At 40.9% G+C, this 144179-nt stretch overlaps 5 protein-coding genes across 8 annotated transcripts; 3 read left to right on the plus strand and 2 right to left on the minus strand.

Annotated features, from left to right (window-relative positions):
- Positions 1-26868: 26868 nt before the first annotated feature.
- ccdc85al (coiled-coil domain containing 85A, like) lies at positions 26869-51360 on the minus strand. 3 transcript variants are annotated; one of them, XR_011243798.1, is made up of 5 exons: positions 50686-51360; positions 48282-49371; positions 31991-32294; positions 30479-30536; positions 26869-28014 (listed from the first exon to the last, which is right to left on the minus strand). XR_011243798.1 is itself a non-coding variant. In XM_020083774.2 (4 exons), exons 1-4 carry the CDS (start codon positions 50929-50931, stop codon positions 27996-27998), a joined length of 1413 nt encoding a protein of 470 aa, XP_019939333.1. In that variant the 5' UTR covers positions 50932-51360; the 3' UTR covers positions 26870-27995. The 3 variants fall into 3 exon arrangements, 2 of the variants coding, with proteins under 2 accessions (XP_019939333.1, XP_019939334.1); XM_020083774.2 differs by lacking the exon at positions 31991-32294 and having other exon boundaries at positions 26870-28014; XM_020083775.2 differs by lacking the exons at positions 26869-28014; positions 30479-30536 and having other exon boundaries at positions 30543-32294.
- A 2071-nt stretch (positions 51361-53431) lies between these two features.
- Positions 53432-63865, plus strand: sec23b (SEC23 homolog B, coat complex II component). Its single transcript, XM_020084285.2, has 19 exons — positions 53432-53655; positions 55362-55592; positions 56019-56076; positions 56228-56314; positions 56999-57235; positions 57423-57505; positions 57606-57750; positions 58921-59079; positions 59235-59350; positions 59458-59581; positions 59692-59772; positions 59893-59982; positions 60234-60340; positions 60961-61114; positions 61307-61384; positions 61570-61731; positions 61869-61955; positions 62078-62299; positions 62895-63865. Exons 2-19 carry the CDS (start codon positions 55372-55374, stop codon positions 62982-62984), a joined length of 2301 nt encoding a protein of 766 aa, XP_019939844.1. The 5' UTR covers positions 53432-53655; positions 55362-55371; the 3' UTR covers positions 62985-63865.
- A 5572-nt stretch (positions 63866-69437) lies between these two features.
- LOC109627420 (germ cell-specific gene 1-like protein) lies at positions 69438-75327 on the plus strand. The gene is made up of 5 exons (XM_020083938.2): positions 69438-69918; positions 71694-71741; positions 72955-73107; positions 73975-74086; positions 74890-75327. Exons 1-5 carry the CDS (start codon positions 69630-69632, stop codon positions 75182-75184), a joined length of 897 nt encoding a protein of 298 aa, XP_019939497.1. The 5' UTR covers positions 69438-69629; the 3' UTR covers positions 75185-75327.
- Positions 75328-78020: 2693 nt separating this feature from the next.
- tmc5 (transmembrane channel like 5) lies at positions 78021-87788 on the minus strand. Of its 2 annotated transcripts, none has more exons than XM_020083969.2 (21): positions 87647-87788; positions 87012-87184; positions 86242-86474; positions 85985-86056; positions 85553-85669; positions 85336-85438; positions 84578-84659; positions 84212-84472; positions 83702-83844; positions 83401-83545; positions 83086-83238; positions 82561-82727; positions 81579-81654; positions 81395-81492; positions 81225-81320; positions 81004-81079; positions 80358-80491; positions 79978-80151; positions 79246-79324; positions 79021-79113; positions 78021-78938 (listed from the first exon to the last, which is right to left on the minus strand). In XM_020083969.2, the coding sequence occupies exons 2-21, from the start codon at positions 87083-87085 to the stop codon at positions 78438-78440; spliced, it is 2877 nt and encodes a 958-aa protein (XP_019939528.2). In that variant the 5' UTR covers positions 87086-87184; positions 87647-87788; the 3' UTR covers positions 78021-78437. The 2 variants fall into 2 exon arrangements, with proteins under 2 accessions (XP_019939528.2, XP_069386757.1); XM_069530656.1 differs by having other exon boundaries at positions 87012-87194; positions 87647-87770.
- Positions 87789-88897: 1109 nt separating this feature from the next.
- On the plus strand, positions 88898-114595 carry nomo (nodal modulator). The gene is given in 48 exon segments (XM_020084164.2): positions 88898-89045; positions 90450-90714; positions 90867-91015; positions 91170-91325; positions 91411-91496; positions 91586-91731; positions 91812-91959; positions 92253-92435; positions 92698-92843; positions 93392-93506; positions 93859-93956; positions 94646-94829; positions 94924-95054; positions 95288-95443; positions 95540-95618; positions 95755-95946; positions 96670-96727; positions 96730-96887; positions 97441-97530; positions 97610-97655; positions 98135-98235; positions 98550-98656; positions 98776-98848; positions 100517-100669; positions 100951-101088; positions 101937-102026; positions 102144-102249; positions 102369-102519; positions 102640-102817; positions 103089-103230; positions 103379-103510; positions 104527-104663; positions 104744-104831; positions 105029-105092; positions 105179-105274; positions 105377-105598; positions 106504-106586; positions 106825-106984; positions 108464-108590; positions 110018-110131; positions 110296-110423; positions 110806-110947; positions 111113-111196; positions 112462-112572; positions 112684-112785; positions 113049-113168; positions 113336-113428; positions 113678-114595. Coding segments are annotated over 48 exon segments (5976 nt in total). The 5' UTR covers positions 88898-89029; the 3' UTR covers positions 113810-114595.
- The last annotated feature ends 29584 nt before the right edge of the window (positions 114596-144179 follow it).

Genomic DNA, 144179 nt, shown 5'->3' on the forward strand with positions numbered 1-144179 from the left:
CGTTATAAGGTCAAGCGTCATTCTCATGAGAGAAAAGTGAGTGTCACTGGTTTTTAATGCGGAGAGGAAAACCCTTCACATTGCATCAGGAGACTAATTATCAAGCTTTACCTTTATTTTCTGAAGACAGCACATATCTGCATGTTACACATTATATATATGTATTTATATTACTATACAGTGTCTACACTCTGCAACATTTCCCTCAATCCTGTGTCGGCAGCCCAAAGTGCTCTTATTTTAAAAAGCGGTCTAAAATGTGTGCCAAGAGCAGACAGTGGAGTGTATATCATTTCAATAAATCTGAGTGAAAGAGACAAATTCACATCCCTCTTTCACAGCGCTGATGGATAAAGAGGAGGAGGAGGCAGAGAGCACTCAGAGGTCTGACTGCAAGCCCTCTAACTCACCAGCTGTCTGCACTGTAGCCGTGGTGATGCTGCAGGAAGAGACATAATGTACACAGAGATATGAGATGAATGTAAACCCACATGTGCATACATGCCTTTTATGCATATTTATGCAGACAGGGCATCTATAGTGTAAATAAATGCTTACTGCAGTCATTTTTGTGGTTGGGACTCAATTGGAGCGCTCCGGATGACGATAGGAGATGATATGTGGGCTATACCTCACTGCTGTAAGAGGGGGTGGGGGCGGTGTGGTGACAGGAAGTATTATATTATCTGGGGACTGTGCTGGGCAAGAAAATGTAATCAATCCCTCATTACCTATAACGACTTGATAATTAGTCATCAGTTTCGTCAAAGGTACCTTTAAATAACTCCACAGCCTGCATATCACACATCATGACATCTGCAGGATTTAAACACATGTGGAGACAGAAAACAAGATGCTGTGGTTTAATAAGCAGCTGCTAACTGTAGAGATCAGCTCGGCCGTGATTAGCTCCTGATTACAAGCTGAATAAAAGACCCAGGAAAGCCACACAAACAATAACAACGTGATAAAGCTGTCAGAAATAGAGTAGGTGAGCTATTAACCTTCTGGAAAGTCCTTGTATACGCCTTGTTTTGGGCTGGACTGAGTAAGCTACAGCAGACCGAGGTATCTGTACTGAAGTTCATTTTGAAGGTTAAGAAAAGACTTAGATTGGAAAATAATAGGTTTGACATACATGTAGTTTGTGAGTAGGTATTTGAACTACAGAGGAATTCAAATCAGTAAAATGATTTGCCATATAAATATATAAAGTTGTAAATTGACTATTTTTATAAAGCTATTTTATAGTCTTACTGGCCAATCAAAGCACTTTACACAACTAGCTACATTCGCACACACATTCATACAGTGTTACTATTTGCTCTACTTTTTCTATCAAAAACCATTCACACACTGTTATTGCAGCTATCGAGGAGTCTCAAGTCTTACCCAAGGACACTAATGGTGCCTTTAACCCAAACACAAAGCGAATTTACTCATGCAAGTTTGGCCACGGGATCCTTTGGGTTTACTCGCACTTTGATTAAAAACAACCAGTGAATATTTGCCCTCTGTAAAAGAGGAGAGAAGGACTACTGGCTGAAGCAACTACAATCGCTGCATTGTATCTGTTGTGGAAACACCAGAAAAATGCCGTCTTGTGTACATTTACGAGACCGTCCGTAGGTGCAAATGCTGGAGAATTTTTTCTCCAGGAGCTGTGTCTGGATGTCCGGCATTTCCAGCGTTACCTGAGGTTGACCAGTGGCCAGGTTGATAAGGTGCTAGCTCGGATCAGATCCTGGATCTGTCTATGATGATCTGTCTATATTGGTTTTTCGCGTCATCTCTTCACGTAAATTTCAGGTCATTGTATCTATTACATTACGCAACTTCCGTATATGCATCTTTGCATGTAATTTCAATGTGTGAAAAAAGTACTCTGCATCGAGGAGCAATGGACTAAACCCTGACGTCTCGGTCTACCTCGTACCTACCTGATTACCAGCAGCCCCAAAGTGAAGCTCTTGGATTCACTCCACATGAACAGTGACCGTATGGACAAGGTAGAAAGTCATTTGTAAGCGCTGATGCCTGAACACAAAAGAGGCAATAGTGATTACACCTAATAGAGCCAGGCTCAGATAAGGACTACAAATCCAACTGTCATCCGGGAGAGGGAAGAGATTTAATACCGTTTAAATTTGGGGTGAACGGCTCATTTTCAGATACTCTCTCCTGGAAGACATTCATAGTGTTACACCCATCCTACTTTCTCACCTCTACTAAAGTGTGATCGCCAGAAGTTACAGAAATGATCTGACACGGTCTCTCCTGATCCAACACTGGAAAGGTGCAGAGGGGACAGCGTTTCTGAAGCTATCACCATGTGACAAGCAATTCTCATCATGTGTAGTGGTGTTTTAAATTTACAGCAAGATAAAAGTACCAACTGTCTGACACTGCAAAATCAAAGTCAGGGTAAGATATTGAACCATCTGTTCACACAAATGGTCTAAATGAGTGTTACTGTGATTGGTGGACTAACATTAAAATAATAACCAAATTATAACTGTTATATTCATACAAGTTAATATTAAAAACAAAGTAATTAATGTAGCTTCAGTATCTCTGTAATCACCGTTTTAATGACAGTTTGCCTTAGTTTTAAAAGGATCCCTCCGTAGAGTGTTTGAGGTTGTGTTAATAATTAGAGGAATATAAATGTGATAACAGTTGTGTGTATGTGTATGACCGTATACTGTGCATGCTGAATAGCCTACAGAGTGCTGAAGACACTAATGACAGCTGTACAATCTTTGTTCTGCATTTCTAATGTATTATGATATTATATCACAATGCAAACTTTCCCAGAAATAATCATGTCATCCCAATTCATTGACTCTAACCATGATTCACCAATAAGTGACATGTTATGACCCAGCTTTAGGGGAAAATGGATTCCAAGAAAATTAAACCAGGTCCCCGGGCGTCCAGGCCTGTGATAAACTAATGGAAATCAATCGGGGCTCTCTCATTAAAACGATAATCAAGTATGTCTGCTGAAGTTGCATTGATTGGGAGGCACTTTGAGTGACAGCCATGGTCGCCTCAGGGGCAGTTAACAATGAGTCATGGTGAGTTGGAGTTTTGAAGCTTCCTCTGCGTCACTTGTCAAATCCTGCCTCCTCGCTTTGATCCGGCAGACCACTGCAGGTCGCATGTCATGACACTTTCACAAATGATCCACGGGATAATTACTGCATTCACACGCTTACTTACTGTACTGTACTGCGAGGCGTTTGATGACTGGTTAGAGCAGGGGAAAGAAAGTTAAATGCACATGCTTGTTTACTTTCTATACAGCTGTTGGCAGCCTGAAAAGATGTGTTCATGGTGATGCACTGGTGTGTTGTGTTTCATCAGCACTCCTTCACGCTCATAAATCTCAGGACCTATTGCCACTTCGGCTCATGCTCTCCCTGCCTCTGCTCTCCCTCCATCTGTGTGGACGCTTCAGGACACCAATATCTCCACCCACGGTTCACTCTGAGAAAAGTTGCCTCCGCCCACCTATGGAAACACTTTCCCTCAATAAGTTATTAAACACAGCTCCCCCCAGTCAAGAGAATATTGGCTCATCACTTGTGTGTGTGTGTTTGTGTATTGTTTCATTTCACTTTCATAAAACTAAATAGAATTCCCTATGGTGAGGAAAATATTTGTTCATCATTGCATCCAATAAGCTTAGTGTGTGTGTGTGTGTGTGTGTGTGTGTGTGTGTGTGTGTGTGTGTGTGTGTGTGTGTGTGTGTGTGTTTTGTGTCATTGCCCACCGGCCATCCATATTTTCCCATGGGTGTAAGTGTATAATGATGAGTGGAGGAAAAACATAAAGTAAAGGCACAGCAGTGACTCGGGTCAGGTTGAGGTGTCACGCTGGTGTATAACACAAATATTACTTCTACTACACGGCAGCAAATAAAAGAAAATAAAAAATCTCGCTCTCTAAATTGACAATACCAATTTTCTCTCTCTCATAGGTTTTAAGCCCGTAACACACATAAGCTCCTACTTGGGGCTGAAGGACATTAACAAGATGTGAGTTGTGTCCGGGCCTGAACTCCAGGAGTTAACAATAGTGTTTGTCAGGCAGACCTAAATGTTCCCCTCTCAGCCAAGTGAAACCAGACAGCAGTCGGACATTGATTTCTCATCCTGGATAGCGACTAAATACCTGAGGGCTGATGTTAATGCTTAGCAAGGGTGTAAAGTTTGTATCAAACTGTTTCTGTTTGAACTGAGCAGATTTACTGTAGTGGGCAGCTGCACCAGCTGATCGTATGTTTAAACTTGTCGTAATAAAAACAGCAAAAACTCACAAATGACGTGGGATTAAAACCCACTAACAGACAGCTACTTTTGTGGAAACTGAACCACTTAACTAACTTAATGTGTGACCCGTTATTGGTGATTTTAATTACACGCCACAAAAAAAAACATAAAATACCTTTATTATAAAACATTTATGTATAAATGTATAAATATTGTATGGCAAATCTTTGACCGAACCAATATGACCAAGCAGACAGGGCATCACCAAAGTTATTGGTACTCATCCTCTGAGAACCATGAATATCTTGTACCAAATTTCATGACAATTCATCCAGCAGTTGCTGAGATGTATCATTCAGGATCATTGTGGTGGCAGACCTACACTGCCATCCCTAAAGTCTTGTTTCTAAATAATAATATGCTCATCAGTATAGTATCTGTAGAGTTTTAATACAACTGCTGTAATAAATATTCAGTTTGTGTGCAAACAGGGACAAAAAGAGAATGAATCCCTGTGTCAGTGGCTTTGTGTCTCCCATCACCACCAGTAATCCCCTGATCCCAGAGGCCCAGCAGTGGCTCTCAGTAGCTGCCCCCCCAGGTGCCTGTCTGAATATTCTTATTAAACAGCTTTGTGCTGTGCATTCCCCAGGTCCCTGTGCAGGTGTAGAGCCAGACGCTTATTCTTTGAGCTCGGTATGGAGTTGTTTAGGCAGGTAGGGGGTTAGACAATCAACAAGCAACTGGCTGTTAAGCCAGTCAGAGACAATTACAGTCAACAGCTTGCTGTTAAAACATCTCTTAGCAAACCAGAGAGGGAAGCCAGTCTGCTCCACAATTAGGGTTTAAATGTTGAGGAAGACGCTTATCTATACAGCAGAGGAAGCTGAGGAGACAGCAAAGCTGCAGAGGCAGGTGTGGTAGTATAGGCTGGGAAATATCTGTCTGTCAGTCTGCCTGCCTGTCTTACTGTCCATCTGTCTGTGCGACAGTCTGTCAACCTGTCAGGCTGTCTGTGTGTGTGTTTGTGTGTGTTTGTGTGTGGGTGGAGACACACCGAGGTGGCAGCTGCATAACAGCACATGAGGGAAATCACTGTCAGGATGCTGGACATGTGTGTCAGCCCTGACCCCAGAGGATGACCGGTTGGATTAGCAGAGCATCATCATGTTGTGGTCACGTAGGTGTGGACGTGGCAGCACTGCTTCAATGATACTGGCGTGTGTGTGTGTGTGTGTGTGTGTGTGTGCGTGTGTGTGCCTATGAGCATGCTTGCGCTTGCGCGTGTGCAAGTGTGTGGTGGTTGAGATATGAATATCGATATGTCACGATATTGACAGAGTGAAAGCTGTTGTAAATTTTCTTTGAGTGCATTGGTGCTCACGCACGTGTGTGAGTTCTTGACAACGTTTCCAACAGATCTGTGGTTTGCTGTTTGTATTGAGGGCTTCTAATGTTTTAAAAAGTAAATCTGTCATCATCTCATGTACACACACACACACACACACACACACACACACACACAAATCATGCAATAGGCTTAGTGGTTTCATCCACATTCTCCACTTTGCTATTATATTGATGTTTGCTGTCAGTGATGCAATCTTTTCCCTTTTCAGAAGAGCAGCTCGGTGTGTGAGGTCACTGCAGTGGGTAAACAAAATGTTGAGCATGCTCTGCTGACCTTCTCGCTACTGCGATGTAGCAAGCATCAAAATCTGCGATCAAAATTCTTTATAGCCTTTGACAAGGTAGAAGAATGGGTGGAATAAAAAAGTCGACGTATCTCCAGTTCTGCTTTATTGAGTTTGATCCTGTCTTTTAACTGTCAATCATGAATCCCTCGGTGTTATAGAGCAATGCTGGATCACTGGAGTCCTTCTTCAAAAAATCAACAGCATTTCTTTCAATACGGTGCAAGATATTTTTATATTTATATTCAGATGGATATCAGTGCTACAATATCAGGCAAAAAACATCTATCCTCAAATAAAGAAGGTGCTTTCTCTTTTTTCATGATCAACTCTTACCTACTGAGTTCTGTTCTGATTCAGTGCTTCAGTACATCACGTCTCACCTAATATGATTTCTCAGGAAATGCCAACCAAATTGTATTTTTTTATTTTGATTTAATCTTATTGTGATTCCTTATCTATGTCTCAAGATAGACCCTAGAATAGGAGATATTCACAATCAGCAAATAGAATATAACAAGGAGTTTATAAATAAAAGCAACACGACAAGGACGAGGAAGAATCGTGGAAAACATCAAATAACAAGGATTTAAAATCAGCAAGGGGAATGTAAGACAGCAGTTGTAGGGCAGATTGAAGCTCATTACATTTGAAATGTGCAGAATACCTGAGTCCACTTCTGCCAACATTAGTGTGAGCGTAGAGGATATCTAAGAGGATGTAGTTACTGTAGTGTCTCGTTTTAAAGAAGAGAAGAGAAGCAGTGTTGTGCCAGTTCACACTTAAAAATGACTTCAAAGTTCAGTTCATACAGATGAAAATCATGTTCATATTCAAGGTATATTTTTGAAAATGTTTAACTCAGTACCCAGTTCCAAAAATAAACTGGTTCACGTTCATTTGTTCCATATTTTATTGGGATTGTTATGATTTAGATGATAAACTTACAATTATGTATTTAGTTATTAACTGATGGTGTCGGATTATGATCCTCCGGTCACTTTAACACTGAGTCACCTGATCAGGTGCTAATAACCTATGATGAGTGTTAATGTTCATTAGTTAAAGTGCAGGTCAGCAGGCGTGTGGAAGGACACAGAAACTCCTGCACGATAAAAACCTTCTGATCATTGTGCAGCTGTAGACCGGAGAGGAAACTCTGTATTTTGTTCCACTGTTCTTCAACAATGTAACATACCGGCTTTACGTTAATGCTCCTCTGATCTCACTGTGTATGTCTCTGAGCGAGTGAGTGGGGACGGAACCCCTGGGGGCCTGTGTGTGTTCTCCCACTCTGAGTCTTGGAGCACAAACACACACACACACACACACATTTTCTCTTGCTCCTGGTATTTCATTTGACGGCCTATACGATGATGATTAAAACATGTTCACATTCCTCATATGTAAACTGATTTGTTCAGTTCAGTGTTCACAAAAAATATGAACAGGTTCATACACAACACGTGTTCATGCACGACATTGAAGAGAAGTGTGGCTTCAAAGGTAGAGCTTTAGAATTGAATAACATCAGACGACCGTTTCTTCTTGGCTGTGAGGATGTTCCTCCAACTGAGTGATACATAGAACAATGATCGGAACATACTGCACTCTGATACTCAGGGTTTAACTGACATTTAGAAATGACAAAACAGCAAGTATTGCCTATGATACCGTAATGCCAAGTTTTATAACATAACACTTATCCAATTTCAAATGACAAGCTGTAAACATTGTTTACGTTTGTATTGGTGTAAAAAAAATATTCAGAGCCATTGATATTGTGCAGTATGTAGCTCATGCAGCGTGAGCTTGTGTTTCAGTCCACTGCCAGAGCACTGCGTCTGCATCCCCATACAGGAGGTGTCAAATGGCCTCTGCAGTAGCTACTATCCAGCCCTGCACTGTTACTGGATACCTGCTACTGCCACAGCCTGCTCTGTAAGTGTGTATGTACAGTACGTGCACATACAGGGTTGTGTATGGGCGCACTGTGTGTATTGATGTATGCTACATTTTATGTACACAGATATACTTATATGTTATGTTTTGTATGTATGGCAATAACCGCACACATGAAGCAACTCCAAAACTTGAAATAGCTGCTGTATTCTTGTCTGTATCAACTGTATATTTGTATTAATATATCTGTATGTATATATATATATATATATATATATATATATATACTGTATATCTGTACTATATGTCTCTGTGATGCACTCTAACATGCACGTGTATTGCTTGGACCTGCCTGTGGCAAAAACTTCCTCTGGAGGACAATAAACTGCCCATGCTCTCTTCATGTGCTTACTGGGAAATATGTTTGAGTTTATGGACTTAATTTCCCCTCCCTCTGGAAAAGGCAATACTTCATACAAGTATATCAACGCTGGCAGGCTGTGTTTGCCCTGATGGTGAAACAGACAATAGCCAAGCCTCTTAAAGCTCCTCTAAAGGGAAATACCCATAAAAGGTTAACAAAAGTCACCTCTTAGAAGGCTCTCACAGTCTATTAATCATGTTAAGATGATTACGTAAAGGGAATTATCTATCAAAGTGGGAGCTCAGGCAGGTCACAAGGGTAATTTAGGCTTCTTTTGGCTTAGGAAGTTTAGCTGGAAATGCTTTTTGTGGGTACGGCAGAGCCCGGCTTACCCGCTTAAACAAAGGCTGCACTGAGTGTTACAGGAACCAAAAGTTCAAAGGATATAAAGTCTATCCAACTTCTACTGTGAGTCTCTATGGTTACACTCTTTGTCTTTTAGATTCACAGACTTCTGTCTCAGTAGGAAAAACTCTGATATCACAATATCTCATGTTGTGATATCAGAGTTGTGTGATTATGCGTAAAATAGAAAGTAATGGTGATAGTGATAAAACTCAGAGGATTATCTTTAAGCTTCTTGCACTTTTACCAAGTATTTTAACATCTTTCAGCAGATTGTTTTGATTTGACCACCTGCAGTATTACTATATTGTCTTTGCTGTAAAGTAACTTTGCTTAACTTTACTCTACACTACCTACATAGTAACAGATGACATACTGAGTGACGAACTAGTCAGCACGGTGGATAATATTGTGTGCAGATACATTCACCATTTGTACAGAAAGATAATAAATGTTTCTCTCAATCTGCCGGATGTAAAAAAATATGTAACTTCTAGTAAATTATTCACCACAACATGTGTATAAGCTAATTTGTCTGTCTTGTTTTAATTAGCTTGTTCTGATGACCCAGCTCTGCCCATCAGTAGATCATATAAATGCCAGTCTGTTACATCAGCAGGACATTGTTTGTTTTTTTTCAATCTACACATGAGAGCTGATGAAGAGAGACCGTCTATGTACACTCCAGTAAATCATCAAATTCTGATTAGAAACATGTATCAACCTGATTTCATGAATTTTCTGACATAAGATTGTTTAAAGACAAAATCAGGTGAAATTGAACTATGCAATTGTGTGTTATATGTTGATATATAATGTGAGTTAGGAAAGCAGGTTGCACAGTGTTTTTTTTATCTGTGACTCAAACTAATTCAAATCATTAATCATTGATAAACCATTATTGGGATTTAGTGAAGAGATAGAAATCTGTTTTAATATTATGGAAGCACAAATACCAGTTTCCAAATATTTGCATGTAATCTTGCTCTCATTCTACAAAGTATCATTACACATTAACATGCTATAAAAGATAATACCTGAAAACACCATGGCTATTAAAAAAGGACCTACAGTTCAGCCATAAACAACCTCAGCTGTAGCCGATCTTGTTTTCCTTCCCCACTGCCAGTTTCAGAGCTATAAATGCCCACTTTGTGTTCTTTCTTTCTGTCTTTTCCACTCCCTTCTTCCCTCCCGTTTTCCTCTCCCATGGGCTGTTTGCCTGATTGATACAAAATGCATTGCTTTTGAATCTTTAATTCTCATTAAACCAAAGCGTTCAAGGCCCGTGTAATGGCTAGCAAATTCAAAATCGCCATCAATTATCTCTGTAGACCTCTCATTAGAGATTCTGGCTGCAGTTTTGAGGCTGCTGCTGCTGCTGCTGCCGCCGCTGTCCCCGACTGCACGCTGGCTAGTCCGCCTCCACTAATAAGGAGAAAACTGCACAGTCATAGAGAGGGAGAGAGGGGGGGTGACACGATTCTTCTCTTTTTCTCTTATTTGCTCATTTTTATCTCTCTCAGTCAGTGTCAGAGCCATTACATGACACAGACATAGAGACTGGCAAGAGATGATAGCAGATATATATGGTATTGAAAATATTTGGCGCCCAAATCTAACTCAGCACTTTGAATTACATGTTCAGGAATACAATCACATTATTCATGACAAATAATATGTTAATTTATTTCACATTTTTCTTTTTAAATGATTCCATAGGCTGACACTGTGACAGGTTGTAATTCCACTGGACAAACTTTGTAGAGGTCGGAGGGGATGCACGGCGATCTGATGATCCGTTAAGAAAGGGTCAGTCTGAATCACATTGAATTACCAGATTAATTGTATACATCAGCTGTAGGCAATTTGCTCTGCTGACAGTCGCTGACTTTCATATGAGTCGTGGATCCGATTGGAAGTGATTTGTCAGGATGGGTGGAGACCGTTTGCCTTGATTTGGCTCCAGGGAATGGAGAACCTCTCAGAATGTAAATCAGAGTCGCCACTCTGCTGTGTGTATACTGATGAAAAACACACACACATTTATGCTAGCTTTATACACACACACATACACACACCACATTGTGTTTGCCAAGCCCAATCAGCAGAACTCTTGGGGAGCAAGAAAGGAAGAACCAAATTCAATCATGCCTTTGATTTAAGGGTGTGTTTGAAAATAGAAGAGAAGAGTGTGTGTGTGTGTGAAAAAAAACGACTCCACAAGTACTTCTATTTAAAGGATTATAAGTGGCTTGTGCGGCTGCAGCCAGAGCCACACAACAACTGTTACGTCCTCGAGCAAAGTCCTCCAGGATATCATGTGATTCAAACAGAAGCTGACACGCTTCAACCCAAGCTTTGCTGAATATCAGCGTTACTGTGAAACATTCCTGCAACAGCCTAATTTACAAGAGTCTGCTGTGGTGTCATCGACACTGAAGGGGACATATGGACAAATACGTACAGACAGCTGCGTTTCTCAACCTGCGGGATTGCTATTGTGATATGCTGTGTGTTCTTTTAAGACGGCCTGTCTGCTGCTGTTTGCTTCAGAGACACAATCGTTGCTTGATCTGTTTGTTTTTCGGAGAAGCCTGTGTTCTGCTTCACCCCACCTCCATGATCTTGCCCCCAAGTTGGCTCATACCTGACCTGCAACTCAGTTATGCAAATCTGATGCTAACTGTAACTGACATAGTACGATAACCATCACTTTGACTCCTGTCCAACGAGACATCTTTACTCATGCATTAAAAAAGGAATTATACATTTAAAATGAAAATTCACCGTCTGGACATATAGGGTAGAATGAAGTGGCAGAAAGTTTGCTGTGATAAATGATATGCCGCCCAGTATTACATAGCAGTTTATGTATGGAGGAGGGCGACCAAATTATCTCTTTTTACTGGTGTGCAGGTGGTGTGATAAATCTCCTACCCTGGTGACCATTTTAAGAGCAGCTTGGCCTGTTTTTGCAGACCCTCCAGACTCCTCTCCCTGTGGAGAAACAGGCGTGCACCATCCTGCAGAAGATAATTCCAAATATTCCTGTATATTCAAACCTTTCTCCAAAACCATGTTAGTATTCCCTTGTCTAAGTTCTCTGCATAAATGTAGCAAACTGTTGTCCAGCTCTTGCTTTACAGTTTGAAACTTTCTGCGGCAGAAATGAAACAGTTGCTGTTACTAACTATAAAAGGAATGACGTGTATGAGGGAGTTTGAAAAATCCACATTCAGACGACAGGACATGTAAAATGTCATTACCTTGTGTGATTTATGCTTGGTACATTTTGAGATTCAGAGCCATAAAGGCTTTTTCTATTAAGTCTGGCAGTGTGATCTCATGGTGACCCTTCAGGTGAAGGTCACATTACATCACGGTTGCCTTTACCATTAATTCAAATTTCCTCCTCGCTGTCACCTATCAAATTTGACTACATCTTCATTTGATACATCCCCATTAAACAGCTACAGATGGCAGCACAGATGTCCCAATAAACGTGTTTTCATTGACAATAAAAGTGTCATCCACATGACTTACAGCTCAGCCATTTATTTCCAAGTGAAAGAACAATGTACTTTTCCTGCACACATTGATCCACAGGTACTTGTGGGCATGAAGCTGTGTTAGTCCTATTCCCCTGTTTACCTCTTTCGACTGTACACATGGGAAAATCAATACTGGTCTCTGACAGGTCAGTAAACAGCCTGCATCCGATATTTACTGGTGTCGAGGTTCAGCGGTTGTTCTCTTGCAACCCTCTTCATCTAAGCCACCCAAGTTTAGATTTCTGTCCGAGCCGAGTCACTCCATCACGGGACCTATACTTGCTGACATATACCTCCCTTCTCCTGCCACTGCTATCGCCCATCAGGGTGGCAGGGTCTTTTATCGATGTGAAGCCAAATGGGTCTATGGAAAATGCCCTTTAGCCTGGATTGTTGACACTGCTGCTAAGACAAAATGACAAAGCTTCTTGTTGGAGATAAGAGGACGAAAGGAAGCTGACATAACCCAGGATAATATGCAGGGTGTAATCTATGCATGTGTCGGTCACCTGTATTCCAGCTTTGGAGTCTTGCCCCTTTGAGGAACAGTCCCTGTTTTAATATAATTTAATAGTGCACAGCATTATCAGTGCCAACATCACATTACTCTCTGATATCTGATGGGCTGATACCCACAAGAATAAATCGACGTGTCTGCCTGAGATAGCTCCTTAGAACCATGTTGCCCAATAAGCTTTATTTTTAAGCACACATCTCAGTTGGGGCATTGTTGTTGTCAAGACAGCTTGGTGCCACACTGTGAGCAAGTGTGATAAGAGTCTATGAAGCAGGCGGAGCAGCAGTCCTGTTTGTGACAGGGATGGCCTGGGGGGAAGGGTTTAAGTCAGCTGGATGTTTAAGGGTTGTCCAGAATATTCCACTCAAGGGCCAGTGTGATTATTATAACCCCTTTCTGGAAAAGAAAATGTATACATTTAAATTATTAACCATTGTCTAAAACTGTTGAGGGTATTGTTGTATATATATACTTTCATTCCTTGGTCAAATGACACAGGGTGTAAATGATCTAATTTCAAGTCGAACTATCCCTTAAAGCTAAATGCTCAAGTCAGCAACCGACTCATTGATAATGCTAACATGTTTGATATTTAGATTGTATAGTTTTTACCATGTCCTGTGCTAGCTTAGTATTTTTCCATGCAAACATATGCTAATTTTCATTTACATAAAGTTTTTCATTCATATTTGTACTAAAACCACTGGTTCTTCCACTTTTGTCTCCAACACAAAAAAAAATTACATTTACAGTTTACATATACCAGTTGAAATTTAAATACATTTTCTTCAGGATCTCTGATCTAATCATGGTAAATGTATGTCATGCAAGAAAATAAATGGTCAAAGTATTGATTTATATAGAATGCCAGCTCGTGCATTGAGTTTCATGTCAAAATGAAAAAATGTTGGAGTGGTAAGATACAAACAAAATATATTTTTCTGCTCCAGCTAATTTTAACTGGTAAAGAGGATAAGTTAGCAAAAAATCCTTTGATTCATCATTCATTTTTACACAGTTGCTTTATTTGTGATACATTTGCAAAGAAACATGAATAAGGCAGCCTAGTAAGCTTGCTGCACAATGTCTGCTGAAAATGAAACTTAATGCTTCCACTGCAGCTGCATTGGCTTAGCTGAAGTAATACATTTAAATCATTCACAACACAAACTACTTGTGCTCGTTCACCTATATTTCTTAATGCCACATTGATTTACAACCTACGACATCCCCTATTGTTTAATAGGACTACTATGTTTGACTGACTGCTGAATTATACTCTCAACATGATAAAACATTCATGAAGTAAGTCTAACATTTGATTGTCTAGTTATACATGACTAATAAGAACTGTAAGAAAATTTGTTCAATAATCTTCAACACAATCCACAACTTTTCAATCCATAAAATAGTTGCTATGCTAAATAATGCGAAGAGGAGGTCGCCAATTTCAGTAGGCTACATCTTCTTGGTATCATGAATGTCTTGCCAATATATCAAGTATGTATTAAGATGTAACAACCATATGTACATATGTGCAGGTCAGTAAATGAATTGTAGAGATTTTTCACTCTGAACTTCAAACACTGACCTCATGGTGGAACTAGAGAAAGGGCAGGAGATCACCAAAGTCAGTACGTTTATCCTCTGGGGACCATGAATGTCTTTACAAAATTTTATGACAATCTACCCAGTAGTTGTTGAGATGTTTCAGTCTGGATTTAAGTTCAACAGTCTGACATTGGTATCCCATGTGCTGCACCAGTTAAAGGCTTTTACTGTGAAGCAGCTGCAGAGAGCCACTCAGATAACTGAGGAATATGCACGGCTCGTAGAAAGACAGGGAGCATCACAGTTTGGCTCTGCTTGGAAGCACAAGTGTCAAGGGTCAGTGCACAACCCTCTGCTGAGAAGAAGGGAGAAATATACAAATGATATCTGACAGGAAGGAAAATATGATTTCAGTAGTGTATGAAGACCAAATAATAATATGACATGAGTATGACAGAAGTTGATTTATATATATATCTATAAACGGTATACATAGATATATATATAATAAGAGTACTGTTATTGGACCTGCAGATAAAGATAAGGTTATACTCTCTCTCTCTCTCTGTATATATATATATATATATATATATGTGTGTCAGAGTACCAGTGGTTGAATGGCCAAGTGAGAGGGAGACAGCAAGAAAGAAGAGCCAAGCAAAAAAAGCCCTACTCAGAGAGAGACAACACACTCACGCAGTTTGAGTGTGAGGATGGAGCATCTGCTCCTGCCCACTGGGCCTCCTAGCTAGTGCAAGCAAACACTCACACTCTGTCACACACAGACACACACTCAGAATGAAAACTGCTGCTGATTCTAATGAGGCTGAGGCCTCAGCATGTCTCAGCCTCTCTGATTCTTGTCCCAGAGCTCCTAATACGTCATCCACTGTTTCACACCATCCACACTGTTTTATTCTTGAAAAATGTTTCCTCCAGAGTAGCCTCACATTAATAGACAAGATAACCCTGGACCTGAAGAGAAGAGAAATGAAGCGAATGCAATAGAATAAAAGGAATCTTTGCTTTTATTCCACTTCACACCAGTTAGTTTCTCATCAGGATATATTGAACATTTTCTGAGTTTTAAAAAGTGGTTTTATGTAATATTAGATAAATAGGGTTCATATGTTTGAAGTTTCAGTTTGTAGTAGTAGAGGTATCATATGGTTGCCTTCAGGGACCATAAAAATGTAAAAGAGCCAGTGTTGGGAAATATAGAATTAAGCTGCTTTGTACAAATGTCGGAGTGAGATCCTGCAGTCTGCAGAAACTCTAGAGGAGCTGAGAAGACACCAGAGAAGATCCTCCACAGGAATCACAGCAAGCGAGTAGCAGGGTTGATGATACTTCCAAAACACGACAGACGAGAAAATTAAAAAAAACTAAAAGAAAACAAATATCAGGAGAGTTACTGGTGATAAGGGCAGATGCGTGTGTCGATGTGAATGAAATTATGATTATTATTATCACATCCTGCCTCTGTCTGCTGCACAACCACTCACCTGAACACAACAGACGATACATTGTTGCTGTGAAACAAACCTCTGGAGAAAGGCTGTGCCCAATTCTGGCTTTACTTGCAGTGTTTCTCTTAACTCTTTTAAAGCAAAGCAATTAGCTGAAAAACAGCCGAACTGGAAATGCAAATAAGGAAAAATAAAATCTTTTTATTTATTTAGCTTTTTTTTAGCTTTCAAATGTTTTTTTTTTTTATTCTATAGCCTCGACACAGGTATGACTCAGGCTTTCCATCAATTTGAAATCCATTGATTGAAATTGCTGCTGCTGGGATTATCACCTTTTCAAAAAACATGATTATATAAGTGATATAACTTGTGGCCTCCCCACATAATCTCCTGTTCATTTTCACTTCCTTCAAGGCTTTACTCAAACAGACCACTAAGTTCATGAAGGAACTACTAAACTCTTCTTAATGTAGCTGACAATGATCTTCTGGTCATTCTCAGAGCATGACTGGTGACTTTCATGGCTTTTAATGCTTTTTCACTCTGTCCCACAAACTCTGGAACCTGCTGAGATGAACGTTGATCTATTTGAAATCTCCCCTTCCCCGTGAATTTTTAAATCCTCTTTGACATCATTGCCACATGGGTTTGTTTGTTGCTCGCAGATTTCTTCAGATTACAGAATATTCTGCTTGTTCACAGAGGGGTCTTTGTTTTCAATGCAGGTTCAGGAGCTAGCAGAGGAGTCAGCAGTGACAGTGGCAGCAGTAAAATCAGCAAAATAATTAAAGTTAAAAAACAAATCTTGTGTTTTTTCTCTGCAGGGTTTTGCAGCTGCAAACTTGCTGATATGTTTCAATCGCAATTCTTTCTCAATCATCTTTGTCCTCACTATTCATTCAAACCAACCCTGTCTGCCCCTCTGTCTCAGAGTCTCTCCATCGACAGGAGGGATAAGCCCAAACAAATCTGCCTAAAGCATTTGTCGGGCTGATGGTCTCACAGGAACGATACCCATATCCTCTCCTTTCCACAGACACTAATGGCATATTGACGTGCTTGCAGATTAACAGATTATTGTGTTTGTGTGTATGATGGGGAGGGAGTGTGCATTCATATCAGTGTTTATTTTAATTCAACATCTGATCATCCTTCATTAGTTCTGGTCACTGGACTCTTAGTTTGTCCCAACACACTTCGACATGTCGTACATTAATGTGAGGGACCAGCAGTGTGAGCACTTGAAGGCAATTTGCTTCATTGAGAACTGGCTCAGCTTTAAATCAGGAGCTTCGTTATGTGTCACAGCTCCATGAAAGCCTCATTTTAGAGAGATTATGCAGTAATTTAACTATTTATGATTTAATTGATATATTTAACAGGCTATAATTATAATTTAAACATTTTATATTTATGCAAAGCATGGATGTCTTATCCGTTCTCACTTAGTGGATTCTGCCTTATTTAATCAGGCAGCGTGGCAGTGGTCTGCTTCTGGTTTTTAGGGCTGAGCTATTTCTAAAGTGATAATAAAAACAGGGGGAAAAAAGGGGGGACTTGGAATGTCAGTGTTGTGAAGAACAGGAGGGGACAAAGTCATCAAAAAATATCCCCAAGGAGTCATCTCATCCTTTATTTGGAGCCCAAGCCCTGTAGCTAAACTAATATAGTGAATCAATCCAAGAAGGCCCTTTATTTCTCACCTCATCTTATGTGTTCGTGTGTCTGTTCAAGCCCATGGCTGCATCCTTGTGTCTGTTTTTTGTGAAGAGAGGAGCTAAGTCCTACTGGTATTAGCATTTTGCAGGAGATACAATTTTGCTGACAATTGCACACCAAAGAACCACTGTCAAGTTTCACGCTAGCATCTTAAACCCCTTTTCCACTGGTCAAAAACCCCTGTTACATCCACTAACATCTGTCTTTTGATAAGACAGCAAGGTGAGAGAGAGCGCCTCTCCCCTTTTCAATGCATTTGTGACATTAAACATGACACACCAGGGGAAAAAAAATGAAACTCCTCTACCGATAATGTCAAAAGTGTCAATCGCCTTTTTTAGCAGGGTTTAATTGTAAAATTGTGAGTACACCCCCAAAATTTTATGTAAAAAAGAAACATTATATTACTTACCAATCACATATTAATATCATGATACCCAAATCACCAGCAATCATTTAAACCAGTTTAAGCCAGTCAATGATTCGTTTTTTCATGTTTCATTTTTGAGAATTGAGCAGAAATATGGTAAGATTTCAAGAGAGAAAAAGAGATCAAGAGAGAAATTGAGAATTCTTATCAGAAAGCAAACCCAAGCATCTGTCATCTGTTTGAAGTGGGCGAAAAGTTGGACACATCCATCTGCAGCTTGGCTCTTAAATGTTCTTGTTGTATTGGGTCAAATGATAATTGCATTGTTTGTTTGTGCATGTGTATGTGAAGCTGGGTAGCGTTGCTCGGGTAGAGGCGGCCTTCTATTAATTCGATTTTTGACAGAGATAGATTGAAAGTCATAATGTCAGACATTAGAGATGTATATTTCTCCTGCGATATGTGAGGGATGGGCAGATGATCAAGCAGCAAGTCATCAAGGAAAAGGCATTCTTCTTCCATCAGATGATACAAATCTGTCGTTGTGCCAGGTGCTGTTTGTTGCCTCCCAGCAGTGCAGTGAATTCACATCTACTTCCTCCACTTAGCTTCACGTCCAGCTGAGTCTCCCTCTGCCTCCTCTGTCCTAGTTTGCTTCTTGAAAAATGTTTTATACCAACCAGCACAATGTATTTTCTATGTTCACTGTGTGTTCATGTTTTTTCCAATCCCTTAGTTTTCCCTCACGGCCTACGATGTACTGATAGTGCTGTACATTTTACCAATAAACTGTCCTCTAAACTAATATCGAAATTCTCTGAATATTCTATTGTACAAGATTTTTTTGATAGGTCAAATTCAGATGACAAAATTTCAGTGCTAAAATTCAGATTAAACTTCCAGGATACCAAGGACAGACAAACAGTTGTCTCACCAAACTGGCCAATCAAGTCATGTTCCAGTGGTCATGTGACGCCAATGCTTGCAACAACCCCATGGATATGAAATGAAGGAATTCAAGCAACTTAAATATAAATACTTTGAATTTTTAAAACTTAAATTTTTGATTCTGAATTAAAAGTGATAAATACAAACACATAATTTCTATTTTTTTAAAAACAGTACTAGGAATCCAAAGGCATTAAAAATTCAAAATCTGAAGAGACTGACTTACTTCCGTATTGACTGTCCAAATATCTTTTCTAGATCATAAAATGCTTATAATCTGTATTAGTGTAAATTAAGATATTACACAAGTGACATGGAATTAGTGGGAGAACAGACAATTGAGGACATGGACCAGTTGTATATCTTTCATGTGCCTATACAGACGATACAGAGACACATATGAATAAAAAATACCTTTGGTTAAAACATGAATGAGCGACAGACACACAAAACTTCAATGGGACAAAGAGCAATAAGTTGACCATGTACTTACGTAAGAAACATAAATCAATAAGATTGCAGAGAGGAAAAAGATTAAAGTCTAAACAGTTTCATGTTGGAGCTCAGTGTTCAGGTCCCTTCTCACATTCGCACCACTGCCCCAACATGAGTCAGTCCTGGGTCTCTCTCTGAGTTCAGCTCCTACCTCTGCCTACCTCCACTGCTGTCACTGCACATCAGCATTGTGTTCACACTCACATCTCACTCCACCATTCCTGCCTCTGCTCACCCTCTCAGGAGACAGAAAAACATTAAAACGACTCAAAGGAACAAAGAAAGAAAGATGTCAACAGAGACCTCATTAACACTGATAGATCATAAAAATGATTCTTAGATTAAATACCATATTATTATCCCTTTTTTTCTTGTGTAAGACCCTCAGAAAAATACCTCAGGGTTAGTGTGGGGAAATTCTCCATCTCTGGAATTCAGGTACAGCTTGTGCAGGTTGGTGAGGAAGAAGAAATTTAATTACCTTTTATTCTTCCACAAAATCTCACCGACAACGGTGTGAGCGCACATAAAGTCTTCAAGGAAAATGGATGACAGAGGCAGTTTTCACATAAATGCCACAGATGAATTGTACATTTTGAAGCTCTTCTTCTGTTGCAGGAGAAGAAAACAGGCAGTACCTTCACTGATTGCATAATTAGCTGCTGCCTCTGGTTAATTAGATGCTAATTACACAGAGATTGGAAGTGCACATAGAGGGAATGCTCTGTGGTTTCGAGTCCGTGCACATCAATCAATCAACGCATCTGTCCATCAGGGAGCATGACAGAGTCACCAAAGGCGCATTACATGAGTTTGCGTGCTGCCTCATTGCCTCTGTCATATGCTCTATTGGTTGGTTAGCATTACTGAATGACAAACAAAATAGTTGTTATTCTTCTCCTAGCTTGGCTGAGGCTCTGCCAGAGAAGAAAATAATATATTTTGAGTAGAGGAAGATACTGTTTATTTCAGTCATTCTGTGTCATTCAGTTTTCTGGAATTAAACTCATTCATCACAAGTAAATGGCACGTCAGATGTTGCACATGTCTGTCACCCATCAGGTTATAGCTATATTGCTTTTGGAAACATTTCGATATGCATAGGTTTTAGATAGGATGCGGTCACATCTGTTGAATCGGCTTTGCAGGCACATTGTCTGCCAGGGTAAAGCATCTCGGCACAACACTAGGCTTTGCACCCACGTGTCTTCACGTCAGCTAACATCCATGTCTTTAAAGCAAACCTTTTCATGAATTTGAGGGTTCAAGGACACATAGATGGTTAAATAATGGTTATAATGTCCACAATAGCTGACTTTTCCAAAGATAACGTTTAGCTAGCTGAGTTCAAGTAGCGTTAGCTCTTAGTTTAATGTTATTTTTGATAAATACACCACTAATTGCAATTTCAGATACTAGACAGTGAAACAGCATTAAAATACACTGACAACATTAACTATTGTTCTGGAATGATTCTAATCACTATTTTCTGATTCTTACTTTTACTAGTTCATCAACCATGTGTTGGAAATCAATTAGATAAAACCCCACAATGCACAGAGGCGAATACTATCTCCTGTCACTGGTTGTCCATTATGTCATATGAGCAGTTATAAACAATCTAGAGTTGGTGGACTTTTCCAAGTTTACGTGACAGCTAAGACAGTTGTCTTAACCAGGACAACACCCTCACAGTGCTGGTCACATTACAGAGCAATTACCTCACAAGTGAAATGTGTGTTTTAATGGCACCAGCACTTAATGACAGATTTATTGTTCTCCCTTCGTAGCACGACCCATATAAATGTGGACGTGTCCCCTCAATGACGTGTGCGCAGTTTGTTTAATAAGTCCTCCATTCCAAGATATGTGGAGAGTGGTAATGAGAGATCTGTTATCTCTGTTGGCCATTAGCCTTAGTGTGTGAAGTCATTAGAGAATGTAATTAACTGCTATTGTACTAGAGATGGGTCGTTAGCAAATGAGTCTAAGACGCATGTAGCTTCTCCATGATTGTCCTGACCTACATGGAGTGGGAACACTTTTCCTTGTGAGACTGCGTTGATGTTGTGTTTACAGCAAAGTGTTTGGCTGGGATCACAAAGGAGCTGTGCTTTTCTGATCACCTACAGAACGCAGATGAAGCACATTGTATCCTCACCTGAGATACAGACGCAGCATTAAAGAGACATTCATCACTTCACAGAAATGTTTGCACTGACTGCGGCTGCGAGTCTCAGATATGGAAAACAATCAAACTCCTGTCCAGAGCAAATGCATGTGTGCTTTTATACAAATCAGTGCACCCAGAGGAGGCTCGTCCTTTCTTTCTGCCAACACTAATAGTGTTGTGAATGATTAGTTATTTTTCCTTGTGCATTTATGCACTGGCACTCTGTAGCTGTTGACATTTTGGAAGCTCAGTGGGGTGCTATCTATTTACATGAATAAACAAGATTCTTTCACATGAGGGAAATTTGAGACTTTGTTGTATTATATAAAAACATAGGGGGGAGGGGATCTATTTGTTTGTTTCTGCTGTATGAAGATGACAAATTGATAGCCCCTTTGAAATCCTCCTGCTGCGCAAATGTAATAAAACCCAGAATATCCTGGCAGATGAGCTGAGCCGAGTATTTGCACAACAAGCTGCTCCGTGTCAAACAGCTCCCTGAAGCCACATTGAGCAGGGGACACGGTCAGAAGGTAAGTCAGTCAACTGTCACAAACTGCATTTCCCAAAGTACTCTTTGATTTATCTATGCCCAAGTTCTCTCAGTCTGTGATGGCAGACAAATTGTGGAAAATGGAAAACACAGTGGTTTTGGATGGCACAGAAAAGTTTCATTACAACTTTTATTACAATATTTACTACAGCTTTGGTCTCATTTTCATATTTTTGGTCATCACTTTTGAAACACATTAAACCCACATTACTCAGACAACAACACTGTCGTCTTGCACCACTGATATCATATGGAGCCAGAGTCTGCGCAGTATTGGATGGTACCACGGTAGCGATGTTCAGCCAGGACACATGCTCAACCAATCATGGTCGGTCTAATAAGTAAATAAAACCAAACCTTTAAGAAAAAACGAAAACTTGAACATACATCAGTGTGATAATACCTAAAGTGACAGAAAACAACTTTAAGAAAAATGTTTATGTGTATTTTGACTTAATTTGGCCCATATCTCATCCACTAACATAGAGGAAGCAAGGTTTATGACCACCAGAAAAAAAGCGAAGATAGATTTGGCTTTTAGGGAGCTACCATGCCCTACATATTCTACAAGCTTTACCTATTTGAAAGAGAAAACGAGGGGGCTGGTAGCATTGTGACTTAAACTGCAAGCATGAATCTCAGTGTAAAGAATGACATTACAAGAAAGTGGCTATAATCAATATTTATAAGAATAATATGATCATATTTTACATGTTTTTTGTAGGACAGCAACACAAAGGGACAGGTTACAGCAACTTTGTAGACACAATTTGAAGTCTGCTGGTGCGACTGATCAAATGTGTTAGCACTAGATATTAGATATTATATTACTAGATATTTGCCTCTAATGTGGTAAATGCAATGTTGCCCAAATTGCAAGAAAGTGTAATTTTCATTCAATAAAGCATAAAGCTACTCTATTATTAAATTGTGTGTTTTGCACCTGCACTGGATAATATATATTTTTAATTCTCATGAATCATGAATGAATGATTCCAGGAGCATGTTTGCATTCACGTGTGATTCATGATTATTTATACTAAAAATAAAAATGGTGAAGATGAATTTTCCTCTGCTCTCCTGTGAGGTCAGGCTCTCATACAATAGAAAAACTTTACCCTTCCAAACAAGATAATATAATCTTTATTTAAGTATCTTTTCTTCCACCAAAATTCTATTTGTTGTTGCTTTCAGGGTTTCTGTGCTCAGACTGAACAATTACTTGTATCCATGGCAGCAGGAGAAAATATTTTATTTGTTTGATTCTGCCCTTGAACCTAGATTCTTTTACTGTAATGAAATCTCTACCTACAAAGGAATGAGTTTTTGTGTTGTGTAGGCACTTGAATTTCAACTATATATTATGTTTGGGTCTGTTTTTGTTTTTCATTTGTATTTTAAAGCACTAAATTGTGTTTATTTCCATTTTTCTACAAGTCAATTCATTAATAAAGAAAGTATTATAAATAAAGGCCAAAAAGCCCCAAAAATATACTTAAAGAAAGATGTTTGTGATAAAGCTGTGGCTCCATATGCCTGTTGGCAATTCCTGTGAAAGTCGTCATCCTCCACAGATGGAAAGTAAATTCCAACAGACTCAAAGCTCCCAAGTCAAAGTTTCTCTGCATCCCACTCCAGCAGCGTGTGCATGTAGAATGTGTGTGCTGCAGTAGTTCATCTTGTGTTGATCACTTTTCGTGGTTGATCGACCGGTCATCTGGGTAGATTACATGCCCGGTCTCTGGTGCTAATAGATTATAGCCAGCATGGAGCCTGAGTGTGGTTATCTCCTGCTCAGGTTCTTACTGGTGTCTCGTTGTTGACAACGGCCAACAGATTTGGTGTGGTGTTTACAGATTTACCCCCGCAGCGGCTGGGTATGCAGATGGGGAGGATTGACCTGCTGCGACCTTGGAAGAGTGCCCTGGCGGGGAACGACGGCGACCTCGGGATGGGCAGGATGTGCTGCAATGCAGCAGAGCAGATCAGTGGCGCTGCAAGCTCTCACTCACTTTCACATAAACTGCAGCTCAAAACACACTTCTCACACACACAAACACTCTTACTGTACATACGCTTCAAGAAGGAGGGAAAACACGCACAAATGCTCCCAAATTAGCATTAACTCTCTCTCTCTCTCTCTCTCTCTCTCTCTTTTTTCTTATCTTTATCTCTCTCTCTCCTTTATCTTCCTGGATAACCAGGCAGGGGTGTGTCTTCATCAGCCTGCCTCAGTCTGGCTGGCTGGAATACACACACCACCCACATGACTCTGCATATTGAACAGCACGCACACATGCACATGATCACACACATTTACCTCCATACTCCTTTATAAATGCATACATGTGCACGTTTGGAGGATTGTTGTAGACACACACACACACACACACACACACACGCACACACACACACACACACACACACTCACACACACATACACACTGGCAATATCGACTGAGAACAATAGGATTAACTTGTGAAAACAAACACAGGACATTTGCATTACACTGCAATTATAGTGCATATACACACATTTGCGCACACTACAAGAATGCACTGATTCATATATTTCCCTCGCTCTATTGTCCTTTGTGTACAACAGCACTTAAAATACCAACATGCCCTTTTCTCTGCATATAAGCAACGTCCCTCTAATCATACATATCTATAAACAGAGGTTTCATTGAACCACAGATAAGGTGATCACTCAGTTCAATCAGCCACTATAGCTCCCCCACAGATGCCTCCCCCAGCAGGGCATCCCAAAGGAGGACAATATGAAACTGCAGTGCCTAGACAGTGAATTCAAATACCAGCACAGCTCCAGACCTTCATTAAAGAGATTTTCTCATGGCAAATAAGTAAGCCCTAATCACTCTGAGCAATCAGATCAAACCAGATCAGCCTCAGTTTGCTCTCACTGGTACTGTGAGTGTACTCAATAATACTCTGACCCAGTGGACGGCCTAATACGCAGCTCACACACACACACACACACTCACACATACACACACACACTCACACACAGACACACACAGGCATGTGGGCATTTGTGACCTTCTACTGACTTTGATTCATTTCCTGGAGACGTCACCAAACCAAACCATTTGGTGCAAAGCTGAATGTTTGGTGATATTTTCTGTTTAGAAAACACAGAAATCAGTTGTGAATGGATTTCTGTATAGTGTAAGTCTGATATATTTTATTTTTGGATGACATGTCCCTTCATTACAATGAACACAGGCACTGTAGTTTATTTGAGTCAATCATACATCCACCATCCTGCTGCCAAACCCAGTAGCAAATGTGTATTAATCCACAGTTGGAAATAGTCCCCGACAATCCTGACTGATAATTTTTTTTCAATAATGACAGTGACCAGCTGTTATTGGAAATTATTTGCCTTTTTCTAAAAATTAAATGTAATATTTGTGACCTATTTAAAAAGATGTATGCCTTCAGTGAACAGACTTTTGGGCCCCAGACTTTTTGGAAAGTATGAGACAGACTATTCCACTGTTGGTTATGCTCTACCATAACAAAAATATAGAATATCATCATCTCTACTGTTTAACCTGTAACCATAAACACACACCCACAATGGTGGTGGCAGCAGAACACAGCTGGACTGAGGCTCTCGGTCAGGATGTGAAGGAAGGTGATGGGTGCAGAGGAAGGAAGACACTTCTGTTACAGTTCCAGTGATTGAAACAGACATTTTTTCCATGTTGATCCTATTGTCTCAGATCTGGCAGGATGAGACGGGGGGACATGTGTGGGAGTCACATTAAACGTGTGGTGTCCAGCTTTGTTATAGCTTGATTATGTTGGTTCAAGTAGATTTGTACTGTTTTGGAATCTTACACGCTGATGCCCTGTTCCCAATTCACCACTTGGCCTTAGCCCTTTGTGTTGCACGTGGCTGCAACGTTTGGAGGGGGACAGTGAAGGGCACTTTATATCTAGGGGTAGGGCCAAGGGAGAGGTGGAGTTATTGATTCTGGGGATTGATTGTTGAGGTTTTGAAATCAAAAACACGCCTCCCTTCACTGCTCCATCAGAAGGGCCACCCTCCACATTCATTCCTTACCAACCACTGACCTCAACAAGTTGGAATAAGCCACCACATTCATTCACATTAACTATAAACACAATCAACCCTCTGTATTGTAACATGTTACATTTTAACATGTTTTTATTTCCATCTATATTGTCTTTGAGCTGCCATAGTTCATTATTATTATTTTTATTTACACAAACTACTCAGTCAGACACTGATGACCTCTGTTCCACCAGTGGTAGTGACTGGCAGCTGCCCACTTGGAGGATGGAGGATCAGTGTGTGGTCACTGCAGCCCGCAGCTCATCTAGAGACAGCTCACTAATTTTCATGCAGGTCTTTGCCATTTCACTATATACTTTATTTTAGTATTAAATATTTATACTTTACTATATTTTATTATATTATATATATACTTTAGTTTGACATATTTTTGAGCATGGCTAGAAGGGAGCCTGTGACACCAAAATGTCAGTGCCAGTGACCGCTGTATGTAATTGTTGTGCACATTATAAATATAGTCTTGCATCTTGAATGTTGGACTCTCTGGTGCTTGAAGCGCTACTGTGAAAATAGCATTTCTAGTGGCTAACAGTAGTTGTTATATTCAGAGACAGTCGTGGCGGTGGACGATATCTGAGGCCTTTTTAACCCCTGTTGCTGATTGGCAGGAACACTGCTGCTCTGCATGGCATATGGATTTTTTCTCTGACCCTAAAGTTTGCTTTACGAGTCCAATTTGACCTTTGACCCTGCAGGTGAAAGGTCAGCACACACTCACCACCATCTCATTTCAGCACACTGAAATAAAACCTGAACATGTGATGCACTTTTACATAAAGAATTCTGTTTATTATTTGATATATTTATCATATGCATCTTAATATAATACTTCTAATACCAGTAAGTCAAAAATAATAATCATATTGTATATATATATATATATATATAGATATATAGAAAACTAATCCAATAATCTACTTTTTACTTGGACTTTACTTCCTTGTAAAAAAACAACATGGAGAAATGTATAATTTTCTCCCCAGCTATAATATAGGCGCTTGAAGGGAGCAAAGAAGAAAATACAAAAAAGAAGAAGAATTACACCTGAACATTGCATCTTATAGAACTAGAACATCTGTCAGCAGCTAGTAATGTTGACCATGTTGGTTTAAGACAGGAAAAGGTTATTTTTCTTCACTGGATCATCTTTGATGTCTGTGTTTTTGTTTTGTGATTTTTTTTTTAAGTTCAGTTGAAATGGCTGAAAAAATTTACGAGGCAGGAGGAGGATACGATGGCAATCATGTGATCGGGCTTAATTTGGAGACCGGGTGATAGACCATTAGATTACACCAGTCTCATTATACATTTTGGATGATGAATGTCTGAGGAAGAAAGAGAGGAGGGAGAGAGTGAGACTAAATAGAAGAGAGAGAGAGAGATGGGTGTAGCAAAATAGTTAAAGAGAACAGCAGGGTGTAAAAAGTTTCATTTGTGTGCTTCTCCACCAATGATCTACATTTGTAAACAGGGGACAGCAGCACTTTTCCATCTCCTCTCTCCAATCCCCAGCGCGACCGCCCACCCTCCATCTCTATGGGTGCTCTCTGGGAGGTAGCTGTGTCACAGTTGGCAGGGAGAGACATCCACTCTGATCCATTTAGGTGTGGCAGTCTTCACGAGTTGTACCAACCGAGCTAACAGCGTTCTCTCAGGAAACTCCCCTCCGCTTAAACGTTGATATGTAGAAACAAAAACAAAAATGGAGGCAGGCCGTGTCAGGGCTGCCAACATGGATGAGGCCATGGGTGACAGACCGTGTGGGGCTGTGGACAGCGGCACCCAGGGGCCCCTGTGTCTATCAAGGCTGGAGACGCAGGAAGGCTGTACTGCTGCGACCCCTCCTCTGATTGAGGAGCATAACTGTCCAACTTGGGGTCAAGAGGAGGCATCGAAGCTGTACAGGGAAACAAGGAGAACAAGAGGAGAAGTCATTAGAACAGTGTGAATTATGTGATGCATTATTGATCCTTGATTGATTTGTTAAAGGAAAGACTGGGAGTGCAGGAATTAATGGGTACAAATACAACTGAGCTACAGAATAACTGGGTTTAAACTTTAGGTGAGTATAAGGATGTTCTATACATGTTATAGAGAGAAGAAGCATATTTCTACAAACGTACTGATAAAAAATGAACATATAGATCACTATCAAGATGTGGCACAATTTACTAATAGGTCACACTTTGTAAAGGTTTACAGATTCTTGCTAATGATAAGTATTCATCAATAAAGTCATTTGTAATGATTCATAGACACTAATAAAATGCATGTCATTAACCAAGATTGGGTCTAAATGGTTCATCAATTCAGTCACAAACTACATTTTCCAACGTCCTTTTTAGAAGTATGTCCAAATTCTGTCACTGTTATATACAATATATAAAATAAATATTCTTTACTTAAACCTTTAGTCTCTTTAGAACTATATTTTAGTGGATCATACAATATTTATTGAATGATTATATACTGCATATTGATTCTAAACAGATGCACTATAGTACAGTGTTAATGTTGAACTGACAAAAGCGTCTGAGAAGGAAACATAAGAGATTTGGGGGGATTGTGTTTGTTTTTGCAGATTAACACAGGTATTTCCTGAGGAGTTTGAAATGTAATAGCAACATTAAAATAACCAATTTTCTGTCATGAACTGATTGGTATAAACCCAGCCTGAGGATATTTCGTTCAGAGGAATAAAGATGGATTACACCTCTTGATTTAATAGGAACTCAGGCTTCAATTCCTTTTTCAATGCACTTTTTCTGGATAATTCCCTGCAAAGTAACAAGATGCCACTGATATTCTGCGTGGCAATGGATTACTCTACTTCATGCTGATTAATAATCAAGCGTTACCTGCACAGACAGAAAGATTCCACCCTAATTCTCTTTTTTTACAGCAGATGTTTGAATTAGCATCAGTAATGTGTTCCAGATGACAGGCCTGTTCCATTCAAGTGTCCCATTAAGTCTGTGTGAACCTGCCGGGACCCTGAACCTGAAGCAGTTAAATGGAATTCAACCATTATAAATTCATTATTTCCGCCTACATTTCTTACTGTGACCTGTAAACATGTCATCTGTGGAAAATGCTTATTCACGTTGCCTTTCAAACCAACACAAACACTGACTCTAATCTTGAAGGTCACCTTTGAGTGTTCTTACAATAATCCATTAAGACTGCAGATGTAAATCTTAATACGTTTTTCATAAATGGATCCAGACGCTCTACACCACTGGGGCACAGGGATTTTTCACAATCTGTCACCCCAAAAGATGTTCACGGCCCATTAAGTATTAGCAAATGATTTATTAAGGGCAAATAAAGCCATTAGTTACGACATTAGCTGCAGCTAGAAGAGGCAGAAAGTTTGAATGAAAGAGATGTCCAGACTTTTTGTGTTGCGGATGGATGACGGATCCTTTTGTTCCTGCCTGTGTCTGTCTGCAGCACAGCAGGGAGCTGAGGGAAAGCCATGGGACCCAACTTCAGTCTGCACTGTTAGCACATCCTTAAGCTCACAAATCATCCACTGACATAAAGTACACCTCCACTCTTCCTCACCTGAGTCATTGGTATTTTTGTTCGAGGTATTTGGAAGTGGGCTGAAAAAAACTGCAGGCACAGGAGTGACGGGGTGAAAATACTAATGTGCAGGAAAAGGAGGAAGACACTTTCATCCACAGCGAGGAAAAGTCACCATACTTGCAAGAGCAATAGTGACAATGTGCGTGCCGTTACAACCGACACGGTAGTGCTTGTGTTCTGCGACAGGGGTGGTCGGTGGGGCATGGCTATCCTTGAGGGGGGAGGTACATCTTGTCTTGCAGTCATTAAATATTAACACAGCCATCTCGCCCTCCCGCTGGGGCCTGATTGAAGATGTAAGATGGCACACAGGGACAGGATAGGGTCACCTCTAACTCTGTAGTCCCAATGTAAACCCACTGTGATTACACCTTGGCCAGAGTAAGCATGCAAACACATTACTCATCTGGGGCCGCTACATCGGACTAAGTCATAGAACGACCCTGCAATGACACGGTATCACAACAGAATATATTTTGTTGATCACTCACTGATCAGAAAAGAGTGAAACCCCTCAGATACTGTAATTATTCGATATAAATCACATGTACCCCCCAGCCCAACAATAAAATGTAAATAAGTTTCAAGACTCCAGCTGCAGGAAGCACATTATGGTAAAATAGAATAATGGGAGCTATAATTACAGGATTATGGACCCTTGTGAAAAGAGCACAGAACGACCTCCACAGGCATTTTTTTCTTCTTTCAAAGACTCTAATTAACACTTATGGGGTTTGTAAAAAAGAATCAATGTGGTAGTGGGTTCTTACCTGTCCCATAACTTGACATTTCTACAGTTGTTAGTGCAGCAGCCCGCTGATATCAAAGCTGTGACGGAGAAAGAAGAGGACAGAGACAGAGGATTAGACGACTTTCAAATGTGTTGTTTTGACAAAAGAAGGTCTTCTCATTAATCTATAATGATATCTGTCTGTTTACACACTGCCAGAACAAGGGGGAAATTAATCATACATAAAACATGCTGATGGAGTGCTAGCAGTTTTTGCAGGAGCGGAAATAGTAGGGGGAACTGGGAATATGTTCGGTTTAGAAAAATGAATGCACAACACAAAAACTCCCAAAATAAATGCAGAAAAAGAACGGCATTTTGGAAAATAGCTTTTATTGCAGAGAGTTAGATGAGAACATTGATACCACTCTCCTTTCTGTATAAGTATGTAGACAAAGCAGAGGTGAGTAGCTTAGCTGTGCAAAAGGACTGGCTCTGTCCAAAATTCTGTCAAGTGGTGTAACTAATAGTTTATTCACCTGTCAATGACTTAAGTGCAGCATCTGATCTGTCTACTTGGCACAAATACATGTATTTCTTCATATTTCTATGACCCATATCAGACCTGGTAATAACATCTATCCTAAACAATCCCATCACAAGTGGTCAGCACTAAGTTCAGGTCTAAACGCACTGAGATCCGATCACTCACACATGTGGCCACATTCTTTCCACCGTGTGAAAGCCAATGCATCCTGGGTCACATATGAAGGACCGCCTACACTGACGTCTCAGAGCGGCTACAGTTTAAATGAATGTCTATGCCTCTCAGTGTCCATACATTTATTTGTTAGTCAATGCCACAATAGCAACACTGTTCACCATGTAATGATTGATACTTTTCTTAACTTGATAAAATTGCACAATTATTCTTTCTGTCCCTTAAACATAGAGAGAGGAAGAGCCGATCACAAGTGGTCACAGGAGACACATTCAGGTGCATTTACTACGAGGTGGGAACAGACAGAGAGCTGTCCACTTGTGATTGGATCTCTAAGGATGCATGTTAATACCAGGTCTGAACAGGGCCTATGTTTAATCTCTCTGGTCAAACTTCAAACGCAAAGCATTACATGATAAAAGTAAAGTAAAACTAAAAGGAGATTCAGATGGCCTCCACTTTGTGTTGTGTTGCCTGAAGCCGCATTTACAACTTTTTCCACATTTCCCCATCGTCTGTTTCAATCTGTGCTGCAATGGTGCAAGTGACAGCGAACGGAACGGCAACAGCCTTCACAGGGTGGCTAAATGAGAACCACACACAAACATGCACACCCACAGCCAGACAGATTTATCTCTACTTTAATCATCAAGTGTGTCAAAGAGATATAGTGAAACAGACAAAGAGGAGGAGGCAGACAGTGAGGCAAGAAAACAAGGATTCATTTGGGTTGATGAGTGACAGACTGAACAGCTTGGTCCACTGGTAATGCTCTCTCGAGCTGTTTCAAGTGTAAGACATCACACTATCACACAGCTTTACTGCCCTTACACACAAGACAGCCTCTTGACTCTATCTTGACACCTCTGACCACAGATTCCTTTGCTCCTTCAGTTCTTGTGTCCCAGGAAAAGAAAAAGTTGCTGTCCAAAAAAAATCTTTTTTAAGTACTTTGTGAGCAGTACTGGTCAGGACCTTAATGCACAATATGTTACTTCAACCGCATGGGGTCTTTGAGTTAAAACAATAACAAAAAACTTAGTTTGATGATGTTGTGAAGCAGCGTTGGATCATGGGAGTTGCTGTCTTCACCACCATTTCCTGTTACATAATCCTCTTGGGTTGCTTGGTTCCCCTGTGCGTTTGCAAAAACAAAAGACAATGAATAATCATGACTATTATGAAGGACCAATACAAACAGTGGAAGGAAAAATATGCATATGTTGTTTGCCCCGGAAGTTATACAGGCAAAACTATGGGTGCGGTGGATACAACACAATTACAAGGTGACCAAAATTTAATGTGCCATTACCTTGAAACAGGTACCTAAACAGATTCTGCGTGTGAAAATGCAGAATCTTTATGTAAGGGCCAAGATTTTGGGGCCAGAAGCCCTTTGGTTTAGTTTGAAATGACGTTTGAGCAGGCTCTCTGGCCCACAGGTAAATGGTCCTGTGGAGAGCAGAAGAGATGGATCGGCTGTTGGCTTTTAATTTACCTGTGTTCATGTGCAGATAGCTGTTCATAGAGATGAGCCAAAATGTCATCTTGACCTAAGGCAGTCACAAAAGTATGGGTGTTTGTGTTTTGTGTGGAGAAATGTGCAACCCATTCAAAAATAGCAGACGGCCTCCGCAATCACCTTGAATAAAACTGGGGATTTCTCTGGGATTGAACATAGTTTGAAACATTATGGTTAATTTAAATACACAAGTCAATAAAATATATAACATCAATCGATTCATTTTTAGAGATTTTACTGAAGAATTACATATAATATCTTTGAAGAAGTATAAATAACCTTGCCTTAAGCAGTCCATTCAAAAAATGTATCCCTCTTTACCTCCTTTGCCCTTCAAAACAATTATTGTATTCTTGCAGCCCTGCTTGATATAGCTCTCTGTCTCCCTTTCTCTCTCCACCGACCGTTTCCTTCCCAAGAGTCCATAATCATGTTTTCAGCACATTTCCTCTCCTTGGCGCACCAACATCTCACATTAAAGATTCATGGCGCTCTTCTGATCGCCGAGTTCTGCGGGAGATTCCAGAGGCCACCTTCACCTCCACCTGCCCCTTCCCTCGCTCTGTTTATCTTTGTAGGGGGGAGGGGGGAAGAGGCAAAAATGGCAGTGAGAGACATGAAAACTCCTTTAAAAAGTCGAGGGTGGGTGGTGCGGTGGTGGGCTGCTGGAGGGTATTTTCATTTGGAGGTCGGGGCGTGCGGAATGGGATTGATTTCACGGTTAAAGCAGAGCTCATGGACCTGTTAGAGAGCAGTAAATACAGGATCACGTGCGTCTGGCTTCCTCGGAAACACACAAACACAAACCCACTAAAAGTCGACAGGATGTGTAGCTGATAGCTATTTAGCTGATACATTTGGAGGCAGGACTTTGTCTGAACATGCATCTGATGGATCGATGCAAACATAGAGTGGTCTCGCAAAAAGCAGCCCAGACGTTTATGAAAGTGGTTTTGGATTGAAGCTAGAAAAATCTAATGATACCATAAGTCTGCTCTGAATTTATGTTGATAATACAAAATCTAAAGTAGCCCAAGTAGCCATGAGACAATGTGATCAGTTCCAGATGTGTAGCAGGTGAATTTTTATTAGACACAAATGTTTCTTGCCCGTTTGTTTCTCAGCACAAAGACTTGTCTGGAATGTCCACATGAATTTGCAACCATGCATGATACTTTCATCTACAATAATAGAGAGCGACATTTGTGGCGAACACAAGGTTTTAAGAGGAAATGGCTTTGATGCGAGACGTGTGTTACTGCAAACGAGAACACAACTAATTATTTATAGGAAAAACACAAGTAGCACGAGCTGACCAGACACTTCTTATGCTCTCCACGTGGAACCATCGTAGTAGGATATTTCTGATGAGGTGCATATACCAGCAGAGCTACAGGAGGTTTGTGTGTATAGCCTCCATAGCTAACACGCACCTATAAATCTAGCTAAACACACCAATGGCAGACAGTTCAACAGCCACAACGTGCAAGGCCAGGGTCATGAGACAGAGGAGGGTAACCTAGCTAGCAACTAGTGTGCATTGGTAAATATTTTTTCCTGGAAAATAACCTACAAGTTGGGTTTTCTCTGAAGCTCTCCATTGTCTGATCATTGGCCAGAGAGAACACGAATGTCTCCCTTCTAAAATGTCTGTAAAATGTCTAAATGAGCCCATGGGAGTGAGATACAGCAGGGAAATGGTGATTTCTAGTTCTGTGAAAACAACGTTCCTGACATGCAATGAATGCAAAACTGAAAAAAAATTGAAAGGAATAGAAGACTGGATGTAAACAAAAACACGTCTTACATGCTTTTGCAGGTGACACCCATCCCCTGAATGTTCCAGACATTTCCCTGTTGTTGTGAACATGTCTCCGGCAATCTCCTGCTGCATTCCTCTAAGTGAAAGACAAATGTCCAGATCCAATTTTCCAGACATTTTCCAGAGTTCATGTCTGAAAACAGCTTTCTTTACTGTTGTGTTTAGCTCTATGTTTATATAACAAGGCAACCTAAAAGTAGCACACTGACACCTTCTGCTGTCTGTAATGTGACCCTTTGCCTTGTGAAGTGTAGCTGTTAGATTTTTAGATGGTTCATTTAAAGCAGGACTGTGTCATACCGTGTTCTGATGGATAAACACAGTGACATCAGTTGGCGAATGTGGGTTTGAATTGACGCCAGACGTAAATGAATATTAGACCTCTGCACAATGAGATTATTTTCAGATGTGCTCCAGATGATTTTCCAGAATAAACACATGTTGGGAGGACCTTGTCGTCACCCTGCTGCATGAAGGTTAGCGTCCGTCTGTTCATTCAGTTTCAAGAACGGTTGATATTTTTGTCTCATTACATCTTCATTTGTTTCAGTCTGACACTATGGGCACTCTGACATTTCTGTGCGTACAGAAAGTATAATATGAGGACAGTTACAATATAGAGCCAAAAAAAATGACAGCCGCTGGCAACAATGCAGTTTCTTGTTCAGCGTATCGTGTTAACTCACTTCTCAGTATTAGGATTCAAACCTTGACCGCTCAAGCACAAGAGCAGTTAAAAGCTTAAATGGATTTGCAGTCTCTGGGTCAGCAGTCACACACTCACAGGTCACAAGATTACAAACTGCTGTCTCGTGATGGAGCAATCCCGTAAACGCAGACGCCAGCCATATGCCAAAATCCAGAGAATCCCTTTAAAGTGAACTTGATCAATCTCTTGCTGAATCCTAACCTCTCTCTGTGACCTCCTCAAGGACAGATATAAAGTGAGAACACACACAGCTCACTTGGATGGCATTTGTTGATTCACTTACGGGCAGAGTGTTAAAACCAAAATTGGATTTAACCGGATGGGAGAGATGTGTAGAGCGAAGGGGTTTGGTTGTGGGTCAGAGAAGGAGTATCTAGATAATGTGATTACTCTGATACAATGCGGGGCCTAAGCTCCCTTAAAATTCACCTCTGTACATCAGAGCTGGAGTGAAAGGGTCTAACTTCCTTACAAAGAGATCTGTGAGATTGGTTTGGGAGAAGCTTCTCCCACACTGAATAAATCACTGTTACAAATAAATAACCCTTTGCCATCTGCAGCCAAAAGCAGAATATTAACCCTATACAACTCCCCATTGGACAGATTATAGTGGAGAATTAAGGCCTTTTTTTTACAGGCCCAAAATCACATTTCTAATGAGAAACATGTACCAAATGATTCAAGGACGATCCAAGCGATAACAATAAAGCAGCTCTGGAAAAGAATTAGGAATGACTGCTGCATAATTTGTTAAAACCAGTAATTGAGTTGTTATTGATGTGTGAATGGAGACAGTAAACACATGAAGCTGCTCTCCAGCAGACTGCTCATCTCTCGTTCCTCTCTTATCTGTCAGCGCTGTACCCCCTCACCCCCACCACCTCTCCTTCTCTCAATTTACAGAATCAATGCAAGGTAATTTCACATGGCCATTCCCTCACATCTCCTAAAATCTGCCATGTAAATAATTCAGGCTGACAGGGCAGGAAAGCCTGTGGAGATGCATGGTATATCAGTGACCCTCCGTTTAGCTCACAGTCAGTCAGACAATCACAGAGGCAGTCAGTCAGTCAGTCGGTCAGCAGTGGATGCCTGGCAGGAAGAGCGACATGTCTTCTAATGTCCCTGCAGGCAGCTGCAGTCACTGCTGCCGTGTGCAACTCTGGCGCATGAGGGAAAGTCCTGAATGCAAAATATAGAGCGTATGGGTGGCCAGAACACACACACACACAATGAGGAAACAATGTGCAGGATATGTCTTGAGTCAAGTCAGCATTTGGTCAGTGACTCACAGAAAGGCCCAGTCGATACTCTTCAGGTCTGGGGAATTGCACCTCTTTGGTAATTTCTGCTGCACTAGACTGTACCAACAACATGCTTAGTTTTGTGTTAACTGTTGATCTGAGACATATTTCTTTATATATATTTCTTTTTAAAATCAAATGAGGTCTATTTATAAAGTGGAATCAAGGTGTTTTCCAAACTCACAAACATTATAGATGCAGGAGCATTTCTCCCTTTTGCATTTTTTAAATGTCATCATATATAGAGCCTGGTGTTTTCTGTCCTCTTCATTCATGATACAATATGCCACGTTTAAAGTCAACGCACTGTGACAGTAGTTCAAGCAAAAATAGAAATTGCTGTGATGTTATTCAGCAACAAGGGCAAGTCCTGGATCATTTGGCAGATTTGTAATTTTATTTTGCTAATATGGCCTGCCTCCCGAGAATTCATTCAACTCTATAAATAATCAACAGAGGAAGTGGCCCTTATTATATATATCTATTCATTCATTCAGTCCCTCCTCCATTCGCTCACTCTCTCTCTCGTTCTCTCGTGCTGACACAGCACACATACGCACAATCAAATTAGTGTCACTAGATGCAAGCGTAAACTCATAAGCATCATTTGGTCTTGTGAATGAGTGTCAGAAGTTCATAAATATGTCTACTAATTCAAACATATTATCTTGTTTCATTTAATAAACTTGAACCTATTGTTAATGCACAGACATGAGATTGGTGCCAATCTAACTTGACAGAACATGAACAAGCATTTTTTTCAAAATATGAAAACATTTCTTGTAAGAAATGAGTGAACTCGTCAATAGGCTTACATATTTTGCCCTTTTCGCCCATTTGGTGTCCTCATAAGTGTATTGCGTCACACATCCAAACTCATGTTATTGAAAGGATCTTATAAGCCATATATTGGCTTATCTTCTCTGCCTGTTGTTGTTTTAATGACATTTTGATGACTTGCTGCTGTAATTAATGATAAGTTTGTTCTGACTATAAGCACTGTAATGAAGTGAGTGATGGAGCAGGTAGGAGCAGGATTTAACTTGAAGCCCTGGTATTGTGGCTCACTGTGAGGCTGGAGAATCACTGGAGACTGTGGACAGATGAGGCTATGAAACTCACTGGAGTAGAGCTGGATAATTGGTGCCCTGTGGACTGATCAAGCCTACTAGGGTGATCTGTGTGTGTTCTGTGTGTATGTGTGTGCGTTTTGGATGTGCAGTTATTTTTCCCTTTCCGATCTAAGGAACAGAGATACGCATCTACATCAAAAAGGGAAAGCTTAGCCATGCAACCATACTCATGCATGGAGTGCAGGCATCACATTTTGAATATTTCCAGGAATTCTTATGTTTAGCAGTAATCATACACATGCTCATTTAACATGATGGATGGATGGGTGGTAAAACTATAAATCTTTGTTCTAACATTGTGTGTTTACGTCATATTTAGACAAAGGGATCAACATAGTGAGAAAAATAAAGAGTTCACTGTCAGAAAGATTCATCGAAGCGAGCAACATCATCACAACATCAGCCCTTAACTCTCCTTTGTTGCTTTATTCCTCTTGTGTTCAAGCCCCCCCCACGTCATCCCTGCACATTCTACAAGGGTCCCGCCACGATTCTCAAAGGTGAATTAAATATTTAATTGGGTGTTTGCAAGATAAACTGCTGTTGTCGTATTTTAACATGTCACCACCCATCACTCCTCAGTGCTGATGAATAATATAACAGCGTGTAGAAGATTGCGGTGTGAGTGTGTGTGGCTCACATGGGCAGGGATGAGATACATTATTGGTAATTTCACTGTAGCTGTGCATGATGTTAGACTCTTAGGCATCCCAGAGTTCTTTGCTGCTTCGTTTAGCACCAAAGATCTGCATTTAATGATGCCTGTCTTCCCACAAGCCTTTCAAACATGTTAATACTTTATCAGACTGCTGCTGCCTCTATCCTCCTTTGTGAGAACGACCTTTTGTTGTTGTCAAGTCCTTTGCATCTAGATAAAAGGAACGCATTTTGTTAGATATTAAAATAATATAAACTGTTGGGGCAGTTCGCACCAGAACAAAGCAATGCATAGACATTTTCGGTAATATTGTGTCACGTAGGGCCTGAAGGATGAGTTGACATTAACGCTGGTGTGCAGTGCCTTTGGGTATACATCGGAGGGGGGGAGGATTTGCATTTCCGCTGTTAAAATACTGCACACGTCTCACACAGTTCTTCTCACATAAAAAAAGTGAAAAGTTATAGCACCCGACAGCCCATGAATGCAACTAGAATATCAAAAAATGTCAATTAAAAGCTGCTTCTACCTGAGATTCATCTTCCTGCAATTAGAGGAGTTACTTTAAAAAAAAAAACGAAATACCTGAGAAAATGGTCATCGAAGTTACCCAGGTTTTCTCTGCACTTTCATGTTGTACCTGCAGCCCTCAGAAAGCCACATTAGGAGGGGTAATTAATGCACCTTTGGCTGGAACAGTAAGGGAAATCAGCCAGTCAGTCTGGAGCAGTAGGGGGGTAATGAAAGTGATGTCAACATCTCTGAGAGGAAATCTCAAAGACCAAAAGAGGAGTAGTAGGAGATAATGATGGAAATATAATGACAGCGGTGCCGATCACTTCACGTGGGTAAGATAAGCCCATTCATCCAGCAGTAATGGGAGCTGTGCACACGCCTCACTGTCAGTCTCTTCAGAGAAAACATTACATCAAATGCACATAATGCACAATATGGGCAGCAGATAAATTTATGCCCCAGGAAATGGATAACTACATCCTGGGTGTAAGGAGATTACGATGTTCTCAGCTGCAGCGCTTTTTGACATGTTGTGTTCGCGATGCGTTCTCGCACTCTCTATTGTAACAGATGGTGGGGCCATGTGATGGAAACGCACAACGGACCAGCACCACAGAAGAAATAGCCAAGTATTAAGGTGAGACTGTGTAACTTTTTGGCGAAGAAAAAAAAAAAAATTCTTCTCACAAATCAAAAGTTGGTTGTGAGTCAAACTGTCTTCATCTAAAGTGACAGCTTTTGTGCCTGTTATGTAAATATCCCTCACAGCTTCATTCAGACCAGGCAAAGCATTTGTGGAGAGAGAGCCGCACCTGGTAAACGAAAGTGAGCGCTGTCACTGCCGGAGGCCAGAGCTGAGTTGAAAAGGTTAGAAAGAAAGTTCTCTATTTTCTCCAAGTTAGTATCTGGGAATTTACTTTGCTTTAAAATCCTTCATTAATGACCATCATGAATGCAAGGGTTCAATTAATGTAACTAATAATCAATTTCTTTTTTATCCACACTAAGCTGTTTATTTTACAACAAGCAAGCAAGGACAAGCACAGAAACACAAGACATTCAGTTGGGATATACATTTCTGAACGGTATATGTAAATTATTATCTGTGGCATGGATGAAAATTATAAATAAAGAGTGCAAGTTCTGTCCTGATTGATATTGTGCGATCTCTTTCCTTGCATTGCAAACAATACTCTGAGAGGAACCTGCTAAACAACTTAAATGGGCCCAATTCTACTCATTTAAAATTGACTTGAATCATGCAGATATTACAGCATATTCTAAAATTAATTTAAAAAATAATAATTTAGATAAAAAGGTACATATTGAGTGGTACAGTGGTGAGGTAAGGTACTTGTATTATCTTCTGCTGTTGTTCTCTTAATGTTCCAAAGTCTAATTACTCAGCCTGGCTTTAAATAACTCACGAAACTCAAGTATGACTAAAAAAAGCATTGGACATTAGTTCTTAAAACACACACAGAGTAAAACACCTGAAAGCTGCCAAACATCCAGTGCAGTGAAAACGTGCCTGCAGCACATCCGCTCAGCTGCATCTGTCCAGCTCTGCTCTCCTCCTTCACCCTGACCCAATCACCTGCCACCCTGCGACCGCCAGCTCCCAGCATGACACGACAGCTGCAGCTGAAGTAAATGCAACAACGCTAAATGTGGTTACCGCTGGTGACTTTGGGACTGAAGGAGGTTCCCTCAGGGCCCGGTCCTGCCCTCGTACATGGCACCCACTCAACTTCCAGTTAATTACCTGGCCTAGCAGGCTAATTTTCTCTCAGTTCAGTGGGCCGTTTCCTGCTGGCACAGCGTAAGAGGACAAATATTGTTCTCCATTCCACTGGGTTTGCGTGTCTACTGGATGACTGGGGCTTCTAAGGAACATTTGTCACATTCCCCTGGGGTTTGGGCTGGAGCGACGCTAGTACACGCCCAGCCCCCTCCATAATTCACACAGCTACTTAGAAGCTGTTAATGCTGGAGACGGTGGCGGGGGTGTTTAGGGAACGTCCGACAACAGTTAAGTGCTCAACATGTTCATGCTCTCATTGAATTAGCTTTCTTTCAAGAAACATCGAAACACTTGAGCGTCTATACTGTGCAGTTTCACAATATACGTATCTGCTGTACATTAATCTGTTTCCTTCTCTTTCCCTTATTTATAATGAAGCTCCTCTCTTGTCAGACACATTTCACACTCCACCTCCCATAGACATTATTCTTACACTGAGTATTTGGCTGAAATTATCAATATAGGACCAAAAATAAGTCTGTATTTTGTGAGTAGTACACAGCAAAGAGGTAATAAATGGCTCCATCCAGGAGGAGAATGGAGCTGATGACAGCCGGAATTAAAAGTGACAATGATATACACCAGAGGCACATAAACAAAAACTTAATCATGCACTCCTCCGTTAATAGCTGCTCTGATGGCCTATATGCCAAGGTGTTTGGGATAATTGATCTCAAGTGTGATTACAAATTCAAATGCCACGAAAAGCATTTAAAAGTAACATTTTACCCTTTGCAGAGCAGCGATAAAGACATCAACCATGAGAATGGCAGGTCTCTAGAGGCCTGAGTTCTGACTATCTCTGGGTTTTTTAACCTGTTTAACCTCATTCCTCCACTGTTTCAGATGATAAAACACACAAACATTGCTGAAAGGAACTCAGGATTGCATCCCTGCACAGGTCAAACTACATTCACGGCTACATTCATTTTCTAAGTTTTAATTTGAAAAGGCTGTTTTCAAAATGAAACAATGATCTTTGTCCAGGTGCCAATGTAAACAAGAAGCCATGCACGTCCCACTCCAGTCCCGCTAAACACAGGAATTGTTGTAGATTACTAAAACAATTGCTCATCTTCTACACATGTAAACCATCATCATCAACGCTTGTAATTGAGTATCCATGTTGGTTGTTTTCTTCAGGAAGGGGGCCATGTGACAGGAGCCTGACGAATCAGCGAAGGTTATGTCATGACTAAAAAGACCCAGTCAGCAAGCAGTTATGAGTTTCTACGTCATTGTTTCCAAACCTCTCCTCTTCAGCACGTCCAGAGTACAACCCTGCCCAAGAGTTTTCAAACCAATTTCGAGGCCAGCAGCATTTCCTCCATTTTAGCTGCGCTAAATCTTGACACCAGACGAATCCATACAGCAGAGTTGATGTGTTTTCAAAAGAAATGTAATGTGGATGTAGCCTGCATCTTTAGCAGGTTCAAAAAGTAATGAAAGGTAAAGCTGGGATATAGCTGCAATACAAATGATCCGGTCTGGTAATAATACTAATCCGTTTGAGTTACAGCCACTTATTCCTCCCTCAAATCCTTTTCATGCCATGCAGCTGTGACAAACATTTGAGTTTCTTGATGCTGCTTAGGCTGCGAGGCTCTGCAATTTGTCGAGGGGACGCTTTCCACCCAGCGCCTAACTGGCAGACGAGTGAGGAAGAAGATGGAGTGGAGTCAGAGGAAGCAAAGAAAAGATAGAGAATGCGAAGGAGGGGAAGAAAATAACGAGTAATCCACTCAAATACTTCCTCAACTCTCAGCTCAGCCTGGCACACAGCACATCCTCCAGCCTCCTCCTCGAGAAAGACGAGGGCTTTGTAATCAGAGTTTTCTCTCTGTCAGACAGCTGGTGGTTTACACTGGCAGCCAATTAGGATGGAAGGAGAGAGGGAGACACAGAGAGGAGGAAGAGTGAGATAGCCCGGCTTTCTCAGTAACAGTGGAAGGGGAGAACATTATCTCAGGCCATAGCTTCAGTGATGACTTCCTGTTGCACTGACAGGCAGCAGCACTTTGAAACAACAGCCGTAGGAGCTGGTTAGTCTGAACTGATGCTACCATTGTGAAGATTAACGGAATCAATGAGACAGTGCGCTGATCTTAGCGAACGCAGTCAGATATGGTATATGCTCAAGAACAGAGAGAAGCTGCGGAACCATGCTGACAGCGTTGTCGCTTCTCGTCGAGGCAGAAAACACCAAATGCCGTTCGTATACGAAAAGTTCACCAAACGCTTGCTTCAAAGATTCAGTTAATGTGACAGAAAATAATACACTTGTATAAATCACTGTTCGCTAAACCCTTCCCACAAACAGTGACTGCCCAATCATAGCTTAGCGACTGGAAACCAACACGACAGGCCTGTCAGGGTTAGATTTCTCCACATGCTGAAGTTGTGAATATCTGTAGTTACGTCAGTGCTCAATATTTAAAGAGTTTTAGGGGTGTTTTTCATCCCCTGTCCGAAAGCAAATGTTAACAGCTCTATCCTGCTCTTTACTGCTGCTTTAAACTCCTGCCAAACTCATTACCTGTGATAGTGCTGCGTTTGTCAAACTCAATGGTTGCTTCTAATTCTCTTTTGTCATGTCAAAGTGAAAAATAGGAGCACAGCATGGCCCTGATCTGCTCCCTGTCCAAAAATGTTTCTATACAGTGAGCTATGACCACAAGTAACTAATAGACTTTATAATAATACATATTCATGCCATAACAGCTTATATAATTTCACTGTACCTTTGCTATTTTCTGTATTTGAATTTCACCGGCTTTAATGGAGCATAGTTTTCTTGTTGCCACATTCTTTCATTTTTATCTTTGTTTTATTTATTTATAACAATATTATACTTGTACATCCATTTATAGATGTGTGCTCAGTGATGTTTGCTATATATTCTGTCATGTCAACTGACGTCATTAATACCGTTGAGGCAATTCCAAGAATTAATTGACAATCCCATTGATTGTAACTGTCACTGCTTTTAATTTAACTACATTTTATTTTTATTCTGTTTTCTTTATTAATTTTTTATCATTTACTGTCATACACTTTTACTTTTTAACATTGTCCTTTAAATTTAATTTGTGTACCTATTTTAATCAGAATAACCATGTATTATTTTATTTCTGGTTGAATTTCAAATTCTTGTATTACCTGTATTTTTGTATTGCTGTACATTGGCACCATTGAAAATGAGGGTTCCATCTCAATGTGTCTCCCAATAAATGATGATGATGATGTACTAACTAATTTGCATGTCCTACATCGGGTGTTTCATGGTTTCCAGATTTTAATTTCTACTCTTTTTTTTCACGTAATAGTTAGTTGAAAGCTGTCAAGTGCACGTCTGTATATGAAATTCTTGAAAAACATAGTTCAGAAATCTGTGTACTTCATAGACCTGAAAAATCTTTTCTCAAAGATGGTGTCTTCCATCGTAGGTAGTTCTTATCATACTGGTTTATGTTCAAGTGCTAATCTTTCTGGTCAGGTTTGGTTTAATGAGTTATTTGATGCTATAAAAACAAGGTGAATTATGTAAAAAAACAATTGGTCAAGCGCACTACACAGACTCTGGCTCCAAATTATGTCATCAGCACAAGATGGCAGCCTTCATATGGAGCGGAGCTGCATCTTTATATACAGTCTATGGGGGAAAACACTGTGTGGGCTCAAAGCAAGCTCAAACATAAATCATTAAGGGAAAGACTTAAGAAGGGGGGGAGAGTTTAGATTAGCTTTAGGTTTAGATTAAAATAAGAGCTAAGCTAAGGCTAGCAGTGATTAGGGTTAGGGTAAATTAATGTGAGTCAATATATTGTCCTCTGAATACAAGGAGACGTGAATCTGTGTGAGTGTGTGTGTGTGTGTGTGTGTGTGTGTGTGTGTGTGTGAGTGTGCGTGCGTGTGTGTGTCCCATTCATTGGCATCACAAGGGCAGACGTTCTCCCAAACACTACAGTATTTTTTTCCCTCAAGTGGCCTCTCTTTCTCCTCCCGATCATCTGAGCAGCTTAAGCTAATATGCAGAACTTGTGATTGCTAAAGCAGAAAACATGATTAACTGTCTCTTTTTGAAAAAGGACCCTCTGCAGTGCAGCGCTCCTATAGGCTTAGTGAAAAATCACCCCTCCAGTCTGGGTCAGGAGACTGCAGTGTAATAGCTTATTATCTGTCACTGAGAGGGAATCTGTCCCACGGAAAGGCTGATGTTTTTGATCTGGGTCATTGCTGAGATGAAGGTGGCATCGTTTATACAGCTCAACATCTCATACACAGTATTACCAGGCTTTACAGGCCCATTATTTTATACAGGCGAGACAACATTTATTGTTAGTCTGAAACTCCAAGTGACATGCAGTCATTTTATCTCTAATTTATGCACTTAGTACTCCTTGTATTCTCCAAATGCCTTTTGAGTTACTGCACTAAAGGATTTTATGGATCACGCATTGTTGAGAGGAGAGGATAAGCGTATTCTGGCTTTTTTTTTTGCTTCTAGAAGATGAACTGAATATCATATTCAGCTCATGTCATGTTTTACACAACAAGAGTAAAAGTGCTTTTAGGGGTATTCCTGTCTCCTGCCTGCAGATATAACAGAACATGTGTCATAAGCTTACCAGACCCAACAGCAGATTGTATTTAAGGGCTGCAGAGGTCACCGTCTTGTTTTGCTTTCATTTTGGATTTTGGCAGAAATTTAAATGGCCTTAGCTTCAGCACTGTTGGGTGTCACATGAACAAGAGACTTTCATTTGTCTGAATAAAAACCCAACAGCGTCCCTGGATGGGGACACTAAAGCGCACCAACCCAAATCACACACACTTATACACACACACACACACAAACATATAAAAAAATGAAATAATACTGTGCAAAGGGCTTAGGGGATAATCCAAGCAAGTGGAGTGTACTACATCGTCACAGGAATTAAATTCCCTCTTCATCCAAAAAAGGACATGGCAGAAAGGATGGGTCAGGGGATGACACACACAGACATGACCACAAAGCTGTTCTTGTCACTTCTCTTATCTCACAGATGTCTTTCTCTACATCTTTTCATCTTCCTCATCCTTTATTTTCTCTATCGCCTGCACCTCAGTTAGTTTGAGTTATGTTTTAGTGATTTTAATCCATCAGCAACAGGCAGCTGGTATTTTATCCGGTAAAGTCTGAGGAAATTAATTCACTATCAGCTCCACTAAAGGAAATCTCCAACATCTGGCCAAGTGTTGATTGCATATTTTGATCTAACTTTAAATGTTTCATGATGTTGTGGAACTTGAAGTTTTCAGGTCAATAGAGTCACAGTGGCCCTTTGGGGACATGAAATGATAGCAATAACACACACACACGTTTGATTAAGTCTTTATGGACCTGGTAAAATTGGTGCGTGCATTTCACAGTTATGCAACAGTTGGCACGCCAGGCTCGAGGGGCAGCAAGTGTCCGGTGAACTCGCAACATTTTACAATTAAGGATTTGTGAGGCATTAATGTGTTTGTGCCCTTTTGCAGACATCATATGGGTTTCAGGTTACATCAAGACTGAAATCTCTTACAGAGCTACACAGGGAGCTAAAATAGAAACAAACACAAAGATGATGCAAATCAAAGTTGTGTGTCCTTATAATAATCCAGTGCAATCCGTAGAGATTGCAAAATGGCTGCAGAGAGCATGTTTCCCGCTAATCTGTTATTTCTGAGGCTACTGTAAGATTTTAAAGATGTACTATGGCGATTTGTTGTTTTCATTTCATAATTGTGAACTCCCAAAAATCAGTTCTCAAAGTAAGGGGTCATAAATGAAGCAGCAGAGATAACCCAACTTTAATAAAGGATCCACGCTGCGTTAATACTTGAGAGTGGACGTGCACGACGCTTGGTGCTGGCACCATCATCCTAACGGCCAAAATCACAGTTTCATGCTCAGGACATGTAACATTGATGGCTATCTGCTAACAATCATTTACAATGTTAAAGAACCAGATGAACACACACCAGGTTCACCAGCTGCCTCCACTTTTGCATTGTGAAGTGTGATTTGATTGGCTGGTGCCTCCACTGAAAAGTTGAGTTGTGTGAATCGCGGGTTAAAGTTCCCCAAAGTTAGTCTGCACACAAAGCCATGCTGCGATTTGCCTCACCACAGGAAGCAAAGGTTTTGTGACCGTGCTGTTATGATCAACTTTTACTGTATGCAGCACAAGCAACGCAATGCAACTGTAGCACAATACAATTAGGCAACGCATGATGTCCCAGTGAATGAGCAGCGTTTATGTTAAAGTCTACAACTCATACATGTGGGTCCTGTGTTAGTCTTCAACATGGATCCAGTCCCAAAACTTGCAATTTCCCATAATGCAACTTAATAGTCTCTTAGAACCTCCCTTTTTGGTAAAAACCCATATTTAATTAAATTAGTATATGAACCCAATTCCATAAATGCAGTTTGTAACAAAGCTTTCTGCTAAAAACTTTTTTTAAATCTCTCAACTCAAGCTTGAGTTTGCTCTGACATCATACACGTGTTTTTACACGCTTGGTAGTACTACCTGTGATTAACAGATCTTCATGTGTAAAATCTGTGGACTGTCCCATTTAATGTTAGCGAAGACAGCTCCCTCTCTCTTTCACGTCTTTGAATCAAGACAATCAATAGGCCTAAATGACAGATCATTCATTAAATATACCACCACTTCTCAGATAACTGCACGGACGTAGCATCATGAGAGGGACAGTAACTGCAATCCTTCCTGTAAGTGTTGGGTTTACTGCGCTCTGTGTACATTGTTTGTTTCTCCTGTGATTTCTTCCTCATATTGCAAAGTCAGGCTGATATTTCACCTTGAGGAATTTGTCCTTTAGCTTCCCCCGACTCTTTGCCACTCAGCACTTTTCCCCCCAGAAATCATTATCAGCCTCTGTGGGGTATTTAAACAGTAGCCAAGTTGGTACTTTGATATTCCTCCTTCTCTCTGACGACCTTAATTCCCACTCAGTAAGACGGCAAGGCAGCAGCAAGAGGTCTGGAGGTAATTCACTGTCATGTCAATGTGTGTGTGTGTGTGTGTTCGGGTTCATGTCTGCCCAATGTTGTGTGACACCAACAGCTAAAATCTGGACCATTTGATTATTTGAGCTGAATCTGTTCAACTTTGACACAGAACACGAGATCATAAAATAAATATTTCTGAAAACCTTATTTTCTCTCTCTCAACCACTGAGCCAACCCACATTCCTCTTGAGACTCCAAAAAAATCAATAATGCTGTAAATTTTGCAGCAGTCGGAACAAGGAGGAGTATCATTTATTTCTCAATTAAAAAAGAAATAGAGCATAAGTGTATTTCTGACGAAAAAAATAATGTCTCTTTCCTACTGTATATTTTTACAGAGAGAACACATTAAAGTAGCAAAACCTTGAGGGGCTTTTGTGTGAACTTTTTGTACTCTAGTTTGTGTGTCTGTGTGGGTTTAGTCTATGTGAAGTTGTATGTCTGTGTAAAAGATGCTGCAACATTTGCTGCATTTGAGGGGTTGTGTGCAATATTTTTGGCTTTTTAGAGGATTAGGGTTAATTAGAAGCTCAAAACACAGGGTGATCTCTCTCACACACACACATACACACACCCACACACACCTACCATTCATGCCATTGTAGATGCTTCGGTGATGTGGCGACAGCTCGTCTCCAGCCGGCCTCCTCTGCCCATCTCTCACAGGGCTGCTGAACTTCACATGGTCAGGGCTCATACTGTACTGGTGCCTGTGAATTTCAGGGCTGCCCCCTGGGACCACGCAGCCCTTTTCGTGATGCTCACCGGACCCTAAATGTGCCTGTCGGGGCTCGGGACTCCCACAGCCTGTGCTGCTGATGCTGCTCCTGTGGTGCCTCTGGAAGATCTCTCCGCTGCCCCCCTGGCCCAGGAAGTGCTGCCTCTGTCCCAGGAGGAGATCGGAGCTGTGGTGCTTGGGGTGCTGCTCTGGACTGCGGCGCCCCACGTTCCTCCCGTATTTTTCCGGGCTGAGGCCTCGTATGGATCGACTGTGGTCAGGCACGGAAATGGAGCCGCAGCGGGGTCGGCTGAGCTGGGGCAGGGTGTACGGGTACTCCAGGCTTGTACTCCGGTGACGCCCAGTTGGGTGGACAGGGCTGGACACATCCCTGTCCCCTCCTATTCCACTGATGCTGCTACATCTGGGTTTATGTACAAGCTCAGGGCTTCCTTTTTCCCCAGCACTGCCAACTCCACCCACTCCCGCAGCCAGGTGAGGCTGCTTATGATGAGGGTGATCGGAGCTGTCGGCACTGCCAGCACTGGAGGTGCTACTCCCGTCCCCTACATCTCTCATCAGGAGCCCCTGTCCAGGCACCAGCAGCAAACTATTCTGGCTGTCTATTGAGTTGCGGCACCCTCCCATCCCTACAACCCCTACACTTCCACTTCCACCTCCGCCGCCACCACCTCCACCCACCACTCCCTTCTCCTCGTCCAGCAACAGACACAGCTCCTTCAGCTCCATGTTCTCGCGGATTACCTCCTCCTGTCGCAGCTCCAGCTCCTTGAGTTTTTGGAGGTATAGAGTCACCTCTTTGCGCATTATGCTGGCGCTGTATCGTCCCAGGCGCTGCCACTCCCTGGAGACACGCTTCCCTTTCTGGCGGTCATCGTCTAGGAAGCAGCACAAATCCCGCAGCTCACGGTTGTCCTCCTGCAGCTTCTGGTTAATGTCCTGAGAGGAGGAGAAGGCAAAACACAAGAGGGAGAGATGAGGCATTCAGCCTGTAAGCATTAGGGAGCATCATAAATCCAGGTAGTGCTAATCAGCACAGGAGGAACACAAATGTGCCCTTTCATACACAACAAAATACTTTTTCTTCCATTAATTGTAAATCGCTGAAGCCATTGTCCCGTTTCAATCCACTTTACTGCTCTTTTAGATATCAGTCAAACGCTGTATGCAATCATGATGAAATGAAACGCTAATCCTCTCTGTCTTTCCCATAAAAGCATTGACTCACTGTACCATTCAATGTGAAGTATAATGTGGATTAGAATGCTCTGTTGGAGATGGAGAGACCACACACAGAAATCAGAGTGGGTTAGGCCAGAGAAATCATACGCCTTGAACATTTTGAGCTACATTTACTTAAATATACCTTCCTCTGCTCCATCTGTCATCCTGCAATAATTTAACTCTCCCATGCCCCCCCTTTCCATCCCTACCCTTCTCCCTCTCTTCCTTTTATACCCTCTGGCCCTTTCTGTGTAATTAGGCAGCCTGGATGGGCGGAGAGGTGACAAGGTCTCCAAGAAAAGGCGAATGATCCCTATGTGCTTCATTTCAGGCCACCTCCAGCTGTGTTTCAGCTTTAACTGTAAACATTGTGGACACTGTGCCATATTCCTTTTATTAGTGGTGCAGAAAAAGAATGGAAGTTTGCTGAAAAGGAGAATTTTCAAATGCCACGTTGCCCTAAAGGCAAATCACCCCTGCACATGTTGTAGATTCATGTGCAGAATGTGTGTGTGTGGAAGACAGACAGAGAGAGGTCTGGACTCCAGATCTCAGGCCTGGCATGTGAACAGAGAGATGCCCTCCTTTTCAGTATTAGGGGGATTTTTACCTCTCTGGCCTGCTGCACATTTACTTGCCCTGTGTTTTGTAAGCTGATTTGCAGAGATGGGCTGTATTCTGTTATTGGTTTTGGTCACAAAAATGCACTGCTCTTGGTTTTTCAAAAGCCTTAATGATCCCACCTCAACAGCAAAAGTTAGATGAAAGCTATAACTCTAGGTTGAGATTAAGCATAAAAGCCTATGTGCACAGAGGCTCTCAATTCATTCACATCAGATCCTCATGCAGGCCTACACAATGGCTCAACGAACTTCAATGACACCACCTCTCCTTATCTCGTGCTCATCTCATTTGCCGATGCTCTCTCTGTACATGGACAAGCCTCCCGCTATGCGCGCTCTCAGGTGCGCTCCAAACCTATGATCTCATCCCTCAGCCAGTGCGCGCCCCCTCCGCCGTGCACCTCACCTTCAGCCCCCGGATCTCGTTCAGGTGCAGCTGGAGGCTGCGGTTGACCTCCCGGATGAGATTGCCGTGGTCCAGGATCACGCTCATCTTGTCGGCCTCGGAGCGCCTCAGCCGCCGCACCAGCTCCTCCTTGGACCACTTGAGCAGCTCCTCGTCCGTGAGCCCGGAGATGTCCTCCGCCGGACTTTCCGTCTTGGCTATCGACAGCTGGAGCTGGGGCTGGGGCGGCGGAGTGGCTTTCTCCATGGGCACGGCTCCTCCGGCACCGACAAAGGGCAGAAAATACTCAGAGGCTCGTCGGCGACCTCTGCTCGCATCCGCTCCCCGTTCGACTTTTTCAGGCTGGAAAGACGGTTACCGATCGGGAATCAGTCGCATAGTTTGTCCCTTTTTTCTTTTCTTTCTGCAGCTTCCGAGACTTCCACTCTCTCTGCTGTGGAGCAACAGCTGACGATGCCGGCTGAGGAAGCAGCTGATGGGGGGACGATGATGATGCTCCGCCGTCTATCACTGCAACATCCTCGCAGCAGAGTCTATGCAGCAGACTGGCGCTGGGAGTTATCGCCTCGGTTTGGGCATCAGAGATCAGTCCTGTGCGCGCAGGGGAGGAGAGAGGAGCGCACACACCTGGAGGTTCAGCGCACTGCGAGAGAGAGGGAGAGAGAGAGAGAGGAGGAACTCCCACCCCGCCCCTCCTCACCATCCTCCTCCTCCCTCTATCTCCATATCTCTCCCTCTCTCTCTCTCTCTCTCCCTCCAAGGGTTTGTGCCTCCCTCACCAAAAGGCACAACTTGCCTACAGCGCCGCCCAGTGTTGACAAGTTCTGCAATCAAGCAGCCTGAAGTGTTGAGTTCATAATAAATTTCAAAGTGAAGCAGGAAACGTGGGTTTCAACGAGTCCCATAACTTTCACTGGTGTTTTGATTTGGACAGCATCTGCCCAAACAAACTTATTCAAAATGAAATGAGTTTTACAAGCATATAAAAGCAAGCAGTCAGGGTTTTTCTGTTTAAATCAAATTGGCAAACTGTTCATGCTTCTTTAGCTTTTTTAACCTCTTCTCATGCAAACTCATTCACTGTAACCGATATGTGAATGTTTTTGAAGGTGTACTGTAGTGTAGCATTGCAAGTTCAAACATCTGAACATCATCAATAAGACTTTTTATATTGCTGTCACAGGCTATTACTGTTTTTTATTATTTTTTAATAAAATCATGCCCCTGTGTCGTCCTGCTCTCTCATTTCTTACTCGTTTACTAATACCAGTATGTCCACTGGGAAAACATCCCATTTTTGAAGTTGCACTGTAATGTAACATCAAATTGAAACAGTTGACCATCCTCAATTAAACTGCTGTCACTGAAATATAGTTTGTTTAAAGTAGGCTACCAGGCCACCATGAATTGCAGAGCCTTGCACCAAGCATTCTGCTGTGCACTTCTTGTTCCATGGTCTGAATGACAGTAGTTCACTTTGACTTTGTCTAATTGGTAAGGCCGACTGCACTTATTAGACTGAGATGTCTAAATATTAAAATCAAAATGTGCCACATTTATTGCAATGTAGCTTGATTTCTAATTATTCAGAATAATTACATTACCACCAAATACGTGATTTCTGACATCCATAAAAAGGAAATCTGGCAACAAATACAAAAAATGTTAGCCTGTTGATAATTTTTTTTAAAAAGTTCTGATATGTTCTAGTCTATAATAACATTTAACAATTCCCTCTTGCCTATATAGGGAAGTACACATATTCAGATAAAATAAGATAGCCTACATTTTTAGCCTATACTGAACTACATAGGTTGTTAGAGAAAAATATGGATGTAGCATTTTAGCGTATAGTTATGAGAATAATATTGACTTAACTGTAACTATTAACTTATTTTTGTATTATTCTGATAACTATCTACAATAACATTCAAATTCACTCAAATAGCATATAGTTCAGTAGAAATATTGAGATAAAGTAATATTGAAGGACTTCTTAAGTAACTTATATAGTCAATCTAGTCTACTTCAATACATATAGGCTATTAAATAAAAATAGAAACGTTATATTTAACTTTGTTGCAACTACTAATTAGTAACATTTTGCATAATTCTCATTACTATTTATAACTTTCATAATCTAACAGCTAATGTAGGGAAGTACAAATATTAAGATAAAGTACTGTAGTAGTCCTTCTTTAGTCTACATTTAGCCTACTTTACTTGCATACGTAAGTAATGCTTATAGTTATCAGAATAACATTGACTTTACTGTAATTGTTAACTTATATTGTTTGTATGATCATTATAACTAAAAGCTAAAACATTCATGGTTCCCTCTAATACCCTATAGTTGAGTAGACATATTCAGATAAAGAAATATTGTAGGCTTCCTTGAGTAGTAAATAATCTAGTCTACTTCATTACATAGACTTTTAGATTCAAATATGAATTTCTTAGAATTATGAGAATAATATTAACTTAATTGTAACTATGAATAACTTACATTTTTGTATTATTCTCATATTCACAGTAACTTTCATACCCCCCTCTAAATGCCTATGTAGATAATAGTCTTTAACTCAGCACCTGTGTTCTACTTTATTATTTTCTATCAGCAGTCAGAGGACGCGCAAGCGAAAGTATCAATGACGTCATCGTCGGCATCGACCTACGTGTTAAGAAAGCTGAGTGAAAGAACTTCATCTCCCATGGTCCCTCTCTTCCTGTTCGTATGCAGGGCGCGCAGACACGTCACAGAGAGACGAGCCAATGGGAGCGGAGAGACCGTGGAGTTACACGTCAGTGTAGTAAAGTGCAGACTGCGGCTGAGGGAGTGATCCGCTCACCGACCGTCGTCCTTCTGCCTTCATCTCCACACCCGCCGGCCTTCCCCTCCAAATGCTCTGCTCTCTTTGAACAGATTACTCTGTCTGTACTGTCCACTCCCGAGGGAACATAAAGTAAAAGGTAAGAACTCCAATTCACGTGTACTGAAAAGTAGGCCGCCGGGTTTCGTGCTGACGGGGGCACAGGAAGCGGGTCAATGCTACATTCCGCTAGCTAACGCACCGGCTGCTATTCAACGTAGCCGTTTAGCTTCAAGAGGCTCAGAGCAGCGTCGAGGCGACCACTGACCATTATTCATGAAACCAGCATTTATTAACGAGTGTAGCAGGAAGCCACACGGTGCTAACACCGTTAAACGATGTTACATGAATGAAACGAGCGTAGAGGAGCTGCTCAGGACCGCAGCCCTCACTGTTCATCTTCAGTGATCATACGTGGCCTGTTGCCTGTGTGGTGGACCAGGGTCATTTTACTGCCTGAAGTTTTCTACAACGACGGATGCTTCTCTGTTACTGGATCAGATTAGAAATTCAAGTTGTTCGCATTCTGTGATGGTGAAAACGGGGAAATCAATTCCCCAAATGAGAGAACCAATAACGCCACACGCATCCTTCATTCGACCAATCAAAGGTCACATCCACGTCAACACAACAATCATTATTTATTTACTCATTTTCCACTCAACCTCTCAAAGAGAATGTGGTGTCTTTAAACTGCTTAATCTGCTCAACCATCACTCAACAACCCGAAGGTATTCACTTTTTTATTATGAGTCAGAGTAAACAGCAAGTGATGCACAATGTTAACTTTGAATTAAAATGCACATGTAATTACTAAGTTCTCAAACTGGTTGCTCATTACTTATGATGGACCAATTGCCTTCGGCTCTGACTCAATTCTGTGTTTATCCAAGATTATTGTTTTTGTCTCTAGGTGCTATGAAATCCCTTTCCTCCTATCACAGGCCGAGTAACCGTCACATGCAATGTCTTCATTTTTCTTGTTTGTTTGATTAATTGAAATTATTTCCACAAGTTGGAACTATTTGCAAAAGCATTAGAGTTGAAACAACGTGCTACATCAGCAGCTTTTTCACCAACTCTTTTGAGAAATTATGCCAAACATTTTTAAGTCCCAGATACTTATTTGTGAGAATTTGCTTTTTTTCTCCATCTCATGTTATAGTAAGTAGAAAATCTTTGGACTGTGAACTGCTTATCAGACAGCGTCACGTCAGGATCTGTGGGATTATGAAATATCCCTCACAATTAGTATGTTTTCTTATGTAATAGAGTGAACAGGTAGTTCTTTGTTTGACGAAGTTAGAATACAAAAACAGTTGTCTGGCCAAACATATTTTTCACAGCATCTTATGCCAGACTGACAAGTGATTTCAACATTATTTTATTTACATCTTTCCATAAATGTTGTTGTATAGAGTCCTCTGATTATGGTGAGAAACAGGGAGTGTGAACCGTTGCTACAACAGGATTCCTGGTGATGTATTTTTGGTATGTGTGGAACATCAATGACGCCTTTAGCGAAGGAGAAGCCTGTGAATGCTAGGATTCCTCTGCTTTGTTCTCTGTCATCAGAACATGCTTGTCAGGTTTCCCAATGACATGTTTGTGCGTCATGCTTACATCTGCGTCTTATTTTAGCTCAGGAGATGAAGGAGTACCTGTATAAAGGTGTTCACTGCACCCAGTGTGAGTAGTTAGCTTGAAGACACAGATAGAAGCAGCGGCACACGTTTAGACCACTACATCTATTTATTCCATCGGACCAACAACCTCATCTGGTGGTGTATTGGGCTCTTTCTCCAGAAGCACTGTGATGGCAACCTACCAGGAGTTCATCCAACAGAATGAAGACAGGGATGGGGTTAGGTTCAGCTGGAACCTGTGGCCCTCCAGCCGCCTGGAAGCTACCAGGCTGGTGGCCCCCGTCTCCTGCCTCTTCACACCCCTCAAGGAGAGGCCCGACCTGCCTCCGGTCCAATACGAGCCCGTTCTGTGCAGCCGGGCCAACTGCAAGGCAGTGCTTAACCCACTGTGGTGAGTCAAAAAAAAAAAAAAAAAAACATGTTTTCAGATGTTGCATTGTATATTTGAGTGTTTGTTTTCAGTTTCAGACACCAGAAAACACTATCCTTTTGGACTCAGTGTATAATTGTGCTCTTTTTTTACACATGTGAATTGCAGTCTTTCAATAGTTGTGTGTGTAGGTAATGTGTCATAATGTGTGTATTACGGTGGCTAAAACCAGCTGTGCGATCAAAGGGCAAATGAAAACAGATTAACTCAAGGGAAACATTGGAATTCTGTTAAACTATTTATGTATATTTAAAATATTAAAATTTTGTGCTGTGTATTTTACACGTCAGCATTTCCATTGATGTTTTAGAAGTACTAGGTGTGTTATATGAGAACTGTAAACACACCTGCCAATTGAATACAAACATTTGAATCCCTCTTTTACAGTCAAGTGGACTTCAGAGCAAAAATATGGGCGTGTAACTTCTGCTTTCAGAGAAACCCTGTAAGTACTGACGTCCACAGCATGCTAAAGCCTTACTCTTCTATTTGATAATAATTATTACATAAACTTAAATGACCATGAATATCTAAATGTGGACCAGCCACATTCCTTTATCAGGTTGGTTTACCCAGTTTTCCCTTTGTCTCTGCAGTTCCCTCCCTCTTACGCAGGCATATCAGAAGTGAACCAGCCTGCTGAACTCATGCCGCAGTTTTCCACCATTGAGTACATAGTACAGGTAAATACTACATACATGTCAGCACTCTGACCTCAGTACCACTGAAGTTGTATTGTGCAAAGGCTAATATTAATGATTTCCATTAGTAACTTATAAAGGTAAATACTACTTATATTATATTTAAGCCTTGGGTTTAATCAATGAGTGCAGTGCCACTCTGTATACATCATGAATCTAAAAATACCATTCTCTTTTTTCTGTGCTCATGGATGATTTACTAAAGGCTAATGTTAGCACAGGTCTTTGGAAAAATAGATCATATACTTATTATGTGCACTTAAATTGGCCAACTTGTGACAGATATTTGCCTTTATTATATCAAGTTTTGATAAGTTGATGTAATACAGTTGGTAATAATAAAGATTAGTAAGGTTACACACAAACATCCTTGGCTTTGCAACCAATGAGGGCCAAACTACAAAAGAGGCTAACAACTGCAACTTCATCAGTAATGCACATGGTTTTCAGAAGTAATATGAGCTGCTGATGATCACATAGTGTCTCTCCTAGTGCATGCATTTTAGAAAATATACATTCCGTAAACAAACAAAAACTTAAATCCATCCTCTTTACAATTTCCATGAGTTTTTGATCATCATTGTTTCACCAAATATTTATGAAGTGTGTGGAAAAGAAGCCCATGATTTCATCAGTGTGTAACCGTCCCATCCTGCCTCTTTACAGCGTGGACAGCCAACACCTCTGATCTTCCTATATGTGGTGGACACATGTTTGGAAGAGGAGGACCTTCAGGCCCTCAAGGAGTCCCTGCAGATGTCCCTGAGCCTGCTGCCACCCAATGCCCTGGTGGGCCTAATCACATTCGGACGCATGGTCCAGGTCCATGAGCTCAGCTGCGAGGGGATTGCCAAGAGCTACGTGTTCAGAGGCACAAAAGACCTGTCCGCCAAACAGATCCAGGTGGGTTGGGGCAAATGCATTTTGAATGGGAGGAATATGAAAAATATAGAGTTGTGTATCTGGTCTCAAATTTTAAATGCCTTTGGTATTCTCTCAGAAAATGGAAGCGGTTTTGATATTTGAAGCTGACCTGAAAAGTCTCCGCTCGACTCAAGAGTATGTGTTTTTCTTTGTGTCTGTGTTTTAGGAGATGCTAGGTTTAACAAAACCAGCAGCATCAGGACAGCAAGGTCGCCCACAGGCCCCTCAGGACACTGCAGCCTCTTGCAGGTAAATAGGAGCAGTAACTGTTAATTTGTCTTTGTCACTAAACTGAAGTTGGATGTTTTTCTTGTTTAACACAGGTTTGGATTTGTTTTCTCATTTCCAGGTTCCTGCAGCCTGTGCACAGAGTCGATATGAATCTCACAGACTTGCTCGGTGAACTTCAGAGGGATCCCTGGCCCGTCCCTCAGGGCAAACGTCCACTCCGCTCCACTGGTGTTGCACTGTCTGTTGCTGTCGGCCTGCTCGAGGTACATTACACACACTTGTAGAAAAACTAATCATGAAGTGAAAGTATTGTACTTTTCATTTTTTGGTTTAACTCAGATTAACCTGGTTACTAACACACACACATATTGAGTATATTCCAATGATACAAATAAATTAGCAGTCATTCATTGAGTTGCTTCACAGTAACCTGACCTTTAGCCTCTACTATCATGAAACATGTAACTGTTCCACACACACAATGTCTGATAAATATCAGCTGCAGGAACAGTACATGTACTTTGTCTGTTCTAGAGCTGGTTCCTTGTTTGCCTTCTGCCTTTTCCCTCCACCATCATTATCCTCTCTTCTCCAACTGCTAATCTGCATGGTTATATAACTGATAGTGCAACAGATCATTCCCCCCACTCTACTCTCCTTCAGCAGATAGGATGAGGCTTGATAAGAATACATTTTGCTGTAGATTCACTGATTTGTCGAGAGGCATTTGACTCGATACATTTGTCTCTTACATATTATGCACAACTCCAAGAGGCGGCTGGGGACCTGGTATCAGCTGTCTTGTGTATTTTAGTGTTCTCCGTGAATAAGTAGACTTTGTTCCTTAGGGAATGAATCAGCATTGACGTAGAACTTGCTGTCAAGTGTAACACTATATTGAAGGCTATGTAACTGCTTGGCCTATTTCCAATGTGTCATCGTGTGTTGAACTTTCCCACATTATCGGACTGTGGACTTTGTCATATGTGTTGGCTGTCAGGTTTTCCCTTTTCTAAAATACTACCCACTCATGACATTCTGTTCTGCCCGAGTTAAGAGTTTCAAAATCATTTCAAATGACTGAATAAAATAAAGATTTCTGTATTATAATTAGGCTTTATCTTTGAAAATCAAGCTGTATTTATAGTCTGATAAAATGATAAAATGAGAATTAGGTCAGTTGTCCACCAGGTCTCATTATTCACAGCTTGAAATCAGGGATTCAGCACAAATCTTACAGAACAAAACCTACTGACGGATGATTCCCACCCATGAAAGCTCAGTTTTATGAGCAGTAAAGTGTGTACCTCGGTGAGCATCTACATCAAGTAGAACTCCTTTGTGTCATTGTAAAAAAAAACAAAAAAACTTGAGAACAGGTACAATGGTACTTTCCCTTCACTGAACCCAAATCCTCCTCTGCTCACCCACAGGGAACATTCCCCAACACAGGGGCTCGTGTGATGCTGTTCATCGGTGGGCCACCCACTCAGGGCCCTGGCATGGTGGTGGGCGACGAGCTGAAAACTCCCATCCGCTCCTGGCATGACATCCAGAAGGACAATGCTCGTCACCTAAAGAAAGCAACCAAGGTGAACTCTCATGTGCATGTCCCTCTTACAAGATTTCACCTCAAAATGTTCCTTTTCTTATCATAAAATCTCTGACTATCCACCTGTTTAAGTCAAGTCCCTCTTGCACAATGCACAGAGGCTATATTCAATGTTTCATGTCTTGTATCACACAGTATCATGAAGCCTTGGCCAATCGCTCAGCAGTAAATGGCCACAGTATTGACATCTACGCTTGTGCCCTGGATCAGACTGGACTTCTGGAGATGAAGTGTTTATCTAATCTCACCGGGTGCGTCAGCTCTTATTATGTCATTGGTCTAGGGTGTGGAATTATTTGTCCTGTGTGTTCTTAATAATCATAATTTAGGGTTCTAATCAAAAGCTGTGCTTTATTAGGGGCCACATTGTGATGGGAGACTCCTTCAACACTTCGCTGTTCAAGCAGACCTTCCAGAGAGTCTTCAGCAAAGACTACAATGGTGACTTCCGCATGGCCTTTGGAGGGGTCATGGAAGTCAAGGTAAAAACGCAATTTACTATCGTAATATATTATCATTTCATGCCACATTCGGACTTTCAATGTTAAGATGTAAGAGAAGTTAAGTTAACTTGTCATTGTCTGTTATACAGACGTCAAGGGAGCTGAAGGTTTGCGGTGCCATCGGACCATGCGTTTCACTCAACTCCAAAGGCTCCTGTGTTTCAGAGAACGTGAGTCACTGCCTCTGATAAAAGTGGGACATTTAGATCAGATTCCTTCCCCTGTCATTGGGTAATCTGAGAGCTGTTAGTTACTAACATTTATCACAATACGTTCTCTGTTGTCTGCAGGAGATGGGCGTCGGTGGCACAAGCCAGTGGAAAGTGTGCAGTCTCACCCCTTCCACCACTTTGGGCATTTACTTTGAAGTGGTAAATCAGGTAAAGGACTTAAACGAGAATTTAGCTTTTAGAACTGAGAGGATTACAGCACACTGATGAAAGTACAGGCACTGATTACATCAAATAAGTGAAGAAGTGTGATAAAGGCTTTGCTTTGTAAACTCTACAAACAGTGGCTTTTTGTGTGCTTCAGTCCTTGTAGTAGAAGGCCTTTTTGTTCAGCTCACACAAAAGAGGAATGATTGTCAACTGAATTCTTATGTTCTCCACTGTTATCTGTGTGTGTGCAGCACAATGCACCAGTCCCCCAAGGTGGCCGAGGAGCAATCCAGTTTGTAACCCAGTACCAGCACTCCAATACACAGAGAAGGATACGAGTCACCACCATCGCCAGGAAGTAAGACTCTGTTTTTATTGTTGGTATAGATACAACTTTAGCTGTTTTCAGACATGCACTGATAGTGATAGTCCCCTGAAATTATCCAGAGGGGCTTTATGTGAAAACCCAAATGTCTGAGTCAGTTGCTGCGGACATTCACATGATTTCCGCAGTGGAATTCATAAATTATGCCCAGCCTCTGTATGCCCCACATGAACGCTCCAGGGATGTTTCTGTAGTTGTGAACACAAACTCCATAACCAATTGTGTGGACATTTTCCAGAGTTTGTGTCTGAAAACAGCTTTAAAGGTTCAGTGTTTAAGATTTAGTGACATCTAGTGGTGAAGTTGCATGTTGCAGCTGAATGCCCCTCACCTCACCCTCCCCTTCCAAACATGGTAGTCTTAGTCTTAAGATGATTCTGGCATTTATTCAAGAGAGTGACAGCTAGAATCAATATTAGCTTCACTACAAAGGATTTCTACATTCCTGTTTGGCGACGCCTTCTTCATGTGCGTCATTCATCTCATTCATACCTCACCCACACTAACCTTTGCCTCTCTGTGTCCTCCCTCCCTCCCTCTCTCTCTCTCTATTCTTCTTCTTCTGTATTATTATTTTTTTATCCCTACCCAAGCTGGGCAGATGCGCAGTCCCAGATTCAGCACATCGAGTCGTCGTTCGACCAAGAAGCGGCTGCTGTGCTCATGGCTCGCCTGGGAGTCTTCAGAGCCGAGTCGGAGGAGGGACCTGATGTCCTGCGTTGGCTGGACAGGCAGCTCATCCGCCTGGTGAGTGACACTCCCACACACAAACCGCTTCCTGCTTCGTGATGAGAGGAATAATACATAGTTGGCATCAATAGGATTGTATAATATTATGCAATGTTCTATTTGTATTGCAGTATGATGTGCCAGGTTATATTGGATCTATTATCTGTTCTGCTCAGTGTTTAAACAATGTCTTGTCTCCCTTGGTTGCAGTGTCAAAAGTTTGGCCAGTTCAATAAAGATGATCCTTCATCCTTCAAACTGTCAGAGTCTCTGTCCCTCTACCCACAGGTAAACCTGCCTCCTAGTAACTGAAGTTTTGCCGTCTCTATCGATCAGATTGCAAAGTGTCTCAATACACTGCATTTATAACAAAGTGGCCACAGTTTAATAGATTAGCAGTATTTAACAAAAATATTACATGGCACTGATTTTTCATTTAATAACTTGTCTTTTATTTCTCTCGTCTTCTGCAGTTTATGTTCCACCTGCGGCGGTCGCCCTTCCTGCAGGTGTTCAACAACAGCCCAGATGAGTCGTCCTATTACAGGCACCACTTTGTCAGACAGGACCTCACCCAGTCCCTGATCATGATCCAGCCCATTCTCTACTCATACTCCTTCCATGGACCACCAGAGGTCAGCCTCACACCCTCCACACCATTACTATTCATGATAGACGAGTCCAGCGTTTCTAGAGGAAATGTTTGTCAGTGTTGAAGTTTTTGGTGTTAAATGTTACTTAAATGTTTCCTGGATGTATTTGTCCTTCTCAGCCTGTGCTCCTGGACAGCAGCAGCATCCTGCCAGATCGAATCCTGCTCATGGACACTTTCTTCCAGCTGGTTATCTTCCATGGAGAGGTGAGACAGCAGACCCTTGACTAGAATCAGAAATACTTTATTGATCCCAGGGGGAAATGTGAGTTTTCATATAGATTTCACCAATCACTTCTTAATGCTGTTTATTTTCTCTTCATTTCCAGACTATAGCCCAGTGGCGAAAGGCTGGCTACCAGGAAATGACAGAGTACGAGAACTTCAAACAGCTGCTCCAGGCTCCTCTGGACGACGCCCAGGAGATCCTGCAGACGCGGTTCCCCATGCCGCGCTACATTGACACAGAGCACGGAGGCTCACAGGCTCGCTTTTTGCTCTCCAAGGTCAACCCATCACAGACCCACAACAACCTCTACTCCTGGGGACAGGTACAGAACAGCTACATCTCACTTGTTTCATAAAGCTTTCTTATAGAGGACTGATTCCTCACCCGAAGAGGAAATAAACTGAAATTAAAGGACAATGGCACCTTAATTAATTATATGGCATTGGTTTACTGGATGTAACATTACTTTTAAAAATGTAAAGGGGAATACATTTTCTCCAGATTTTTTAAAAAAATTATAAGATTATCATCTCATGTCTGAGAATATGTACTCATCAATCATGCAATCTCAGGATTTGTCTGTAGCCTGGATTAAAAACTGTATTGACGACACAGAAAATTTAGTCAAACTGTCAGCAAACGCAGGTCTTGCATCTGCTAACCTCTGGTTTAAGTGGGGATGATTGAAAATGGACAATAGCATTAATCTCTTATCTGATGGTTCAAGGAAGAGCAGAACCATATCTTCCTCGTCATCTCTGGCAGTCTGAGAATGAGATTATCATGAGAGTGAAGTCTTAGACAAGCTAACCTTTAGTGATAACCATGTTTGAGTCATTAGTGATAATGAGATCAGACAATGAAAAGTTTGTAAAATGAGTAAATCGCTCAACAACTTTATTGTTGTACCTCTACAGGAGACGGGAGCCCCAATCCTCACTGATGACGTCAGCCTGCAGGTCTTCATGGACCACTTGAAGAAGCTGGCTGTCTCCAGCTCTGCGTAGACGTCCTCTACTGCAGCACAATAGAAAGGAGTGATACGACATTCCTCTTCTGACAACGGGATCCATTAACATTTCCCCCTTTTTTTTGTAAAGGAGCCAAACCCCAGAGTGCTCTTTCTCCAGTCGTGTGACATTTCCATTATGCACAAGGAAGCGAAAAAGGGAGAAAATAGCACATTCCTAATGAGAAGACCTCCACTCGTTTTCTAACGTGTTATTACGAGAAATGGCTCCGATTCTCCTGCACCAAGCTGTCATAATGAAAGCAATATAAAAAGTCTTTATTTCTATTTTATATTTGATATCACCTCTGACATGCAGAATGATTAGACGAATAATTTAATGTCTTCTTTTTGTCTGTTTGTCCTAAAACATGTGTCTACTGCATCAGACCTTGTTGAAGGTGCTGTTTAATAAGATGCTAATGTGTGTTTGCTTTGTCTATAGCTAAAGATGACATTTTTCTCATAAATAAATTATAATGGTACCTCTAATGCTGGTTCAGAAATGTTCACACACAGAGCTTGTCGGTCCGCACACCGATTGCTTGTTAATCATAGCTTGTTTGACAATACCCCCACATGTCTTAACATTTTATCAAGAAGAATTGCGAAGAAAAATGTGTGATTTCTGTTCTGAGAAATGGAAGTCAATCACTACGACTCTGCTTTCAATGACGAACTTTGAGATTTGTTTTTATCTGTAGTTGCATCCACTCGTCCCCACTCATTCACCATCTGGTATTTGTCACCCTATGACTGCCCAAGTGTCTTTGTAATCAAACTTTAATATACTGTAGGACTGTGTAAAAGTGACAGTTGTTTGATTTAAATCCTGTCTGGATTCTTAAAGCTATCTATATAAAGAACAGCGGAAACAGATTCTGTCTGTATTGTCTGATCTCACACGTCCTATACACAACACTTTTTGTATATATATATATATTAAGGCCACATTGTCTGTTTTGCTGAAATTAAACAAGTGGATTTTCACATTGAGGTTAGAGTTTACTCGAGATGCTCAGTTCAACCTCCAGGCATCTGCAACAGGTGGAATGTGCTTAATCTCTCTGCCTCGTATTACAGGTTTACGTGGTTTTGTGAGTGTGTATACGAGAGAAAGGCATACAAATCCAGTTGTTACAGCCGTAGGTGACATCCTCTGTGCAGATTGCTAGCCTAAACAATTGTCTTTTTCTCATTCGTCGCTACTTTACATAAAAGCCCACACAGCACACAATCCCAATCATAAAACCACTCGCACACCATCTACTGTCACTGTAAGCTGATTCCAGAGCACCCAGACAGTATGATTTCGAGGATCAGTGAATGGCAGATTATGAAGACTAATCCGTACGGGCTATCTGTTTAGAGGCAAATTCTACTCTTAGCGGCTTTAAGCGGAAGTTGCCACTGAAATACAAATGAAGTACGTGTCTATCAAGAGCTTATGCCGTACGATGTTGCACTCCGAGACCACATATGCTCTGAAGGTATTCAAGGCCAAATAAAAAGATGCAATGGTTCTTAATCTCTTTTGACATGGACACTCTTGTAGATCCAAAAGGTCCCTTTTTGATCCTTGAATTTTCCAGTGGAAAGTGGTATATCTACACAATTTAAGGCTGTGGTGCACATGGATATAAAATGATCCCATTAAGAGAAAATAATCATTTCTTCATTTTAATCTCTGTGTATAGGCTTGTATACATGTAAAAGCTGCAGCTGTGATGTTCAGAGGAACAAAAGAACATTAGGAATTTCTCTGAACCCACTTTTGCTTAGATTCTTTCTTCAGTGACCATTCATGATGCTCACATCCATGTGATTCTCAGGCTTAGGCAAAGCTGTAAGGAAACGTGTCGTCTTATTATCTCCAATCAAATCCGAACAGATCAGTTCTCGTCCAGCAGTCAGAGAAATCCATTCTGGCTTCTGTCCCAGATACCTTATGTAAGATTTCTATATAGAATATGCCATGGCGTTGTTATATGACTGACACAATACTGTAGTCCGATGACATGTCAGTGATCAAGATTATAGAGCCTTAAAGCAAAGTTTTGAATGTATATTAATATTGTGAGTCCACAGCACCATCCTCTTATAATCCTCCTATGATATTAATCATCATTATAGTGCAGATTTCATCGAGCTGAATACAGAAAGTGTGCATCACAACCAAAGAAAACAAGACAGGAGCACAGAAACTTTGAATAAAATAAAATAAAACTTACAAATAATCCTGCAAAGATGAAAAAAGCAGTAAGTGAATGATTGCATTGTAAGGGAATATATGTCCTTGTTAGGAAAACGTAATTTACGTAACTTCTGAAGAGTGATGACTATGGTGTTGTGTTACACAGTTTCACCCAAACGTTCTTTTAACAAAGCTTTCTGAACCCTTAATATAGAGATGGACACGCTGCTTTCAGACGTGCACTGAACTCCGGAGATGCTCCAGGGCTTCCAGATGATATTTCTCACAAGCGACAGATGCGAAAGTTAAATAAACAAATCAAACATCTTTGAATGAAAGGAGAATCATACACGAAGATATCAAGAGAGTTTGTGGCGATAAGAGCCAACGCCTGTGACGATGCGCTGTAAACAATCTATGACCTATGCAGAGGAATTAATCCGTTACATCCGGCCTCTGCCTGCTGCTCCACCCTTCACCTGAATTCTGCTGAGGACTTGTTGTTGTAAACACGTCTGAGTAGAAAATCTCCTGCTGCATTGTTCAAGTGTAAAAGTGAAACTGCTGATACCCAATTCTCTCCGGTTCCTTTTGAGGTCATGTCTGAATGCGGCATATAACAAAAAGTATCGCCAAAGCATCTTGAGCAGCCCCTCGTGGCTGGCTGCAGTATAGGTCATAAACCCCACATCCTCCGTGTTAGTGGATGGGACACTGACCAAACTAAAAAGTAATAAATGGTTTCTGTCATTTTACGCAGCTCTTATCACATTGATGTTTACTCAAGTGCTCGGTTTTTCAGTAAGTTTAATTTTAATTTGATGCTTTAAAATGATATGATACCATAGCTCCATCCCAAATGTTACTGCCCAGACTTCAAATGTCAAGATAACTGCATTTGTATCCAAGATATTTTGGCTTCATGTCTGGAGGAAGTGGAGATGTATCTTCCATCTTTATATACTCTGCACACTACAGTCTACGGTCTGAAAGCATCAACTTTGAAGTTATCATGGCCCTCTGGGAGGCAGTTGCTTATTTACACATCCAACAGATATACAGCATCATTAATATTTTATGTGAAGTCATGTTTCTGGACAGCTGATGAATGTAAAACTCCAATAATCGCTCTCCTTTTATGTCCAAAGGGAAATATTCAGGCTCTTTTGAGCCTCATTCATTTAAAATAAATACAATATGGTAAAAAAAAACCGATCTGGTTAAGTATTAGATTTGAAATGATGCATCACCTCGACAGAAATTGCATCACTCTGCAAAATGATAACAAACATAAAATAATCAGTAGCTGCAGTCCTGCCTGGTGCAGCTCTTCTCACCATAACTGTGTCCGTCTGGTGTTTGGCTCAAAGCAGAAAGCATACAATAGGCTCTTAAGAGTGTGGAGCCAACATTAGTCATCCACTTCACAGCAGTGATAGTGAAAGAAAACAGTGAAGTTACCAACAGGAAAATGCCTGAAAGAGCTGAGAATCACTGTTGTCATCATTAAGAGCAACCTCTTTCACATCATTAGATCCATCCAACAGTTCACTCTCACATTCACAGCTACTGTCAATTTAGAAAACCCAATCAACATCACCCCAATCTGTTTTTGGCAACAGTGCTAATCACAGCACCACTGTGCGGTGGTTAACGATCTATTATTAAATCCAGTGTTTTTATATTAATTAATGCAGCTTCAAGTTAACAGTTGGCCAGTAATGAGATTAGCATAGAGGTCATTTGTGCAGTCAGTGTTAAAAAACATTTTTAAGTATCCTGCAGACTGTACGTCAGGTCAATTTCTCAGGTTGGCCTGTAAACGATGTCATAGTGGAGAGGGGTGTAAATGAAACAGATGTGTTTTGTTCTCAGAGAGATGCCCTGATCTTTGTAATGTTCTGTAAGTGGTGATCCTAAAGTCAAAAATAAACCTCACTATCAGAAACCATGAACATCCACTCCCAGCACTGCAGCACAGGACTTAAAATGTGTTAAATTGAGAGCAGGGATTAACTTCTTGTCATTGGTACAGACTCAGGAGACAGCCTATCACCGTCCACATGGACGTCATAAGCAGTGTTTACCCGACTGTAGCCAAGTATTCTGACTTCCAACATGCTGCTGATATTCCATAAGACTCTTGTTAGCTGTTGGCAAGAACCAGTGGGTGATCTGAGGTCATAACGCACTTAGTGAGGCTTGTAGTAGATGAGTGGGAGGGTTTTCTCACTTGAGTGTTGAGTTTCTCCGAAGTGTTTCAGTGGATCGTCTCCTGGAACGTTTTCAACCATTTTCATTATTTTACAGCAGATGGGCCTGAATCATGTAGAACATAATATTTTAAGTGGGAGATTTATTTGCACCAGCTCACCTACCTCTGACTGATCACCTTTATGTACAACACCATGCCAAGGTGCTAATTGCCTACAGTATCACCAGCAGCTTGGCACTTGTGGTTGAGAGCCTTGGCCTGATTTGTCAGTTTTCAGAGTCATGTTTTGAAGTGCGGCTAAGCCCCCGGAGCTGAAGATGAAGGCAATCTGCTGAGGTAACAGAGATGTCAGGCCTATCTGGCCTCATTTACTCGTGGGTTGTAAACACGGTTTGCCAAGAGGCTCATATGATTTATATTTTTAGCTCCTTTTCTCACGGAGAATTGCAACACTCATGGGAAACGTCTTTGAAATGCCAACATTTGCGATGTTGGTGCTCAGCACAGTTCAGAACGGAAGAGAGATTTTCAGTGCTGCGGAGTCATCTCTACTAGTCTCAGTGCGCAGAGCTCAACAGGCCACCATCGGTCTGGTCAGGAGCAGCAGAAGTCTCATCATCCTCTCTGTGACCTCCCTCTGAGCAAGTTAATGCAGGTCAGCTTCTCTGAAAACAGATGAGTCTCAGAAATGAAGGCGAGCGCTCACAGGAAAAACAGCTGAATTTAACAAGAACAAGAATTTTAAACTTTAAGACGGACCAATAAATACCTAGTTGTTCAGATCATTTTTACATATTCTGCATCATCCATACAGAAATTGTATGTGTCACTTATCACATACAAAGTCAGTAGATGAGTTTTTGTCTCTAACTTTAGATTACTCCCTGTATTATTCAAGTTTACTGGATATTTAATAATTGTTTGATGCATCACTGATAAATTGGAATTTCTAAACAATCAAACACAACAGTGGAAACATGGTGACACCACTAAATACAATGTATAACACAAACTGCAATACTAATGTGTTAACTTTGAAAAGGGCTCACCTCGATGATGTGATCATGGTCATCATGACACCGAGCTTCAGACTGAATTTGTTTTACAGATAGTCCACAGCGCAGAAGATAAATGCACATTACAACGTCATACAGAAGCATCTAAACTGCTAATATAAAGAAGAAGAAGAAGAAGAAGAAGAAGAAGAAGAAGAAGAAGAAGACATCAGTGCATTCACCCAGGTGTCATGTTTCCATCACTGCTGGTCAGAATTATGTTGTTTAAAAACCTGAATGCAGATATACATTCCCATTGCAGATATGAAGCCAGATGTTAGCAGGTGATAGAGGGTTTTTTTTTTTTTTTACCAGTGGAACAGTGTGGGTTTCAATAGAGCAGTACTGTCTAATTTATGGGACATTTAGGATCCAGCTATTATTTAATTTCTACTACGACTTTAAATCTGGTTTAGTTAAGTTTTCTTTACTTCCCTTCACCTTACTTTAGTTCAAAACATAGTTACAAGATAAAATAGATTACAATTGTAGAAAATAAAAATCATAAAACAGATCATCAGCAATGAAAGTAGTAGAAAACACATAACAACAGAAATGTTCAGAAACATAAATTAACATAGATTAATATTTCATTTCCCATCCTGGAGTAGGAAGAACCCTATTTCTGTACTACATCATCACAGAAAATGCAGAAACGACTTCTTCAAAAACATTTAAAACCTTTTTTTTCTGTTTTCTTGTGTTCTGCAGTGATGCATTGAAATCAGAAGATATATTTTCGTGTCTTTTTGTAGAAGTAGTAAGTTTTCCACACACGCTGGCTCATAATCGCTGATAAATTGTTTGTAAGGGATGGAGGGAGGGAGGCATCCTAATGAGCAGAGAGAGAGAGAGAGAGAGAGAGCTCCATAAGAAGATCCAGCCCTGATGCAAGCTGTGAGTGTCAAATCCTTTCCCCGTGACGTCCCATAGGCTGCAGGACGCTTATGGGACAGCCTGTGTGTGCTGATGATGGAGATGTGAAGCTTTGGCTCAGAGCGGATCTCACTGTGCGTCCAGCGCCTCCTTGGACACATTTGGACACTGCGCGGTGCCAAATGGGACCCTCACCTCACCCTCTGCGTTTGGGAGCGACCCGGGGCTCGTGCGTCTTCTCCACCTCGCGCCCATGAACTTTTCGGTCGTGCGCGCGCCGCTGCACCCTCCTCCTCGCGGACCATGAAGACGAGTCGCCGGTGCAGGACCCTGCTGTCGGTCAGCCTCAACTTCTTCGCCCTCTTCTTCTCCATCACCGCCTTCATCACCACCTACTGGTGTGTGGGCACGCAGAGGGTCCCCAAGCCCAAGTGCAGCAAGCTGCGCACGCACCAGTGCATCGACTACGGCGTGAACGAGACGGACCCTAACAAAGTGGTGTACAGCTGGGAGACCGGGGACGACCGCTTCCTCTTCCGCCAGTTCCACACCGGCATCTGGTTCTCCTGCGAGGAGAACATCCACGATGAGAGTAAGTGAGTGAGTGTGTGTTTCTTTCATGCGAGACACAACTTTATGAACTTTTACATCCATTAAAAGTCTTTTTAGATCATTTTAGATCAGGTTTGAAAAGTAATGATAATAATGATAATTGCATTTATAGAAGAGGAAGTCTTAAACATTTGCATTTTATCATCAAAATATCTCAATCAGTAATTGTGTGGGACTTTTACTTTAACATCTAGAATTCCTCTGCAGGCATATGACTTTTCTTTTACCTAATTTGGCTCATTCTGCATTTGTTTCTAAATAGATCATCATATCAATAACGCTTTACTTAAACATCCTGCATTCACAATTTGACACACACACACACTGTTCTATCATGACATTTCCTCCCTCATTTGTCATAATGGAACACTTAGTTCAAGTAGAGATTAGTCGCTCTTTTTGAAATATTCCCTTTCATGACAATTTCAGGATAATCGTGCTCTATTAATGTCAGTCTGCTTCTATCCGTTTAAGTTGCTTTATGTGGTTTTATCTGACATGAAATGCTGAGCAGACGGCAGCTTCAGTGCATCACTCACTCTCCACATATAACATCGTCTCCAAACCTTTAGGGTAAGTTGGTGGCCGTGCAACATGGGGCTGAATGTGATTGCTTCCCAGCTTAAGCAAATGGGAGGAGAAAACAGTGAATGACGTGTGCATCACTCGGGGAAAATGAAATAAGTGGAGTGAAGTTTGAATTAGAGTGAGTGAAATGCGGGAGGTGAGCTGGTAAGAGCATGGTTCAGGTCAGAGGTGTGATCAGGTCAGAGTCGTCCTCTCTGGCTGCTTCGCTGCTACTGACTCCAGCACAAACTCTGCTAATAACACACACATTTCTTACAATGCTCGAGAATAGAAATGAAGCACAGGCTGAGATTAGTGGAGTGGGGAATTGCTAGCACATGTTTATCTCATCAAGTGGCTGTACGATTGAGGGGGGGGGGCATTGCGGGGTCGGACGTGGTGGGGGCCGAGACAGCTTGAGTTAATAAGGATTATGTAACATCGAGCTTGATGAGTTTTTCCTCAAAACAGCTGTTGCCACCCTCCTTCTACCTGATTAAAGTTTTCCATTTACAGCAAATCCAGCGACATGCTCCGGTCCACAGTGACTGAGGGACAACATCACATCTGCAGGAATGTGTCAAGAATCACTGATATTTTATAAATCCTGTTTGTGACATTAACACATAGACTCTCGTTCCCTGCGTATTTGCAGGATTGAGTGTTATCACAGTGCTATTTATTTTAACAGAATGTCTCAGTTCTGGTTTATCACTATAATTCTATGCATGCACATGTAATTCAGCAGATGTTGAGCGGCCTTGCCAGCACACCATCTGCTGACACTGAATCACAATCCAAAAAGCTTATTTTGCTGTTTGCCTCTCATTTAACTTCTATTTGTTTTTGCTTTAAACTCATGACCTCTGGATTTTATGTCGCTGTGCGGATTCTCCGTGCAGGACGTCACTCTCCTGTCTGAGCCGATCCTGTGAAACACACCTGGACACAAAATGGGTTTAGATTATGGCTTGGACTGAAGCCCTTATCAGTTCAGCACTAAGAGCATTTCTTCATTCAGTTTTGTTTGTTAATCCCGATCTGGTTCCCTACGACCTTTTGGACGTTGCGCATGTCCTCCCCCGAGGCTAACTCTTTTCTGACGAGCCGCACCAAGAATTCAACATAAAGTGGTGGCTGAAGAAGCTGCTGCTGCTGTATCATGACAGTGTTTTCTTTGTTTTATAGGTGAGAGATGCCGCAGTTTCATTGATTTGGCTCCTGCATCAGAGAAAGGTGAGTGTCCACTGCTCATTATCTGAAGGTCTAAGCATAATTTATAAAATGAAAAATAACAACTCTTCCTCATTGAAGACTCACGTGGTACTTTTGCAATCTGTGAAATGAAATTGAATGTTCACAAGAGTAACATGTCGCCTGGAAGAGGTTAGAAATGAGATTTTTCCCTCCATTAAGGGCATCTATTGATAAATCTTTACCACTGTGCTGCCTGTGTTTGAAACATCAGCAGGGGGACTTTGCCTTCAGGCCGGGTTGAGAGCAATAGAACTGGAATGACCAGAAGCAAATGTATTTCTTTCCAAATAAATATCTTGCTATTAAAGTGTCAAATCTGCAAAATGTTTTTAAATAGCAAGACAAATGTCTCTAAATGTATTTGTTTTTTTTATTTAGCTTTGCAAGACATGAGACAGTGACAATGACACTGTGTGTTCAAGTCTGAGAGGTTCGAGACCATACAGTGTATTAACAATATTATATTAATAGTGATTATAGTCTGACAATAATAGTCTAAGCACTGCCATAATCTAATCATAAAAATATTGTCATTACAATAGTAGTCCTACAACATAATAATAATTTTCAAGATAAAAAAAACTGATTACCATAAATAGATACTCATGTAATTATTGTTTCAAAAGTTTTGTAAAGTAAAATCACCTAAGTCACTTTTAACCACCGAGCTATGCATGAACAATATGACGATGTACTCTATACTTCCTCAGAGTATCAGTTTTAGTCTATAACCTTTTTTAAATCAGGAAGTCCTCCACTCTCACTTTGGGAATCGTCCCCTCATGAATCAATGGAGGGACACAGATTCTCAAGCTGTGTTGAATCCCTCCTTTGGGAAATGCTTGCTTGCCACTGATGTGAATAACAAGAGGGCGGGAGAAGCAGAGATATTTTTGTGTTGGCAGGTCACATTTGGCTTGATTCATTGAGAAGCTGAATCAGGCTCGTAGGAGACTGAAGAGCTCAGCTGAAATTCAGCCACTCTCCAAGTGAAAATATCCTCTGTCAGCCTTTATGAGCTGCACGAGGAACCTCTGAGATATCATATTAATAGTGTATAAGTGCAACGTGCAAATTAAAGAATGTGGAGTTGTTGTAGAATAGTGGAAATTGAACTGTGGGTTAAAATTATAACCATGTCTACCTTAGATTTAATGTATAGTTATTGCAATCAACAGTGCCTGTCTTGCAGGGATGCTGTGGCTGTCACTGGTTTCTGAGATGCTGTACATTGTTCTGCTGGTGGTGGGCTTCAGCCTCATGTGTTTAGAGCTGGTCCACTCCAGCAACGTCATCGATGGACTCAAGCTCAATGCCTTCGCTGCCGTGTTCACTGTCCTCTCAGGTACTCTGGTGGAGAGTGTGTGTGTTTCTTTTTTATTGCCTGTAACCCACCATATTGATATTAGAGACCAGAGTTTGTGATTTATGCGGTTTAATATCGGGCACAACATGTTCCATCCCACCGCCTGACGAGAGAGAGAAGCTAACAAAACCAACATCATTTGAAGGAGCCAGTTCTTCACTTTTTTTCTGTAAAGAATAAATCAAAACCAAACTGGAACTCAGTACATGACAGTCCCCTTATGAAATCACAATTAAAGTAACTAGATCCACTTTTGTATTTGGATCTGCACCAAATTAAACACACTCATAGTTATCAATCACCTACAGAAAGTTTCCCATGGGTTAGGGTTATCCATAAATCATTATCTGAGAAATTAATGAAATGAAATGAAAAATCTGGATCTGCATCAAAATGTAATGGATTCTTTCCTGACCCATACCACATCCTTCTGCTAAGTTGTATGGTTATCCATCCTGTAGTTTTTGCGTAATATTGATTACAAACAAACAAATGGACAGGGGAGAAAACATAACCTCTTTGGAGGTGGTACAGTAATTGTTCAAAATCTGTGACGTAGGAATATAATGAAATAAAAGTGGGTCAAGATGAAATATAAACACAGTGATCACAGAGCAGCAGTCTCCAGTGGAATTAAGGATGATATCTGTTGTACATATTGGATACAAATCTCAGATCATTTAAGAGTGAACAAGCATGAACAAATTGAATGGATGTAGGCGACTGGGATCACTTTATTTCAGTGAGTTTGCATATTTGAAAACCTTTCTATAGTTGTGCTGAATCCCTGTGCATGATTTTGTTTTTGAAGCTAAACAATCAGACATGCTGTGTGTGTGATTTCAGGGCTTCTTGGTATGGTGGCTCATGTGATGTACACACAGGTCTTTCAGGTCACCGTCAGCCTCGGTCCACCGGACTGGAGGCCCTACAACTGGGACTACGGCTGGTCCTTCTGGTATGACGCACCTCAGAGATCAGACTCATTGTGCTTTTGTTCAGGATTAAACGTCATATGAAGCAATTGGAATAAGCTGCCTGCACTTAGAGATATATACAAATAAAGCTAAGTCGTCTCTTAAGAAAACCAGATGAAGAATTCCTCTCTGCATGCAGCAGCCCCAAATCGTCAGTTTGTAGCTCCACTGTCACCTCTCCCCAGCATCAGTGTCTCTAATGAAAAAAGCCCAAAGCTCCCATGTTATAGCAGGATTAGGCTTTGGTGTCCAAAGCCCCAATACAGGCGTGATTGGAATTGCATAAGGGGATAATATTTCACCCCTTTACAATATGTTCAGTATGCTGACAGATTCATCTTCAAACAATTCTTGACCTTTTGGTGGCATTAACCAAACAGTGTGAGAAGTACACGATGGTTTGATTGTGTGATCTCACATGTGGTCCAGCATCCTCCGGGGGGGCAGAGGGTCTTAAAGCGATTGATACTAATCTCAACAACCAAAAGAGTCGGAGTACTGAGTGAAAAATGTCAAAACGAAATTAAAATTATGAGGTAATGCCTGCTCAGGAAGCTGAGTGAGCACAACAATTCTTGATTGGATGGTTGGATATTAAGTTTAAAGTGGAACTTTACAAAAGTGTTTCATACGGCAAACAAAATCATAGGGAAACCACAAGTGACAGGTATACGCTGAATACGCTAACCTAAATGCAATATAGATGTACACAAGCTTTTGCATTAATTTACACAAACAAAGCAGAGTTCTCCAGCATGTGTTTTCTCTCTTCCTTTTATTTCAGCATGGCCTGGGCGTCCTTCACCTGCTGTATGGGTGCGTCAGTCACCACCCTCAACTCGTACACGAAGACCGTCATAGAGTTCAGGCACAAACGTAAGACCTTTGAGCAAAGCATTCGGGAGGAGCACGCAAGGGAGGCTTTCGGATATTTCCAAGAACGCTCTGTGCACTCCATCTCCAAATCCGTGGAGGTTTATTCGAGCCAGAGCCTGAAAAGTGGCAGGAAAACTCCCATACCCGCTGACTCTCTGGACCTGAGTGACATTGCAGCATCTTTAGGGGAAGAACAGTGCTGAGGCTGACGGGACAGTATAGGTGGCAGCTTGATGGATTGGAGGCGTTTTTGTCCCACTCTGCTTTGTGTTCAGTCTGGGATGAAGGCCTCACGGGATCATCAGCTCCATCTGATGCATTTTAACACTGCCTTAATGAAACAGGTCGCAGGGATTCAAGTCACACAAGGTCATTCAGCTGAGAACTGGCAACATGAACATGAACTAATATCATGGATGAAGGTGTTTTCTCTGTTTGTGTAACTTACCGCAGTGTAAATTTAAAGTATAACCCAATCATTATCGTGAGGGTCTGTCGGATGCTAATCGCCTTATTTAACGTGTTTCAGTCGATCAATAAATCAATGCAAATGATTGTCTAATCACAAAGACTTGGTGTAACTGGTGTTTATTAAATGTGAAATAAAGCCACAAATACCTACTGCAAATGATGTGCCTAGATGCAGTTTATACAGTGAAGGCCGGTCAAACACTTTTTGTTCTTCAGGCTCTGAAACTCAGCTCATCCGATCTGAAATAAAATGATGAACAGTTTGCAAAGTCTCAGCTTTGATTAGACCAGATTCATGTTATTATAGAAATATGTGGGTGATAAAGCCCTTCAAGCACATAGTACCTGGGTTGGTTGAGTAAGATGGTTGTTAGAAACTAATTAGACACTTCCTTTGAATGTTTCAAGCTTTCAATCTTAGTTCATCCACAAGAAGCACTCACACATGTCTGGGAGTTGCCTGTGACTTTAATTGAAAATGAACCAAATCTATTGCCATGCACAATAAGGAACAGAAGTGATGTGATAAAAACGAGAGTCCATTTGGTGCTTAGACTCGTCGTGATGGACACTCGAGGTGATGGGGAGGAGGAGGGGGGTCGCAGTGAATCACTGAATCTACAGCTGAATGCAGCAGAGAGGAGAGTTTGACAGAAAAAAAACATGATTGGCTGATTTGAGACAAGATTAACTATTATTTAAGGATTCACAGAAATGATTCACCTCACTCTTGTTCAGGATAACCAACACTGTCAGCATGTTCAATTTAAAGTTTACAAAATCAAAGTGAAAAGCAGCTAAATGTTTATTATTACATTCATAACTTGCTCTTGTTAAATATTATATTATTAATATTATTATTATATAAGAGGTGACCACGACTTTTCACCTCACTCTTGTTCATGGTCCCTCCCACTGTCTGTGTGTCAAGTTCCAGAAGATTTTACTCCAGAAACAGTGTCACAGTGTGTAAAGTGAAATTCTTCTTGCATGTATGTCCAATTTGAATCACGCACGCCCATTAATATTCTACAAGTAGTTTACCCTATTGGAAAAAAAACAAAGCCTTGACCAATCACAAATAATGAATGTATAGAAAAACAGTAACTCTGCTGATTATCATCCAATAATTGTAATTTTACATTTTTCAACTGCTTTTGACAATTTGAGAGATAAGTAAGTGGGTTTTCACAGCACAGTGTTGTAAGTGTTATTGTTATAAAGCAAAGTTCCTACTATATTACCATTAATGACAGAGTTGATATAATATATTTCATATTTATCCTTTTTCTATCTATCCTAGTTTTATTTTATTTATGTCTCCATTACCCACTGACAGCAAGCCAGGTCAAATCAGGAAAGACCTGTTGTATTATTGCCAAGCATTATAAAAATACTAACTTATGATGTATTTTGTTGTGAAATGTTCTCTGAATCAAAATAAAAGCGTATTTTTGGGCTATTTATGGCAGCATTAGTGTGACAGCTGTTACCTATGGTTCCACGCAGAGTGCCTGGAGCCCAGCATAGATTCGACTGCCAAAACTGCAGACTGAAACTGCTATTTGTCACAAACAACTTATTTTCTATTCTCTCAACTGTATATAACTATAAGAACTGTGTGTGTGTGTGTGTATATATATATATATATATATATATATATACACACACAGTTCTTTCTATATTGATGTACATCTTCTCAAATTAAAGCTGACACACTTGTATTATATTCATATTATTATTCATCTCAATGTGCTGAAGTTCAGAACTTGAAGAACAAAAACTGTGTTGTCGACCAAATACTTCCAGCCTCTACTGTAAATTGTAAATAGGTTGTTCAGTATGTACACAGAATGATTATGAAAAACGGTATATTATTTTATCCTTGGATACTTCATGTCTATTACTTTTATTGTGTAATAAAATTCCAATGAGAATTTGTTATACACCTGCATTAAACATATCAAAACTTATAATTAGAGACATGTAGCATGGAGGTTCACATGAACACTTGATTGGAATGATGTGCAGTATAACAACCCCAGTATAGCATGTTATTTTCATTTCATGTTTCTGCCTCGATTAGAGGAAAATAAATACTTAATGTCGTCAAAATGCGTATTTTAAACAAATACAGTGAATATTGTGATTCACAATTAAGATTTAATTTTCTACTGTTTGTGTTTATCAGGGGGGTGGGGACAAGGGGAGGCATAGATGTTTATCAAGGTTTTTGGTGGATGTTTGTAGTGGTGGAAGAGATATTCATATATTATTCCATGAGTTTAAGTAACAATACTATTATAAACCGATGTAACTGTAAAACTGTAGTAAAGTAAAGGTATAGTTATCTGCTAAATTGTATACATTATAAAATTAAAACTAAACACTCTACAATTGCAGGTTGATATTTGGAACATCGTTATTCCTCCAAACGTGTATAGATCTTTGATTTGATTCATCAGACTCATGACCATCAGTTCCTCTTCACATCTGATCTGTGGTGTTGCCTGAATATTACCTACAGAGGGCAGTATTGTCTCAGCAGACTTTTGCATTTCCTTAATTAGTATCAGGAGATAATTTATTTTTTACAGGACATATATACATGAATAGTGTTAACAGTTTATGTTTATGATACAGAAATTACATTAGAAATGACACAGAATCAGACCTTATGAGTTAATGTTGGTACTTTTCTGTCAAAAGACTTAAAGAAATATATTATAATGTTATAAAATATATCTTTTAAAAAAAGGTTTATAAAGAGGTGAACCTGCACTCTCTTATAGCTCTGCAACTAGAAATGTATTTGTTCTTTTGAATACGCAGCAGGATTTAATTCATTGCATTTCTGGAGAAATACCCCCATTTCTTGATGCTAAATTACAACATGACAAGTTGAATGACAGTCAGCTTAAAGAAAATCTATTCTATATATCTTTTCTCTTTAAGTCCTCTCCGTTTGTGATCATTTCAGTTAGTTCAGTAACCGTCATCAAACTCGTTCTGGGCCTGCTGCCGGGCCAACATGGCCTGAATGAGAGCACTGGAGCCTGAGGGGACTGGGTTTTGTTCTTCTTCCTCGGCTCTCTGCCTGGCTTGCATGACTTGCATCATAACACTTGACACAGGAGATGTTGGGTCACCCGTGTTTTCAGAAAAGCCTGCTGCGCCGTAGTACTCATCCCTCTCTTGACCCTCTACCCTCTGCCTGGCCTGCAGGGCCTGTGCGAGGGCATTGGAGGACGAGTGGTGTTTATCAGACATCTGGTACACATCTTCAACCAGGTCGTCAGCTCTCTGCCGGGCCAACATGGCCTGCATCTGGGCACTGGAGGTGGACATGTCGGAGGGAACCAACACTCCACCATTGCTCCATCTTTCTTCTTCCTCTTCGAGACGCTGGCGAGCAAGGAGAGCCTGAAACATGGCATTTGAGTTGGACTGACCGCCTGAGGAGTGATCATCTGAACGTCGTTTGGGCTGAAGGACAGAGGAAAATATTTAGTGTGGCTGATGACAAATCTCAGGGTGAAGGGCGGTTAAGTAGCATGAGACAGCAAACCTTTTTTTGATTCTTGTGTTTAGATTTTTTATTAGGCTGAGATTTCTGGAGGTTCTGGAGCTTGTCCAACAAGAACGACTTGTCTTTTCCCTCCTGGCCAGAGAAAATGAAAAAGGAAATATAGAGGAAAATTATATACAGTTCAGTACAACTAAGGCTGTGTCTCTATTCCCCAAGGGAAACGAAATAAACTGAATAAATTAAAGGACGTCAATCAAAACTCACATTAAGAATCTGCTGTTTCAGTAGACCAATCAACTCCTTGCGGCCCCGAGTGACTTGCCAGAACATGTATATGATGATCCTGGGCAATAAAAAAAAACTGTGATTGTGACACAAAGATAGAACAATGTACATGAACACACATGAGTAACAGTGTTCCAGTCTCTATTGCTCTGTCATAGTCAAATTAATCTAAATAAGTGAACTACAACATTATGACTGCTGGGTATGCAGAGGTTTTCATGGTGCCGCTTATTTACTGTGCATGACTGATTCACTGATGTGGCCAACTGCTTAAAGTCCAGACTAACCTGTTCTCAAATTCAATGATGTGGAACCTTTAGTGCTCTGGACCTAACAGGTCACTACAGTATTATATTCACAACGCACTTCATTGTCTATTGTGTTGACATAACTGCCTTAGTGGATTAACATCATCAAATTTCATTAGGATTCCTATCAAAGCAAAACACATTCATTTAATGAATTGTCATAAAATTGTGTTAATGGTACCCAGAGGATTAATCCTAATGAATTTAGTGGTCTCCTTCCTTATAGCGCAACCAAGAGGCTGACTTTTTAAGTGACCAAATACATGCAAAAAATAATGTCATTCCCATCAGCCTCAGCTTTGCTTTGTATTTCGTGTTTGCTTTGGTCTGCAGGTTTAATAATAATTGAAAAACATGCAACATGAAGCACACACAAAACACACCCCTTGCACGATGCACTTACAGGATGATGAGTGTGATAAGAAAATAGAAGATTTCACTCCTGATGACATTTTGGTAGATCCAGACAACCCACTGAGAACCAGGGATCTCCCCCAGATCATCTATCCAGATGCCAACCACACTGAAGGTGTTGTTGAGTCCCCGGAAAGGACCACACTGCTCCGAGGGAGTCAGACTGCAGAGCAGGACGAAACAAAAAATTTGATTCGGGGGAATTTGTTCACTGGTAAAGAATACAGCATGTATCAAAGACTGGTATTATTGAGGTTTTGTTCCTATTTTGCTCAGAGGGTTATGATCTTTAAGACATATTTTTCTTTAACAACCTGCTAATATTCGATAAAGGTTAAATTTCTGTCTAAGTAGGTCACGTCCTCATACCTCCAAGCAGTGTATGCAACCATGGACAAGGCTCCCACGAAGAAAGGGAAGAAGAGGAGGGCGATGAAGGTTGTTTGCATCTGAGCTGCCCTGCCTGTTCGCCGCGGAGGCTGGCAGTTCTGGGTCAAGCTGACCTGAGGAAGAGCAAAAAAAGAATATGAACAAAGACAACATTTTCATTCATTATTATTGAAATAACTTGGTGAAGTACAAGCTCATTTCCTTTTTCACTGCATAATAGAAAACCACAGAATCTCATAGAGCTTTGAATAGCATTGCTTGAAAGGTCACTTAGCATGTTCATGAAACATTGAGCAACATGAGATCAGGCCTGGGTCGAATTACATAGTCATAAAGAAGTAATTTACTTTTTCCACAAGTGATTGATCCCCATGTGGCCTGGGAAAGTACAATGCAACAGGCAGCTTTACTCCATCAATCCAAAATCCTGCCTCTCTTTTCCATAACACAAAATAAGGCATGCTTTGAATATATTGAAAGGATTTGAATGAATTATTGACCAGGTGCGCAAGAGTAACATGAGCCGTTCAGGAGCATGGAGCTGCTCAGGCAGAAATGGCATTGTGCTGATGGTAGTGTGTCATCATGGCTGTTCAGTTACCAGAGCGACCAAACCTGCATTTACCTTCTTCAAGTAAAATAAAATGAAAAACTTGACAATCTGGATGGCAGGCAGCAGGGGAGAGAAGTAGATCCCAACCCTGTGGAAAGAAAATAGAGGGTACAACAACTTTTAATAGGATATTTGCACTTTGACCGAGAGAGAAAATGCGAGACTTTATTATAATACAACAGTGCCACCAGATAATGTGTGCAATTAGGCAAGTGTTAATGAATTGCTCTTACCAGGCAAGTGTCTGTGCATATATGAGTTCAAGGACATTTCTGGCTATGTCAAACTCTGGAACCCCCAGACGTGGTAATAATGTGGTCCCGATTACACTATAATAGAGAGATGATGAGTATGATTTACATCCATGGTTATATTTGCTTTAAACACAATTTGTGTAACTTACTTGCTGAGAAACTCTCCAAAGAAAGATCCCAACATCAGGAAGAAGAAGTCAAAAATGACCAGACGGTACAAAGCCTGTCCCACCATGGACTCCCAACACTGCAGGGAGCACATTGGATGGGAGAAATGGTGAAACATATTGATTATACAAATAACAGTGCAGTCATATTTGATGCCAAACATACCGAAAAATTCGTAGCAACCACGTTCATCCAGTAATAACACAAGACACCCAGAATGGATATCCTGAGTAAGACATTTCTGTGAAAAGAAAAATATATTTAGAAACAAAAATCCTTTTTTTTCTTGGTGAGAATTGGATGAGAAGATCAGCACTGAATATGAAGCCAGAGCTAGCAACTGGTGAGGTGAGCAAGCATAAAGACTGAAAATGTAGCTCTCTCTGGGCCACAAGGGGTCTGAAGGGTCCCAAAGCCACCTCACCTGTATAATTTGTCCCCTCTGTTTAGACTTGATGTAGCAATAGCAAAGTTGTAGCCATAGGAAAATGATTGGCTGAGATACATGCAAATCAGATCAGTTTGTTTACTCATAGTTCAACTAGTTGGTTCTCTTTACCAGGCTTGTATGCTTGGCTTTAAGTTAAGTATAAATTCCAATGGAATGAAAATGGATGTCAGAAAATGGTTTGCTTCTGGAAGGAAAAAGTAAAATCCCAGAGAGCCCAGCCGATGCCAGTAGCTCCAGTAGCAGCAATGACAGATGGCAAGATGGAGCTAGCAGGGGTGTTTTTTTTTATTATTATTTCTTTTTGAAGCAGTAGTTTTATGTTGCTGTTATTTAACCTTTGAAGGGAATTGCATGGTTAAACTATGCCCACTTGCAATTTTTAACAGCACCCCTCAATCACTTCATACTGGCCCAGGGCTTGGTTAACACAGTAGGTAAGTTTCACTTAACTGACACCCAACATCATAGTTTATTTAAACTGTACAGATATGTGCAAACACAGTATATTTATGGTTAGAGAATAAATATTCTGTGACATAATCAATTTTATTCCTTTTATACATTTTATATAAACTAGATATTGGCTACCATGATAATATTGAACTTGCCTGTTTTCAAACAAAAAAAACCTAAATTTATCTAGGCTAATTGCATGTGCTCTTCTTCATGGAATCGAAAGTAAATATTCTATCTGACCTGACCACGAGAGCATAGATCTGTCTCCGCTGACTGGAGTAGTGCTCAAACTTGTTGAAGAGTGAGTAGAAGAGCGGGACGACCAGATTCATCAGAGACACCACAAAAGGAACCAGGAGAGTCTCTGCCTCCTGCAGCAGAGACCAGCTGGCAGCTGCAGTTGCTCGCTATAAAGACAACAGCTGTAGGTCAGATCAAGATAGGTTGCAATGAAATGAATCAAACCCCAGTGCTGCTGGTAAATGACTTGACACGTCAATAACTCAAACGTTTATGATGCTAATACAGATCTTAAAGGCAAAATCCTTTACTATGCCATAAAGTATTATGATATTGTTTATCTACATATACACATGGGATCCTTGACTGTGCAGACAAGGACATTTTTCTTTAAATACTTGTTTTTAGTGCAATAAAACTAATTAAAATTTCCCATTTCATATTCTCTGTAGTCTATTTTCAACAACAAAAAAAGTATATCCCAATTTGACAATCGGACTAATTATTCAATCTTGACTTGTGTACCCGCTGTTCATATTGGCAGAGGTAGTAGATGCTGGCTCCGCAGCCAACAGCTAAGCCAGTGGAGAGGAGCCAGGAACCAAGATAAACCCCGAAGTGCTTCAGTTTTTCAGAGAGGGTTAGCAGCTCCCTCTGGGCCTTCTCCGACAAAGACTCCTGGAGAGATGGCAAGAGGACAAGCATGGCGATGAAATATAATGAGACACGTGATGTGCCTGCAAAAATGGAATTAATCTCTTAAAAGTTAACTGTCTGAAATTTGTGTGAAAGCCTATTGTGAATATATCATTTTCAGTTTTGAGTGGCAATAATAGTCACCTTGAGTTGGACACGGAGGTTGTTCTTGCGCTGCTTCACTGCTCTCTCATTGGTTACACTAAAATCCCAGCTGCACAGAACCTGCCATGCGCCACTTGAAGCTGGTGCTTCTAGAACATAGTTTGTTTTAAATGAGCTCGCCATGCTGCATGAGGTTGAACAGAGATTGGAAAAAGTAGATAACAGCCATTAAAACATTTTTGTAATTAAACTTCAACAGAACGAGGAGTGGGGAAAGTGAAGATAAATGCCGGCAGCTGCCCCAGTCGTGGAGACGCGGGGGTCTCAAAGCTGAACTGACCTGAAAATAAGTGCAATACCACACAGCACCATGTAGACTGCAATGGTGAAGAAATAGGCCAGCTGCATGTTGTAGTCAACTCGACCCACAAGTGTTTTATTGCTGTAGCCACCATAGTACATGACCGTAGAGGTGAAGTAACCCTGGAAAAACCAAAATGCAGTGGAAACAACCAGTCAATTTTATCTCTCTGCAGAGTTCAGTGTCAATCAAATATTAAAACACAAGAAGCCTAATATGGATTGATTCATTCTATCAATAAGTCTAATTCACTCTTCTTTAAAGGTTCAGCATGTAGAATTTAGTGACCTCTAGTGGTGAAGTTGCATGGGCCAAGGGAGAACCCATTTCCTTTGGTGTGGATTGTATAAAGGAGGCAGATCCAGGAGTTTTCTTTTTTTCAGTTTCTTAAACATTGCAAGATAGGAGGTATGTGCTCTCTGAGGCCCTGCTACTTTTAAGAGCTGTGGCTTTACAAGAGGTAACTGGTGAATAAAAGCATCCACTTACAGCTCCAGTCAGTATCTCCAGTCCTTTGAAGCTCACTTCTGGAGGTATGTTGGGTAAGGGGTCGCTAACAAGCAGCGGGATGGTGATGAAGCCAAAGTTCACCAGGAAGGAGAAGATGTTGAACATGAGCAACCATCTGAGGAAAACGAAATAGGAGAGGACACTGGTGCCAAACTTGCCACCAATCTCTTTCATGATGCCTTGCCACAGCTCCAGGGTCTGCCTGGCTGACCGGATACTGTAGCCACACCTGCGGAAAAACTGAGAAAACAGCCAGTAACATGTATGACATTATGAATCACATTCTTTAATGGCTTGTTTGCATGGTGTCCCAACTTATTGTTTTGTGAATGATGAATTACTCACCAGTGACACATTCTCAGAGCAATCTGCAAAACATGTGAACTGGCGAGATTGCTTGGTGGACTTGAATGCCATTACTTGGCTCCTGTAAGGATAATTGATTAAATCCTTTTTAACATAACAAGATAAAGAGTTTTATGAAATGTTTCTGAATTTCTAAACAGATTATGCAGAGATCTTGATGAAAAAGGTCTGGCATATTTAAGGAACTGGTAAATTTGGTGCGGTTTGATCGAATTTAAAAGGACTGTTGGGCAATAGTGGAGGTTTGCTCTCTACCGAGGACAGTTCTAGTTTATTTGTCAGTAAGGTTATGCAAAAACTACTTAACTGATTTTCACATGGTGAATGGATAGGGCCTGGGTAGAACCCATTAGGTTTTAGTGTCGATTGAGATTATGACAAAACATGAATAACTTATTTAAATTATCAGATCACATCTGTTTTTTCTTTTATAATCCATTACTGTGAGAACTAAACAAAAAGGTGTGTAACTGTTTGGCCTTGGCAGAGGAATGTGCCAGAATAGTTTCTATATATCTTGTTGAAACAAGAGAGCAGTGTGTTTAAGTGTGTGTGTGTGTGTGTGTGTGTGTGTGTGTGTGTGTGTGTGTGTGTGTGTGTGCACAGATCTCTTCTTCCTGTGATCTATTGCAACATCCTGAAGCCAAGAGGGTTAGGGAGTAATGTTTAACTTAGTTCTTATGGTGACACTGACAAAGAAGTTTATTACCTCTGACTGCTTGTTATTCAAAACCCACCTGATATGTTTCTTTTCCTCAAAGCTCATTGGAAGATCCTGAATAGCTCGGATTCGGTCTCGTGTTGACATGGCAACAAGGTCCTTGACCAGGTTCTGTTCCTCTGTGATGAACAAGACCGACAAGAAAGTCCTTAACAAGCAACAGCAACCGTCCACAGCACAGGCTGGGTGTCAGACTCCACAGGAATAACGCGACACCCGTCACAGGCTCTTACCATTCTCCATCTCATTCCTGATGGCATGCTCTGTGAATGCTACATGAGCAGGATCAGTGTCGGGAAACATGCTCATCCTCCGCACAGTGACTCCCCTCCATCTCATTGTCATTTTGCCTGGGTTGAACACAAAGATGAAGGTGTGCTTTCAGATTAAGATAATAGTTCAAACAATTCCCTTCCATCTTTTTCTAATTCCATCCTTCCTCCCTTCTTACTTGTCATTTGTTGTTAGGCCTCCATTAATAATTACCCAGTTTGTTCATTATAACAGGTCAACTTGAATCTCACATTTACTTTAAATCATGAAATAACTTCACAACTCTGTGTGTACATAGCAATATCATAGCAACAGTGTGAGAGCCGACAGTAATGTTTATACGTTTCTGATAGTCAAAAGAAGCTTTTATCCTCAGAGTAGGATTAGTTTACCTGAAGAAGGAAGTTGAACCGATGATGATCGATCATACTGAGAGTCTGGGTTGACCTGAAATGTGCTGCGGTCTGTATGATAAAAGTGAGAGGGGAAATAGAGTGGAAGTATCAACAGAGGTGTCACTTAGCAACACTTGAAGGAACATACAAAACTGCAGTGTCACCTGACAGACTCACAAGTTGTGCCCCATAATACAATACAGAATGCATTATGTATACAAAGGTTTAAAGTCACGAGTAGATTGTCCACTCACTGAGATCATGCTGCTGTGAAGGGCTCCCAGGGCGCGCTGAAATGAGGCCCATGGGGATGCTCTCTATCCCCCTCCAGCTCTCCCCCTGCCAGCCCCTCCAGGGCACTCTTGCAAAAGCCTCATCACCGCCCGTCATCTGACTCATGCGGCTGTCATGTGTCTCTGCCCTGTCATCCTGCCAGGCCGGGTCTTCCCTGGCATAGGGGTTAGTATGGTGGGATTTGTTTGAATATCTATAGCGGCCACAAGGAGTAGATATTGTTTTAAGTTAAAAACAGATGACTTATCAATGAACTCATACAATATGTGTTTGTGAAAAAAAACCAGAAGGGGGTTAACAATTCAAAAACGAAAGTCCAAAATTCAGATTTCATGATATATGTTATTTGTAATTAGATATGACTGCTACGGAGGAGACGTCTTTCCAATGTGAGTGATAAGAGGTATAATGTTCTACAAGGAAGAGTTGGATTTAGTTTGCACCAATGCATTTGTTTCTTAAATGTATCTAAATGTTTTCTTTTAAGAATATTTACACTCTTTGGTCCTAAGAATAAAATTGATTGAAACAAGCTTGATCCTGGTAAAAAAAAAAAGGGTAAATACTTAATTCACTCAGCTAACTGTTCCTTATGGACATCCTGTTTATTATTTTATGGTACAGTATATGGCTTCTGACCAAAAGTACAAACTACACGCAGCACTCTGGCAAACTCAGTCATTGATTATAAAACAGGAGGTTTTTTTAAGGTGATTATATGAGCACAAACCTTCTATCAACTTCCAGAGTCTCGCTGTCATGGTAAGCAGGGTTGAAAAATCCACCGTTGCTGTAGCTTGACATGAGATTCTTGCTGAGTTGATCCTCTTCTTTTGTTTGGAGGAAATTCTTCAGCTGCTCTTCAATATGTTGACGTGTAAATAGTCCAGTTGCAGCAACACACTGTAAACGGCTAACTCAGTTGAATTCACACAGGCATAAATGACTTTAACGGAGACCATACGTAATATAACAGCATTTGCTTGATTACATGTTGTATAAAGGCTTCTGATGCCAGCTATGTGAACTTTGATAAAACTCAAACAAGCAGCATCACATGTAGAGGCTAAGTGGCTCTGTGTCCTCAAGAGTGACAGCTACAATTGTCGAGGGGGGGGGGGGGGGGGGGGCATAATAGTGTCATTTAATCTCTTGGTCCCATCCTCATCTGTCCATCATTAATTCATTCACCAGGTTTAGTTTCGTAACATGGCTGTATGGCTCTCACACAGACACACTGAATGAAAATGTAAAAGAGTAGGGACTACTAATGTTTGAGAGTCTACAACTAATTGATTTTATACATTAAAAAAAACTATGACATTGTATTAAATTATTCTGCTCCATTACCAAAGCCCTGCTTACCTGGTGTGAATGTAGCTCCGTCTATCTGTCGTGGTAGACTGAACCTGCGGAGTGTGAATCAGCCTGAGAGCCACAGTCAGAGAGAGAGAAAGAGAGAGACAGAGAACTGTGTGGCTACCGGGAAGTGAGTGCTGAACTCATTAAGGTAAAAGTCCACTGCACCTGTACACAACAGATAAATCTCATGTGGACACTTTGTGATATGACAAAAATAAGTAAACCCCTAAGGCTAAAATCAAATTGCCATACTTATTATGATTTAAGTGTTCAAGAGTCCGTGCTTGATCTACTGTAGAGGGAGAGCTGGTGCTCACGGACTGAACTCATACAGACACACTGATAAATAAAAAATAATTTATTTAATTACTTAATGTATAAAACATTAATAAATGAATCTGCCATTTACCAAAAACTATAAGTCCTGTACAAGTCCCTGTTTCCTCTCCTTCTCTATGTTAATTTAAAGATTCACTCCACTCAAGAAGCATACTTTACTTATCATAACAAACAAATAAGTCTGAGACAGTCTGTGAAATTAATTGTTTTGATCTTCAGCCTTTACTGAACCAGACCCATGGGCAGCAAACCTCTGGGCAGTCTGAAAGCCAGGTTAATGATCCTTTGCTATGTTAATATGCAGGTTAGTTATACTGTTGATCAATAATACCCAAGTTTATATTTGACTTATTGTTACTTTGGTATGTTAATATGCAGGCTATTGATGCTGTTGATCATTGATATCCAGGTTAAGGATAATAGGCTCCATTAATATCTAGGTTGTTGATACTTTGGTATGTTAATATCTAGACTATTGATACACTGGAACCTTAATGTACAGGTTACTGTAGATTGTCAAGATGCAGATTATGGATAGTTTCATAGTTTAGGTTATCTTTTGTATGTTAATAACCGATGATTGATATGAAAGTTATTTGTCCTTTTGCACATCGACATTAAGTTTATCAAAAATTTGGAATATAAATATCAGTTGTTGATAGTCATATTTCATATACATGTATTCTGCAAAAATATTTTTGCAAACATTTCATTTTTTTATTAATTCATTCATTTCATGTGCATATTACACATTTTCCAACTTGTGCTAAATTGATCTAAATGTCATTTTCGAGGGTAGCTATTAAAAGTATTAATCGTGGTGATATAGAATAATCGTAGAAGTAGATAAGGAGGAAGAATGAATTAAAGGCCCGTCAGTGGTGGGTAACGTGTTGGAGCTGCGGTCACATTCAGGAAGTGATCTGTGGGAAACTCTCTGTTGTCTTCCTGACAGCTCCCAGTGGACGTGTGCTAGCTCCACTGTTCGCTAACTGTGATATTTGACCATTAATAACACTAACAACTGTTCCTTCTGAGGAGGAAACGATGGAGGTCGACTCAGGTAAACATGGAGCTAGTGTGATGTGTGCTTCTATTACTGTTCTCACTAATAAGTTCATTAAAACAAGTACTTCAACATTAGCTGCGAGGCTAATAATGCTAGCCTCCAACTTTCGGATCGAATAGCTTCTAAAGTCAGACTAACAACTCTGACCTACGAGTTAATCGAGTTTGAAAATGACCTTTAGAAGATCACAAGTATGAGAGCACCCAGAGTTTAGAGTGTTTGTGTCTATTGACCGTGTCACACTTCACTCTGTGTGTTTTACTCGCTCAGTCTGTTCTTGGTTTGTTTTGCTGTCGTCGATGCTGAACTCTTGAAACCGAGGAGCACGTTTGTTTGTTTCCCTCTCTGGAAACCTACAGAGTCTCTGTCAGTAGCAACACACTGACTCCTTGTGTGTTTCTATGTTACAGCTCTTTCGTGATGATGTGTTGGAAATTATTGATTCATCCAAAACTCACATTTCCCTGTGATTTAGTTACCGGAACAGTAAATGAAAGCTCAGGGAATTAACAGAGGTTCAGTCCTCAGCACATCCGGCTTCATGCTGTGTGATTATAGACCCGCCGTGAATTCATTTGTGATTTAATGTGATAGTGATATGAGCTGGTTGTCATTACTCCCAATAATACAGATGTTCTCTGTCACACACAAGATAATAAAGTAGAGAATAAAATAATGAATGACAAAAGTTCCTCCTTTAGAACTTGTAGAACTTGTACTCAAAATCATCTTTATCCAGAAAATGTCTTGCTCATCAGGCAAAGATGAACTACTTGAGTAAAATTATTCAAAGATGTAGAAAATTACAAATTATGGAGAATAGTTCTAGATCACAAATTGTATAGGTATATTCTGGTTTGTGATAAATGAGTAAAACTGGATTGCTTTTCTACTACAGTGCATTAAACATCTAGTAGTCTAAATCAGGGCTGTATCTGTTTGTTATTTACATTAAAGTGCAGATTTAAAATGTTCTCTGCTTATAATTTCAAGCACCCCAATAAGATATATGCAGATTTCTGGTTTTATTTATCCAGCTGTCCAAATCCCAAATATTTAATGTAAAGGGCAACAAATTCCCACATTTGAGAAGCTGGACCTAGCATTTTTCATAGAAGAATGGCTTAAACAATTAATTGATTATCAAAAAGCTGCACATTAATACTTTTTTTCAACCCAATGATTAGTTTGATTTGTAATTTGATTTGATTTGTAGCATCTGCCACTGCATTTAGTCATTTACTTCAGGCTGGAAGTGAAAGATTATCACTTTATTATTATTTTACTGTCAGTTTCAACCATATATTAACTGTTGACTAAATGGAAGCCTTAAACACTAAATTATCAAACATTTTGTCACCTTTGTAAGATCTAATCATGTTTATTTACCTCTTCAAGTGTTCTACACTGATCGTAGCGGAAGAGTCGCCAGTAACCCGCTGCTGGACCAGCTCCCCAGCTACCAGTCCCTGCTGTACCGCAGGAAGTCCTCGACCAGTGGCACCAAGCGAAAGGGCAGCACTAGAACTCGGCTCAGCTCCTCTGGTAGTGGGAAATGGGGCGTGAGCACGGTCAGCAGACATGAGGAGAAGCAGAAGGGACAGACGGAGGAGAGACCCATCAGGGAACTGGCCAAGACCATGGCAGAGAAACGTAGAGACAAGTAGGAAAGAAATGATACTGTCTCTACCAAGTCGATGTTAAACATATATTGGTTCTTTTAAAGTGACTGGAAATGTTTCATGAATCACTCATTTCAAAAGGTAGTCTGCCAAGTTCTCAACAAGCGATGCATTTGACTGTGTAACCTGTCAGGACGCAGCAGCTGGAGGAGGCTCGAGAGCTCAGCAGCTGGAGACAGTGGAGGCAAAACACCTGCAGGAATCTGAGGAAGCTGAGGGATGATGCCAAAGACTGTCTGAGCTCCCTGCAGCTCTGGAGGGGAGACATCCACCTGATAGAGGGTGAGAGATGAGTAATGATGGTGTCACTGTCAGAAAAATGTAGCTAACCTCAGAGACATTCATTGATTTCTCTTCGGGATGGTCATCATGATGAAATACTTAGAGAGTGGACAAACTTTGGTTTTGTTCAGTTTGATGTCCTCCTTTCCTTCAGGGATGTTCGGCACAGGGATCTTGTCTTACTTCTCCTTCCTGCGCTTCCTGGTCATGCTCAACTTGATCATCTTTCTGCTCATGTTCAGCTTCGTCATGTTGCCCATCATCATCGCCTCCCATGCTTCATGGAACACCACCTACAACCAGAATGATGGTGAGAAGATACTAGTGTATTTAAACCTGGAGCATAAGTTGAGCATAAAAGGTCTCAAACATAAAAAATAACTGTTTCCATACAGGCAGTGAGTGCAGTGTGTATCCAAGCAGTGCTCGACGAGGCCTGGTTATTTTTCATGAACACATAACAGATCTGCTTTCTGGTGGAGTAAGTCCTTAAGTTCTGGATCTAACAGTCTCTAGAGAAAAACAGTCTCCATGTTGTTTCCTCACTCACTCACTGTGCCTCATCTGCAGGGTTTTCTGGAACAGACGTATCTTTTCTATGGCTACTACAAGGTGGACAAAATCCACTCCCCAAAAGGCATTTATAATTTGCCACTAGCATACCTGTTGGCCACTATAGCGTACCTGTTCCTCAGTCTCATCTGGATCGTTAAAAGGTACTGATAAGAAAACAATAATGACACAATTCCATTATTTGAACTATCAGTTTGTGGAAGTATGTTTTTCTCTCCTCAAGGTCGGCCACAGGATTCAAACGTAGCCTGGTTCAGGATGAGGATCGCTTTCAGAGTTTTTGCAACAAGATCTTTGCCGGCTGGGACTTCTGCATCACCAACGAGAATGCTGCGCGGCTGAAGAGAAGCAGTCTGCTCTATGAGCTCAGGGTTAGTTGATCATTCTGTTCAACAAGATGCATTAGAGAGAGCAGAGTGGTCATTTGCACTCCTTAGAGAAGCTCAGTTTTAATCTTGATAATAAACTTGTTTTTGCATTGACACATGTAACCCAGTGCAACCTACAGCCGCTTCTTACTATGATCTAGACATTTAATACGATTTTCATGTCTCTTCTTGGACATTGTTTCTTTATTTCGATCTTTTCAAAATGCTCTTCTCAGTTGAGTAGACTGAGTATTCTTTGTTAAGAAATGTGTTCCATCTCTTAATCATATCTGCAGACGGATTTGGAAGAAGAGAGGATCAAGCAGAAAATAGCGGATCGCACCCGCAAAGAGAAGTGTCGGATTTACTTCATCCGCCTCATCCTCAACCTCTTTGTCATCGGAGTATTGGCCGCTTGCTTCTACAGCATTTATGTAGCCACCACCGTCTCCCAGGAAGCACAACTGATTAATATAAAGGTAATGGAATCTTCCAATCGAACTCTAATGGTCCAATCTTTTTGGTATATTTCTCACATTTCTATACCTGAAATAATAGCTCCCTTGATCTGTTGGCAAAAAACTTAAATGGGATTTCTCCAAATTATTAGAAAAAAATAAAGACTGATGGTTATTTTTGTTAGATTTTTCTTGAAGTTTGTGAACCGTTTGAGCTCTGGAGATTCTGTCAGATCCTAATATCAGTAGGTGTCAAATCAATGTAATTTATTCTCTTTTACAGGAGAATTTCATTGTGGATCTCATCTATGAGTATCTGCCCTCAATAGTAATCACCATGGCCAACTTCATCACTCCGCTCCTCTTCTCCGTCATCATCAATTTCGAGGACTACTCCCCGGCCTTCGAGATCCGCTTCACACTCATGAGGTGCAACAGACTTCCATTTATGACCACTCAAGATCCATTAATTATTCTCTGAGAAATCAACGAAAGTTTTGAAAAACACTGTATCTTACAATGTTAAAGAAAGAAAAAACCAAATTCCAGGATGCCCTCCCTGATCCAGATCAGCACCAAAATTGAATGGTCATGCCCCCCCCCACTCCCAACTAACTAAGCGAACATTTAAAATTTTTTTAAAAACAGCAGAAACAAATAAGATGTGATAAAATATAATATAACAGGGAAAATGACAAAAATATTGATTCAGCAATAAATAAAATGGAGGGGTATTCTTTAATCACATGCTAATCAAAAGCTTGCAATGTTCTTAGTCTGCTTTTTAAAGAAGATAGCATAGAACGAGTAGAAAGGTAGATAATTCCAGAGAGTGGCTCCATAGGGACTGAAGGCACCACAGGCTAGGTTCATTTTTATTCTAGGTGTAGTGAGGAGACCTTTACCTGTGAAACCAATGGCTGAAAATCGTTGCCCTTTTTTTCCTTCATTCCTTCTTTCTCTTCTCTCCTTCTCAGGTGTGTCTTCATGCGGTTGACCAGTATTGGGGTTCTGCTCTTCTCTCTCTGGTCTCAGATCACTAAATGTGAGGAGGATACCTGCATCTGTGGCTACAACCATGCCCTTTATTCTGTAAGTCCTTTTTTTTATTCCAGTAACTCAGTTACAGTTTCTTGTCATAATCTCCCAGTGCCAACTCTCTTTTATCTTCCTGTCAACAGTAGCTCAATGGTTTCCTTCAATGATTTAAGAGGTTTTAAACTATTAAGAGTTCACTTTAGAGTATTAATCATTTATGCCTCTTTAAATATACATTACTCAGAGTGTATTTACCCATTTTATTTTGATAAGGGAGCTTTTCAGTGGTAAGTGAGCCCTGTATTTATTCAGTCATTTGTCAAACATTGTTGTTTTCAACACATTGATCTATATCATTTCGATTACAGTGTAAAATGTCTCTGTGTTTCTTGGCTATGTTCCACAGTGCTGGGAGACCCGTGTGGGACAGGAGATGTACAAACTCACCATCTTTGATTTCATTATTATTGTGGCAGTCACCATCTTTGTGGAGTTTCCCCGAAAGTAAGTCCTTGCATTCCCACAGTAAAAAAACAACAACAAAACAATCATAATCTTTAAAATCTCAATCAAAACTGAACAATCTCTTTAGAAAAAGCCTTAGGTGAGTTTTTGTGTTGTCTGTCCGTCTGTCCATCCCATTCTGGTGAACACAATCTCTCAAGAACGAGTGAATTTTCCTAAATTTTCAAACATTAATTTAGACTCAGTGATGAATTGATTCGATTTTAGTGGTTTAAGGTCAAAGGTCAAGGTCATGCGACCCTGCAAAACCCTTTTTTACATCTTGAATGTGTTATCTTAAGAGCGCCTAGAGAGAATCATTTCATATTTGGCACAAATGTTCACTTGAACTCACTGATTAGATTTGGGTGGACAATGGTCAAAATTCTAGGTTAATCTGGCCTCACAAAACATGCTCTGGCTTCTTCAGTATGATATCTCAAGTCTGCCTTTTAGGAAATGTATTCCAAAGTTTTCCCTTCAAATAGGTATGAATTGATTTGGTTTTAGTGGTCAAAGATCACAGTGTACTTATATGAGTCTGGAAGAAAATACATGTAGACTGATACTGCCCTGGTTGGCAGAGGCATAGAACTTCAAGGTGGTCATTCTTTTTTATTCTTTTGCTTTAGTGGAATTCCTTCCTGTTCGCTATTTTAAATGTCCTTGCATGTCCCTGTGCTACTCAGGTTGATAGTGAACCACTGTGAATGTGGCCTGGCTAAGTGGTGGGGCCAGCAGGAGTTTGCTATTCCTCAGAATGTGCTTGAGATCGTCTACGGTCAAACAATATGCTGGATTGGCACGTTCTACTGCCCGATGCTGCCTGCCATCTGCACCATCAAATACTTTTTCATCTTCTACATTAAAAAGGTGATTTTTTTTGTCTCTAATAGATGTCTTTATGTGGTTAAAACCAGGAACACAGCTTATGATAACCTTCTTTCTTACTCCATTTTATTCAAAGGTATCCCTGATAAATAATTGCCGACCAGCCACACGTCCATTTCGAGCTTCTCGCTCCAACTTCTTCTTCCTCGGCGTGCTGCTGATCGGTCTAGCTCTGGCCTGTCTGCCCATCACTGTCAGTGTCGCACAGTGAGTAATGACCATATTAAGTTTTAACTTGAGTCTCTGAGGCTTGAATAGAACCTCAAGAGCAAGTAATTACATCAGAGGTCAGTATTTATGTGATGAATTTTACTTTTTATGAATTGAGACATGATATTTCTCATTTCTTTCTTCTGCATATCAGTAAAATACTAAAGAAACAATCATTCATTGCTATTGTTCTCTTGGCATTTACACATATTCACCCTTCCCCTGCCTAGAATAAACTGTTCCCAGGCCTGTGGACCATTTGTTAATTATACCACCTCCTGGGAGGTGCTGCCAACTACAGTCTCCGATTTACCCGCTGGAGTTCAGACCCTGCTTTTTGCTCTTTCATCAGAGGCCTTTGCTGTCTCCTTCTTTGTTGTTACCTGGTAAGTCTCAGTCAGGACTTTCAGCTTTAAGCAGCAGTTGTTTTTTCTGTTAAAAATATTGTTAAAACAAAATGTCTTGTCCTGTTTTGTCTGCAGCTTGGCCATGTTTTATGTGATCGCGTTGGCTGGAGCTCACAAGAGAGTTATCAATCAGCTGAGGGAGCAGCTAGCCATGGTAACTTTACACAAGAATACAAGAACATATTTTCAGAAGATTGGCAAGTCATGCCATTCATTCTTTTTATTCTTATTAATGTCATCTGTTGTTTTTACTGTTGAAACTACTAACTGCGTGTCATTTTGTTTTCCAGGAGGGTCGAGACAAACGTTTCCTGATCCAGAAGCTGTGCCAGGCTCAGAGAATCCCATCCATCAAATCTCCAGGGTCCAACTCTCGGCATCGAAGCAGCAGCAGAAGCAGCCCCAGCTACCACACCAGCTTCTCCAACAATTTCAACGAAGCCCTGTTCCTCGCACACTCACCTCCAGACTCCTACACACATGTCTAAAAGACTTTACATTGTACATCAAATGCAGGACTGGACAAATGTACTGGAATCGGAAAAGAAAGCCTTATGAAAACAAGTATTTTTAAACCAAAACAGTCATTGTCAGTCAGATTTTTAAAGTTTTTTTTTGTGTTTTTCCTTTCCTTCCTTTTTACTTTAAGTTCTCTCCAATCATTTCCTTCTGAGAAGGACTTGATTACTATAACCACTGGAGTTTGAAAAAAACATTCTGAATTTCATGCACTTTAAAGGTATTAACACTAATATTTTCTGATTTGTACATCTTACGTGTTTATGTACTGTGCTATGCATTTATTGTATGTCTTTTGTGTTTCTTAATCTAACTTGTTTATCGATATTATTAAGAATTGGTGAATTTCACAACGCTAAACTGTATCAAACATCATTACCAATACTGAACTCAGTTTTTGTAGCTCTAACATAACTTGGATGGTTGGGTGTGTAGTAGTAGTAGTTTTAGACTGATTTGGGGTAAATATGCATTTTATTTTTTTCAGATGCCTTTTATATGACTACTTTAAATATGTATGTTTACATAAAAGAAAATAAATGTTTAAATTAATTGAATAACTGTGTTTGGCTCATTCTTGCTTCGCTTCCGCCTTCTCTTCTCCACCCTGAACGTCAATTCGCAGCACCTCCGGCCCAGCAGGGGCCGCTGCCGCCGCTCAGCGCTCCTCGGTCGGACAGTGACAGGAGCTCAGCTGCTGCGGAACCGGATGAACGTGCAGTGGCTCCGGGCTCCAGACACACGAAACATGCTGCGAGTTACAGTCCGGGCTGACATGGGCTCCCTGTGGGTGTTGTTCTGCATCATCTACTCCCAGTGCTGGACCGCGTCCTCGGATGTCATCGTCGTGGCCTGCGGCGGCTTCGTGAAGTCCGACGTTGAAATCAACTATTCTCTGATCGAGGTGAGAGTGCAACCGTCCCGGCTAGCAGCGAGCTAACAGCTAGCGGTTTATCGTAGCGAGCTAAAGGTTAGGTGCAGGCTGACGGTTCAACTTGAATGAATGACACTTTGGACAAAATAACCACGAAGCCACCACATGTGAACTCGTTAAGCTTCTTGCAGCTGAGAAACAAACATTAATGTTGCTATACGACATTTAGCTTCTTGCCTTTTTAGCTAATTTGAGTGTTTTCTCAAGACCCCCATGTTAATCAGTCGTCAACATTAGTGTCTCACATGGCTGCTCGCCCTTCTTAAGCCTGTCAGTGTGGGTGAGGGAGACGTTAAGTGCTGGTCATCAGTCCTAATCCCTGCTCATTCACAGACTCCCACTGATTCGCCGTTCGGTGTAATTAGTGGAATGAGCTAAATCCCAGAAACCCTGCTCTCCATGACGATGATAGCTGATACCAGATAAACAACCAGTGTGCCCATTTAACTTATAGTAAAGTTTGTGACTAGTCTTCCACGATTTATTTAATTATAGTATGATCATCGTGTGTCCTCTTCCACAGATTAAACTGTACACAAAACAAGGATCCTTGAAATATCAAACAGACTGTGCTCCCATCAACGGATACTTCATGATCCCACTCTACGACAAGGTACGTAAACATTAGCTTGAGTATTTTCATACCTCGACCGATTCCTGATTTTAATCTCTGTCTCATTATTTTTATGCAGGGAGATTTTGTTTTGAAGATTGAACCTCCTTTTGGGTGGAGCTTTGGTAAGATGATCCCAGCTGCATCCTCACAATTCACACACTTTTAAGCTGCTTTCAGACCAGCTCTGAACTCTGGATAATCTGTGGACACCCGCTGGAGGGGCTGTGTGTGAGAATGAAAAACAAAAAAGAATACAAATATCTCCGGTTGAAAAAGCGTTGCCATACACGTAGAGGACACAGGCGAAGATGTCAATAAGGTTTAAAGCGATCAGGGCCGGCGCTTGTGTTGTTATGCTGTAAACAAAAACAGGTGAATTCCGCAGCATAATATATATATACGTTACACCTGTCTATCACCTGTTCACTGGAGATGCATGTGAGGCAAACTCCAAAGAAAGTCCAGACCTAATTGTGCAAACATTCTCCAGAGTTCATGTCTGAAACTTACTTCAATAATGCCAGCTGTTGCTAGAGGTTGTTTGCATCATCTATTTTCTCTTCCACATGTCTGTACTTGTCTGATTTTTAAATCTCACCAGAGCCTACCAGTGTCGACCTCCATGTGGATGGAGTAAGTGACATCTGCACCAAAGAGGAAGACATCAACTTTTTTTTCACCGGCTTTTCAGTCTTAGGAACGGTGAGATGTGTTTGGAGTTTCCTCCTCTGACTTGAAGACCCTTAAAAATAATCTGTACAAAAAGGGTGATACAATCTCAATTTCACTCATATATAAAAGTCTTGCAGCCTCATCCATAGCAAAAGTGCTCTAGTATGTGACAGGATCAGTCCCTCACAAATACATCAGCTTTTCATGTCTTTCATTTCTTATTTAGACACAAAATAAAGCTGTTTTGATAGTGTATCTACCCTTCTGCAAGCCTTTTCTTATCACTAAATATCTCTTACTATTGTGACACGTGTCTCCCTCTTAATGTGCTGTGTCTCGTTCAGGTGCTGAGTAAGGGCCATCTCCTGGGCCCGGCAGGAGTAGAAGTCAAACTGAGCCGAGAGGGAACAGCAGAGAAACTCCAGAGTGTTGTCACACAGCCTGGAGGAAAGTAAGTGATTTGCACCTTTCTGTTCAATGGATGGACACAAGTGTTTTAGCACTAAACACCTGACTTGAAATAGTATGAGGTTGTAAGACCTTTCTTTTGTTTTTGTCTCGCTAACACAGGTATATCTTCCTCAAAGTACTTCCTGGAAATTATGACATCACAGCTTCCCATCCCTCCTGGACTCTTGAGCAGGTTAGTATATTTATTTCAGGTATTGCCATTATGACTTAATTTTCTTAGTATGCGCTCTTATCATAAGGTTACTGGGGTGCTGCTGGATCAATAAAAAATTTGTATTTTTTTTACTTTCTTTATAACGTATATAACATGCCAATGAGAAAGGACATTCTTATGAGTAATGGGTAACCAGAGTGACAACCCAATAAAAACAACACAAACAAAACAAGAAATAAATAATTAAAGTAAAATTAAAACATCCCACTTAAACCCACCCTCAGTCCAGACCACCGCTCCTCATAAGATGTTCATGCTAAATGACTTTTAAGCTTCACTGATATCAGACTCCACATCTCTATTGTTGACTCACTTGCCTCATGTACATGGGCTGTTGATAGCTCCAAGTACACACACTCGATTGGAGAGGGAGTGAGGTGTCTTCCGTCGCACTGCAATAAATGTTTTTGCTGCAGTGAGCCCAGCTAATAGCACTCGCTTTTGTTACCAGTATTAATCCCAACTCAGTCAAGTCATTTAGTATAAGTATAATAGGTGAATGAGGGACGCCACACTCATACTTTTGTGTGTATAGGTCTCCCCCAGTGTGCAAACTCCTTTCTCTCTCCAACTCAAAAACTGGATAGGATGGCCAATCAACAGCTTGGAATTATTAAATATTGGAGCGCATGGTTTCCATGCAAGGGGACAGTTAGACAATTTGTACTTCTGACGACACTGAGTGATGGGCACACAGGATGCCATCTTTTGGCTTCTTGTCATTTACCAGAGCTATGAAAACCAAATTTGATCAATAGAGTCAATCTGTGGGGTGTCTGTAATCTGTAGTTCTAGCAAACGTTTACCAATTTAAATATATAGTTTTAGTCTTTGTTATAAAATTTCCAACAGGTGACACACAAGTGAAGTGAAAGTAACTTTCATTACTAATTTTTCATGGTTCAAGGTTGGTGTTCTTCCACCCCTTTAGTTTACAGTCATAACTCTTTATATTTTCAAACCAATAGCTACAGAGGCAGTAATCTGGTTAAAAAGTATGGACATTGTTTTGGCTTTGCCTGTTTAATTTTGGTTTATAAAAGGGAATATTGGGCTTTTTTATGGTGAGAAAACTTTGGAGCCATCTGAACGGATTCTGTGTATTTTAAAAGGTATGAGGTAAGAGAATAAGGGAATATTAAGATATTAACTTTTATATCCACTGGGGTTTCCCCAATTAGAAATTAATCAGAGCCAGAATCCTGTTGTCATTAGTCATACACAGAAAAAAATGTAGAGGATACAAATTAAACTTATATCAACTACCTCATTATGATTATTTCAGCTGAGATTAGTAAAATCAGACCTGTGTGTGTGAAACATAATTTTCACCCTCAGTCTTACTTAACACTCTGCTGGCTGCCAAAATATCACAGTCTCTATCTGAGCAGATTCAGTGCTGTAGAGAATGCACAATTTCAGAAGTCTTTTGAATTTGGCATCACCTCAGTAAAGAAAACATCATTATCCACCCACTCGCTCACCTGAAAAGGTTCCCTGTCAGGTTAGCAGGTTTTAAAACTAATAATCTAATGTACTCCTGCAGTAATTAACTTGCTCATGACCATGTCATTATTCTGACCTTTTGCTGTAACGTACGCGGTGACCTCTGCCATCCTCCGATAGAGCACAACCTCGGTGCACGTCTCCAGTACCAATGCCCCGGCCGCCGACCATCTGGTGGTTGGAGGCTACGACGTCTCTGGGGAGGTCCGCAGTGATGGAGAGCCCATGAAAGAGGTCACCTTCCTGCTGTACTCGGCCACAGTCAGGAGAGAGGTAAAAGCATTAATTGAGAAACTGAGGATGTGAATGAGATCAAGTCGTCATACTGCTTCTCTAATTTGACATTTATTGTTTTCATCTCTACTGCTCTTTGTCTTTCTCTACTATCACATAATCTAGTTGTTTTTCCAAAGTCAGGATTTTATTTTCAGGAGAATATCAAAGTGTAATGATTTTGATGTTTTGTTTTTAACTTTAGAGAATACCATTTTAGTTTAGATAATAGTGATGATAAGTGGTGATGGACTGAGTGGATTGTGTTTTGTGATTTGAAGGATGTTAGTGGCTGTAACATGTCCCCGGTTGAGGGGGCAGATTCTGGGGACAGCTCCCTGGTCTACCTGTGCAGTGCTCTGTCCAGAGAAGATGGCACCTTCATCTTTCCCTCTCTGGCCAGTGGAGAGTACACTGTGGTGAGTTTTTTTTAATGAGATAAAAGGAACCTGGCAGACATGCAGGAATTACGTCCTGTGACTACATGCAGGAATTACGTCCTGTGACTCTCTGAAGCTTTGGTAGGCCTCTGTTTGCGCCTTCTACAGTTCACTTGAATTTACCACATATGCATGTTGGAGGTTGGTTCTACATCATTCTGTAAAGTTTATGTGCAGAATGTTGGTGGGCCGTTCAGCTGGGAAACGTCAGATCTCGCAACTACCACTAAAATCTAGTCTTAAGAGAAAGTACCTCTTAATGTAAAACTGCAGAAAAACCTGACTCATGATCCCCCCAGTAGTAGAGCTGTCAATCATCCTCTAGAATCCCATTCAAATTTATAAATATATATAGATATTATACATTATACATAATTATACATAGTTTTATACACTTAAGTCTATTATTACTTTATTTTAATTTTTTTGGAATTATATTTACTATACTACCAAATACTTAATTCCACACACCAATAAATATTAGTTTTTTTCACTAATATTCATGGATTATTCTTTTAGTAATCAAGGAATATATAAAATGTCCTATCTAACTGAAAACCCTTCTTGAAACCCTCTGATCCTGATCCACTCCAAAGTTTAATGGATTCTCCATATCACATCCTTCTGCTCAGTAACTTTTGTTAAATCCTGCTAACAAAGAAGCAGACATGGGTGAAAGCATAACCTCAGTGGCAGAGGTAAAAATGTATTTGATTTCATGAAACTTCATCCTGCGCACTGTATTGAGAATGTCTCTGTCTCTCAAACTTAAGCACATTTAAATATTTTTCTCTCTAATTCTGCTTTTGTGAACTTCTTCACTTCAGGTTCCATTCTACAGAGGAGAAAGAATTACATTTGATGTTGCACCATCCAGGATGAATTTCAAGGTTGAGCACAACAGCTTGAAGCTCGAGGTGAAGCATAACATTATCTCTATTTATCATTTTTTGTTTTAACATTTAAACGGTGAGATTTAATATGAGGTGTGTTTACTGCACTTTGACATGCTGTCTCTGTTGCTCCTCATAAAGCCCATCTTCCGAGTCATGGGCTTCTCTGTGACAGGCCGAGTTCTCAACAGTATCGAAGGGGAGGGTGTAACAGACGCTACAGTGTCCCTCAACAACCACATCAGAGGTAACAGTACAACAAGACCCCTCACTAAAAAAATCAACAAATGAACAACTTTAAAAAAGTGCATTAGGTGTTTTTAAGTGTTAACACATTTTCACACTTGCTTGCTTTTGTCCTCGCAGTCATCAGCAAGGAGGATGGTTCTTTCCGGCTGGAGAACATGACAGCTGGTACCTACACCATTCGTGTAAACAAGGAGCTGATGTTCTTTGAGCCAATCACAGTGAAGATTGCCCCTAACACACCTCAACTCCCTGACATCATCACAGCAGGGTATTTAATTTTATTAGAATATCAAATTACATATTGTGAAATGAATTACAGAAATGTAGCTTCAGTGCTCTCCGTTGCCACATTGCTAAACAAGCCTTTTTTTATCCTGATGTTGTTCAGGTTCAGTGTGTGTGGCCAGATCTCCATCAGCCGCCTGCCTGAGGGCATGAAGCAGCAGGGTCGCTACAAGGTCACCCTGACACACCAGGGCCAGGACAAGACGTCCGGCCGGACCATCGAGTCTGACCCTCAGGGGGCTTTCTGCTTTCAGGCCAAACCCGGAGACTACAGCGTCCATGTAAGACTCCAATACCAGCTACAGTTAACAGTAATGATTGTTCTCGAGATTCTAGGATGACATTCTCTGAATTAAAACCTGAAGTCTTAATATATCATTTCAAATTTAGTCTTTGTACATTCAGAAATGCTCTCTAATAATTTAAATAATATGCTATATGGTTTAAAGGCTGAACTTGATAGAGATGTAACTGATTCCAGTGTGTATGTAGTAGTATAAAAAACACTTTGCTTTCTACAATATAACCTTGCCTTGACTTCCATGGGTTAAGGTATCTCTCCCTGAGGCGGAGGTGAAAGCAGGTCTGGCTCTGCAGCCTCAGGCCCTGGAAGTCTCCCTCGTGGACCGGCCCCTCACTGACCTCCTCTTCACCCAATTCATGGCTTCAGTCTCTGGGAAGGTCTACTGTCTAGGTAAGGGCATAGTTACTTATTGCCTGTATTAAAAAAACATGTAGTAGTATAAGATGTGGGATTTGACTCAGCTTCAGACCACAAGAATATTGAATCTATGGTTTTGTTTTTACACAAGCTAACCGTATGTCTTCTTGTTGACCTCTAGCGTCCTGTGATGACCTCTCAGTAACCCTGCAACCAGTGAGTCGTCAGGGAGAGAGAAGGGCAGTGGCTCTGTCTGGCAACAATGACATCCTCAGCTTCTCATTCGACAACGTTCTGCCTGGGAAATACAAAGGTCAGGACTCCCCTAATACTTTTCATTGCTACACCTGTGTGATACAGTCAGTATGTGACTATACGTCATGTGAGTAAAAAAACATGTCCCGGCTGCGAAGAGTTCATACATCAGACACCAAATCCCACCATTCCTTACCGATCTATCCCTTTGTTTCTCAGCACGTTGAATTAGTTAGCTCCCATAGAGATGTTACAACTTGGTAATAGACAATTAATGCAGCACAATGAAGCTGTATCTTCACATCATAAATCAAACCACCAACTGAGATGGTTAGTAGGTGATGGTTGTTATTTGTTTGCTTGTCACAGACCTGTTTAGGTTTAACTATACCTGTGATTGCTTTCAGAGATGGTAACAGATGTTTACTCGTGCTACAACTCGTGCTACAACTTTGTAACCTGCTAGTGCTATGTGCAAAGCAGTAATATCTAGGACTAAGTAGAGCCATTACAAATCAGAGATTAGTAGTAGTAAGCATGCCTTTTTACCTGTTGTAGAAGAGCCTCATCATTTATGTGGAGCTGGAATGCGAAGTCAGCACACAGGTTTGGAAGAAGTCAGAGCAAGCAGAGTAAATAAACTGATTCCTCCACCGTTTCAGAATCCATGAAGAAATCACAGTAATTATTCTCTTAACGACTGTGGGGAAATCAATTAGTAATTACCGTCCTTCGATCATAATTGGGTTTTTGGCAGCAGCTATTTGGAAGCGCACATTATTCAGCTGTTGTTTCTGCACCTTATTGTGCCGCATCTATCTCCCTCATTGTTCAATATGCACAATCTATGTGTGTGACTAGTTATCTGCACACACAGCATTTTTGGGGCATGTTTACTCAGCTTGTTGTGTTGTCAGGCCAGAGTTGTGCAAGAAGTTTACTTCCTTGAGCATTTGTTTCCATGAATTAATTAGGATCCTCCTGAGAAAGACTCAACTTCAAGTGATTGGGGCAGCTTAGATTTGAGCTTTTTTGTTACTTTTACTTGATGTATATTTTCTCCTCTCCTCTCAGTGAGTATTTCTCATGAGGAATGGTGTTGGAAACACAAGTCCATTGAAGTGGAGATTCTGGATTCTGACGTCTTGGGGGTTGAGTTCAGGCAGATTGGCTACATCCTGCGCTGCTCCCTCTCCCATGCCATCACTTTGGTTAGTAATCAGTAACTTGACCACAGAAGCAGAGTGTGTATGATATTATTAAGATTCTAACTAAGTGTTTTTCTGCACAGGAGTTCTTCCAAGATGGCAGCAAACCTGAGAATGTCGGCATGTACAACCTTTCTAAGGGCGTGAACCGCTTCTGTCTCTCCAAGCCCGGTGAGGTTCACTCTCCTCACCTCTCATTAGTTAAACATAGTGTGAATTAGCATATTGAGAAAAGAAAACATCAGTGTACCAACTGTTCCCCTGAGTATAGTTAGAGCACAGTGCTTTGAGCCAAAAGGTCTGTGTCAGACTTACCTAAATATAAAACTGGAGCAAAGTAATTAATCAACTAAAAATGGTTTGTGCAGGTGTTTACAAAGTCACCCCTCGCTCCTGCCATCAGTTTGAGCAGGACTTCTACACCTATGATACGTAAGTAACCACGTGCTCTGTCCATTTATTTCTGGGTCCCTTCATACATTTATGTATAGCAATGAATGTTGACCTGTGTCTAACAGCTCGGCTCCCAGCATCCTGACCCTCACTGCAGTGAGGCATCACATGACCGGGCTCATCACCACTGACAAGATCCTGGATGTCACAGTGACCATCAAGTGAGACTCATCATGGCTGCGCTCACTCTTCTCTGACATTCACTAACATTCACTGCTGAGCATTAATCTAAGTGACTGGCTTAAAAATCTGCCCTCTGTCAGGTCGTCCATCGAGAGCGAGCCGGCACTGGTCCTGGGTCCTTTGCGGAGCCAGGAGGAGCTGCGGCAGGAGCAGCAGCTGCAAGAGATTCAGCTCCGCCGCCAGGAGCGGGAGCGGCGTGCCGCCGAAGAGGAGGGAGGAGCGAGGGATGACAGCCCGCCAATCCAAGAGAAGGCAGATGAGCTAACAGGCCCATTCCACTATGATTTTTCCTACTGGGCCAGGTCAGTTACTCAGTGATTTCACTGCAGTTTATCATCTGTACTCTTATCGAAATAACAAGGTTGAGCTCTGAAAGCCTTCAGTTCACTCTAGAATGAACCTCCTGCATAGACTAGTGCACAGTGACTTGTGAAGTGTATGATCCCATAATTTTGGTAGCACCAAATTAAAGCTGCTTTCAGACATGCACTGAACTCTGGAGATCCTTCATACATTCTCAAAAGGAGGTATATGTATGAACACAAATGTCCGAGGGAGATTCCCTGGAGTTTCTCTGGACTTTCTCCGCCGGGCCCCCCAGTAAACTGTCTGCAGAATGTTCCTAGGAGCTGATGTGAGAACACAGCAGGAGATCCTAGTAGAATTCACTGCAAGTGAGTCAGGGGTTTATGCCGCTTCTAACACGCAACAGATGCAAAAATTAAAAAGAACCTAGCTGAAAAAGCAGTGCCACACATGAAGGAGATACTGACTCCTTCTCAACACCCTTCACCTGAATCCTCTGAAGGATTTGTTACTGTTGTGATTGTGTCTGAGCAGAGAATCTCCTGCTGCATTGTTCATAGGTGAATGGAAACCTCTGGAGAAAGTCTGCTCCTAATTCTCCAGAGTTCCTATGGAGGCTCATACCTGAACAACTTGAATTTCTCATACAGAGTTTTTTGTTTGAATGATACCTGCAATGTTCCTGATCACAGAAAATCTGAGTTCTTACTGATAATGTAAGAATCGCATTCGTTTTAGCATAATCAGTTTTAATCCTTGTAACGTAATTTGTGGGTAATCATTATTTTTCCATTTTCAGTTTTTCACATTGTTGATAGTACACCAAGTCTGAGATGCTCATTCAGTCTTGAATCAATGTAATGATACAGTGAGTTAATATTGACTGTACATGACTGTGCAGGGCAGGAGAGAAGATCACTGTGACTCCCTCCTCCAAAGAACTGCTGTTCTACCCACCTGAGGTAGAGGCCACTATCACCGGAGGTAAAGTCCTTCACACACATTGTTAAATTCTAACAAATCTATTGTGTTTGTCTGTTCACTTGTTTTCGCTGGAGCAGCTTTTTATGTCTTTACTTGTTATAGTCATCATTTTTTATCTCTACCATCATTGGTCACCCCACAAAGAGGAGAAAAATCTACTGAAACCATTAAATCCGTGATATTCTGTATCATGAAAAACAAACAACCTGAGGACTCATTACACTCTCTTCTCTGACAGAGTCCTGTCCAGGCCGGCTGGTGGACATCGCAGGACGTGCAGGTCTGTTCCTGGAGGGCAAAGTCTCACCAGAGCTTCAGGGTGTTGAGATCTCCATCACTGAAAAAGGAGCCTCTGCTCCTCTCATTACTGTGGCCACTAACGAGATGGGATCATACAGGTAAGAGAACTTAGTCCTTTAAATAAGAGATAGTGTGTAAAGCTACTGGGTTGCTGCCTTTATCTGACAGTAATGGCTATCTTTGAGTTCTGCTATGAGTGAAAGTGCTTAGCAGGTCATTATACACTAAACGGTGAATCCATTAATACATTAGGGCCAGAGACACAGCAGTGACGTGTGGGCTCTAGTTAAAACTCTGGTCCTAAAATAATTTGCTGTTCAGGCCCAGAGAGTTGAGATGGGTTTTAAATGGCTCTGTTAAAGGAGGTCAGCCAAAGAGATAATTAAATCTCAGTTTGTGCCAGAGACACCAACAGGATCTTGCAGCCTGGTTAAAAAGAGCCTGATGCTAAACACTGGAACACAAAAGTGAAGAGGCTGAGAACTGCATCATGGAATGTTATAAGCTTTACATCTCCTCTGATTATTACGGCTTCTACTGTTCTGATGCATTTAGCCAAAGCAATCAGATGCAATACAACATGTCAATGAATGATAAATATTGGAAATACAGCTGTGTTTGGGATGCATGGCAGTGCAGTGACTGTTTATCCAGTGTAAACATATTATATAGAATATTCTACTGCCATTGTTTCTATGAAAAATCCCATAATTCACTCAGCACTGTAAAAATCATTCTAACCCATAAGGCAACAGGATTAAGATAAATATGTTCTTTGACCTCCAGCTGTTCATAACGTTCCAGACAATTTGTTGTAAATGTGAGCTGAATGTAATGGATGCAGTACCAAATCAAATTAATACAAACAATTGTTTGGCGTTAGAAAAGGCCGGAAAACAAACCTTGCCTGACTTTTGATTTTTTGCCAACAATTATTCACTGTAAACTAAATAAGAGGGCTTCCTGGAATACTGTTATGTGCAGCATAACACCATTTTATTTCCATTTTACTACCCATTACATTTTTATGAGGAGCCAGGATTTTTTTTTTTTTTCACTGTTTAACATTGTGAGACAGGGTGTTTTCACCAATTTCCCAGGGAATTATGTGTGGGTCTTGATGAAACAAATCAGGCACACTGACAGAACTGTTTTCTATGAGTGTGTTATTTGGTGCGACTTGATTACATTTAAGGGGACTGCTGGGCCTTGGCAGAGACATGTGCTCTACTCGGTGCCATTCTAGTTTAAAAAATATGATTTACTTATCACTAAAAAATTTCAGCAACCAATGTTTATGAATAACAATGAGAAAAAAAAGACAAGTTTATTGGCCAATGATGCTGCTTATTCATGATGAATCATCTTCAATGTTGATAAAAAGCAGATGCACTTCCCTTCACCAGTTGTCATCTGTTACAGTGACTTCAGAAAATCAGAAAGAGTTTTAAAATTTAAATTATCTGTCATGATTACATGCATTTCTTTCTTTATGGGCTAATATAGAGCTCATCCAACTTCAACTTTATTCATAGACATGTAGCTATAACCACTATATTCTCCTGTCTCTGCTCCAGTGTGGGTCCACTTCACAGTGACCGACAGTACGACATTAGTGCCAACAAGGAGGGATTCGTCCTGAGTCCTGTGGAGGGAACCCAGGGAGATTTCAAGGCATTCGCTCTGGCTGGTGTCACCTTCAAGGTACATGTGACCACATTCCTCACTCACATACAGTATGTATCGCATCCCAGCAATCACCAGCCACTTTTACACCCACATTAGTTAGCTGACACTTTCACCTTCACCATCTTTACAATTAAAGCTCTTTGTTCCCATTTACTGCTCTCTCTGATAATTTGGTTTGAAGCGAATGTGGAATGACATGACGAAAAGCCCCTGTTAGTTCACGCTGAATGTTTTCATAAAATATAATTAGGAGAAAATACCACTGATGATAGTTGAATCAGTTTCTGCTTTGCTGTGTGCTGTCAGTGCCTCGCCTTTGTACTGCCTTTGTTAAAAGGGTCCGCAATTATCTGCAGCGACCATGAGAACCTGGCACAAATGATCAGTGTCTGTTTCCCTTTCAGACTCTGTGTCACAAACTGCTTTGAACTCGTCTGTGCAGCATTTATAAAGAGTTGTGTGTCCTTGTTTATCCTTCTTTTGTAAGTCCTCTCTGAAATACAACATCACAGTCACTAAACTCACCTGTCAGCCTGATTATGCCCACGACTGTACAATCTGCCTCTCGCACTTTAGCCATGGCTGCGTTATTTCATGATTTTCAAGATTTGTCTGTGCGAGTTTGGCTTCATTTAATCTGAATTACCATATTATTCATGTGAATTTGCAGCATCTGTAGGTAAGGGATGAGATTTGGGGTCCGAAAACCAGTTTCACGTTTGGGCAGGCTTTGGTTGCTGGCAGGTGAACAGCCTGTGTGGAGAGCAAAAGAGCTTAGCCAAAAGAGATTAGCCAAAATGTTGTCTGGACCTAAAACACCTGAAAAAGTATAAATTTTTGTGTTTTGCTTTGAGAAACGTTCAACTCATGGATAAAAGAAACTAAACTGCAGCGTTTCCCTCAGAGTGAATTCAATGAATGACAGTAACGAGGAAGCATTTGCATGAAGGTTACTCTGGAACACAACAGATGCCGAGTGAAGGGTACACAGACTAAAGAGTGAAAGATGTTTTCTCCCATTCAAGAAAGAACTTCATTGCATGCCACAATTTCAGCTGAAAGTATGAGTTCTGCCTCTGTGTGGATGATGAAAATGTTATGTACATAGCACAAGCATGCGGCAAATAGCTCTGCCCACACTAAGGTATCTTAGCTTTTGAATGTTTTGTGAAAAATGCTTTTGTTCATTATCAAACTGTGGCAGGACGAATGAGAATATGGCGGGTCGCGACAGTCAAGATAATCAATGGGAAACTGAGTTGGACTCTCGGTGAATGGAAGAGAAATCCACTGTCTACACCAGAAGCCCTAAAATATTGGCCCCAAATGTTGCCCCCAGAGGCAAATTCAGATGATGGATGATTGGTGGATAGATAGTCAAGTCAAGTATTTGTCAAATCATGATGCGACATGTAACATATTCTCTTCCACTTCTTTATTAGATCAGATCAGAGGATGGTCAGCCCCTCTCTGGGGTCCTTCTGTCTCTGAGTGGTGGACAGTTTCGTTCCAACCTTCTGACCCAGGACACTGGCCTGCTCACTTTCAATAACCTGGTAGGGATCCAGCAGTTTGTTCTTTTGCCTTCACCTTTGTACTTCTCTTTCTGTGGTGTAAAATCAGTCCACCAAGCTGTAAAGCTGAATGTAGAGATGTTTTGACCTGTGTTGTGCTCTAGCTGATGTGTATTTTGACATGCTCACTGGTCTTGTCTCCTCAGAGCCCTGGCCAGTACTACTTCAAACCCATGATGAAGGAGTTCCGCTTTGAGCCGGCATCTCAGATGATCACGGTGGAGGAAGGTCAAAACCTCAGCATCGATATAACCGGCATTAAGACTGCGTACAGGTATACAAATGTACCATAAATGGCTATTTCCTGATTAGTTGGGCTTTACCATCTTTATAGTAATATGCAGTTTTTTTAGGAAATCAACCTTAAAGGGATGGTGAAAGGATGGTGCCATGTTATCACATGATATCATGTAACTAAACAAAGAGCAGTACACAGTTAAAGGCTGAATCAAACCTGTAATTGGTGTGACTACTAAAGCAAAGAGCAATCATTTTGGAGAATTAGTAACACACATCAGTAATGTGCTTGATTAGAATATAAATGTCAATAGTGCCTAAAACGTCTACACTGTATTGTTTCTCACATGCTAGCTGTTGCTTAATAAGATTTTTTCCTTTCCACGTGTCTTATCGTCGTCTTGCACCTTTGTCCTCAGCTGCTACGGAGCGGTGCAGTCTCTGAGTGGGGATGCAGAGCGGGACGTTGCCGTGGAGGCGCTGGGTCAGGGAGAGTGCAGCCTCTACAGCGAGGACACGGTGACTGATGAGGAGGGACGCTTCAGACTCAGGGGTCTGCTGGTAAGGACGCTTAAAACTGTTCAAATCTGATTTTCAAAGTAGAATGAACTGTATGACACTGGTCAGGTCACCCACCTGTGTCTGGTGAAAGAGGCTGAGGACTATTGAATAATTGGAGCTCTGTCATCCTTGGTCCATTTACTGTATCTTAATGTTTCTATGCAGCCGAGTTGCAAGTATCTGATTCAGCTCCGCGCTGAAGGCAACGACCACATCGAGAGGGCTCTACCTCAACACAGAGCCATAGAGGTAAGAATCAAATGATCACATGCTTCCTGTGGTCCACACAGCTGTCCAGATGTGCAAACTGTCCTTCAGCTTTTAGAAAATTCAAGAAACTTTTTATAATTTGATACAAATGTAATATAAGGAGGAATAATAAGAGCTAAACCGTAACTGGTCGTATTGTACTGGACATCATGTTAAAGCATTATTCAACTAACAAGGCGACATTTTAGTGATAAAGATATCTTAGTCAATTTTATGTTTGCTCAGTATTTAATATGATTTAGCAAAAATGTGATCAAAAGTTTGAAATCTCACATGGGATGAGTCAAAGGCAAATAAAAAAAGCTGCTCTTTGGATTATTTGTTTATTGTTTCTGTTTTTTATATAACTATGCCTTTAATAGTAAACTGAATTAAAAAAAAATTTTAATCTTTTAAATTTGTATAAGATATTACTAATGATTATTGATTTGCTTTTTAGAGGCTTTCAATCATATTATTTATTAAATCATTTGTTTGCCTGGATGTCACAGAATCATATGTTCTGAGCACTTTAACAAAGTCTCATCTGTGTTGGCTTTAAAGGTCAGAGGTCATTCTTGACTGATTACGGTGAAAAGCTCCAGAACAGCCACTTCAATTCAGTTTTATTTGTATAGTGCCAAGTTGTACTATACATTATCTCAAGGCACTTTACAAGGAGGTCAAGACCTTAGAATTATAGAGAACAGATCCCACAATGAGCAGCACTTTGGTGATTGTGAAAAGAATTTACTGGAAGAAACCTCTAACAGAACCAATGCATCTTAATATGAGATTGTTTCCTAAGCTGATGTTTCCACAGTCAAGACTGAACTTTGAACCTCCACTTGAATATAAATATCAGATAACCAGCCCGAACAATAGCAAATTGTTAATTCCTTAGTCCTTTCCTTAATGTTTTGAACTACAGTAGCACAGTCATGGAAACTTAAGTAATTGAATTGTTAAAATGACTGTGGGAACCCTGTGATTATTTCTTATCAGCAGCCTTATCACATGGGTCCTTTTCTATAGGCAGAACAAAAGCAGCGATAATCCAGTCACAACTTTAAACCTCTCAGTTCATAATTTTAGTTTGTCTGAATAGTGCAGGCCCCTAATCTCTCCAGCAAGACTAGAAATGCCTTAATTCCACTTAAATCTCTGTTACTATCACACTGTGTGACTTATACAGGGCTTTATCCCAACATTGTTAGGAGTTCAAGGTTGTATCTGTACACTCAGCTCTCTGTGTTCACTCTCAGGTCGGCAGCAATGACATTGAAGGGGTGAACATCATCGCCTTCAGACAGATCAATCAGTTTGACCTCAGCGGGAACGTCATCACGTCACCTGAACATCTCCCAACGCTGTCGGTACGACTGATTCTTCTTATGTTATACGTATATTTTATAAATCTCTGCATCTTCCCTGCAGTGGTCACATGGTTGAACTTTTACTTACTTTCTCTTCTTTTGTCCGTGCAGGTGAAGCTGTATAAGAGTGACAATTTGGACAATCCGATCAACAGCGTCTCTTTGGGACAGTCACTCTTCTTCCACTTCCCTCCTCTGGACAGAGACGGAGAGGTAGCAGCTTGTAGTCATTAATCCAAAAGTCCGATTTTTCTAATCTACCCACAAAAAGATGTTGTGGAACGGGAATAATATCTATGAATTCAGTACGGAGCTTTACAGGTGCAGGGGGGTTTGCAAACATGGCCCCTTGGAGGCCTGATTAATATCTAAATGTGCTTTTATGTTTCACTAAATCTATCGATTGCTTTAGACTTAACTGTGACCCAGGACATGCTGCAGTTTGATCTAAAGTCGTCTCTCTCTGTCTCCTCCAGACCTATGTTCTGATGCTGTACTCCACGCTGTCCCGCTCCCAGTATGACTTCACGCTGCCCCAGGTCTCCTTCACCTCCACCGGATACCACAAGCACATCACGCTCACCTTCAACCCCACTGTAAGAAACAGATGCTTTTTCATAAGACCAAACTGAATTATATCTGCTGTTCTCTGCACAACAAAGAACAACGGGAGTCACGACGAGGAGAGAAACAGTATTGATTGGGTTGTTGTCTCATCTCTCATTGTGTTTATATATAAATGCCTCTGTTGGTTTTCCCACAGCGTAAAGTGCCTGACCAGGATGTTGCCCAAGGCTCCTACATAGCTCTGCCCCTCACTCTGCTGCTCCTGTTGGCAGGATACAACCATGAGAAGGTAAAAACCAGCTGCACCTGCTCCACAATGTGCATGGAGCTCTTTGTGACTCAACTATTGAATTTCTGATTCCATGTAGTTGGTATAAAATTCACTGGACTTTGGTGTTATTATGGCAAAACACTAAAATTCAGAATGAGATAGAGCATAATTTAGTTTCCATGTAATATATCAGTTCTTATTTATTCAGTCATTGAAATTATTCATTATTATTCAGGGATTTTTAAATTAGCTGCCTCTCTCTCGCAGGTGATTCCGCTCCTGCTACAGATCGTGAATCGTATTCAGGGAGTGAGGAGCATGAGCCAAGCCAGCGGGGACAGTGCTGCCCTGGATGAAGCCAAACGCCAGGCCAAGAGACAGAAAGCGCGGCGCACATGAGGACTCACTTCAGACCACACCTTTGTCTGCTAAATAACACGCCAGCTCCCATAATCCTCAGCAAACACCGGGTCAGCCGAGGTTCAACTCCCTCAGTAGCTGTGGCATATTATGGGCGCTAGTCAACTGTTTAGCTCGCAAAAGATGTGATTTGGCCCCAAGTGAAGCTCAACATAAACCACTCGACGCGCATTACCACACCTCATCAGCCAATCAGATTCACTGAACTGAAAGCTGACATTTTACAGGTTTTTGTTTTTTTTCCTTTTGAACCCTTTTTCCACAACACTCATTGTCTAAGAAGTTTTGAGAATATTTGTGATATAATATGAGCCATTTTTATACATTTGTAATTTATCTAGATCTGCTCAAATCTGTTGTGTTTTGAAAGCACTTGCTTTGGACATGTGTCCTAACATGGTTTAGGACTATCAGTCACTCTGGATAACCATGTGTCTCCCTTACCAGCATTAGGGGGACTTCTTTCTACACAAAGGAGATTTTCTCTAGAACACGACTGAAATTCAATTTGATCTAATCAGAACTACAAGTGATTTTTAAGTATTATGGTTTAAATTGATAAATCTGGGCTCAAATAAGGGTCATCGTCAAAAATGTTTTCAAAGCTTGTTGTTGAATATCACCCTTATAACCCCGTTGGGGAAAAAACAATGAGGTTAAGAATTTTCACAAGAAAATTTGAATTATTTAAAATTTTTGTGAAAAATTATAACTGATACATTTGCGAACAGGTTTAATTTAGACACTAAAAAACTAATCACAAAAGGTTCAACAGGCTGAAAAGGCTGATGTTCAACCTTAAGATTTTAGGGCCTTGTCACATACACAAATGTTTCAGTGGTAAACCTTCTGTTCACTTCCACCTCCCGAGGAGTTGATTAAAATATCCACTTCCTGAGGCGAATCAAATCTCGGTGTTGTTTCGCGTGGAGTTCATCTTTATTCGCTGTGCAATTGCATGTATGTGACCAGGCCCTAAAAGTCATTTCACAAGCTTCAAAACCTTTTTGTCCCACATTTGAACCGTTGATTTGATCTTTAACTGCATTGACTTCTATAATGCCATCACCAACAAGTGACTGTATGACTGCTATCTGTGTGTGAAGGACGGCCAAAGATAGTCAGCCATATCGCTTCAATTTAAAACACCCACAGGTCACTGAAATGCACTCCATCCACTCCTGATGGTCATTTATAAGCTGCTCAGTGTGATGCAAGATTGACTTGTTTCTCTGTTGGCTCAGGAAGGTGACGGTGGATAAGATGCTGGAATTCTGGGTTTTGGGGGGTGGGGGGGTGGGGAGCTATGGGGGCTTACTGACTATTAATTTATTAACAGAAGTCTAATCAGATGTGAATGTCTTACGAAAGTGTGGTTGTTGTTTTTTAATGATATTCTGTCAGATGGAGTGTGTGATGGACAACATGGTAACTTAAAAACCCCACAGAAGTAAAAATGAGTGACAACATCTCAGCATCGTTCATGACCTTCTGTTAACCTCTGAGCGATAAAGCAGAGTCTTAACTTTCGTGAAGCTCATTGTCTCACCGCTCAGCTGTGGGATGCACTGTGAAAAACTGTGGAGCCCAATTATTTCCCTGCCTTCGAATCGTCCGCTCTGTGTTGTGCCGACACTCGCTGAAAGATGAAAAGGCCACCGACTATTTACTGAGTTTAAAGATATTCCAATTAGTCCACATTTAGGGGGAGTTAATTAGTTTGGTGGGGATGGGATGGGGAAGTGGGGTGTGATTGTCATTTGGTCAGAATTTTTTTTTTTTTGAGATAATGAATAAAGTTTGACTTGAAGAAAAGTTGATAGTTTATTGGCTCCAGGGGGCAGTGTAATGCTAGACATTCATATTTTCATAAAGATTCCAGGAACTGCAGATCTCCTCATTCTTAAAGAGTTTAAGAACATACTTTATACAGTGGTATTTCAATTAGGGATCAATAAACGTCCTTAACCTTCCTTCTCTTCAAGGAATCCTGACTAGGAACAGAAGCCACAACAACCCAGACGTTTGTGTTTGAAATAAATGCCTGACATTTTGACAAGTGATATTAATAAGGTCAACAATGGCTCCAGTGTATTGAACTCAGCTGTGTCTCTTCAAATAAGCATGATGCTCCACTAACATGACTTATTAGGACAAACTTTTAATGCCAGTAATTACACCTGCTTCTCTGTCTGCTGTGGAAAAGGAAAGACAGTAAAATACTCACAGAAACATCCCAGACATGCCATTAACTCTTCATGTGTATAACTAATGGCTAATGTTAACCTGCAGACAGAGCAGATTTGCTCCCCACTTGTGTTTCCAGCTACCTCGGTAAAAGTTATACAAGTCTATTATTTTCAGACATTTGACCTGGCGTGGTACACAAGCTTCTGAGAACTGAATTGGTCTTTATTTCTGTGATTCTCTGTCCTTATTCTGAGCTACTGGAATCATGGACAATACAATTTAAACACTTGGCATTTTAACAAAGGCAGGAAAATGGAGCCACTTAGTTTTTGTTCAACTGCAACACCTCCCATGAGGCTGTGAAGGTGTGACAATGACTAAAGACCAATGAGGCAGGATGATATTGTTTACTACTGGTGGACACACGCTCGTGTGCGTGGGCCCAGTGAATCTTCATCAAGATACATTTATACAACAATTCATGTTGACAATGGTTATTATGAAATACAGTGTTTACACCACAAGCTGGTGTATTTACCTTTAGTGGAGTCTGTACAGCCTTGTTGAAACTAGAAAACTTCCCTTTGCTAAGAGCCCTTATGAAAACATTTTTAAATTCACCAGATCTGGATTTTTATTTGGATCTGCACCAAGTAGCACAAATTATTTTCTGAGAAATCAACGAAAATATTGAAAAAGTTCTCATCTCAGAATTTTAAAGCAACACTATGAAACGTTTTCATGTCAAAACAGTAGCTTCAAAATTAGTTTGATGGTACACTGACTTAGTATGTTTGTAAGTATGGAACATTGTTCTGCCGTCATCCCCTAATGCTTGTTCTTGCTCCATGTAACTTCTGTGAGCAGGATCTCTTGTGTTAAACTGGCAGAATCTGATCCAGCACGTCCAAGAGTGATGCTGACCTGAGGATCAGTTAAAAAACACTTCAGTCATTAAAAACCATGTGTTCATATCTGATATTAAGTAAGAGAACTTTTAAACCATCACCACTTTTAACAGAGAAGCAGCAGCTCCTCAGCTTCAGAAGGCCGCTGATCATAATACCCACCATTCAGTTGTGTTTCAGTTCAGTGAGTGGGACGACGCAGTCATCAGATTAACTGGCTTCGTTTTTTCTTCACATGAAAACCATTCGGTCGCTCGGAGACAGTGCCCAACACAATTTATCACCAGAGGGCGCTGTTGCTCAATAAGTTACATAGTGTTGCTTTAAAGAATGTGAAAAATCCTGAATTGGATTCTTCCCCTATACCGACACCACATCCTTCCACCGAGTTCCGTGGTAATCTGTCCAGTTGTTGCATAATCCTGCCACCACACTTGCAGATGAAAACCTAACCTGGCTGGGTGAAAAATTGCTGCTGATATTTTGAGTTGATTTTAGGAAACCACACAAAGATTTCTGAACCTTTAATTTAATCTTGATTTGACTCTTTTCTGCTCTTCTGCTGTTCATTGTTCTCACGTTGTCTCCTCTTTCCAGTTGAAGCTTTAAAAAGTGAACTCTTGGCCCTTTGTGCTCATTATTTCTCACCTCTCCCCTCAGCACCGTTAGCATTCGCCTGTCTCCCCCGCCCCCCTGCACAGTTCGAGACAGTGCCGTCCTGCTGCATGTTCCTCATATGGATCATACACAGGAAGGGCTGCACCTCCATATACTCTTATCCACTCCGGGCTAAATGAGAGCCATTGTGTAAGAGCTAGCTATACTCGATGCACATCTTATTAATGGCAGCTGAGGCTGCTCCGCACTGTGCTCATCTGCTGGCATTTAGTCTGGATGAGATGCAGCCAATTAGTGTGAGCCACTCGGCTCAGCATCTGTCTGAAGCAAACAGCAGCACACCGGGTCAACAGCTCCGTCAAATCACCTCGTCGCTCAGCTTCAGAGCTCATGGCAGCCTGTAGACATGCATCACTGTTTTTCTTCACCTTATTTACATTTCTTGACAAAACTGATATTATTTTCTTTTGCATCCACTTTTCCCACAGGAATCATTATTGTACAGTTTGTTAATAAGCTACTATGGTTTTGTGTGAACAGCTGTTTCACAACATGTATCACTGACTGCCTTTACTGATGCTTCACACAGCAGCGGAGTAACTCCCAAATTGTATTCCAGGGACCCATCAGGATCCGTGAGGGATTAGAAGAGGTCCCCAACAAAATGTTGAATTGTGGAAGGTCTTTAAAACTAGTTGGTGTGAATAATAATCGTCTCTTGAGAAGCTTCTACACCTACATTAAACAGCAACATCAATATCATACACAGTATTTTAAATTGATTTTTGTTGTCTCACTATAACGTAGAACTCACATGTACCTGTTACATCAACTGATGCACAGTGCTGGAGCCAACGTCATAACAGCAACTAATCTAATTTTCTGTTGGACACACAACATTGCCGACTTTTGTTCTGAGGTGTTTCAGATTAATTTGGTTTTAATTGTTCATTTGAGGCCATTAAAGTGGTTTGAATCCTCATGATTCACAGCTGGGACTGACTTGTGATTGGTCGAGCACATGCATGACGGAACTTCAAGACCACATCTCCATCCTCCAATTGCTTTACTGCACAGACTCTTGTTGCGAATGTGAAAGACGTCACCGTTGGTATCCACGATATTTTGCTTTCATTTCTTGATGGCTGAAGGAAGTGGAGCGTCTTTCATCTTTAAATATAGTCTGTGATTTAAACATGATTTGTTGGCTACTGCCTGCACTGCCACTTGAAAATGGAGCTTGCTAACCTCAATTCAGTTCTCCATTGCATAAGGTCAGCCCATTCAAAGTGAATGAGTAGCATTTCTGTTGAAGCCTCCATCATGTTCATGTGCAAATGCGCATAAGTGAATTTATTCCGAGTTTCTTTAATGCAAATGATTTTGGGAAATCTTACCAATAATCTGTGACTGAGTCACGACGGGTTCTGCTGCTTTAATGCGTCACCTAATATAACCCCTCTCCATTCATGTCACCCCAAACTCCAGAGGCATGCTGCCCGGCCTGAGTCACCCCTACCAGTCATAATGCATTGGCCAGGACACAAGTCATTGTGGAGCAGAGGAGGGAGGAGGCGGAGAGAGGTGCAGTGCACACGCCGTCTGCCGTGCATTAATAGCAGACGTTTGATGAGAAGGCTGGCAAGGGGGAGGGGAATTAAATATTCATTGGGGATGATGACAAGTTGGACCGCGGTGAGGATGATGTGTTAGAGTATCTACTGGCTGCTTTTTGTGGGAGCCGAAGTGTGTGTGTGTGTGTGTGTGTGTGTGGGGAAGCACAACCCAGACAGACTCTAAGTGCCAGTTTCTATCAGAACACGAGGTGTGTCATGTCAACCTTTTTATGAAACCTAATGCCTGCTTACTGTATCCTGGATGTGATGAAAGCTGAGGTGGCTGCGTCCCCACTAATGTAATCACAGAGAGCAAGAGTGCACATAAGACATTCAGAGTCTCATATCATTCATACTTTAAAAACACACTCTGAGTATAAGAACAGACCTCAGTCTCACCAGCGTCTATAACGGCAAGAATTCAAACGCAGTGTATTACGAACAAATTGCTGCAATTATTAGTTAAACTATTAGACCTCGAGCAAACAATTAGCGTAAACTGGCTCGAGTAACGCAATGCGACATGTCACTTCGCATGTGGTGTGAACGCAGCATCAACTCCAACAAAATGTGGAGAGCCAGCACAAAGGGTTCAACTTTGGTGAACTCTGACAAGTTTTCAATGCTGATCAACTGCAAACAGTGGTGACACAGGCCTTGGAGGGGATCTGAACACAGCCCTCACTGAAGTACGGTTTTATATCAGCTGTGACGCACACAACTTATTTTATATAAACCTGCTTCACCTGTGGGCTGGATGAATATTTCCCCTGGTGTTAAATGTGTAAACTTAACATGACAACATGTCTGTGAAAGTTGATCTGCAGTTCCCTTCACCTCATACGGAGCATTACAGTCTTTTTTCATTACTTTGGTTTTTCTGGCCCACGACTGGAATGTCTTGGTTCACTGTCAGCGCTCTCATCAGCATTGTTTCCAGTCACAGCACACAGCCTTTTTCATTAAAAAAAAATCTACAAAACAAATCTCAAAGTTAGCCATCCATATTTATCATTCCTGCACATTGCTGCATTTCTTGGCACATTAAGGCCACCTGTAAAGTGAAGCTCTGTGCATGAGACTAAACCAAATGAGGAGCTGAAAACATTGCTTTTTACAACTGCATCGTTAAAATGTAATAACATACATATGAATGTCAGCAGTGTGTTAACAGCTTGTTCCTGCTTCTCTCAGGTAGTAAAAAGCCTGAGCAACATCTATTTTGAAAAGTGTGCCCCCATCACTTAGTAATGTTACAGCGGCTCCTCTAGATCAATATCATAATCAATAATCAATTTGCTTCACACTCTATTGTTTGGGGAGATTTAGCACCTCTTCAGTGAGAAGAGACAAGTCCAGCTTCAGGTAACTAAATCAAACATCTCTCTTTTAAGCAATTTTTAAGAGCATTTATTACATATTTGACACTGGAGAGATGACCTGAGATGAGGTGAAAGAGAGAAGGGGAATGACGTGTGGCTGCGGACAGATTATATATCCAACATCCATGCACAGTTCCTGATTTAGAACGGTGAACATTGAAATCATTTCTTGTTGTTAGCTGTATAGCTTTGAGAAAAGCCACATGTCTGTGGAGATTCTCACTCATCCAGGTCAAGGTATATCCAAGTGCTAAAACAGGTCAACTGTCCTTGGTTGAGTTTGTTGAAAATGTTTCACCTCTCATCCAAGAGGCTCCAAGTGGTATTTAACTTGTTTGGTCATTACCTGAGAGGCTGGACCCACCATGCTATTTTGAAACTTGTTCCTTGTTCAAGATAATTGCTTCGAAAAAGCTTGGACAAGAAAAAGTAATCAACAAACTGTAGCATTTATTGGTAATGTTGTTTGTAAGTGACTAGTTTATTGTAAAACAAGAGTACTGACAGGACAGGGGCACTTCAGGGCCAATCAGATTTGAGCTGGGGCCAGTGTCCCCCTGGCCACACCACTGCATCTGCCCCTAAATGACTGCGTATCTTTAATTATATGTATGTAAATCAGGCTAAATTTGAATTCACATCATAGTGCTTCTTGAAGACACAGAGTTCCCCCTGATACATTTAATCCATTATGTTAAACCATGTAAATTAAAGGTCACGCTTTAGTCTTAATTCTTTAAAGTTTTTTGCAAGTTAGAGACTTTTTCACAGCTTTTTTCTTTCTTTCCTCCCCCCCACTTTTACCCAAACGTATGAGCACTAACATCAAAAACACCTCGACTTCCCTTCTTGAGCCTCAGTGTCTTATTTGCAGCGGTTCATAGCCAGGTTCGAACAATCTTCTCATCCTCATCCAGTCCACAAATCTCTCCCTGAACATGTGTGACACTGACCACAGCCACTAGCTTTTTTTCCCTGCCTCTCCATCCACAACAGGGTCAGCTAGGTGAACCATCCTCCCTGCAGCTCTCTCCGACCCCTTGTGAGGTCTCACTAATTCGCCGGCAATGCACAAGTGCCTCGCAGATCAAGTGCGCGTTCAGGCCTGCTCACCACCCAGCGACGTCTCTGCAGCTGCCGCCCCGTTGGCTTTAAGAGTTTTTTTCGCATGGTGATAAAAGCTCAGACATCACAGTAATAAAAAAGCTGACAGACTCTGGAAAAGACTGACTCTCTTTTCTCTCCTCCTCTCCATCCATCTCATTTTGTCTCATATCTCCTCTGCCTTCCTTCACTGCTCTCCTCAGCTCTTGGTTCCGATACACTGGTGCCATAGTCTATACTGTCATCTGTGCGGTCAACAGAGCCTGACGAGAGAGGAGGAGGAAGTGAGACGGAGGGGGCAGAAAGAGACCGAGGGACGTCTGGCGTGTGTATACGGAGGGAAGAAGTTGACTGGAGTTACTGAAGTCCTTCAGCAAAGTCACGCTGCGGAGGAGGACAAAAAGAGGCAGGCATGGCCGCTGACACCCTGGAGGAGGCCTCGACCAACAGGCGTCCATTTACTGAGACCTTTCTTTAGTACATCAGCAGGATGAGCTGTGAATGTTAAATATTCAACATCGGCTCGCAGCGCTAACAGTATCGATTAATGCCGAGCAGTCGTTCGAGCTGCCCTTCCAGGCCAGGTGTGGGCCTGACTTAATTCAGACACAGCACAGTGACGGGCACATTAACAGTCTTTGTGTGGAGTGTGAGGTTTTCAATCAAGCTTCATTCACTTAATTTGGGAACAAAATGATTCACTGTATTCAACTGTGCTGCACATGGATTCCCCAAAGCTGTCCCTGCCTCAACTCTCTACAGCAGATTCCACACAGACAGCAAACAGCAAACACATATTTAATGAGGTTTGTATTAGTCGTCCTCGAGGCACAGCTACGGCACGATGTCTTCTCTGGAATCAAAGCCGGTGATGTGCGTGTCAGTCGGCATGTTCAGATCAAAACAAGGTCTATAATCTATAACTGTAGTGTCAGGGTTTAACAGGATGTCATGTTTCAAGATGACTGAGGATAATGAAACGAGGAGGAAAACCCAAATTAAAGCTTCATCATCTCCCTGCCTCAACCTTCACACTTTGCTGAGCAGTGGTGGGAGGATACTGATGATGCTGCCAGATACCACACACATGTTTTGATTAGGTGTACATACCTTTTCTGATGAATTGGATTAATTAAGTGGGTGAATAGTCACCCAAGCGATAGCAAAAGAGCGTTTTGTGTACTAATTTAATTTGATAGGTGTGTGGTGCATACAATTAGGAGAGCCGTGTGGCTGTGGGTGTGTGGCAGAGACGTAGAGTGAGGTTGTGTGTGTGTGTGTGTGAGTGAGAGAGAGAGAAATCCTCTCTGACCTCCACTGTTGGTTAGCCTGAGGATGAAGAGATGACACAGTGGGAATGGGTAAAGCTAGTGTGGGCGGTCTTTGGTGCAAGAGGGAAGCTGCATGGATGAAACCCTGATAGAATTTAAATGGGCCGTGTGCATCTTTTACCATCAAAAAATCATTAGCACGTTAATTTGGAGACATTAATATATTTAGTGTGAACAATCAAAGCAGAGATGATTTGTTGTATCTACAAACCACAATGCAGCATTTTAAATAACAACCCGCTGGGCTGGAATTCACAGCAAATCGGTTAAAAGATTTACAAACACAGAGAGAGGCTGCTTTAATTTACTGCGCTAGCAGAAGACATTGTCTTCTAGATGGAGCTAAAGCCTCTAAACTTGTTTGTAATGGTGGAAGTTTGAAAACAATGAAAAGTCATCTGTTCAGTCGGGACACATCAGTTAGAAGTGAACACACAAATCAGCAATAATATATATATAAATATGAATGTGACGGCTGCGACGCTGATCTGCTGCATCTCACATCACGTCTGTTGTTCACACAGGGAGGAGGTGTGACTACATGTAGATTGTGGACGTGGATTTCTGGTATTTCCTCTAAAAAAAGTAGCCTGTGTACTAATGCACGGTCATTATACACTATGAAACCGTGCATTTTCCGGTCCTGCGATAATGATGTAAAAATCTTTATAAATCAAATGAATGGATATTAATGGACATATTCAAACAGATAAGGACAATGAATCTGTGGTTTTTAAAATATTCCTCTGGATTCATCATTAAGAGCCTTTTTTCACATCCGAGTTGTCATGTGATCAATTGCTTATATGTGAAATATTGATTTCAGCAGCTTTAAGCGGTGAAATGGTAGCATCAGGAATGTGAGTGCTTCTTCAAGAAGCTGCTCAAATCAATTAAAAGATCATTTAGTGTTGTGCTCCGCAGTCTGCAGCCCTGCATTGAAGTCATGTTCATGGAGAATTATGTGGCAGCCAAACATAACAGCAGGTGGTTTCACTGATTAGTTCCTCCCCTCTGACTGATGGTGTGTTAATCAGAGAAATCAAACGCTGAAGTGTTTGCAACAGACGCGTGGTGCACACCGGCACACAGTTGGTCTGCTGTGAGGCCGTCTTCATCTCACTTTTGATCTTGTTACTTAATGTCTGCCTTTGTATCAATTTGCCTCCTCACATGTTCTTGTCCCTCAAGTGCTGTCATCCTCTCATCCCAGCTCGCTGTCGTCCCCTCCCTCCGTCTTCTCCTCTGCTCTCTGTCACCATCCCTCATGCGAGGGTGTATCCCTCATCTCCCTACGTGAATAATACATGCATTGCCTCCGAGGCTTGGGATGTGGAGTGAGAATAAGATACCTGGCCTGTTTTTCTATCTGCTCAACTCCTGGGACCCTCATGCTCAGAGCGTCTGGCCAGCTGCTGAGAGGAATACTGAGTGACCTCCCACAGCACAAGTGTATGCAGACGCCATAGACTGTATATAAAGAGGAAGACACACATATGCAAATGTTTATGAATGCTCTTTGTGCACATAGGGCTGAAACTAAAATGCAAATAAAATGTACAAACCTAACGACCTGCTGTGGGGTTATGATACAGTTTTTATCTTTGTCAGGATAATGGGCCATCATCACTTGTAGTCTTTTCAGGGTAATTTATTGTGCAAATCCCATCTACCTTCTCTGCACTGGAAACATCTGCTCACAACAAAACAGCCCATAATGGAACGCTGGTGTCTGGATGTTTTAGTGAAATGACAATTACTTATTCTCACCTAGCCCTTCCTCAGAAGACCTTTTTCGGAAAACACGACATCATAGCGACAAATGAGAGCGAGCTTCCCTCTAATTGATAACCTCATTACCTATGTCTCCCTCGCTATTAACATCCCCCGCCCTGTAGCGCCTGGGTCACCAATGGGACTTGCATATAGGAGCAACCGGCATTAAATTGGTACAAGCAGGCTGAGCCACCGTGTGCTCGGCTCCCTGTCATCTGTCAAATGGCTTTGCTGGACAGACGCACCTTTCAAAGGGGCGCCGCCTGCCACCAGCTGCTCTTTGATGATACTAACAGAGAAAGGGACACGCAGGAATGTTGGACAGAGGGAACTGGCGGCAGACGTGTCAGGTGTCGCAGATTGTTATCACCAAACCTGACAATGCCTCTGTACTCCCACTTTGTGAGATGTCTGGATGCTCTTCTGGAGGAGGGTTTGAAGAAACAGATTCAAGAATTCATATGACATCATGTCCCGTATGTCTCTAGGTAGTCTGCTGATGTTGAATAATAATGTTTGACCTGGGGCTTTTGTGTGTTCAGCTTCTGAGCTTCGTTAGTATTTTAGTGGGAAGTAAACAGTTCTTTGCACAAAGCTCTAATTGGCTCTGTGTAAGACTGCCAATAAACAAATGTAATATCAGCTTTGGTAGGTTCACAGACTCCAGGCAGCAGTACAAGAAAACACTGTTAATCACCAATCAATCAAAATAAATAATCTGCTGATGGGTCATTATCTTTTAATCAGGACATGGTCACACTGTTTTTCCTCATTGCAGGTGTATTTGCTTTATTTCTAACAGGCTTTTCTCACAGGCAGTTGTGGTTTAACCATGTTGAGTGTGTCATGTTCTATGTTATGTAAAGATCATGCTGCTCTCACTTTGTTCAAATTGAATTGGTAAAGTTGTATCATCATAAATCTCCATGGGCTTGAAAATGAACAATAGAAAAGTTATAATTGACTGAATGTTTATAACTGCATAATACCGAAAGAGGCCACTTGGAGAAATTGACTTTTGCAAACAAGATGCGTTAAATTATGCATCACGATTAATTGTTTTTTTTATCCTCTGATTTATTCACTATAAGACTGTGGCTGAGGGGGTAGAACGGTCGTCCTCTAACCAGAGAATTGTCTGTTTGATCCAAAGCTTTCCCATCTACATGCCAAAGTGTTCTTGGGCGAGATACTGAACCCCAAATTGCCCCTCATAGAAAATATGCCATTGATATGCAAAAGTCTTAAGGCTGAAGAGTAGTACCACATCCTGGTATTAGACTGCACCTATGGCATCATTGTGATGTGTAGTTATATTTCTTGTGAGGTATGTGGCTCAGTCATGACTATGTTGCACCTATGACACAACTATAACGTGCCTCTGTTGATTCAATGCAGAAATAAAAATTGCTCATCAGAAGTTAGCAGACACACACATACACAGAATAGAAATACTACTGAAAGGTCTTTCGCCTGGGCCACGCTGGCTGTGTGTGAAGCTCGCGATGGCTGCGCTGCCAGTCTGTTGTTCACACAGGGAGCGTATCTGCTGCATGTCCAACATTGCATGGACAAAATTAAATATAAATACATGTCAACCTTGATTTGCTGGCAAATAAACACATTAAAACAAATTATTATTATAAGCAGTTTTGCTAAATGGTGCCTTTTGATGCTGGAATAAATGGAGGATGTGTAAAAGGTTGTCTCCAATAGTAGTTTTAAACATGTGGTGGTGGTGCAGCCCTGGGAACAGACTTTTTAGCACTTCATTCGTAGCAGCTGATGCCAAGTCATGTCCCAAGAGACGCCTGCCAGAGGTTGTTCTCAAAATCCTTTGAAAACAATGCTGCCCCCAAGACGTCTCTTCTCCCCAAGGAGACAGTTGCCTGTTCCAGTCTTTACCTGATGCTTTTCCACTTTGTATGCAGCTGTGAACTGTTGCAGTGGGATTGTTGTTGATTCCATCTCATGTTTTGAAAAGAAAAGCTGAGGTGATCCCGGTTGAGCTTGTATGTGAGGAAATAGCAGCCCAGTGGGCATCTGGGCTTTTCCACCAAATCTTTGAAAATGTTGCGCACACATATCGCATTGGCAATAAAGCCAGTGATGTGTGTTTGTCGTTTTCCGGGATGTATAGACATTACTTTTCATTCCAGACATTCAGAAAGGGTTTTCCTGTCCAACATCTCCTCACATCCTCTGAACCGTGGCAAATGTATGATTGTGACCTGCCACACTGCTGCATCTTCTGTCTCACCCACCTTATACAGCATATGCCATCCTTAAGTTGTTTAGTAATCTTGGGCCGTCTGTGTCTTCAGGTTTGGTCACCATGGTCTGTTGCCACTTAAATAAATCCTCAGTTCAAGAGCAGCTTTATCCTGTGGCACAGATTCAAAATAATAGGACAACTTGTGAGGAATCAGCAGGGTTGGGAAATGATTGAATTCATATGAAATATATTTTGTCACCTAGTGTTTTTTTCTTGGCAAAAAGACACTACACAAACTCCAGCATTGTCAAGTCATAGAAGGCATTTGTCGATTATGTTGGGGACTTCTTAGTGCATCAACAAAGAAATATGCCACAGGGATTTTCCAAAATTCATCAATAGCAAGAGAACCCATGTATCTGTTGCTGGTATCAACCTGTCATCAACAGCACCAGAGATAAAATCTACATAACTATGGAATTTCCCTGAAGAATATTTCACATGCCTTCTAATGACCATTTCATCCATCACTATGGCACAAATTGTTTCCTTGCCCTCTTTTCTCCTATCCCGTAAATGAACCTGTTGCAGACTAAGATTTGTGAATACTGGGTTTGCAGATTTGTTGCTGATAGTGTCTGGATAGAGCAAAGCAAGGTCAGAAAGTGCATGCACACAGGCCTAGGCAGACATGTCATTTCAAGTTCTTCCCAATAAAGAAGTCTTTTCTGCATCAGCGCAGAAATTACCTCAGTGGGGAATCTGCTCTTATCATTAGTCTCTTATCTTTTCCTTTTCCGAATTCAACTTTTCTAACAACTCAAGTTTTTCTGCCACTGAGGGCAACTGAGTCTCAAACTGACGCTCCGGTGATTTTGATGATACCAGCACTATGTGGTTCTGCTCTTAAGAGGTTTCTATCTGTTGAACCTCTTCATCATCACAATAACACTCTCTGATGTTTTGGCAGCGTAACTATGATCCATAGCATTAGGCTCAAAATGACTGTCACAACCAAGACCTATGCCACATTGTTTTTCCTTGTTTGAATGTATAAGATAATGGAAGAATTAAAACATGTTGAGGACATCTGTTGATCTGATGCTTTAACCCATAGACAAAGCCTTTTCCTCTAACCAAATAGAAAACTAGAATAGGTAAGTACAAAGGGGTTACTATATTTCAAGAGGCCTTGCATGGTCTCCTTGATTTTAAGCCATGTTATCAAATATTTTAAAACAAATATACAGTAGGTCTAAATCTTATCATTGCATTATCTGCTGTTTTAAAATCTATCTATTTTCTGCCACTTATCCAGGATCGGGTCTCGGTGGCAGCAGGTTAAGCAAAGTCCAACCATCACTTACCTCAGCTACATGGAAAGAAAACTAAATTGAAGGTTTCTTTTTTAATTTGGATTCATTATTTCCAGTTTTCAGCAAGGTGTTGCAAAGATAAATGAACAATCCTGCTAGCTGCCAAAATGTCTCACTTGCCTTGAAGTGACACACTTTAGTTACAGAATAAGTGTTTTTGAAATATTTCGGGCACAGCAGATAAAGTGTGTCTGCATGGTGGCTAGCAGCTATTAGCATTGGCGGCATTGTTCGAATGCCATGTTTGTAGTGAGGTTGGTTTTATGGATCCTGTATCATATCTGACAGTTATCATGATTGAGCCAATGATGAAATCAACATCTGTCCAACACCACCCAACGTGCCCGAAACCACCTCTATGATATTTCCTGCTATAGTAGCTTTCAATAGGTCCACATTTTGCCATGATGGCCCATACTATCACAAATTCACAAGGCCAATACAATACAATACCAAGAACACCACTTGGGTATTTCCTACAATTACATCCGGCTGTCTCTTCTGTGATCATTTTGTTAACTTCATGGAACTGTAGCAAAGCTGTGGCCAAAGTATCAAAGAAAACATTATGTTGCCTTCCAGTATTGTTTGGTATTGATGATATGAGCTGTACCATTACATGTACAGTTCCATGTTACACATAATGAACTATGACTTTTATCAACACATCAGCCAAATATCCATCTTACCATGCATTTTCTTAGCACTATTTTTATACTGTATATCATCAATTAGCAGTAAACATGATACTGTTGACCAGTTCAATGTGGTGCAGTATAGTTAATGATTGAGGTGTGAGATGTTGGATTAGCCAACCCACATACTGCAGTGATCAGTGCCAAATGTAAAGCTTTCTGTCAGAAAGTATTAAACTGAATATAAAACTGATGAAAATGCATTAATTTAGCACTTCTGATTTTCTCTATTTACATCTGCTTTTGATTGGAATGAATTTATCCACAATTATTTCATCCATATCTCTGCAAAACTACTAATCAGTAACATGACCACTAAACAGTTTGCCTCCCACTACACTGCAGAATATACTGTAAATACAGTGCTCCCTGTCACACACTCGCTGACAGCTGTCCAGTCAGACTCGCTCATCAGTGGTGCTGACAGTTTATTGGTTCTCCTCAAAGACCATAGATACCACAACTCCAATGGGAATTCATCAAAGTCAGAGCTGTCATCAGTGATGGGCTACTGGGTGTTTCTCCCATCTACACCAAAACTTTCTCTCCTTAACACTCATGCTGACAAGACAAGATAACATCAAAGACGAAATCTTAGCTTTGTTAGATGAAAACCTGTAACGCTGCAGACAGGAGCTGTGGGTAAAAGAAGGTAAGCGGGAATGTAAAAAAAAAAAACTAGGACAAAACCCACTATGTGCTTTGACGACAAAAACTGTTGTGGAACAGCGATTCCAATTTATGATGTCATTGTGCCGTATTCTCCCCGTTCTCCCCAGTCAGTTTCAACCCTGTACCTGCACACAGGCACAATTAAGCATTACATGGACTATGACCTAGGGATTCACATGGTGACTTCCTCCTAGAGGAAGAAGCTACGGCTTCACTTGAGGGACATGAAAAATCAATAAATTGCGTTGTTTTATGCATGGATTTCTGCCTTTCACTGTTGTGTTAATTGGTGTAGCGCTTAGCCTCAATAATCATAGCAGATCTCCAAAACAGGTGCAATTAATTAATTATATCTCTTTATTACAATCAAACTGGTAAAATAAACTACTTCTTAGACTCTTAAGCCTTGTATGTTAGTTTGCCATTGCTATCTAATGGACGCTTATATTTTTATCACCTATTTTTTTTTACCATGGATTTTGTGAAACACTTTGTAATCTTGTTTAGATAAGTGTTATAAAAAAAAATATTATTATTATTATTATTGGTATTATTACTCCATTCCAAATCAATTCCACACTGAACATACAAATACACATTCACAAACTTGCAGAGAACCACTGTATTATTAACTGGAAGGTAAGTCATTGCATTCCTCCGCCAAGGCCCACCTGCCCTGAAACCACATTCAAAATCACTAGATGGATTTTTATTTGGATCTGCACCAGATGCACACTCTCATTAACATCAGGTCTTTGGCTGAGGTAATAAACAACACAATAACAGTAACAGACTGTAAAGCTGACACATACCATGCTGACCCATGCAGAGTTACCTGAGAGGTGAGTGAAGTTACAGTTCACCTTATTCCACTGCACCTATAGCTTCATCCATCGGACATTTTTCATGCATGTAGATAGGTACAGTTTACGTAGCAAGATGATGCCCCCCTCTAAACATGAGTACTCTATTCTATCATATCCAGCAACTCCAGACACCACTGAACTATAGGTGTTTCAGACGTCTGCTGCCAGGCTATACTTATACATACAGTAGAACATATAAAGTTAGCCATTAGTACAACAGACATCCATTCATATGTTGACAGCGAGAGACAGGAAAGAAGTTACTAATAGAGCCAATCTTGACTGTCGACATGCAGTCAGATTTGGACGTGGATGGCGAAAGTGGATATATACAAATAAGCTGATCAACAGGATGCTTAGCAAGTGTTTCTTGATGGATGCCCACAGGAAGGTGGGCCTGAGTGGCAGCTTGGCAGCCAGTGGTAGAGAGATCTATCATGTCATGACAGGAAGGAGAGGGCTCTGACGTCTTGGTCTGCCCAGAGAGGCCAGTGCCTGTCAGCCTAATGAGGCTCCCAGTGACAGGTGATGTGGTTGTTGGATTTTGTGTGTGGTCCAAGTATTAGTCATGTGGGCATCTAAATCTGTTTACACAGTCACATTATGGGGACTTCCTTATGTCCCCAAAACAAAATTCTAAAATTTTAAGGTGAAGACAAGTATGAAAGTCTGGTAATGTTGGGTTTAATGTGAGGATAAGAGTTGGGATTAGACGACAGTAGTTATGGTATTGTTTAAAGTAAGTCTCCAGGAAATCAATGTAAGTCAGTGTAATGTCCTCTGACGTCATGGGTGCACAACTGCATTTGTGTGCGTCTGAATTGTCACAGAGGCTGAACAAAAGTCAAATTAGTCTGATTTCCTCAGTTCAAATGTCTGACAGTCTTATGTTCATCTTTGATTTGTTTCTCAGAAATATCACAGGAGATTTTGTCCATCTTAGTCTTTGGAACAAGTATAATAATTAAGGCCTTGTTTTCCTCTGTGGTTCACAGATCACAAGTGATAATTATGCAGTTACTATATACTATACTAGAAAGTTCCCCTAAATTGCTCTAACTTTAGTTACTCCAACCTGTGTGAGTGCACCAGAAGACTTTGAGTATAAATAACTCTTTGACCTCTCCGTCTCTTACTTCCTTTTCCCCTCCAGCGTGTCCCTACCTCTGAAACTCCCTCACCTCTTCCCCTCAAACCACCCACTCATCTTCCTTTCCCCATGTGAGGGTATTAGGTTCAAGCTGCAGAATATAGATGAATCCAGCATGGACACTTTTATTGATTTCTCCCACACCGCAGACACCAGGGATAATGAAAGGGTTTTCCTTGCTTCCCCCAAGTAGCTCTGCGTCATGTCTCCTCAGGAGGTCCAGAGGTATGGGACAAATTGAAAGAACTGGACTCGATCCCACTGGTTCTGAAGACTGTGCTTGTCTGATATGTTCACTATGATCAGTACAAGAGGTGTGACTATTATCAAGAGAATACAATTTCTGCATATCCAACAAAGAGCAGGAAAGAGCTGCCTAAACTCTGAAAGCCTACAGAACACGCTTGCAAACAATGGGGTAATCATAGACTGTATATAAAGATACATGCCATGATATAGGTCATAAACCCCACCTCCTCCAGTAGTTATTGATATACTAACTCTTGGTTACTTGCTTAGATTACGACCATGGCTAGTAAGCTAGAAGCCGAATGTATGGTTTTAATAGAGCAGGTAAAGGAATATATATATTAAATACTCCTATAGGGTATCTTTTGTAGCAGAGTGACATGATAATATTATAAGAACTCACAACATCTGTTCTTCAGCTCCATGTTGCCAGAAAAGTGACAGTACCTAAAAGTAAGTTATTGTCATAGTTTTACAAGCAATTTATCATCCCACAAAATACACCCAAAGGACAAATACACACACATGTCGTGAAATGCCTTGAGACAATATTTTTTGTGAATAGCTTGGTGTAGATACAGTTATATGAGTGTTGTTAAACAGCCAACTGGGAGGTTTATGTCACTTTCATACTGATTGGAAGGTGATTTGAGTTGTACATGGTGGACTAATGGACTGCCAGAAGCGTTGGTGGCTATTTGAGAGCAGCAAGGGGCTGATTTCTCTTCTTTTAATCTGGTCACACTGGGCTGGGTGTGTCCTGAGTTGCTCGAGGCTCAAATGGCTGCAACACTCTGGAGAACTTAATTACTACCCAAGCAGCGCTCAGAGATACAGAGTTCGTTAAAGTCACTTGCTTTTTAATCGTTGCCGTTTCTTGCCCTATAAGAAAAGAAGCCAATCTTTTTGCTCCTGTGAGAAAGGAGTTTGGAGAAGGACAGAGTGAAAAAGACAGACTCAAACCAAATTGAAAAAATAAACACCCTCACTATAAAGCTAAGATCTTTGGGCCCAATTTAATTTAGATTATTCCTTGGTTTTGTGGTATTGAACAAGAGACATCACTTGGTATTTTACAACGTCAAACAGTGTACGTGTTTAAATATGTTGTGTCTCTATTGATTTCTTCATGAAGCTCAGCTGAGATAGAATATTGAGCTGTTCAGTTTGAGGCGGCACAGACTTTCTCCCTCTGTGCACCCGAGGTGCCTGGTTTCCATGCTGCTGAAGGAAAAGACTTATCATTTCAACATGATAACATGATGCAGATGCTCAGCGCTCGCAAGTGATTGGTGCCGTCGACTGTGGACATGAACTCTCGGCCTCTTCCATCGTGACTCTGCATCAAACATGCAGAGGAGAACTTGACAAGTGATCTCAGGTTAACTGAGACTGTGCTGAGATTACATGGAGTGGTGCACGCTAAAGCATTTAATCACATGGTTAATAGGTCGGGGTTTGATGCCACAGAGGTAAAGGATACCAAATAGAGGTAGAAGACGAAGAGTAATGTGAATTCATAGGCTCCCGCTTGCTGCTTATTTTCACCTGACCACACTGCATTTCAAGGGTACATGAAACTCATCCTGCACATTTAAAAATAGCACAAACTGTCCATGTAACCTGATTTTAAGCACTCCTTCAGGGGCTTTAAAATCATGAACTGATTTATCAGACTTGACACATCAATTTCTTTGCACTCTCAGATCTCGCTGCATATGCTTTTGGTCATGAGATTATTTTCTTACGAACGCTGTCACAGACGTAAATTTGACAACTCCTTTTTTCCCCCCTACAGTAAAATGTTGTCACTTTTGATCAAACTAGCACATTTATCACGTTAGATATCGAGATGAAAATCCAGCCCTTTGTATTATTGAATTTCTGTACATTATATTGTACATAATTTTAATCTGTACATTAATATTGGCATGGAGCAGAGTGAATCTGTAATTCAGAGCCCCTGTTTGAAATTATTCACACTGCCACTAACACTTTTAATTATGTGGAGGCTGCAGTCAGGACTAACGTTTACGAGACAAGCTCAATAATCATTTTATTACACTTTATACCCAGTACTACCACATTCACTGTGCTATAGAGGGAGTAGCCTGCAGTAGCCTACATACATTTGAGAGAAACCTAATTTAATATATGAGCAACTATAGCACATGTTCTCACTCTCCCTTTCTTTTTATCTTTTTCTGCTTTTTCACTCGTATCTTTGGTCCATATTAAAGAAGTTGGAGAGGGTGGGTATTAGTCGGCTAACTGCCCCCAGTGAAAACCAGATTGGTCCACCCTCTCACTGCATTAGATTTTGTAAATCCCCCTCCATAACGTCAGAACTGCTGTTCCAGGAATGTGGGATTTTGCTGGAAGGTTCCACTGGCATTTTCTCAAAAGGTCACTGGAGTCATTCGCCATTCAGTTATATGACTTTTAGAGAATGCTTTTTTACTGATATGTTCAAAAGTATGGGCCCCTTGTAGGTGGACTGAGCCCGCAAGTGTTGTAAATATTGACTGAGGGTTCAGGTGATATCTGCTCAATGTGTGTGTGGCATGTTCAAGCTGGTAAGGTTGAACTGGACACACTGACTGAAAATGGTTTAAATATTTGCATGAAAGGGACAAGAAAAACTAGTCCACCGCTGATAGACAGTACATTCTATACAGTGTGTAATAATCAGTGCATTTCAAATTATTTTGTGTTGCTTGAATTAACCTTTTCCAGATATAGGCCATCTGTGCAAGCAGCTTATTACAACCATCGACATATCTTCACTTCCTCCCATTATGCAGAAATGAAACCCAAATGGTGCCAGACAGCACACAGCAGTGATCGGGGGATGGAGACATAGCAGTGAGGTACCATCGATGCACAAGCTCAACTGTGAGTCAGTCCCAGCTGTCAATCAAGATGTTTAAACAATTTTAAAGCATCAAATAACACATTTAATTAAACTTAGTGGAGAAATGAACGTTTGAAAAACCATCAGTGTCAGCTTCAGTTTAACCAACTTTGTATCATGGCATCAATGCATCATACAATACATCAATAGTTATTTGTAATGGTTATGAATGAGGAAACAGAAAAATGATGTGACCTTGCTGATAGTGGGGTCTGATAAGAAAACACTTCTGTGTGTTGCGCAAATTATGTATTTTGTCATTTGATTTGGAGGAGTAGCTGCTATGTCAAACTCAGTGTAGCCTCTTGCGTTTCTCTTTGACAAACAATTTTGAAAATGGCAAATACACATGATTGATAATGATGACGATGACAACAGGAAATTGTAGTTAGCTGGCTGTTAGTTGAAATTGCACCCCTGTTGCAAATTGGAACATATGCTTCAGCTGCTGTGGATGGATTACTAAAGATGGACGCTTTTGTGTTTAAGTGTTTAAAATGTAAGAGGTGTTTGCTGCATTAAACTGTTAGATAGTAATTAAAAAAATAATAAATGCAATTCAATTCAAATATCTTTATTAAGCCGGTAGGAACTGCATTTATGTAAAATGATCCGTGCGCATCGTTCACATATAACGCAACTGCATACAATAAATGACATATGACATCCAAAGAGCAATCAACACAGCTCATAACTGAAAAAGTAATAAATAGACAATAAATAGCATTAAAATAAAAGATGGGCCAGTAATGAGTCTGATGGATGTAGGCACAAAAACATAGCTCTTGAATCAGTGATACATCTATAAAAAAAATTGACTCTAAGTTGCAATAATAAACAAACACAATCTGTGGCTCAGTGGGTTGTCCATGAGCCAGAAGGATGGTGGTTGATCGCACTCTTACCCCATTTCACATGAACCCCCAATAGTCCCTGATTAAACCTGTCCCTGCAAATCTTTGCATTGGTCTTGTTTATTCTGAATATATCCTTCAAACATTCATAGAAAAGTATGTGGGCCCCTCAGATAATGACATCAGTCCCTCAGTAAACCTGGGGTCCTCTGCAAACTCTAAACTTCTGAAGCTCATCAAGCTGACAATGCTTAGAGGGATGTGAACTTTCCTCCACTGTATTCCCATGATAATGTATGAGAATGTACTGTTTTGGAACACAGTATAGTTATAAAAAAAAAAGGTTTCACCCAAGTGGCTCTTTCAAAAAGAAATTCAGAAGACCAGCTATGAGGAAGAAGTCCAAGTGGCACAATGGATTTGCATAGAATCTACTCTCATGTCTCATGGGGTGGAGTCAGGATGAGTGTATGGTTGAGGTAGAGGACAGATGAGATGAGATTAGGACGAGCGCCAGCATGGAAAGAGAAAACTGAACATTTTCCTTCTCTCTGTCCCTTTTCTCTCCTCCTTCTCCTTCTTCTTCTGTATCTTCTTCAGTTGCTTGTTGTCCTTCTCCTGGAAGCTGGCCTCCTGTTCCAGGACTCTGCCCCTCAGCCGCTCCTCACAGTTCTTCTGCAGAGCTTGGAATTTCACCTTCCATTGATTTTCTACTTTCTGCTTCTCCTCGTGCAGGAGCTGAATATCTTTGACCTCCTTCTCCAACTCTTCCATCATGTTGGCCAAGTCGTCTTTGACCTTACACAGCTGTGAGACAGAAGAGTCTAGCGTTTTATTCAGAGCAGGATTCTCAACAGTCAGCTGCCTCTTCAGAGCAGACTGTATTGAAGCTGCAGCAGCGTTTTGTGCTGCCTCCTTACTCAGAGCAGTTATCTCTGCCGCCTGCTCCTTAATAGCTGCTAGCTACTCCGCAGTCAGTTTCTGTAATGCAGAGTTTTCTGCAGCCAGAGTAGTGTTCTGTGCATCCTGCTTTTTCAGAGCAGTTATCTCTGCTGCCTGCTCCTTCATAGCTGCCTGCTTCTCCGCAGCCATCTTCTTTGATGCAGCATTTTCTGCAGCCAGAGCAGTGTTCTCTGCAGCCTGCTTCTTCATAGCTGCATTCTCAGCAGTGAGCTCCTTGTTCTCCCTCTTTGAGTCCAGCAGGGCTTGGCGGAGGGCCTGCAGCATTTTGGTAACGCTGCACCCATTATGTTGGGCAGTATCATAAGACTGCGTTTGTTCAAACGACTGAAAGACACAAATATACATATAACAGGTAAAAACACCCTCCCTTCAAAACCTTCTTTTAAGCTTCAAATGTTTTTCTTCATCTCCATGTTTCATGTGTGAATCCTCAGTGTTAGCCACGGTACGTTTGTATTAAGCTGTAAGCCTCTTCTCTATGAAGTATGAAGTCTTTTCATTTGAACAATACGTCCTGTGAAAATAAATCTTTTAAGTAATTCCCCAATCACCTAATAAATTCTATGGACTCTGCCCTGGTTTTGGTCCGTGGGTTCAGCACATATTCTATGAAGTGTTTTTCCTGTGTTTATGTTTTTATTGGTGGAAACCACACTGAAGGAGAGGCCTTACTAGATGAGACAGGAAATGGCCTCAGGTTAATGTTCTGTCAGGATCAAACATCTTCCAGCTTTCGAGACAACAATTTTTTCCCCAAAGAAGAAATAATTACATTTCCAACCGCAGTACATAAAAACTGAAATAAGTATATATCAGTAACAGCACATTCAAAGTACCATAACGTTAACCTAACAGCATAGTTTCCAAGTCATATTTGAACGTTTTTGGAAAACAAGAAAAACACATTTTTTAGCAAGCACATTGGTATTTTTTAATTGATTTTGAAACAGTAACTTCAACCACATGTGTGAACAAGTTTGCAAATAATATAAAACACAACATCTATTTCATAACAAATAAAAGTGACTTAGGCGGAATATGCCTTGAGTTAGGCAATTTTTCTCATAGATAATAACAAAGATAGCATGACTAAGTTGCTTCACTTGTCTATCCTTAACCAAATTCCCACTCAGGGGTTGTGTGAACTCATTTTCACACTGTCTATTGATGAGGGAGGTTGTCATAGTACTGGTGGGCCACTCTTGGTAGTACTTGTTTCATGTCATTGAATTTCCTGAGAGTAATTGGTAATTGAGCAGGAAAGAGTAGGACCCAGTGGAATGGTTCTTTGGTGATGCTGAGTCGCTGAGGCAGGTCCTTCCAGTCAGTCTCAAAATCCAACTTGTATCGGATTTGACCATCTGCCAAGTACTGGAGAGCCCGAAGGTCATACTGTGGGGTCACCAACTTTCCTACCTGGTCGAATGCTGTTGTCATAGGCCCCAGATAACTTCATGAAGTCCTTGTGGTATAGCTGGGTGACCTCGTATGGGGATGGATGCAAACGTGCGGTCTCAAGGATGACAATGTAATCACGTGGAGTTTGAATATATTTGATGGTACGTCGCTCAATGAGGCTATGCATGGGGTCACACTCCATTTGTCTGTGCCCTGCAACCAGAAACATTTGTTCTATGGTGATTCCATACTTCTTGGCCAGATCTATGTACGCATTTGCGATTGTACAACACCGATTTTGATAGCCGCAACCATCACTCCAGACTATGAGTTTTCAATGCTTTGGTTGGCCCCTAGGACCGACTCAAAGTGTTTGTACTGCAGATGGGCGAAAACTTCACTGCTGAGGGAGCCCTCATGCTCCTCCCAGAAGTAACAATACCCATCTTTGTTACCCAGGTTGAAGCAAGTAAAGTTCTGCATCTGTAATTTAGTTTTATAATACATTGTGCTTGCTTTTGTCTTGGGGCACAGAAGAACACACTGAAGGTCTAGAAAGGTGAAGTAATATAAATCAGCTTACCAGATGAATCAAAGAGAAGACTTAAAACTTCACTTGTGGTCAGCAGAGCCCTCTTTCTGAGGCAGTCGGCCATCTTTGTATGTAGCGGCAAAAGTGCCTAAGTCAAAGAGATGACTAAGGCAGATAGTGATTTTGGACTCTAACAAGTGTTCTGATTGGCTGAGGACATAGGCAATAGGGCAGGAAGAAGCAGCAGTGGTAGGAGAGAAAAGCTAGGCAGATATCACAATTTGGCCAAAAAATGACTTAGGCAATTATGCTATTAGGCTAACGATATATAAAGTCTGTAAGGCATTATGTACTTTACACCAAGAGACACAGCTGTCTGTGCTGCATCCAGAAGGTGTTATTTCAATTTGACTCCCAAAGATAATCTGTCTGGTAAAATCTTGTGATAATCACACTGTCTGGGTCTCTCTGTTTTCTTAAATACCAGGCCTTTTAGCCTTTCACAAACTTTTAGTAACTGGCAGACTAAACAAAGAGCTCAGAGTGTATGTAGATGTTTGGTTTGATTGTAGTGTGTGTGTGTTTTAGAGAGAGAGAGAGAGATCATTCATATGCATGTAGGTTTCTCTTTCTCGGAGCTAGATGGTGAACATGTGTGTGATCAGACACATGAATGTGAATGTGCGTGCACATGGACAGACATGCTCAGAAGTAATTGGTTTGGTGTGCAGAATCACCAGTGGAAACATCCGAGAACAGGAGGAGTGGAGAGAGAAGGAAGAGAGAGGATGCTTTGCTTCAGCTCATTAACCAACGCCTGTTAGCTTGGAAATAAATTGGGAGAGATTCCACCACTGGAGAGGCTGATTAGTTCATTTTTCTCCTCCCTCCGACTGATCCGTCGTAGGTGTAGTGAGGCACGGCCGTTTCCCTCGCTCCCTCTCACTCCGTCTCACTTACACACATGCCATGTGAGCCAGAGCAGGTATACGCTCAAACCAGCGGCCCGTGGGTCCTGCAGCAGATGTGAATGACACAAGTGTGCGATGACGTGCAGCCTGCCACAGCTCAGAGGTCACCTAGACCTACAGTATCCCCATCTGGCGGGCTCACATCTAGAGGCTGGTGCTTCATCCAGTGGGACTGATGGCTGGCAGAAAAAAACTTCAAGTGGCGGGGGGAGTGATGGGCATCGCTAAACCTTAGAGCACCAGGAGGAAAACTTTCCTCTATGATGCTGGTGGCTCTGCAAAGGCACAGAGTGCATCGCCAGCGACGGTTTAAGTTTACTGAGCCCCCCCCAACATAGAATTCAAAGCACATCATCTCACCGTTCCCTGTCATTACAGCAGAAGAGGAAAATGCTTGTCTTGTGTATCAGTGCAGAATAGAGCATAAAAGCTGAGATTTGGATCATGTCTTGTCATTTTGAAACCCTTGGCATGTGGTTAACATGATTAGCAAGCCGTTCCAAACAGAATATTTAACCAGACTTAAAGGGCCATTGTCATCCTGGATAAAAGCACCTCAGTTTGGCACAAGATTCAATGCAGAATGGGGAGGATTTTTCAAAATATGTATTTACTGCAGTAATTGAGGGGGGCAGTTCAGCTGAGAACTCCGAGATCTCAGCGAGTAACTGAGGGTGTTCAGGCTTTTAGTGTTAGAGCCTCCAGACCTGTGGGACAGTCAAGATTAGTGCCTATTAAAACTCTTCTGTATTTTATTGTGCACTGACAATATATCTTTTCATGTAACCTCATTTCTGTTCATTTTATTCCCTGTTTTATGATCTATATGTTTTTTTGTCTGCTCAGTTTGTTTTACAAGGTGATTTTTAAATGTTTTTAAATTTTGTTTTTATTACCTCTGGAAGAAAGGAGGTTACATTTTTGTCTGTATTTGTTTTTTGGGGTTCTTTTGTTAGATAGCAGGATTATGTAAAAAGTGTGTGGATTCGGATCATGGGGCAAACCCATTAATTTTTTTAACATTGTGAGGCACTTTTCAATATTTTCGTGATTTCTCAGGAAATAATTCATGGATTTGGATGAAAAGATCAGACAGGGGACTAAAGGTTAGGAGTGTGTGTAATTTAAAATACAAATCTGGTTGAAGTGAATTGAAAAGTAGTTTCATAAGGGGAAAGTTGCTTTACTGAATGGGATTCTAGTTATTATAAGATTACCCTGGAGCAGTGGAAAGACACCATAGAACTTCACATTACTGTGTTTAATGAGTTTGTCAACACACACTGCCCATGCATGTATGCATGTTCATTCCCATTATTGACACACAGCTCATCCAACGCTTTGCATTAGACATCGGTGGACATGCTGCAGGCATGAATGCACACATGAACACAAATGTGTAATCAGGTTCATATTCTAATATTAACAAAAAAACAGGGGACTTTTTCAATACTGCATGCCCTAATGCACGCACACACACACACACACACGTTAATGGTCAATGTTTTTGGGCAGCTGAACAACAGCCTGTCATCTTTTCCCCTCGCTGCTCCTCCCCCCTTAATAACATCATTAATCAGGGAGTGTCAGCGCTGAGATATGGGTCGATAAACAATTTGGTGCAACATGCCTAATGGAAACTGGAGTCATTTAATATATTCACCTGCTTATAAATCCTACAGATTATATCCAGCTCTCTGGACCCTCCCACCGAAGCTGTCAGCCACAACTTTCGAAGTTTTAAAGAAACCTGCACAAAGCCAAACTCACATCAGGAACGCCAAAGTGTTTTATCATGTTGTGAACTTTGTACCTCAACACCTGTTACGTGCCTTGAAGTTTTGAAAGGTGCGTGCCTTCTCTGCCTTTTCCAAAGGATGATTGATGTCTTTGATTTAAAGTTTGATTTGAATTCATGGGTTATCAATACAATCACACTACACACTTGCACTATAAATGTGTTTTCTCCATCTAAATGTTAATAAAAAAGCCATAAAGAATCAAACAGACTCATGTCAAGCAGTTAATAATGTGGCATCTGAGTCAGTGTGTGATGGCAACAGCAATATATTGTCCTAATTAATTAGGATAATAAAATGATTAGACACTTTTTTAATGTTTAGATTGCAGCAACATAGTATCACTGTAATAAACAAATGTCCCAACCTGTATATCAAGCTCCACAATAATAGCACTAGATACAGAGAAAGCATTTGAATTGTGGTTGAAGTGTTGTAAATGTATGTATTTCATCAACAATACTGAGTGATACAGACTTTACTGTATGAATCAGTTATAGCTGAAGAACAACAGATTGCCCTTTGTCAGATGGGGGACTATTCTGTAAATATTGCTTTCAAGCAACATAAACTCAATTAATCTGCAGATGATACAGTTTATTGAACATAAATCCTGAAGTTATTAGCAATTAAAATTTCATGTGTCAAGGTCAGTATGAGAAAAAACCAAACCAATGCCTTTTAATTTACCTTTGATAGATAGATAGATAGATAGATAGATAGATAGATAGATAGATAGATAGATAGATAGATAGATTATTGATTATTGATTTGGGTATCCAGCAGCACACAAAACAGTCAAACACAAGAGCATAAGAATATTAAAAGGTCAAAATGAGTCAAGAATAAGTTCACTGTAGTGATTCACTGTAAAGACGTATGTGCTAATGGAGGTTGGTGGTTGAAAGCTATCACTGAATAGAAACATCAGACTAGAACTAAAAGAATTAAAAGACATCCTAAATAATGTTTTGACCAATAACATTTAAGTTATTTTTGTTCCAACAAATTTAAGATTTTTTTTTCACATTTTAAGACCCTTATCAAGCGCTGTATGACAACCAAAGAAATATTGATCAACGGAAATCATACCAATCGATTGATTGCTTTGGTTCTAAAACAGCTCACTAAGTGCACTCTGTGTGGTAGCCATTTTAATTTAAACAAATTACAAATCAACACATTTAATTGTTAAATATGAGTAAGATAGTATTTGCAACATATTGTGATATGTGTATAACACAATATAATTATAATATATGTACAAACAGCTGTTTGAAAAGATCTCACTCTTGGTCAAAATGCAGCCTCACAGATTCTTGTCCATTCAAATTTAAACAAGTTAGTGTCTCTTATGTCACTGAAAATAATGCATTATTCAAGGATGTTTATTCATTGAAAGCTTTGCTACTATGAATTTAAAACTGGCAAATATCTTACAAATAAGAATTTGATCACATATTGACCCACTAATGAACTGGATGAGTGTTTGACTACAGCCGACTGCAGCCCTACCTTTTTAAATCTAGGACAAAACTATGACAGTACAGGTGAAAAAAAAACTCCAGCTATAATAAATACACTGTAGTGAGTTTATTGATACAGTATCAAAGTCTCAGAACTTTTTTCAACCAATTCAGCTGCATCTGTGGCTGAGTACTAATTTCGGACACAGGCATATGGGACCAAAATCATCCTTTTTCATGTGCCCACGTTACACTCTCAACAATGGCTTTGGTAAACTGGGCACACAAACCACCATGGACAGAAACAGGCCAGACTGGACACTATCTCTGTTGTAAATGGCCAAGATCATGCACACACACACACACACACACACACACACACACACACACACACACACACACACACACACACACACACACACACACACACACACACACACACACACACATGCAGGGCATCCAACTTTGTGGGTTACTGGATGATACAGTCATGCCAGACTGTCGGGGGAGAGTGTTAACTGGATTAGTCATGCATACTCAGTTTTATCTCTGCGTGTGTCCGTACACACACATAATGCATGACTGCTGCGTCACTTGGTTCAACACTGGACGTTCATATTTGGTGGCGATGATTTCCCTCCTCAGGCTCACGATGACGCTGGCTGTTATTTTGTCATTATCTTGTCGTCTTGTTATCTCTAGGTGAATGGTCACTGTGTCTCAGCCTCTCCTTTTCTTTCTACCTCTTACATCACTCCACTGTTTCTATATATCATACAGATTAACGCATGTACACATCCACACTCTCTTGGTGAATAATGCTGCGTTCCTGACTGAGCTGATGTCGTGCTGGTCGCCCCTCTCTCTCTCTTCTGTGTGTGTCACCGCCCCTGAATGACACACAGCCTGAGTGGACATGGCACTGTCATCAGACTGGGACCAAATGAGCCGTGAGTAACGACAGAGGCCACCCAGCCCATTGGCTAATTGTCCTGAATAATGAGCCTGGTTCTCCTCTCTGATTGGCGCTGGAGGTGGGAGGTTGACAGTTGGCAGACCCATACACAGAATACAGTACAGATTTGTCAGATGGCTGCTGGTGTTGCGAGAGTACAACCTCCATTTTCCACCCACCCACTGAAACTGCATTCTGTGCTTAGAATAAGGCTTCGTCTATTGATGGTGACCCTGCAGCATGACAGAATACCTCAAAGACAGCATGTGTTTCAGGATTGGATTCGGTAGCCTTGCATTCTTTTGAGAAGAAGAGACCGTTTGATTTCAAACTTTTCTCTGCTGTTGTC

The sequence above is a fragment of the Paralichthys olivaceus genome, chromosome 8 (genome assembly GCF_024713975.1).
Source record: "Paralichthys olivaceus isolate ysfri-2021 chromosome 8, ASM2471397v2, whole genome shotgun sequence".
Taxonomy (NCBI): Eukaryota; Metazoa; Chordata; class Actinopteri; order Pleuronectiformes; family Paralichthyidae; genus Paralichthys; species Paralichthys olivaceus.

Bases quoted from the DNA above. Each gene is read 5' to 3' on its own strand.
- ccdc85al (XM_020083774.2), bottom strand. From the start codon at position 50,931: ATGGAGAAAGCCACTCCGCCGCCCCAGCCCCAGCTCCAGCTGTCGATA. The intron at 49,372-50,685 runs GTGAGGTGCACG...TCCTCCTCTCAG, and splicing joins ACGAGATCCGGGGGCTGAAG to GACATTAACCAGAAGCTGCA. The intron at 30,537-48,281 runs GTAGGTGTGTGT...TCTCCGTCACAG, and splicing joins CATCTACAATGGCATGAATG to CTTTGATATCAGCGGGCTGC.
- sec23b (XM_020084285.2), top strand. From the start codon at position 55,372: ATGGCAACCTACCAGGAGTTCATCCAACAGAATGAAGACAGGGATGGG. The intron at 59,351-59,457 runs GTGCGTCAGCTC...GTGCTTTATTAG, and splicing joins TGTTTATCTAATCTCACCGG to GGGCCACATTGTGATGGGAG. The intron at 62,300-62,894 runs GTACAGAACAGC...GTACCTCTACAG, and splicing joins ACCTCTACTCCTGGGGACAG to GAGACGGGAGCCCCAATCCT.
- LOC109627420 (XM_020083938.2), top strand. From the start codon at position 69,630: ATGAAGACGAGTCGCCGGTGCAGGACCCTGCTGTCGGTCAGCCTCAAC. The intron at 69,919-71,693 runs GTAAGTGAGTGA...TTTGTTTTATAG, and splicing joins GGAGAACATCCACGATGAGA to GTGAGAGATGCCGCAGTTTC. The intron at 71,742-72,954 runs GTGAGTGTCCAC...CCTGTCTTGCAG, and splicing joins GGCTCCTGCATCAGAGAAAG to GGATGCTGTGGCTGTCACTG.
- tmc5 (XM_020083969.2), bottom strand. From the start codon at position 87,085: ATGTCAAGCTACAGCAACGGTGGATTTTTCAACCCTGCTTACCATGAC. The intron at 83,845-84,211 runs GTAAGTGGATGC...TGGTTTTTCCAG, and splicing joins TGGAGATACTGACTGGAGCT to GGTTACTTCACCTCTACGGT. The intron at 83,546-83,701 runs GTCAGTTCAGCT...AACCTCATGCAG, and splicing joins GGTATTGCACTTATTTTCAG to CATGGCGAGCTCATTTAAAA.